Consider the following 107,587-nt stretch of genomic DNA (forward strand, 5'->3'; position numbering starts at 1 on the left):
GCTGACTGGGAAATACATTTTGAACAGCTCTGAGTCCCATTTATATTTTAAAGTAGATTGCTTTATTAATTAAAAAAAAAGTATTATACACCACTCTTTTCATGGGTTTTATTACATTCATGTTTACATCTGTATATATGTGTTTGTACTTCTCTTATACATTTACTACGTTCCTGTTTACACCTATATATATATTACCCTCATTATGCATATAATTACATTCCTGTTTACACTCAGTTTGTTCATAGCAATTTCTGTCTAATTTATATTACTTTATTTTATGATGCTATATTTTATTTCTTATCTTAAGCTGCACTACTTTGTTTTTAGATTCTCATTTGGTTATGTGTGTGATCCTCCTTTCTTTCTTATAGCATACATACAATATTTTATCGTTGGAGGGAGCCTAAGATTTTCGTTGCCGACGACTGCTTCCCTGTAATTGTTGTGCAAATGATGAATAAAGACCTTGACCTTTGAACCTTGGGTGGTAATTCCATATATTTTCTCAACTGACCTAGAGAACATGCTGTGATCTTTTCTCCACAACTGGACTAAAATTATCCAGATGCTTTGGGGAAAGCGTTGTTGTTTTGTGGTTATTTCTCAGTACTTTTTTTTTTTTAGATACAATTCTGTTTGATCTGGCATTTGTCATTTCATTTTATTTCTTGTTAATTTTGTACAGATCTTTTGAGATGGCTCTCAATGGGTTTATCTTTAAATTTTCAAATTAAATTAAAAAAAGAATAACGCCGGTACTTTACAATATAAACTCAATAAATACACTTATGTCAATACCTACATATTCATATCAGGTACTTTCATGACTAAAATCTCAAACAATTTATTTTATTTGTGGCATTTAACTTTTCTGTTTGCGGAACCAAATACACAACAACTCTGTTTCCGGTCGGACCACAGACTACGGGGACTTCCGTTGTTGCCTTTTCTTGCTGGATAACGATGGCTTTCCCAGAGTTTACATCGGAATAATTAAAGTGGTATGTAAATAAATAACCAATCCAAAACACCGAGCACGTCCGAAGTATGTACACAGTTACAATGCATATTAAAATGATTGATAAATCGCTCGTGAGTCACATACTTTTGCGAACCAAACACCGTACAGCTAGCATAGCTAACGTTAGCTGTGTTGGTCGATGTTGGCCAGAAATGCATTTGCCCTGCGTTACCTCCAAGTCAGACGGACAGGAGACAACTTCTTAAATATAATATATTAATATAGTTTAATATAAGAGAGCCATAATACCCTGCTTGATTAGAATAAGTGTAGCTTGACTTAAATATGACGATAAGTTGTTGTAGCACAACCTAACTGAATTAAACCGCTTTAAAAACTCAAAAAGTAAAATTAAATAAACAATATTGATATTGGATTTAGCATTGAGAAGGCCAGCAGTGTGCATTCAAATATTGTATTTAATATATTCAATAAGCATGCACCTGCAACTGAAAAAATGAAAGTACCTGATATGAATATGTATGTATTGATATAAGTGTATTTATTGAGTGTATATTGAAAAGTACCCGTGGTATTTAAAAAAAAAAGTAATTTCAAAATTAAAAGATAAACCCATTGAGAGCCATCTCAAAACATCTGTACAAAACTAACAAGAAATAAAATGACAAAGATTATCACTTTATTCATATCTCATTATTTTATACGTTTTTATTGTGTAATTTTAAAATATCTTATTTAGTGAAATTAGGTCAGTTTTGAGTTTGGCCTGCATTACTAGGCCTGCTTAAAGATTTATTTCTCTACGGTGTAGCAGGCTCTTTCGTACAGGCATTAACAATGAATGCACATGATAATTGAGGTTTTTGGGTTCCTAGACTTAATTGCAGATCATTATCTTCATTAATACCTCTACTTTTTGAACTTTTTGAAGGAATTAAAGGAAAGCTGTATTTGCACTGACTCGTGAAAGAACAATAGACCTTAATAGACCTTTATCACAGCAGACATTTTCACTTGTCATAGCAGGAAAAGCTCATGAACCATTGAAGTGTCACAGTAGGCCATGTAAGTCTGACACCATGCAGAGATACCAGACCCCTTGAGCCTGGTGGCCGCAGCCCACATGTATTTTAAAGACGTTTTTTAAACTACAGTTTAGGGCTGAACGATTTTGGAAAATAATCTAATTGCGATTTCTTTGACCAATATTGCGATTGCGATTTAATATGCGATTATTTTTTAAGCTCTTTGTCTTCTGTATTATTCAACAAAGACAAACAATGAATCATTGTATAGTATGAGGTGATGCATGAATTTATATGAATGACATCTTTTATTTAACTACTTCAATCACAGTAGTATATTCATTATTATTATAATTTATTAAGCGACTTTGAGTCTGTAAAAAGCGCTATATAAATTCAAATTATTATTATTATTATTATTATTATTATTATTATTATTATTATATTGAGCACTGACCAAGCTTGGTGTAAACATTCATATGAAAGTCAGAAACAAATCACACAAACTAAAGTGCAGATTGCAGAAATATAAAAACAAATATGTGGCTGATTGACTGTCTTTGAACTTTACTAGACAGTTAAATAAGTAAAAATATAGTGTATATATACACACACACACACACACACACACACACACACACACACACAAAACGGTGTACTTTTTTACAGCGCACACAGAGGAGCTGCCTCCAGCCCGAATAAAACCCTCCATTTTATTAAAATGGGTGTAAAAGTTTTAAATTACAATTCAGAGTTGTTTGAATGTCAGAAATGTGCTCAAGGCACGGGTAGCGTTAGTGTGCTCAAGTTGATGTTTTCTCTGCAGAGTGCAGACTGATTTGCTCTCGCGAGTCACGTGACCAAATTGCAGCCTTTGCGATTAGGAAATCGTGTTTTAACATTGCGATATTATTGCAAATGCGTTTAATCGTTCAGCCCTACTACAGTTACAGCGGGGCGACTTGGTTGAAAACGTCGACGTAGTCATATTTTCAAAGCTCCGGTCAGTTTTTAGCACTGACTTATGGTGCGTTCTTTTTGTCTTGTAATCGCGACTAGTAGCTCGAGTGTGACGTCACATCCATGTCGAAAAACGAATAACCCCGTGTTGTTGCGTTCTTTTTGTCACACAATACTACGAGTTGGAGAAAAGATGGATTTTTGTAACATTTTTAGTAACATTTAGGATTCTATTCACTATTTGGACAGATTCTATTATATTATTGACATATTGCATAAATATATTTCACAGTTTGATACATGAAAATTACGTTTTGATTAACGTTAACGTTAGGCTACTGCTCTGCTTTCTGCTCAAGACTCGGCTTAAAGCCATTGTTGTCATATAGCAACCGAGCGTCTCTAGCCAATTTCAGCTGCACGGGCTAAACAACCTTTCTGGGGGAAACCCTGGAGTGCATTCATCATTAATGTTATTAATTCATGGTTTGCTATTTGTTACATTTATGTTATTAAAAAAGGTCTATTCTTGCTGTTTAGATAACGTATACACTTCACACTGTCTGTCTCTTGATTGGAAAAAAAAATATTAGTGCACGTTGGCGCAGCGGTCCACTACGTGACAAACCCTATGGAGTGTACCACATGTGTGCATATTTCAACAGAGTGACAGTGTAAGTGAAGAAATAGATAGAGACAACTAAACGGAACAAATCAGAGAAGCGAAAGAAAAGTTGTGTCCTGTTGTCTTTTTATATATTTTATACTGTCCAACCAGTACATGTCCTGTTCTCTTTATTTATATATGTTATACTGTACCACCAGTAGAACATGTCCTGTTCTCTTTATTTATATATGTTATACTGTCCAACCAGTAAAACATGTCCTGTTCTCTTTATTTATATATTTTATACTGTCCAACCAGTAAAAGATGTCCTGTTCTGTAGACATGGTCCTTACTTAATTATTCATGTTGGACCAGTCCAATATGACCATCAGTTGAAATAAACCTTGTGTTGTATTTGTTATGAATCTATTTTGATGCGTTTTCCCGGAACTTTTGTAATTTTACATATGTTTAAAAATATTGAAATTAATATTGATATCGCAATATTCATAATCGATATCGCAATATCACATTTTGTCAATATCGTTCAACCCTACCCCACTAATGGACATGATGGTCAAGAAAACAGTAAAATACTACCTGTTTCATTGCTTTTGTACTGCCAACACTGTCAGTAGGGTCTAGTTGGTGACCGACGCTCTACTTCTTTCTCTTCCATTCTGTACACCAACTTTATAAATAATGCACCTGTGTAGACACACTGGGTAATTTATGGACTCTACATTAACGGACTGTTTTTATGTAGCGCTTTTCTAGTCTTAACGACTACTCAAAGCGCTTTTAAATGTACAGGAACCATTCCCCACTCACACACATTTACACACTCTGATGGTGCTGCATCGGGGGTAATTCACGGTTCACTGTCTTGCCCAAGGACACTTCGACAAGAAATTGCAGGGCCAGGCATGGAACCACCAACACACACAAACACACTAGTGTCACTTTAATTTTACATACGTATATACATTTTTATATTGTTTGTTTTACCTATTCTTTTGTAGCAATTTGTGATTTTATCTGTGAAAAGCGCTTTATAAATACATTTTACTTACTTACGCACACACACTCTCTCTCTCTCTCTCTCTCAGAGCTTCTGGTAGTAGTTGTCGTGTTAAATCTTTATTCTGCCTGTAACCTGCTTTTTATTTTTCGGTCCAGGTTGATGGCCAGCCTCGCTCCTCCCGTCCCATCTGCTCTCGCCTCGTCTCTTTCCACGTTGCTTCCCTGCGGCTTCGCTGTGGGGCCTTCGCGGCTTTGCGGAGGCAGGATGGGGCTGTGGTGGGTGGGCCGCTCGCTGCAGGCTGGATCCCTGCTGGGGAGGGACGGGGACACAGAGTGGACCTCGAAGTATCACAGTGACCCGATGGCTCAGAGCCGAGGCGGTGAACTTACGATGAACTCCGAGTCCAAATCGAATGAGACCAACAGCTCAGAGGCAGAAAAGGTAAATAAAAAAATTAATTAATTACATTAATACAGACACATAGCATGGCTCAGATAGGGGCTCTTTAATGGTTTTGTCCATGTAGATTTCTTTTTTTTTATATATTTTTTGGCATTTTTAGGCTTTTACTTTTGACAGGACAGCTAAAGGCTCTGACACACCAACCCGACAGCCGACCCTCGGTAGAAAAGGCAGTCGGACTGATCATTTGGCTCCCGTCTCCCCCAGTCGGTCCAAAAAGTTACTCGGAACGCACCAAAGAGACGCCGACTTGAGTGTACGTTTTGCGCGTGCGCGAGACGCAGTACGTCTCCATAACAGCAGACGGCGCTGAAATGAAAACTGGAAATGACGGAACATCTCTCTAGACCTCGTAAACACAGCGCACGCTGTCGTCAGTCATTGTTTCCATCAGAGAGCGTTGATAGTAGTCAAGAAGGATCGTTGTTGTCATTACTCGCCGAACGGAAGAAAATACGATGGCGAGTAATAAGAAGATCCTGGCGCTGTCAGCTCTCGGGCTTCTTCTTGTGGAAGAAACACTGATTTGCTAGCCAAGGGCTAGCACTCCACCAATCAGATTGGTCATTGAGTCCGACTGCCCACTGGCCGATTCAACAAGTCAAATCGCTCAAAATGAAGGCTGACTGCTCCTCAGCGCGGAACACACCGGACAGACTCGAGTCACCGACCTCGCCAGACGGCCGATAATCGGGTTGGTGTGTCAGCGCCTTTAGACTTGAATAGGGAAAAGAGAGGGCGAATGACATGCAGCAAAGGGCTGCAGGTCGGAACCGGACCCACGGCCGCTGCGTCGAGGACTGAACCTCTGTATGTGGGCGCTCTACCAGGTGAGCTACCCAGGCGATTTTATTTGGAAATGAAATTAATAACTTGTTTTAATTCTACTCAATATAGAATATTGACCTTCAAAAGAGTTTTGCAGTCGTAGTTCTGTGTACTTTTGTCTATTGAAGTTTGCGGTCTATAAAATTTGTTTTGAAAGCTTGTTTATTGTGAAACAGTGTGAAACAGATAAAAAAATATATAAACCATAAACACAATAAAAAACACAATATGGTAAATAAACACAGTGATGGAACTATATAAAAAAGTTTGTGTGATAAGACAACAGAAAAACTGCTACAATAAGAACAGGATGAGAGAAAGTGCTATGCTGTGCAGGGAAGCAAGAAGGAATATAATATAATACATATATATATATATTATATAATATCATGGAATATATATATATTAGAATTAAGAACACTTATGTTTAATGTTTGCTATGTTCACGATCTTAGTTCAGCGTGTTGGCATGCTAACATTAGGTACCTAGCTCAAAACATAAACCAAAGTATTTGGCAAATTGAAATTTTGACCTGATGGCGGTGCTAGATGAAATGTTCAGACATCACCAAAGTTATTACAATTCTTCCTGAGGAGGACATGAATGTGTGAACCAAATTTCATGACAATCCATCACAATAAGGGCCTCTTTATAGTTGCTGTTCCCGACCCGTCGCGCGACAATGTGATGTCAAAATGGCGTAGATCTCGCTGGCGCGCCAGGATTTATGGACGAGTTCGAGGGCAACCGGATGCCAGGACTCTCAGAGTGACTGCAGGTCAATCCGACAAAGTAGGTCATGGAATCGTTGTGCAGACATTCAAAAGTATTCAAAGTACTTCTCTTTGCCATTGTTTACCTTTTTCTTCTTCTTCTAGTCCATAGAAAGAGCAAAGTCGGTAGCCTTTCCTCAGTCGCGAGCACCACGCGCGAGTTTAAACAGTTACGGCGGTCCCATGATGTCACAATGTTGCGCGACAGGACGGGAACCGTCAAAACATTTGACTCAAAACCACAAATGTCAACCTCATGATGGCGCCAGAGGAAAAGTCAGAGGATCAGCAAAGACAGTAGGAAGAAATCTCTGGAGAACATGACTGTCTACAAAAAAGGCTGGCAATCCAACCAGTTGATGTTGAGTTATTTCAGTCTCCCGATCCACCCGACTTTGCCATCCATAGAACCATTTAGCGAGCTTGGCTAAAAACACCATCTACTTCCTGTCAACATTCAGCCATTTAACCTCCCCAGAAAACATAGTCTTGAAAAAGGAAGAAGATACATACAGTATATAGTGGAAAACATTGGAAAACAAAACCGAAAACTGAAATGTGCAGGAGGAGCCAAACAGATCCCACAGTGGCTTGTCAGGTGGCCCTCCTAATGTAAGACATTCATTTAAAATACAAACAGAGTAGTGCAAAAATATGTGACACAGCTAAAGAAAAGGCATAATTAATCAGTTATTAAAACAAAATAAATGTGTGCCTGTAAACTTCAACACTGCTTTGTTTCGCCATCATGCAGCTAACACTCTGAGGCCCATTAAGTGCACATAAGTGCAACATAAATGTACAACATCATTTTGTTTCAATTCTTCAAATCTTGGGTGCTGTCATCAAGGTACCGGTAGTCATATTTAGCCTGTACAGAAACCTACAATTATCATTGGTTTGGCCCTGATTCCGGTCAAGTTATCCAAAATCAGTACTGCACTACAAAAACACACAGTAATGATCACTCTGCAACAAATATTGGGTCTTAATAAAAACAGAAATGCAACTGTGAAATCAGTTTTATGAACGTTTATCTGGTTTGTGCGGTTTGTCTCATTTAGATTCAAAACGTCTCATGATTTTACATTCGACAGCAGCAACTTGTTTACTTTGAAACCATTTTATCTCCGTTGCAGACAGAAGGAGGACAGTAATTTAGTGCCGAGTCGTGGGAAGATAATGAACCAGTCCTTAAAACATACTCATAAAACATGAGCAGGAAGTGTCAGAGCAGCCTCACAGATAAAAAAGCTGTAGCAACGATAATTTACAAGGGCACTGCAATAAATACATATTCAGAGCACAACCTGCCTATCAGTTCATTTTTTTTTTTTTTTTATACTAAGTGGGACTGAGTCCGACATGGACAGTAATCATCACTTTTATGGACGTTAATATAAAAGTACCTGTCAATCAATCTGTAGACATAGAAAGTAGGTTCATGATTCATTCATGAAACATGATATTAACCATAGCAATGGGGTCTTAGCCTTGGAGTTCTCTCAGTTCCTTAGTTAAAGTTGCTCTCAGCAGCGTGGTGAATAGGCTGTCAGTGGAAACTCTGGACAAGGAACTTTTAGTGCCATTTATAAAGGACTCCTTTGTGTTGTGTTGTGTAGGCACTGATGGAGATAGCAGCAAATAAAGAAGCCTTACTGCAAAGAGCCGTCTGGATCAAGTAAGTCGACACATTCACACAAAAGTAACTTTGGGCTTTTTGTCTTAATCAGATTTTTGTAGAGATATTTTACACTGAAGTACATTTCCCGGATAAAGCCTGACAGCGCCGGGTGTCTGGAAATGGCAAGTTTTGAAGGAAATTTGGATGCCTGCTTTGTTCGTTCGAGGAATAATTGTAAATATTGACAAAGAATATGTTTACCGCATTAATTAAGCCTGGTTGACACCAGACCCTTCTCAGTTGTAACTGAGAGTGGGTCTGGGCAAGCTTCATTCGCAGCCCATTTCCAAAGGGGCGTCACCAACGGACGCCGCTCAAATGCCTCTGGGCGCAATTGGAGCGCTGGCCGTCGTGTTGAATGGAAACAAAAAGCTGCTTGCCTTCGCTGCGCTATCATCATCGTGTAAAACCGCCTCAACGGTTGTGATTGGTGCCTCGATTTGGAAAAATTGGAAATGGGCTAGAATGGGCTCTTGGTCAGACGGACTTGCAGAGCAAACCTCAAATTTGCCGGAAGTTCGTCAGGGTTTTCCCAAGCTAGGAAGTAAGTGTTTACGGCATTTCCTCTCTAACTGGGACGTTTTGGGACCGATTGGTGGACTTGCTGTGGACGAAGTACACACAGCGAATCACTAGTAAAAGTAAGTTACGTTTAACCATGTATCCAGCTAATTTAAATAGCTCATGTTACTGTATTGTGTGAACAGTTAAATTCATTTTATATTGTATGAGGCGTTTTCTTTTGCAGGTTGCATATGTTCCACCAAAACAAGTTCCTTCTTCCCTGCTAGATTTAGCAGAATGCATCTGTGGTCTAGCCAGACCTAGTCTATATCCTTGACACATAAGTGCAACATAGTTTTGTTTCAGTGCTTCAAATCTTGGGCGCTGTCGTCAATGTACCAGTAGTCATATTTAGCCTGTACAGAAACTTACAATTATCATTGGTTTGGGCCTGAATCAGGTCAAGTTATCCAAAATCAGTACTGCAGTACAAAAACACACAGTAATTAACACTCTGCAACACATATGCGGTCTTTATAAAAACAGAAATGCAACTGTGAAATCAGTTTTATGAACATTTATCAAGTTTTGTGCAGTTTGTTGTCTAACGTATTGTGTGAACAGTTAACTTTATTTTATATTGTATGTGCCGTTTTCTTTTGCAGGTTGCATATGTTCAACCAAAACAAGTTCTTCTTCCCTGCTAGATTTAGCAGAGCCACCGTCGCTGTGTCCCGAGCTTAGCGCCGCACAAGACAATTGGTTTTATTTCTCCTGTTGCAGAATGCAGACAGACCTAGTCTATATCCTGGACGTTCCACTTCCGGCATTGTTACGGTGCTGCAGGAAATTCTGCCGGATGCATGTCTTTTTGGCAATTTCCGTTTCCTTCTGCCTTCTTTTTTGTCGGATTTATAGGTGCAATGCAAGACTAATAATATGCAAAATACAACATCTCTGACTTTGTTAAGTCCTGGACTTGTTTTCATCATTGTCCCTGGTGTTTATAGTCAAGTTAAACTTTGATCTGAAAAAGGCACTAGATCACCAAACTGATTAGGATGTATCCTCTGGTGAACATGAATCTCTGTACCGAACTTCATATAGGTACCGAAATATTTCAATCTGGACTGAAGTGGTGTAACAATTGATGGACAACACCATCCAAGGAGCCATGCTGCTAGCTGGAAAACTGAATCATAAAAGCGGATAATCAATAATTTTTAAAATGAAATGGACAAGTTAGATGGTATACTAGACACCAAAAAAAAATAGCATCCTAAAAGACAAAAGTTGCATTGCATTATTCAAGGTGCAAACAACAATGCTTAAAATAGTGAGACATAAAACAGTGTATTCAGATATCCACATCCTTTTTGTGAGAATTTTATCCTCAGTATATTGCAGTATTTAACTTCAGGAGGGTTTGACAGTTTATTCCAGTTGCGGAAATCACAATACAGAAAACAATTTTAGTCATGAAAATATCAGGATTGAAGGATGCTCAAATTAATTAAGAAGTTATTTAGAATCTTATATTAGAAATGCTTGTCTCACTAGGGCTGCTCGACTATGGAAACCAAAATCATAATCACGATTTCTTTTTTTTGGTCAATATTGAAATCATGATCATTTAAAACGATTACTAATTGAGTTTTGGAAATATATTGCAATTTAATTTAAAAAAATAAACAGTGAAAGAGTTAAACATATCAACAGGGAAACTAATTTCCCTTCATACCTTTCCCTTTGAACTTTTTTCCCCTTCAGAACACCAGAGAAAATAAGAGTTTACTTGTATATAATGTAATAATATCTTTTTTTTTGATTACTTTTGTTATTGTTAGGAGCCAAAATCTAAGTCACGATTTAAAATTTGATTATTTGCACAGCCCTACATCTCACCAGTTGATATTGTCTTCACACCTCACTGAAGAGCATCCCTTCCCCCAACCAGTTCTTCTCTCTCTGCTCCATATTTCAGGTTGTTACCATATCGTGTTTAGGGGTGGGGGTGGGGGGTTAGTTTTAGCTCTAGATGGGGTAGGATAGGGGAACAATAATGTCAGTAGATTTTTATGACTTTATGTATCTGTATTGTATACTGTAAATACTGTGTCTGTATTTTATTGCGCCATCTACCTGTCCAGGGACTATGGGCAGAAACTATCAATTTGCTACAACCTGGCACAAGACATCTAATAATGTTTTTTTGTGCACTGCCCCTGTTCAAATAAATAAATTACAATTAAAATGTTTGTCAGTGCTGTTGTTTGTGTGTTGGCTGCACTTTCTTTTTCTACTGCTGGCGGAGTATGTAGTGCCAACACTTACTCCTGCTGCAGCCAGTGCACCGTGTTGTATCCTGATTTAAAAACGGCCCTATTTTTCTCTCCCAGAGAGTGAAAGTGGGGCAAAAATTGCTCTTTCATTTGCTGCCACCAAGTCTCCTGTGATGAGCCACAGGGGGCGGCTTAATTATAATTATCATAAAGCCCATACTTCCACATCATATTTGACTTTCTATGCATTATGGGAATGTTGAAGGTCTTGTATGTTCTAAATCTCTGACTGTGTTTCATTGGTACATTTGCTTAGACACCCACAGGAATAAAACAGTTTTCCCTTCATGTCAGACCTAATTCAATGCATTGCAAATACTCTTAACTGTCATTATATACAGTACGTGCACCATATTTAAATTCAATTTAACATAGGGCTGGACGATTAATTGAAAATGTATTGACATCGAGATTCTGAAGCTGTTATCGACGTATTTTTCCCATGACGATAATTCCAATAATTTATTTCTGTTGATCTCCTGAAAAACATTATACCGCGTGTGTAGTCACGTGTAGGGTTGGGTAACGAAACTCGGTGCCAATAGGGAACCGGTGCCGACGTAAACGGTAGTAACGAGACCGAATAAGAATGAAAGTTTCTGTGCCTAATTTCGGTGCCTGACTTTACACTACACCTGACAGCATGTAATGTTAGCCTACCTTTAGCTAGCAGCTGGATTAAACACGGTTAAAATGCTGACAGCTAACGTTAAACAGTGTAAAGTGGGACTGTATTTCACTGTGGAGGACTTCAACAGCGGGATGTAAATGTCTGCTCTGCAGCGCAGCAGCTGCCGTTGTCGGAATTAAACAACACAGAATTCACTGTAATTGTAAAATACCCTTTTCCCATCTGGGGTTCAACAACAACTTACTGGTGAAATAAGTTATTGTTATAGTTACTACATTATTATTAAATCTTTAATTTTGACCATGGCCTTAGCAATAAACAAGTCACTGACTGTTGTTTACTACCCTTCTGTGTTTTCCTTCTTTTTTTTTTTTACTTTATTGAAAAGTACCGCTTCAGGCACCGTTTAGGCACCGGCACCGTTTTAAAAGTATCGATTTAGCACCGGTATCGGGAAAAAAACCAAACGATACCCAACCCTAGTCACGTGACTTCGCCCGGACCAGTCAGCCGCATGGAAAGCATAATGGAGCATTTGGATAACTCAAACACTGAGTCCGTGTCAACTGAGCAACTTGTGCCCAAAAAAACAACGCAGTGTCCGTCGTCTGGAAGCATTTTGGCTTCAGAAGAGATCATTTAGTACAGCGTGATTAATTATCATTAATTTATCCTTGTCGAGATAAAATGCGCACTTAATAATGATTTTAATTTTAAGTCATATCGTGCAGCCCTAGTTTAACATCTTTCTGTTTGCATTCATTTGTGTTAATTTCCCCTCAGATTTGCCTGCCAGGCGCAAAGCAGAGCCCAGCAGAACGTGTCCGTGCACTGTGCCTGTGGCGAGGTGTGTGCGGGCGGGTGTGCGGATGTGTGTCTGCGCGTGTGTCGGGACATCCAGCCTGGAACGGAGCTGCTGTTGTACGGAGACACCGCGGGGAAAAGTCAGACAACAGACAAACCTGACACACAGGACAACTCCACTGGACACACAGGTACAGACCATGGATGTATTATGAGAACTGAATACAGCGTTTGAGGCAGCGCTCTGTTCTTTCCTACGGGAGTTGCTCAGTGGCGCATGAAGTCTTCATGGAGCCTAACATTTACTGGGATGATCGGCACTACTTCCTCTATGGCATCATGTGACATCAAGCTCTATGACATTTTTCAAGGTGCATACATTAACTTCATTAAGTCCAAAACGACATTGTGTAAAGCTGCTTCAGTCCACTTTAAATTCATTCACACTCTCCACCTGGAGGAGCTAGAGGGACGTTAAACTAAAAGTTGAGGAGACTTAATAACAACAACATTGACCCCAGAACACCAGTGTTATAATTACAGTCACAGTTACAGTTGAATGAAAAGGCCTGTATGTGAACACAAAGGTCTTTGTAGATATATGAGCATAAAAGCAGAATTTCCACGCCGTCATTAAATTAACATCCCAAACATCCGTTAGTTTCGTTTGAGAGCTTTGTGAAGACAAACCCTCTCTGATCTCAACCGGAGGATAAAAGCTGGAGGTTAATAATTAAGGGATGAATCATTTTCGTGGAAAGTAAAATACAAACACCAAGCAAGAAAACTAAATCATTAAAGCACAATTGATAAATAGGAATGATATGCTCCCCGGCCCTGCTAATCCATTAGCAGCATTTATGTGCTGTGATTGATGGGACATTAATGAGGACCTTTACCCAGCAGCAACAGACCGTGGCTCCACTGTGGATATCTTATTACACTTTTGCTCCTGTGCAGTGCTTATTTAAACAGATTGAGCCTATAAATCATGCATGCATCTCCACAACAATTATGAATACGTAATGCAAGTTAAAAAGATAAGAAACAATGGGTTCCTGCAGTACTACATTGTTATGGTAGCAAATATTAGTCAGATTCCGAGGGAGAAAGGAAAGGTGTAATATAGGCAAGAAGTATAATAATGAGAAAAGAAGCTTCAAAATGAATACAACATAATGAAAGATTAAAAAAGCAATCAAATAAAATCCAAACAAGTATAAATCCTCACAGAAGAAAAAACACAACCAGAAGTAAATACTGTACATACATATAAATATACATAGGTACATGGTGTACGTTAGGGCTGTCCCAAACGATTATTTTTTTAAACGATTAATCTAGCGATTATTTTTTCGATTAGTCGACTAATCTAACGATACTTTTTTCGATTAATCTAACGATTAATTTTTCAATTAGCGATTATTTACCCATTGCTCAATTGTTAACAATTTACACAAAACAAATTTCAATAAGGTTCAAATCTCTATTTATTAAAATAGTTTAACACCGCACTTTTCAAGTAAAATTAATTTGCAGTGCAACCTGAAGCCAGATGTAGCTATCAATCCAACCACAAAATACAGTCCAACCGGAGTTTAGAATTCCAGCACAAAGAAAGCGGAAGGTGACGGACATCTGGCCAAAAAGAGTGAAATCCGGCGAAATGTCAGTCGGCAACGGAGCAGTCCCGGAAGTGGAACGTCGTGGATATAGACTAGTACAGTAGAGTTCTGATCGGGGCCGCATTCTTCTGTCCGAGCCCGGCCCGCGTCCGACAGAGCAGTAACTGAACCCGACCTGAGCCCGACAGGCATTAAGATATTTCTGTCTGAGCCCGACCCGAGGCCGACACAATTAAAATCTCGTTTTTTTTTCTCATACTAATAACTCATGTACTTTTCTTTGTGTGGAAAGCCCGCTTTTAATAAGCAACTGTTGAAAGGCATTTAGAAATGTCAACAGATGAGCGCACACGGGGCAACAAGCGCACGTTAATAAGCTGTTTTAAATTTAAAATGTTCACTGTGTTAACCTTTCCTGCTTGCTCCGTTTCCACCGTGGTCAGAAAACCAGGGGAGACTGGTTACCTCCAGGGCCCACGTTACAGTATAAAATGAATAACGCCGGGGTTAATATTCGGTTTCTGGTGAGACAATGAATGAAATGGGCTTTCAGTCTGGGGTTCATTTAAAATTCCTAAATTAGGAAAAAAGCTACCAAAATGTTAAAATAAAAAGTGACATGCCGTAACAAAATCACATCAATTAACTCTACATGTCTGGCCCTTGGAACGATTCTCTTTTTCCAGTGTGGCCCTTAGTGAAAATGAGTTTGACGCCCCTGATCTACAGTATGTGACGGTTTTTGACTTTATTTTATTCCAGTCAATACTTAGAAATAACAATGAAGGATTTCCACGTAATACATTTATATCAAGATAGTGTGGTATAATATGGAGCAGGTCTGTGACAAATATAATATAATATAACCCTGACAGAGGCTGTTCTGCATAATGAGAACTTTTACCTTTGATACTTTAGGAACATTTTACTAATACTTCTTATGCAAAGAAGCACATTACGCAAAGTGTCAAACTATTACTTTCCTTCAAGTATAATCTTGAATGCAGGACTTACTTTTCATGTATTATTTATTTACATTTTTGTAGGACTTTTATCTGAACAATGCATCTGAATGCTTCGAATATAACAACAGCCGAAATGATATGGAGCCCAACAGTGTGTGAAACCTCATGTATACCTGAAGTGTTATATAACTGTAATGCTAACTTACCAAATTACATTTGCAATTATTATCTTTTTGGACTTTTTTTTTTTCTGTAGGACTGCAACAAAATGACCAAAAAATAGTAAAAAAATTCCCATTACATATTCCAAGCCTAAGGTTATCCTGACATAGCTTGTTTTTCTCCGATTAAATAAAAATATGAAGTTTATAAAGATATAAAACATTTGAGAAGCTGGAAGCAGAGCATGTTTGGTATTTACTGAATGACAAACCACTTCAATGATTATTCAATTATCCAAATTCTTGCACATATTTATCTTCCAATCAACTCACCATTTTACACTGCTTTACTGTCATTTTGTTGTTGGACAGATAACCAGCTGACGCACAACAAGGACCCAGACCCCGACATAGGGATCATTCAAGAGAAGGGAGGGGAGGCGGAGGACAAACAGGAGGAAGAGGAGGACGAAGAACGGCGCAGAAACCCGCGCAGATGCATCAAGAGAAGTCGCCCAGCCACACACCTGAGGAAGAGGAGAGCGGAGAAAATCCTGGACAGTGACCCTGACGCTCACACACACAACAGTAACATCACAGCAGCAGGTGGACACACCGGCAGCGCAGGTAGTGCCCCAGCTGCTGGGGACAGACAGGCAGACTGTGAACCTGCAGACAGACAGACAGACTGTGAACCTGCAGACAGACAGTCACACTGTAAACCTGCAGACAGACAGTCACACTGTAAACCCGCAGACAGACAGACAGACTGTAAACCCGCAGACAGACAGACAGACTGTAAACCTGCAGACAAACAGACAGACTGTAAACCCGCAGACAGACAGACAGACTGTGAACCTGCAGACAGACAGACAGAGTGTAAACCTGAAGACAGACAGACTGAGTCCGAGTCCGACAGTGGCCTCGCTGCACCTCCTCCCGTCCGCTGCAGCTCCCGCCTGGCTGCTAAACCGCGACGCGTTCACTGTCTGACCAGCCGGGGGAGGCAACCCCCCCCCGCCTGCCCCGACCCCGCCGCGCAGACAGAGGGACGGAGCCGGAGCTCCGCCGAGCACGCCGCGTATGTCCCAGAGAAGGCGGTGTCCGTGGAGATCTCGCACCCTGACGCCGAGGCGAATTCGGAGGCGATCGCAGCAGCGTGCGTTGCCGGGGCGGCCCTTGCGTGGCCTCTGGAGGTCAGAGAGCGGCGCTACAGGTGTTCCAGCTGCGGGAAAAAGTTCTACCAGATCGGCCACTTAAAGAAACACCAGTTCAGCCACACGGAAGAGAAACCCTTCAGCTGCCAAGACTGTGGGAAGAACTACACCTCGGCAGAAAGCTTCAGAGCCCATCAGGTAAATGTTTAGCCTCCGTAAACCCTGTAGAACTTCCGGCAAATTTGAGATTCGCTCCGCAAGTCAGTCTGGCCAAGAGCCCGTTCAAACCCATTTCCAATGTCGCCAAAATCGAGGCACCAATCACAACCGCTGAGGCGGGCTTTACACCAATCACAACCGTTGAGGCGGGCTTTACACCAATCACAACCGTTGAGGCGGGCTTTACGCAACGCCGATTTTTGTTTACTTTCAGCATGACGGCTGCCGAAGCCGTGCTTCACGTGCTCGGCCATGACCGGCGCCCGGCAGGTCAGTCTGACATATGGCGATTTCGTGCCGGTCAACGCTACAACTGACAACAGAAGTTATATGAGTTACAGTTCTCAAGGACGCGACAGCACGGTCTCTTTCTCCTTTCCCTCAACTTCTCCGCCGTGTGTGGCGCGTACCCGCTTGCGGTGTGAAGCATGCGTCTGCGCTATTCTCGCACATGTAGGGAACCTCGTGAATTAACCTGCAACATGTCGGCTGTTTGGGGATTCTTCGGCGTGTGTGCAGAAGATAACAAGTTTGCAACATGCAACACCTGCAAGGAAAAAGTAGGGCATGGAGGGACCACACCAAAAACCCCAAATCACATTTATTTTGTGAACCATCACCTTATCGTGGTGGAGAGGTTTGTGTGTCTCTGTGAACCTGAGGGCTGTGTTGTCTGGAGCTTTGTGCTCCTGGTAGGGTCTCCCAAGGCAAAGTGGTCTCAGGTGAGGGGCCAGACAAAGAATGGTTCAAAAACCCCAATGAAAAAGCTAAGCAGAGATGGAGTGACCCTGCCCGGAGGAAGCCCGGGGCCCCCGTCTGGAGCCAGGCCCAGATGGTGGGCTCGTCGGCGAGCGCCTGGTGGCCGGGTTTGCCATGGAGCCCGGCCGGGCACAGCCCGAACAAGCTACGTGGCAAATCCCTCTCCATCCCATGGGCCCACCACCTGTGGGAGGAACCGTTGGGGTCGGGTGCGATGCCACATGGGTGGCAGTGAAGGTCAGGGGCCTCGACGGACCAGACCCGGGCAGCAGACGCTGGCTCTGGGGACGTGGAACGTCACCTCTCTGTGGGGGAAGGAGCCGGAACTGGTGCGGGAGGTGGAGCGCTACGGTTAGATCTGGTGGGGCTTACCTCACGCACAGTCTTGGTTCTGGAACCATACTCCTGGATAGGGGTTGGACTCTTTTCTTCTCCGGAGTTGCCCAGGGTGTGAGGCGCCCGGGCGGGTGTGGGGATACTCACAAGCCCCGGCTGGCGCCGCTGTGTTGGAGTTTACCCCGTGGACGAGAGGGTCGCCTCCCCACGCCTGCGGGTTGGGGGGGAAAACTCTGACTGTTGTTTGTGCATATGCACCAAACAGGAGTTCGGAGTATTCGGCCTTCTTGAGACCTTGACTGGAGTCCTGCATGGGGCTCCAGTGGGGGACTCCATTGTTCTGCTGGGGACTTCAACGCACACGTGGGCAATGATGGAGACACCTGAGAGGCGTGATTGGGAGGAACGGCCTCCCTGATCTAAACCAGAGTGGTTGTTTGTTGTTGGACTTCTGTGCTAGTCATGGATTGTCTATAACGAACACCATGTTCGAACATAGGGATGCTCATAAGTGTACCTGGTACCAGAGCACCCTAGGCCAAGGTCAATGATCGATTTCATAATCGTTTCATCTGATCTGAGGCCGTATGTTTTGGACACTCGGGTGAAGAGAGGGGCAGAGCTGTCAACCGATCACCATCTGGTGGTGAGTTGGGTCAGAGGGTGGGGAAGACTCTGGACAGACCTGGTAAGCCCAAACGTGAAGTGGGTAAATTGGGAACGTCTGAGGAGGCCCCTGTCCAACAGACTTTCAACTCACACCTCCGGGCGGAGCTTTTCGTGCATCCCTGTGGAGGCTGGGGGCATTGAACCCGAGTGGACAATGTTCAAAGTTTCCATTGCTGAAGCTGCAGCGAGGAGCTGTGGTCTTAGGGTCTTAGGTGCCTCAAGGGGCGGTAACCCACTTAACACCGTGGTGGACAACGGTGGTCAGGGAAGCCGTCCGACTGAAGAAGGAGTCTTTCCGGGATATGTTATCCCGGAGGACTCGGAGGCAGTTGCAGGGTACCGAAGGGCCCGAAGGGCTGCAGCCTCTGCCGTGAAAGAGGCAAAGCAGCGGGTGTGGGAGAAGTTTGAGAAGACATGGAGAAGGACTTTCGGTCGGCACCAAAGTGCTTCTGGAAAACTGTTCGCCACCTCAGGAGGGGGCGGGGAACCATCCAAGCTGTGTACAGTAAGGATGGGACACTGTTGACCTCAACTGAGGAGGTAATAGGGCGGTGGAAGGAGCACTTTGAGGAACTCCTGAATCCGACTAATACGCCCTCTATGTTAGAGGCAGAGCTGGAGGATAATGGGGGATTGTCGCCGATTTCCCAGGCGGAAGTCACTGATGTAGTCAAACAACTACACAGTGGCAAAGCCCCGGGATTGATGAGATCCGTCCAGAAATGCTCAAGGCTCTGGGTGTGGAGGGGCTGTCCTGGTTGACACGCCTTTTCAACATTGCGTGGAAGTCTGGGACGGTGCCAAAGGAGTGGCAGACTGGGGTGGTGGTTCCCCTTTTTAAAAGGGGGACCAGAGGGTGTGTGCCAATTATAGGGGTATCACACTTCTCAGCCTCCCTGGTAAAGTCTACTCCAAGGTGCTGGAAAGGAGGGTTCGCCAATAGTCGAACCTCGGGTTGAGGAGGAACAATGCGGATTCCGCCCTGGTCGTGGAACAACGGACCAGCTCTTTCACTCGCAAGGATCCTGGAGGGAGCCTGGGAGTATGCCCAACCGGGTCTACATGTGTTTTGTGGATTTGGAGAAGGCGTATGACCGGGTCCCCGGGAGATACTGTGGGAGGTGCTGGGGAGTATGGGGTGAGGGGGTCTCTTCTCAGGGCCATCCAATCTCTGTACAACCAAAGCGAGAGCTGTGTCGGGTTCTCGGTAGTAAGTCGGACTTGTTTCAGGTGAGGGTTGGCCTCCGCCAGGGCTGCGCTTTGTCACCAATCCTGTTTGTAGTATTTATGGACAGGATATCGAGGCGTAGTCGGGGTGGGGAGGGGTTGCAGTTTGGTGGGCTGGGGATCTCATCGCTGCTCTTTGCAGATGATGTGGTCCTGATGGCATCATCGGCCTGCGACCTTCAGCACTCACTGGATTGGTTCGCAACCGAGTGTGAAGCGGTTGGGATGAGGATCAGCACCTCTAAATCTGAGGCCATGGTTCTCAGCAGGAAACCAATGGAATGCCTTCTCCAGGTAGGGAATGAGTCCTTACCCCAAGTGAAGGAGTTCAAGTACCTTGGGGTTGTGTTCGCGAGTGAGGGGACAATGGAGCGGGAGATTGGTCGGAGAATCGGGCGAGCGGGTGCGGTATTGCATTCAATCTATCGCACCGTTAGGACGAAAAGAGAGCTTAGCCAGAAGGCAAAGCTCTCGATCTACCGGTCAGTTTTCGTTCCTACCCTCACCTATGGTCATGAAGGCTGGGTCATGACCGAAAGAACGAGATCCAGGGTACAAGCGGCTGAAATGGGTTTCCTCAGGAGGGTGGCTGGCGTCTCCCTGAGAGATAGGGTGAGAAGCTCACTCATCCGTGAGGAGCTCGGAGAGAGCCGCTGCTCTTTGCGTCGAAAGGAGCCAGTTGAGGTGGTTCGGGCATCTGGTAAGGATGCCCCCTGGGCGCCTCCCTAGGGAGGTGTTCCAGGCACGTCCAGCTGGGAGGAGGCCTCGGGGAAGACCCAGGACTAGGTGGAGGGATTATATCTCCAACCTGGCCTGGGAACTCGAGGATCCCCAGTCGGAGCTGGTTAATGTTGCTCGGGAAAGGGAAGTTTGGGGTCCCCTGCTGGAGCTGCTCCCCCCGCGACCCGACACCGGATAAGCGGACGAAGATGGATGGATGGATATTGGATGTGAAAAGCGTCACCCGGATCGTTGGTCTGATTGGTTGAAGGACTATCCAATTGCGCCCAGAGGCATTTGAGGGGCGTCCGTTGGTGACGCCCCCTTTGGAAATGAACTGTCAATGAACCTTTCCCAGACCCCCCCACTCTCAGTTACAGCTGAGAAGGGTCTGGTGTCAGCCACGATAGTAAATGAGGATTGAGCAGATAAAAACAAGGTTTTCAGCGTGTTAATACCGTTACTCTTTAAGCAGTCAAAAGATGCTCTCCAAAGTAATGAGTACCAGTTTACACAATTTTTATCTAATATGAACTTTTTTTTATTTTTATTGTGAAATGAACTTGCGTTTGGTTTTAGTCTTGGTCTGTTCCTCTATAATGTCAGGCATCACCATAATGGTGCAGTTATAATTAGAGACAGATTTATTGTGGATTTTTTTAGACTGTTTAAACAATGTGACAACAATATATCGGCCAATCTTTCTCTCTATTTCTTTTTTTTTTTTTTTTTTACATTAACACAAACAAATGTTATTTATAGGCACCCTGTTTAATTTGGTACCAAGATCTATAACAGAACATTTAAAAAAAATAATAATAATAAACTTGTCAATGCTCTCTGGTGGATAAACTGTGATGTAAACTACAAACATCTCTTTGCCATCTGTGTACTGACATGTCTATATTAATCGGCCAACGTTGACACTGATATTGCCAGAGATAATATTTCTTTCTTTCTTCCTTCTCCTGAAGAAGTAAATTTGAAGTGTCCGCAGCTCAAGGCCAGATAAGCGGCGCGAACTCCACCGCTCGCCGCGACCACTCTATGATCCTCGTTACTTGCTTTAGGTGCAAGTTTTAAGAGTTATAAAAGAGTTACGCAGCAGTCAAGGAAATCAGATTAGAAAAAGAGCTTTAATGTGCACGAAAGAAAATCAACACACAAGAAAGCCCGAGCAAGTACCGGTAAGCTTGCTAAAGATTCCTTTGTCTTACTCCCCTTTTTATCGTAAAAAGAGAGATCCTCCCCCTGCCAAATGCTCCAATGACCACCTTCAGAATATGCGTGTAAAGCTTCAATTGGCTACTTTCGAAGCTTAAGACCACCTCTTCTGGGGATTTTCCACTGTATGAAGTCATTTTGCTTTGTTTTGAGTGAACTTTTCACCGGGTAGACTATCCGCAACTAGCGCGACTGCTTCAATGGTATATCATCGTGGCTAGTAGCGACTGTATCGCAGCCGCAGCAGGTGTTCTGTGGTACTAAGGGTGGTATATGGAGGGAGAAGATCTTTCCTTATTTTCAAGGCAGAATACATGTCATCTCTTATTGAGTATCATACTAATTGTACATTATATATTTTATACCAGATTTTATCACATTTTGCCACAACACTCCCAGCGGCTCTCTGTATCTTCTTTACCAACGGATGTCTCCCTGTATTATTTCATCCTCATAACTCAGTTCTCCACGGGAATAATATTAAAACAACCTAAAAAAACAAACACTTGACAGCCTAATGGGTTCAGAAAAACAAAATACGTCACCGGTGGCTATTTTTAAACGGCGAGTGTGTGGATATTGGGAGTTTTTTTTACTCACTGCTCCCTTGACGGCTATGAGGTTAGTCATCATGCAGGGTAGCAATTTACTCACCCCAGTGATTAGGTACAATAGCAGTAGTAATAACCGGTTTTCTTTCTAATCCTCATGATTCTGTTTGTAGATGAGTCACCGTGGGGAGCGTCCCTTCCCCTGCCCTCACTGTGAGAAGACGTACGGCCTGAAGCGGGACCTGAAGGAGCACATGGTGCTGCACACCGGAGAGAAACCGTACGTCTGCGAGCACTGCGGCAAGGCGTTTGCTCGCCGCCCCTCCCTACGCATCCACCGCCTCCTTCACTGCAGCCGAGTGGTGTACACACAGCCTCCGAAGGTAGGGAGCTGTGAGTTTTCTAGTAAACTGCACCGCGCGGAAGAAAAAAAAGTTCTCTCCGGTCCAATTCAGTGTCTGTTTCCGATGAGTTTTATTCACCGCGCAGTGGAGACAGAAGTTCTCGAGAAGCGGTAGGATTCTCTCTGACCAGAGTGAGTTTTCTGGCCGGGGATTTATACGAGGTTACAGGAAGCAGCAGAATAGCAAAAAAAGCTGAGAAGACGTCACTCACAAAACTATCTGAGTAGATTTGCATAGACCCAGAAGTGAGGTGTGAACACCGCTGGAGCCAACCTGGACTCTGAACAAAAGGTCACACTCACAGCGAGCAAAGTCAAATGCTTTGTTTAAACACTAAGCTAGACAGAGGGCAGACCGACACACAGGAGATACTGAATGTTTCTTGTTCAGGGAAAATAATAGGGACTTAAAGTGACTATATGTAACTTTTTAATGTTTCTGAAGGCTACTGATCACAGAAAAGGTGGCGAATATTTCCCTTCAACCCTTAGAGGCGATCCGGTGGACGGCCGCTAGAGGTCATTGTTTCATGATCCTTTTTGAATCTATCTAAAATAAAAACCATAACAGCTGAAGCGTTCATTCTTTTTGCAGCTAAGGCTTCTGTCTTTCGCCCCGTCCCGTTGTCCGCTCGCGATGATGTCATCACATTAGGTAACGTCCAGTGTGAAACACCTGGCGGACCATCTCTATTACAGATGGAGCTTCAAAACACCTTTACACTGTGCTCATGAAAATGAGCATATTTAAAGATAATTTTTTGGGGGCTTTTCTCTTTATTTGATAGTGACAGTGAATAGACATGAAGGGGGGAGAGAGATGGGGGTGACACGCAGCAAAGGGCCGCAGGTCGGATTCGAAGCCGCGCCGCTGCAGGACTCAGCCAACATGGGAACGCTCTTACTGGGTGAGCTAAAGGAAAAATGAGCATGTTTAAAAAAACTAAAAACTTCCCATAGTTCAAACCACTTCTGGGGTATACATTTTGTTCATGTTTCTACTATTTCTTCTTCTATTTAGAAATCTTTTGGATCAATATGTTTTGTGTTTTTATTTAGGAGAATAGGATGAAAACACGTCAGATATTTTTTTTTGATGACACGATTTTAATACTTTTAGAATAGAAGAATAGCCTTTATTGTCATTGCACTGTGAAGGTACAACGGAATTTAGGGTGCTCTCACAGAGCCACCCTTGCACTAACCCGTCTTGAAGGCCGAGTTAGGAGCTCTGATCAGGGTCTGGACTTCACCTGTCATCCAGGGCTTCCTGTTAGGGAAGATCCGGATGCGTTTCTCCTCTGTGACGTTTGCAATACAGCACTTGATGTAGAAGAGGACAGACTCAGTGTATGTGTCCAGGTCCTGATCTTCAAAAATACTCCACTCCGTAGAGGCGAAGCAGTCTTGCAGCTGGGTGAGAGCATTTCCAGGCCCGGCTGTGATGGTCTGTGTGCCAGGTTTTGTTTGCCTCCTGAGTGGGGTGTAGGCCGCTGGGAGCCTCGAGCCGCTGCGTCCGTGCGCGCCGCCATCTTGGACTTTCTTGGAAGAATTTTATTAATTCTTATGGTTTATTGACTTACATAACCTTTTAGTTTAGATTGTGCTGCTTTTAGGGATATGAAGCATTTGAAGATACTCCAAGAAATGACCAAAAATACCAATGTACCAATTCTATTAGGGCTGTTTGATTATGGAAAAAATAATAATCACGATTATCTACGATCTGTGTATAGATATCTACGATCTGTGTATAGATATGATGAAATAATGATACTTTATCTGCATTACTAGAGATGGAACATAAATATAATACAGAATATGATGCAAAAATCAGTGTAAGATATTAACATAATGTAGTACATTATGTTATAGTATGGATATGAGATATAATATAATGTGAGAGGTAGTAATAAAGTGTAATAATATATTGTAGGGTACAGAAATATTATGTAGAATATCAAATGCAGTACAGTACATGGTGTAATATAAAGTGAAGTAGATAATAATTATAGTATATTAAATGTATAACACAATAAATCAACATATGCAATACACAGCACACTATTTAAAATGGGCTGTATAAATGTTTCATGAGGAAGGAAATGCATTCAACACACACTCGTTAGAGCTCTACACGCTGAGTTCTGTTGAGTAACACTGAATAAAAAATGACTTTTGAGTGTTTACAAGAAAAAGTCCACAGATTCCCTTAAGTGCTTGTTCACTCGTGTGTGGTGACATTTCCAGATGATTGCTGTTTTAATAGGGAGGACAGCGGGCAGCCTAATGAATTTATTTCTCACTCCTGAAACCGTCTTTCTCCTGAAATCCGCCATTAACAACGAGGAGCATTTTGAAATCTCTGCTGCTGCTTCCTCTCCGCTATTTACGACTTCTAAAACACCGTTTCTAAAAAATAATTCTCTCTCTGCACCGCTCAGCCCAGTTTTAAAATCTTTCACGTAACATCTTTAAATTTTGCATGCAGGTCTTGTTTTTTTCCTCCCCTAACAGCAGTGTGATTTTTAAAGTATTTAAAAAGAGTGAAGGAAAAAAAACATTTTTTTTTTTCTCCCTCAGGTGCGGTGCACAGTCTGCCCAAAGCTGCTCGCTAACTCCGGCTCTTTGAGGAACCACATGAAGCTCCACACAGGGGAAAAACCTCACATCTGTCAGCACTGCGGGAAGTGCTTCAGTCAGAAAGGTAACGTCAGAGGCCCAAGACTGATCGTGGAGCTGCAACAAGCCGCCTAACTGTCTCCGTTTTGAAAATGCTGCTGTGGTTGGATGTTGTTTGTCTGCCAGCAGAGCTTTGTTAAGCAGCGTGTTGCACAGACCTGGCGCTGTGCTCTGATCGGTTAATGCAAAAATGAACGTACAATGTGATCAATCAGTAATTTGAGCTGAACTGAGCTGGAGAGATCCTGCATCTCGTCTTGTGATCAATTTAGTGACTAGATAAGTCTATACTGACTACAGTACGTTTAATTTCCGGGATTGTTCAGGTGCCGCCGGAAATTCCGCCTGATGTCCCTCATTTCGGTCGGATGTCCGCCACCTTCCTCTGTCTTTGTGTTGGCGTTCTAACCTCCGGTGGATTTGTGAGGACTAATGTTAACTGCTCCTCAGATCTCTGCAGGGTAACTCCAGACAGCTAGCTAGACTATCTGTCCAATCTGAGTTTTCTGTTGCCCGACTAAAACTACTTTTGAACGTACACATGTTCCACCAAAACAAGTTCCTTCCCGAGGTTATTTTGCAGCGGCACCGTGATTGGGTCCGGTGCTTAGCGGTTTAAAGAAATTCCAATAAACCAGAGCACGTTTTTCTCCCATCCTGGAATGCTGTGTGGACTAGCCAGACCCTCCTCCGCAGCGCTGTGGAGGAAGGTCTGGCAATGCGAGACTAGTGACGAGATGACGGTCTAAATAGACGGCTCTCAAATACTTTGCCTTTGCTTTGGGAATTAGTATATTTGCTCGTGAGATATTTCATAAAGTATATTATCTTCAGTCGTTCAGATGTTCATGGAGGCACTCTTCATTGCCTCCACTATAGTCTGACTCTGGGTATAAGCCTGCCATTGGTCGTGTATTGCACGCAGCATTCTCCTCCCCTTCTGCTATCTGCGTGTTACCGTTTTCCAAATCCCCTTTGCTACAGGGAAACCTCATGAAAAATGTATTTATCAATGACAGGACTTAAAGAGCCTTATTTATGCTAAACGTAGCTATGTATCAAATCGGATATTGCTAGGACCAAAAAGACTTGTGCAGGAAATAGATAACGGATAGAGACAAGATGATATCCAATGATAAAGGAAGTTTATGTCATCCAGTGACTGATTTTCGATATTTTCCATTGAAAATAGTTGGCAACAACACAGCACCAAAAGAGAGAAAAACACAAGTGTTTACACAATGGGGCACCCCGGTAGTTTACCGGGTAGGGTGTGTACCATTAAGGCTCAGTCCTAAACCCAGCAACCAGGGCCAGAGTCTGGCCCGGGGCCCTTTGCTGCATGTCTTCTCTGTTCTCTCTGTTTTTCCTCTCTGTTTCTGTATAAACAAAAGCATAATATGCCTACAAATTCTAAATAAAAAGGGGCATTTTAGGCCTGTATTACACAGGACAGCTGATGTGAAAGGGGACATAGAGGGAGAATGACATGCGGCAAAGGGCAGAAGGTCAGAATTGAACCCGCGGCCAATGTGGCAACGACTGAGCTTTTATACATTGGGGCCACGCTCAACCCGGTGAGCTATCCAAGTGCCCCGTCAGCTACAATTTCTGAGGGGCCAGACACCAGGCCGAGCTGTTGGTCATAAATGCTCATTGAAGCAAACACAAAGACGTAAATATGACAGCGTTCGAGTAGCGAAGCTAATCACATCCCAGATTGAACACTTTACTGAACACACAATTAGATATTAATCTTCTCATTTGACCTTTAGAAGGAAAGTAAACGCATTTCCCCAAATGACAAAATACGCCTTTTAATTGTGAAAGACGAATTGTGTTGTGATCACATGGATGAGGTAACTTTAAGTAGATTATTTTTAACAAGAGACTATTGTAACACTCAGGATCCAATCTCCTGCCGTGATCAATTTCCACAATTTATGTTGTCATTTGTCAAAGTGACAGCAGTAATTCAGTGAGAGAACCTAGTCTTTACACTTTGTTGGACAAATGCATATTCACTCTGCCCCGCTGCAACCAGAGCCTCCCCCATTGACAAGTATGATGTCTTTCTGTCTGTCTCTCTGACTGTCCTTGGGCAAGACACTGAACCCCCAGTTGCCCCCGATGCTGCGCATTGGAGTGTAAATGTATGTGAATGTTTACCTGATGAGCAGGTGGCACCTTGTACGGCATGTGTGTGAATGGTTCCTGTACTATCGTTAAGACTAGAAAAGCGCTATATAACATACAGTTCATTTAAAATCAAATACAGTCCATCTCTGTCTGACCGTCTGTCTGTCTGTCTCTCTGACTGACTCTATCTGTCTGACCATCTGTCTGTCTCTCTGACTGGCTCTAACTGTGTGGATGTCTGTCTCTCTGACTGTCTATATCTGTCTGACTGTCTGTCTCTATCTCTTTCTGTCTCTATCTCTGACTGTCTGTCTCTGTCTATGTCTGACCATTTGTCTGTCTCTATCTGTCTGACCATCTGTCTGTCTCTCTGACTGGCTCTAACTGTGTGGATGTCTGTCTCTCTGGCTGTCTATATCTGTCTGACTGTCTCTCTGTCTGTCTATCTCTGTCTGACTGTCTGTCTCTCTAACTGTCTCGATTTGTCTGACTGTCTGTCTCTCTCTGACTGTCTCTATATGTCTGACTGTCTGTCTGTCTGTCTCTCTTTCTGTTTATATCTCTGACTGTCTGTCTCTCTGACTGTCTCTATCTCTTTCTGTCTCTATCTCTGACTGTCTGTCTCTCTTCTCTGTCTGACCGTCTGTCTCTCAGGGAACCTCGAGGCTCATTTGAGAATTCACAACGGAGAGAAGCCGTTCCCGTGCTCCGAGTGTGACCAGAGCTTCTCCCAGAAACCCGACCTCCGTCGGCACATGTTCTCCCACACCGGAGGAGGTTTCCTCTGCAGCTTCTGTGGGAAATCCCTGAGGGACCCACACAGCCTGAAGTCCCACGAGAGACTGCACACTGGAGAAAGGCCCCATCGCTGCCCTGTCTGTGGAAAAGGTTAAAAAAAACTTTTAAAGTCAAATAAACACTTTTTTTTTTTCATCCCTTTATGGGGATAAAGGGATGAAAAAAAAAAACCATTTGGACAACTCCTCTAATCTCTCCTCATTTGCGATTCCCCCAATTTTCCTCATTACTGGGATTGTTGCTGGGATTGTAAGTCTTAAAATACTACACATAGTGGCTGATTTTGTGGCCTCTTGGAGGCAACACAACAAGCTGTAAACACAACAAGCTGTGGCTTTTCACTACATCCAGCTGACACATGCATAACAACATGATCAAGGTTTCAAATTCTTAAAATCAGTGCAGCAGAGCCAGAGATATCGTCTTCCACTTCAATGTGAGATTTTAACACTTTGAACACTCACGAAATGGCCTCATTGGTTGAAATGTAGTGCTCTAATTTTGTTATTTTATCGAACAATAAAAAGATTTTCAGTAAAAAAGGACCCAACCAACAATGTTTGTCTCACTGCAGATGTTCTGTCCTGCATGCAACAGGTTGTCCACGTGTACCTTTTATGAAGCCTTACAAAATGTGTGTGCTGAGTGAGAGTGGCTACATTATTGATGAATGACCTTTCACAGTTACAGGTGGCAGATTATGCTTCATGACTGGCTAACAAACCTAATTTCCACGAGGCGCGTCTGCACTGCGTTCCGGGCGCGTGGCGAGCCCCGCGAGCAATCACGGCCATTCAAGTCCATGTTTGATAATGCACCCCCCCCCCCTCCCCCTCCTCCCTCCCACTATCATTTATGTCTCCTTTAACACCATAGACGACAAGAGATATTCATCTTGGAGGTGGAAAAACATAAGACATCACAGCTTCTTTTTATCAGGGCAATGTCAGAAAATAGAAGGCATGTAGTTTAATAACAGGGGTGCTTGGAGTGGAAGGTAGATACTAGCTTAATAAACACGTGATTGTTCTGAAAAGTACTTGTAGAGACAATACAATCTGCGAGTCTGGCAGCAAGACGGTCCCGGTGCGGTATGGCGCGCCACGCGGACGGAGGACGGAACAAAACCGCGGCACTGCCGGAACGCAGCACAGATGCGCCTGGTGGAAAATCAGAGTAATGGGCACAGATGGCATTTTAGTTTTTATCATTTTACTTAAATGTGATTGCAAAAGTGAATATTGATATTTTTTGCTAAACTGTTGCACTGCGGGACCATTAACACACTTTAACAACCAATTTACAGAGAGATGGTTTAAAGAGCCTTACAACCAACAGCTCTAAGGACATGAATGTTTGTGCTGTGATAATGAAAATCCAATTCCAAACATTAAGGACACTGTTAATGAAGTTTTTTATTATCTTGGTTTCCTCATTTCCTCAAACAAAATATAAAAATATAGAATCATTGATTTACCAGTATTTATATCAGGGCTGAACAATTCGGGAGGAAAAAATCTATTTGGGATTTTTCTGCCAGATAATACAATTAGGATTCGATTTGCGATTTATTTATTTTTAAAAGCTAAAGTTCAATATTCACTGTGTAACAGATAAAACATGTTACAGTATGGAGCATTGTAACATGAGACGCCATCAAACTGCTCTATATTCTCATAAAAGGAGGAGAACATAGACATGAATTGACATATTGTCTTTTAATAGGCATGGGACATGTACACAGAGCATGTATCTCAGAAAGTTAAAATAATAAAAAAACAATTCCAATAAAAGATATGAGTACTGTCCTGTAAACTGACATTTCTGATGTGCCTCAGCATCTATGTAATGCACCTTCTACCATCGTGTTAAATAAAGTTCTACAAAATAAAAGAAGAATCCACTGAAAAATACGACATTTCTGTCAACAATCCGTGATATGGAACATTATTCCAGCATTTATCTTATGAAAAACAAATAATAATGAAAAGAGGAGTCAAAAATGTTCAATCAAATGTTACACCAAACTCAAATTCAATTAATCGCATTCTTTCAAATTGCAATTTTGATTTGAAAATGATTAATTGCTCTGCCCTAATTTATATACATTTATTGTTTTCCCCTCAGGCTACACCTTGGCCACCAAGCTGCGGAGACACATAAAGTCATCCCACCTGATGGAGAAGCCGTACCGCTGCCACTGCGGCGCCTCCTACACCGTGAGACAAAGCCTGCTGCGGCACCAAGCTCAGCACAGGACCGAGGGAGGAACTCAGGAGGAGGAGGAGGCGGCGGCGGCGGCGGTGGGGGGGGAGTGGGAGTGGGAGGGAGGACATCGAGACAAGACGACGAATGGCAGCAAGAACGAGGTCGCGCGAGACTTGGCGACTTCGGGCTCCAGTCACCCGAAGCCGATCAGAGGCAGACCCAAGAAGAACTCGCTCCCTCGGGGAGAAGGAGAGAAGCAGGAGGGTCACGTGAGGCGGAAAAGAGGACGAGAAAAAGTGGAGGAAAAGGGGGCGAGAGAAGAGACTGAGACCTCTAGAGAAGAGGGGGCAGGAGATGACGAGGCCTCGGCTAACATCCAACACGTCGTCTACGTCCACACAGACGGCCTGTTGGCGGAGAGCTCCGCCCCTCTGCTCCTCACCTCGGAGGGCTCGCTGCCTGCGGGGACGGGCCAGGAGCTGGTGGAGGTGGTGATATCGGAGGGCGCCGAGCAGTGCATCGTGATCCTTCAGGAGGAGGGGGGCGGACTCTGCTCTGTGGCGCAGACTATTGAGATTAACACAGCGTAGAGTAGTCCATATCGACAAAGTTCCACTTCCAGGATTGTTCAGGTGCCCCCGGAAATTCCGCCGGATATCCATATCTCACCTGGTAGAGCGTGCGCCCCATGAACAGAGTGAGCTCTGAAATGAGCTCAGTCCTCGCCGCAGCGGCTGCAGGTTCAGTTCCAACCTGCAGCCCTTTGCATGTCGTTCTCCCCTCCCTCCCACTGTCTTCAGCTGTCCTATCTAATAAAGGCCTGAAATGCCCCCCAAAAAATATTTTATTAATAGTAGTCTATATCCACATATGACGTTCCCATTCCGGGTTTGCTCCGGTGCCAACGGAAATTCCGCCACTTGTCACGTATCTGTCACCTTCCTCTTCCTTTGTGTTGGCGTTCTAACCTCCGGTGGATTTGTGAGGACTATGGTTAACTGCTCCTCAGATCTCTGCAGGGTAAATCCAGACAGCCAGCTAGACTATCTGTCCAATCCGAGTTTTCTATTGTACGACTAAAAGATTTTTTAAACGTACACATGTTCCACCAAAACAAGTTCCTCCTGGAGGCTATTTAGCAGAGGCACCGTGGCACCGCCCAAGACGAGTGTGATTGGTTTAAAGAAATGCCAATAAACCAGAGCACGTTTTTCTTCCATCCCCGGAATGCTGTGTGGACTAGCCAGACCCTCCTCCACAGCACTGTGGAGGAAGCCTAAAATCTCTGGTGGCTTGGACAGGACAGATCGGGTCACGCTGTTACAGCAGATTTCATCAGTTGATCACGTTTGATGCTTCTCGGTTAACTTTGTGACCTACCTCGGCTACATTTCTACAGTTTATTCATCTTTGCGTACCCCAGATTGCCTTTGAACAACCCTCTCACAGAGCAGATGTGAACTCAGACGTTATTAGCCGCTGGTTAAACACGTACGGTAGCAGGGGAGAGAACTACCAACAGCAAATGTGACGTTTCCCAGTCGAGAACTTTAGAAGTAAAAGTGCCGCCCCTCACTTAGATGCAAACATGTTTTGCTGCTTGTGTAGAAACTGGTCCCTGAGGCTACATCTACACTAGTACGGTTTGGTTTAAAAAGGAATATCTTTTGCTACATTAACGCCTCCCATCCACACTGCTTTGGCATTTTCGAGCCCCTAAAACGGAGACATTTGGAAACACTGACGCCCCGCCGTTTTGGTTTGAAAACTCCGGGGGTCGCTTTGTAGTCTGGACGGACACAAACGGAGACTTTTGGAAAACCACGACGCACGTCCGTCAGTATCATCGTTTATGTAGAGTTTTCAGTAACCGTTCCACCTCGTCGTCGGTCCAAGCTAATAAATCCCTGGACTTCGCCGTTGTTCTTTCTCCAAAGTGTTTTCAACTTCTACATCCAACGTTTTCAACCTCAGCGTAACGTCAGACAATCTGCTTCCTGTTTACACTGGCACACGCGTGCCACACGCATGTGATATGCGTTGTCAGACGTGTTAATATAGACCGAGATTAATTTAGCTACTGAAGCTAAAACTCTTTTGTGGGCAGAGATCGTTGTTGATGTAGCCTGATCCTCTTCAGTGATTCTTGTTGTTGTGGTTGTTAAACATCGCCGCTCTCTTTGATTCCGAGTGGCTGACACCCAAAGCTGACGTCTACTGTTGATGCTGAAGATAAAGAAAAACACTTAAGCTGTCAGAGTCTATTTGAAGTTGTATTGGAAATATCTCAACATGACGTCTTCTGCATTTTGCCATCCTCTGGAGTCGAAACAATAAAAGTGCAAAATTCACCCAGAAATGAAGTAAAATTCTTGTAGACAGTTTTTTTCTTCTTCTTGCACAGCAATCAAAAGGAAACAACAAGCCGTATTGATAAGAAGTGTATTGATACACTCCTAACGATGCCCTAATTCTATTTCTGTTTTGTGATATTGGCTTATTGAAAGGTTAGGCAGATTTCAAGGGGGCGCTGACTGTGTAATTGCAGCTTCTTGGGCCAGAGGACCTTTGTTGCACATCACCCTCATTTCCTGTGTTCTCTCCGTAGTCCAAAAAAAAGGCATACAAAATCCCCCCCGTTTTGACCCCTTGGAAAATGGCCATGCCAATTTTTTCCCTGACAAAAATGTAGCCTAACATTAGAGGGTTATTTAACCCCCTTCCCAAAAAGCTAACATGACACAATTGGTACCAATGGATTCCTTAGGTTGATTTTTGGAAATCGATTTTAATCGGAACATCTAATTTAAACCCGGCGCTGCATCTATGGTGGAAAGTCACTGAAACATGTACTGCTATTGGACCACTGGAGCGGCTGAAATACATCGAGTATGTAGACAGGGCCTTTCCACATAAGGTTGGGTTGTTTGGGCTCCACCGATGCTGCAACTTAATTGTGCCAAATACAAAGGTTCTTTAGACAACAGTTTGCTTCCATCTGTTTGTGTTTTCTTTATTTCTGATGCACAAAATGGCTCCACAAAGAAATGGTATTCCTGTTTGGTGTGGAGGAACTTGGCTGGTCTGCATAGAGCCCTCACCCCCATCACTTCAGCCGGCATCAAACAGCTGGATGAATGCCTAAAAACCAGAAGAATGGAGGCTGTTAGAGCGGCGTCAGCATGCCTCAAAACAACGTCTGAAACAATGGAAGGAGGGATTAATCAGGTGAGTATGCAGGGTTTAAACTGTTCTCAAGCTCTCCTTTTTCATCTTTCACTCAACTACTTTCATCACTTTTTTGTATTTATAAAGAGTGCAAGATCATTGATGTCTTTGAGTAAAGTGCGCAGACGTTTCCCCATTTGAACGATTACACCGTCTCACCTCCAGTGGTGGAATGTAACTAAGTACATTTACTCAAGTACTGTACTTAAAGTGATGGTTCGGAGTAATTTCACCCTAGGGTCCTTTGCACCATGACCTCGAGCCAAACACCCCCGCAGAAGCTTTTTTCACCTGGGTTGAACATTGGGAGAGTTAGCGTAGAGTAGCGTTATCAGCTGAATAGCTTAACGCAGGGGCTAATGGATCCAGTGATGTATCTCATAAATGACCCCACTAATAATGCCCAAAATGATACCAAACTTCTACACTAGTACAAATAGTTTATTGACTCATAAAACGATGGATTGGAAAGTTTGTAAGTACACCAGAAGTTTATGTAAATAACACTTGCCTGCTGGCTTCTGCTCTCTGCTGCTGCTGCTGCTACCTACCGGGCAGTAAGAGTGCTTAGGGCCGTCTACAAATTACAACACCAAAAAGAGAGGCAACAAAAATATAAATTTTTATGAATTAATGAAGACACTAAGCACAACCCTTGCAAACCATGCGCCCGGCACACGGACCCTTTTTTCCGCTGTCAAACTATCAAAAGTGGATTTGGACACGCCCTAAACGCGCCTGCGCCATGTGCTTCACGCTGTGCGCTTAGATCGTTAAAATAGGGCCAACATTTTTTCTCCTATCCCAGTATGTACGTGTGGTGTAGCCAGACCTTACTCCACAGCGCTGTGGAGATAGAGCTGGCAATGCAAACTACTTAAGACCTGCCAAAGTTTGTGAATCCTACAGAAATATGACTTGTGCTTCCCCCTCTCTGTAGTTTATATTCCATCACTGAGCTTTTGTATTAGTTGATATTCAAAGTGAGTTCCTCAAGTGTTTTTTATCTTCGTTCCCTCGGCCAAGAATTTTTCCCAGTCTGGCTTTTGGCCATCAGAAGTCGAGATATGACTCACCCAGAGGGTACACAGACGTCCCCCCTGGCTTCACTCTTCAGGCTATTAGATGGGGAAAAAATTGAGAATGCAGGGTTTTTTCTTCTTCTTTCTTTCAGTTGGTTTCTGAGCTCCATTTCTTTTTAAATAGTTTCCGCAGAGCTGTCAAACAGGTTTCAGGCTGTTTTTTCCAGCAGCAGCTCAGTGAAATAGAAGTGTGATTTAGTGCCGCTGTGGCTACGGGCTTCCCACTGTCATGCATCACCACTGTTTCTTCTTCAAACATTTTGACTTCAGCTGAACACCTGAAGAGATAAAAAGAATGAACGTTGAACCTAAACCACCAACCTTGTGTCAACGGTTTGGACAGGAAGCCCTTCTCCTGTGACCAGAGGACAATGCCAACATGTATTTCGGTGCTCAATCAGAATAGAAGCCAGGTTAATTTGGGACAATTTTTTAACACTGCAAATATTTTTAAGCTGTGTCTGTTATTTAGATACTTCTTCCAAATGCCAGGCTTTGTCTGCTGTTGTACCTCTCTGCTTTTGGTGCCACGGAGAAATGCAGTCCTACACTAAGCAAACAAGCTGCGTTAATGAACCACAAATTAATTAGTTTTTGGTTATTTGATTGTGCCTAAGGGAGGCTGAAACAGAACGTGTTGCAGCAGAGACAGCAGTGAACTTTGGTCTGGGTTGCCATTGATATCTATCTTTGAATATCAACTAACACAGACTGGCAGCTGATTGGACGAACACGTCACGTGGGTCTGGCTACTCCCGAATTTCAAAATGACAGTATGGCGGCTCGTTCGGAATACGATCTAGTGTTTTACGAAAATAGTTCACCGAAACGTGTTTCTCTCCTCCTCAATAGCTACAGACACAGAAATGGCACATCCTAAGGAAAGCTCATTGTGGGACTGGCTCTAGTGGCTGTAATTCTGCACCAAGGCTGAAGAGTTTTTTTGTGATTGTTGCGGGCAAAAATTCTTGATTAAGCGGCACGTTTTCTTAAAAAATGCGATGGAATATGCGGGATATTTATGCAATTTTATGCAATGAAATTGCCGGAACTTGCAAAAACTGTGGTTTGATGAAAAAGAGATTCCCCCAACACCCTGATTTTGATGATGTTCATGTTGCGTAATTACGTCACTTCATAACGTTCTCATGGCAACAGGGGAAAATGGCTGCTCTTGTGTGAAGTAAACGCAACATTTTTCAACTTTCTGCTAAGATATATGTGACTTTTTTTCCAACGAAAATGCGGGTAATATGAAATAATTCAAGCCCCGCATATCTTGCACGGAAATCAGCAATTGTTTATTGAAAGTGCGGCGTATTTGAAATAAATGCGCCCCCCCCCCGCATAAATATGCAGACTTTGGCTGATTATGCATTGAATTATGCAATCTCATAATCGCGTTTTTCTGGAGGGACTGAGTATTAAGGGACCACTAAGGCCTATATAAAAGAGACTTCAGATACAGTATTAGGGGACCACTAAGGTCTATATAAAAGAGACTTCAGATACAGTATTAGGGGACCACTAAGGTCTATATAAAAGAGACTTCAGATACAGTATTAGGGGACCACTAAGGTCTATATAAAAGAAACTTCAGATACAGTATTAGGGGACCACTAAGGTCTATATGAAAGCATCCAAAGAGCACCATGTCATGGGACCTTTAAATGTAAGGTGTAAGTCAGTCTTTTTCCCCGTCTTGTTTGATATTATTGTAAGTTTTAAATCTTGGTACTAAAATCTTCTAGTCTTTGACTCAAAACTCATTTTGACAGATTGTCTTTAGATGTGAGATGGTGTCCGATTTGAGTCTTTTCAAAGTCTCTTCAGAGTCTTCTAGTGTATGGGTGGCATTAGTTCGTTTATTATTATTATCCTCAGTTTTATTTTTAATGTAGCCTACACAAGAATTGTTTGAGGTGGGTGGGTGGGGGAGGGGTGTATTGTGTGAGGGGGATGGAGGGAGGGAGGGAGGGGGAAGTAATTTGCATAACATTTGTTTAATAGAATTGTATTGGGAATGGGGGGGGGGAAGAAATCATAGAATTCGTGACAGTGACAGACTAGAGCATCCAGACAGACTGTAAAATTAGACTGAAGGCTGTACACGTTATTTTAATTTGATTTATATTCATTATTTTAATGATTATAAATCACATATAAATCACTTCACTGAGAGCTTTAGAGCAGACTGTTCTCAGATCAGTCCTCTGGGTTGGAGAGTCCAGAGAGCCAAAGGACGCTCAGTCTTTTCTCTCCTCCAGTATCTGCCTTTGAGCAAGGCCCTTTCTCCTTTATCCGCTCCACCGACACCTCTCAGTACTCCACTGCTTCTCCTTCAACTGTAGTTTGCCCTAAAACTGACTTTAATGTGTCATTATTACCAAATCCTCTTTGAACTTCGTCTGCAGCATTACTGCAGCTTACTGAGACAAGCTGCTCAGTTCATGGTGGAACCAGCAACCCTAAAAATCTGCAGGTTTGGATAACCACGCCGACTAAACACATCCAACCACAGGAGCAGTTTGTTTGAGCTACCTGGGGAGCTGCCGGGTCCACCACGGCCTCCGGCACCGCCCACACACAAGCTAATGTTAGCTGAAGTCGGTTCAACGAAATCTTAAATCCCCAAAAATAAATAATAAATAGGGAATGTTCTCACCCAGTATCAGCCTGATCTGCATCTCTACGCAGCTATTTAGTAGACCTGCAAAGACTATTCGATTAGTTGTCAACTATTATATTAATCGTGGGGCGCCTGGGTAGCTCACCTGGTAGAGCGTGCGCCCCATGTACAGAGGCTCAGTCCTTGCCGAAGCGTGTCGTCCCCACCCCCCCCTGCTCCCACTTTCCTGTCTTCAGCGTTCCTATCTAATAAAGGCCTGAAATGCCCCCTAAAAATATTTTATGAATGTAAGTCTATATCCACGACGTTCCCCTTCCGGGTTTGCTCTGTTGCTGACAAAAATTCCTCCACGTTACTTTTTCTGGCCGAATGTCCGTTACCTTCCGCAGAATGCTGTGTGGACTCGCCAGACCCTCCTCCACAGCGCTGTGGAGGAAGGTCTGGTAAAGCGAGACTATATTACTAGTCACCTATTTTGATAATCGCTTAATCAGACAAAAAAGTAAAACTTCTCTGATGTCAGCTTTTTAAACGTGAATATTGTTCTAGTGTCTTCTCTAAACTGGACTAAACAAGACATTTGAGGACGTCATCTTGGGCTTTGGGAAACATTGATCCACCTTTATCACAATTTTCTGACGTTACAGTTTTTTTCCAATTGCTAACACACTAAAATTATTTAAACTGACACACAGAGAGCAAAACCTCTTCTCAAGTCTCCAAAAGTCTAAACACATTTTCTGCTTTACACACATTTTGCAACGCAAAATGGCACTTTTTAAATGCACTGAACACGGTTCTCTGCATAAGACCCAACAATCTGACATAAAGTCACAGGTTTGCCATTCTAAATGACACTACATGAGCTAATTGGCCAATATAAGTGGCACCTAGCCAAACACCTCAATGGTTCATTGTTACCACTTCAGTCAGGAAGGAAGCACTCTGAAAAGACCACAGGTGAGCACCTCTTTTTTTTCTATATATTTCTTTCTGCAATTTTCTTTCTTTTTGTGAGCATATTTTTGTTCACTCCAATATACTGTACAGCTGCTGTGCACATGTTGCACTGACTTGTTTGGTGAAAATTTTTTTTTTTAATAATAAATGTTTCAACAGCATGTATGTGTAACTGCAAAGATTTCTGTGCATGTGAACAAAAATTTGAAGAATGTTCTATAATTTGAAGTATTTTAGTATTATGGCAAAAGCATACTAAAGATGAGAGTGGTTTTCATTACGCCCAACAGCGTGTAGTTGGTTAGACTAAAATCTAAAACTCTAATATGAATGAAGTGTGTGCCATATGGTGCAAACGTTTTATTTTAATAATGTTATATGTAGTGTTGGTTGCAGTGTTTCACTTTGCAGGACATATGAGGTATTTTGCAGTTTGGGTGTGTGGTTTTGTGAATTGTGTTGTTTTGTGAATTGTGTTAAGTATTTAGATAAAAACCAGTTTAGTTTGCAAAATTGTGTTTTAGCAATTGGAAAAAACTGTAAAAAGACCAAACACACGATCAAAATTGAAAGAAGATAAAGAAGGAGTTATTTCTTCAGCTGAAGGAGACCGAAACCTTGAAATGAATATTAGATTATGATTGATGTGGTAGCCAAAGACATTCCTCTAAATGAATGTTACCATGGCAAGCTGTAGACTATTGTTTGCTAGCACGTTCACCACAATAAGGTGATAATAGATTAGCGTCTGTCAGCAGCTGTGAAGACGACATTGTGTGTGTGTGTGTGTGTGTGTGTGTGTGTGTGTGTGTGTGTGTGTGTGTGTGTGTGTGTGTGTGTGTGTGTGTGTGTGTGTGTGTGTGTGTGTGTGTGTGTGTGTGTGTGTGTGTGTGTATATAAACGTACATCAATGATCCATAAACACTCACTAGAGCACCAAATGTGGATTAATCTGCCTCTGAAAACAGTCCCCAAAAAAAGCACTTTTCCATTTCCTCCACTACAGTGACCAGCTGTTTTAGGAAATTATTCTTCCTTTATTTTTTGATGAATCTATATATTTGTGAGGTGTTCTAAAAGATTTACATCTCCAGTGGGAAACAATGGGCTTAGGACATTCATTATGCACAATGGTCATTTTCACATATATTTATATTAGTCTATATTAGCCAACTGGATTATAATTATTGATGCTTTAATGTGTTCATCACTTTAATGTTGTAGCTGGTAAAGGTGCAGCTCATTTTAATGACTTTGTATACTGCTGGGTAGATTTATCTTTAATAGTACATCATTTATTATTTGATTAATTACACTGCAGGCAAAAACACTGTTATTTCATGCACTGGTCAATTTTTAAATTTGGGGCTATTTTGCTTCCATAACATGTCTTTTTTTTAAGACTAGTGGAAGGGAAACATGCAAGGTGTTTATTTTACTATACTTTGTCTTTTTGTTTTCCATACGCTGTTTAGCATAAATATATAGTATATTTCTGACATTTGTTTGCATTATACACATTCTTATTTCTTCCTAGCGACAGATGATGCAGACTGAGACGATCGATGATGCCCTTTGTTTGTGTATGATTATTTAAATTGGTTTTTCATCCTGTTAGTGTTGTTAGCTCCTCCTCATTATCCCCTCACAGTCCCCTTAATTCAGTCGGTGTCCATATGTGATTTTTCATTCTTCCCAGCAACCTTAAGCCCTGAACGCTCTTTAGGCTGAGTAAACCGCTCTTAAAAACGCCCGGTGTGAACGCTCCCCGAGGAGGCTTGTTGATGTTTATCCAGCTCGGCGGCGGCGAGTGTAACTACAGTGGGAAGATGGTACTGTATCCCCAATCTGTTAAGTATGCCTGCAGGCGGTGGCAACATGGGATTATACCTCCCGGCCTGGATTCTTGTCACGTAGGGTTTTGTGATGGGTGATTTAAGAAGGCTTCCATTTCTTGCTTTTTTTTCATTTGCAACACAGAATACAAAATATTAACAGAGCAACAAAACGTGACAAAACAAACAAGAAACATTAACAAAAACAGTGCCTGTGCACTGGATTTAATATTTGGCTTTTCAATTTCAATTTAACATTGGATTTTCATTTGGATTTAATATTTGGCTTTTGAATTTCCATTTAACATTGGCTTTTCGTAAAATCCAATCCAAATCCAAAATCCAAATGGAAAAGCCAAATGGAAAATTAAAAAAAATAATAATATTTTTAATTTGATCTCGCTTTGTTTTCTCTTTGGACTTTCAATTTGAATTATGAATAAATATTTCCTCCATAATGGTAAGGGGCTAGGGAATGCATTATGTTATTGACGGGTCCCCAAAAAGATAGTGCCACAAACAAGTGTGTGTGTGTGTGTGTGTGTGTGTGTGTGTGTGTGTGTGTGTGTGTGTGTGTGTGTGTGTGTGTGTGTGTGTGTGTGTGTGTGTGTGGTGTGTGTGTAAGGGGGATCATAGGAGAAGAATAGGGAGGGAAAGAAAGAAAAGAAAACAGGGCTTCCACTTCTGAAGCTGATATAAAAGCCATGTGAGTGTCACTGTGCATGGTTGTGTTCAGACGCAGGACAAATGTAACCATGGCGATGTGCGTACATGTCATCAGGCGGCTGAGTTAGGAGCATCAGTGGCTAATTAAATCAAAGGTCTCACTCTCTCCAATCAGCTCAGGATTAATGGCAATTGATTAACGATCATTTAAAAGTTAATTCAGCCTCTTGGATCATATATCAGCTTTCTTTCATTTCTTCTCAATCTTATCCTCTTTTTTTCTTTCCATCCCTTTCCACTTTTGTAGCTCCTCTTTCATTGTTTCCTCGCCTTTCATTTCGTTTTCTTTTCCTCTCTTCCCCTATCCTCTTCTCTCCTCTTCTTATGTCCTCTCTTGTCCTGTCTTCTCTTTTTCTCATTTCCTTTCCTCTATTTCCTCTCCTCCACTATCCTCTTTGTTCCTTGTCCTGTCTTGTTTTTCTTCTCCTCTTTTTTCTCCCCCTTTCCTGTTCTCTCTTTTCAACCCTGTCTTATTGTGTCCTCAACTCTCCTTCCCCCCACCCCTATATATACCTGTTTCCTCTACTTGTCTTTCTTCTCCACTCTTTTTCTATTTTCTCTCATCCTCCTCTCCCCTGCCTTCTCCTCTATCTGAGTTCCTCTCCTCTTCTCCATCCTTGTATGCCATCCTCTCTTTGCCTCAGCCCTCCACTTCTCCTGTCACATTTTCCCTTTTGTTTTTTTCAACCTCTCCTCTTGTGTAATCTCTTTCCCTTTCTTCTTCTCTATTTCTTTTCTATCCTCTCCTTCCTTCTTTCTCTCTGTCCTCTCCTCTTATCGTTTACTCTCCTCTCACCTCTTTCTTCCTCCCACTCTCTCTTTCGTAGTGCCCGCCTCTCCTCTCCATTTCTCATTTCATTTCTCCTCTATAACTTATCCTCTCATCTCCCGGTCTTTTTCCTCCCCATTGTTGTTCTCCTGTCCTCCTCTCCTCCTCTCACCCCTCCTCTTTCCTCCCATCTTATGTCTTCTTCTCCTCGCCTCTCATCCTCTTTCCCTTCCTCTCATCACCCCTGTATCTTAGCTCTTTCCCTTTCTCCCACTCTTTCTTGTGTCCTCCTCTCCTGCCTCATCTTCCTCTCCATCATCCACCACTCCTCCCTTCTCTCTCTCTCTCTATCCTTTCTCAAAATCCTATGCTTTACTCTCTCAAATCACCTTCTTTTCCTTCAACCAAACCTTCCTCTCTCCCTCTCTCCTCTCCACGCATCTCCTACTCTTTCCTTTCATCTCTCCACTCTATTAGTCTCTCTCTCTCTCTCTCTCTCTCTCTCTCTCTCTCTCTCTCTCTCTCTCTCTCTCTCCCTCCCTCCTCCTCTCTTCTCTTTTCCAGCAGTGGAGATTCAGTGAATAGCGGCGGCGGCAGCAGCAGTGTCACTCAGCACGGCAACAACTCGCAAAAAAACTAAGGACCTCTGTGTTTATTTTTCTCACCTCTCTCTGTTTTGTTTTTTGTTTTTTTTGCATCGCTACCTCCTCCTCCTCCTCCTCTTCCTCTCCTTCTCGCTCTCCTTCCCGTTCAGTCATTTCTTCTCTACTTTTCAGTCCTTTCTTTCTGCCACATTGCGCTCTTTCGGAGTGCAGCAGTATGAGGGTACCATGCATCACAAATAGGCTTTCTGTCCTTGCTCCAACTAGAGCATGTAGCCATATGCTTTCTTCATTTTCCTGCATCTCATTGGAAATAAGTAGGCCATAAATTCTTTTGTCAACCTCTGGGCTCACATGTGCTTATGAAGGGATATTTAAAAAAAGGTATGAATTTTTCTTTTTAATCCTAACTTAAATCATGCAAATCCCTCTTTCAGTGACAGACGTGTTGCAGCAGGAGATGAAGCTGTTTGTTTTTAGGTACATTACGGTGATATTGACCACAGCGGTGGTGCTGGGGGAGGATTTTGAGACATGCATGGTATTTTGAGAGAGATTAGAAATCTGATATTTTGAAGCTGGTGAGGTTATTATTGGTTGCTCTCCTACTGTAACCAAAGAGGCAGCTTTTGGTACACATTTTTTTTTTTTTTTGGCAGATTCTTTCACTCGCTTCACTCTCCCTTTTTCCTCTCACTCCTTTTCTCAGTTTTGTACTTTGTTATTTTCTCACTGGCTGGCATCTGAAAAAGACAATCTGTCGGCAGTGAAGGCACCGGAGTTAAAACAAAAATGGGGATCGTAATGTCCGACATTTAAACCAGGATGGACTTATCGGACGTATTGACGCCTGTAATGGCCACGGTGCCGGCCACTTTGCCACCGAACTCTTCTTTGGAGGATATCAACCAGACCTTGCCTCCTTCCTCGTCGAGATCCACTCCTCTGCCTCCTCACTCGCAGGTGGCGTCGATGTTCATCGTGCTGGTGGTCACGGTCATCATACTGGGGACTGTGGTGGGGAACGTGCTGGTCGTTGTGGCGGTTTTCACCAGCCGAGCCCTGAGGCCGCCTCAAAACCTCTTCCTGGTGTCTCTGGCTTCGGCCGACATACTGGTGGCGACACTGGTCATCCCCTTCTCTTTGGCGAACGAGGTGAGGAAAGGGACTCTACGTTTGCAGCTGGTATTCCAACACATTCTCACTCCCGTGGCGTAAAATACGGGCGCTTGGTCAGGTGCCTTTGGCGTTGTCATCGACGCTAAAAGTCTCCTTTAGCGTCATATCTAAACAAGCTTCATCCAAACACGCTGGGTCGGGACTATTGTCGTCACTTTTGACCCAGTTAGGTTAAAGCAACACTAGAGAACTTTTCCCGCTTCGGTCCCCCTACAGGTTGGAAGCGGAATTGTCCATTTCATCACATTATGCAAGTTTGCCAGATCGGGCAGCGGATCTGTAGTTCGAATGAACTGGACAATGTAATGTAATGGACAATTGCTTTCGAATGCTTCAAACCTGTAGGGGGAACCGAAGCGGGAAAAGTTCTCTGGTGTTGCTTTAAGGAAAAGATCGTGGGCGGACTTATAAAAGGTACGTTTACGTGACATGCGGGACATGAACGGGACAGTTGGGTCTAGGAAAAGATGAACGGGACAGTTGGCTTTAGGAAAAGAAGAATGGGACAGTTGGATTTAGGAAAAGAAGAATGGGACAGTTGGATTTAGGAAAAGAAGAATGGGACAGTTGGGTTTAGGAAAAGAAGAATGGGACAGTTGGGTTTAGGAAAAGAAGAATGGGACAGTTGGGTTTAGGAAAAGAAGAATAGGACAGTTGGATTTAGGAAAAGAAGAATGGGACAGTTGGGTTTAGGAAAAGAAGAATGGGACAGTTGGGTTTAGGAAAAGAAGAATAGGACAGTTGGATTTAGGAAAAGAAGAATGGGACAGTTGGGTTTAGGTAAAGATCGTGGGTGGGGTTGTAAAATGAACGTTTCAATGGCATGTGGGACATGAACCCTGGTCTCCAGGGTGAAAGTCCTGTGTTGTTTGACCCGTCCACCACCCCAACCAACCTCCCTATGCGAAATTTTGGGCTTTCATACTACTCGCTACCGTCTTAATACTATGTCATATTAAAGCGCCGTGGAGCTGCTGCTCTGCCCCGTTGCGTCCCATACATACTATGAAGGGTGCTTTTTGCATCGTATCTGATGCTGAAAGCCAATGACCAAGCGTCCGTATTTTACGAGTTGGGAGTGAGGACGTGTTGGGTATTCACATGCAATCTGTACCTGGACATATTTTCTGTTTCCGTTAATAGAGGTGTAAACGCAGATAGAACACATTGGTTCATCTGGAGGATCAAATGTCATCTAGATCTGCGAGAGGCAGTTATAAACATTGTTAAGAAAAACAAACGTAACCCTTATGTTGAAAAAAAAAGTGCCAAAAGTGTTGAAAAAGAGAAAAAAACGTCAGAAAAAGTGTTGATTTTCAGACGCAGGAGGACAATGCATGGTCGAATGGAAGACAACACAAGGGTTAAGATAAAAGTATTTGACTCGATAATGACCCTGCAGTAGATAGAAAGTTAAAGAATTGCCAAAAGCTCACATAGACCATGAATGTCTGCACTTTTGATGGAATTTCTTTCATCGAGACATGTCAATCAAATCTGCTGTTGGCGCAACAAGTAAAGTCAGAGAATCAGCAAAATCATCTTTATACTCACATAAGACACCGTGGTGCTGGCCTCCGTAGATGGAGATGGCACGGAGACGTTAATGCTTAACGCATTGTTCGTTGCAGTATTCTCCGAAAGGCTAGGAGGCGTACAAACAGAATAATCTGTGAATAATGCTGCATTCCAGACACAATTTTTAGCCCATAAATTATGACTTCAAGTCACAACTCATGACTTGGTAGCATTCCAGGCAAAGTCACGACAAGCTAACGCTAGCTAGCGGCTACCTAATGTTGACTTTAGCTAGTGCTAGCTGATACTAGCAATTTAAATCTGCGACATATTTTGGGCTTCATTTAATAAACATAACCTGTAGTAGTACACAATCGAATGTGTATGTATTACAATGTGCGGAATTACTTTACGTTGCCTATTTGTCTATTTATTTCTATTTATCACCGTTAATCACCGGCATCTGTACAGTATCAACAGGGGGTGCCATTGTGTGTGTGATTTCAAAAACTGTAACTGGGAGTACAACAATCTGGTACGAGTTGCACACACGTACATACCAGCAGTGTTAAACATAGGTATAATGGTAGATTTGCTTGACTCACCAGCCCCCAAAAAAGTACAATTTTAACATTCATTAGCCATTTGGATGGTGGAGAAAAAGTTAATTTTGAACCCTGCATACCAGCCCCTAATACTGCCACATAGCTGAGTGGTAAGTAAGACAGTATGATAATGTACTCACTGATTCAAAAAGGCTGCCTGGTTCCTGATGGTAAGATGGCAAGATGGCTAAAGGTTGAGGGTGGAGCATGGTTGTCATCAAGATGTCTTGTAAAGTAAAAAAAAGTGCCCTAGTCTGTAAATTAAACTATAGCTAACATTATCTTTATAACAACTTCTCGTCTCTGGTAGACAAAGGGTGCTACAATAGTCGTTTGACATACTTAAATATCGTGTTTTTTAGCTAGCTTCCGGCACTTTGTGATGTTATTTTTGCCGCCGGTGGGGGCAGGACTTAAATGCACTCTGTCTCTATGATAGGATGGAAGTGGGCCATAGTGGGATGTGATTGGCCAGTGTTCAGATGAGAGACAAACTAGTTTGCTAATCATGTAATCTCTCTCCTCTCTGTGGGCTGGTCAATCAAAGACCAAGGATGTGAATGGCCAGTGTTCACACAAGTGGGTCACTGATGTAATCACTCTTCTCTTTATGGTCCGATCAAAAAAGAAGAATAAAAGTTTTCAACAGGAGTGCAGCCGCAGCCCATTCAGCCAAGACAAACTCCCAATGGCCAATCCATGCCTGTGTATAGCCGGTGTTCCCGCTCTGATTTTCTGCACCCAGTAATAACATTGAGTTGTTCCTGCTTTTCTTCAGCCATTTATACTTGGAATCTACCTGCAGCTTCTTCTGTGTTGCATTAGACATCAGATACTTCTCACGTCTGTGACTGTTTTCTGTCTGCTGTAGATGAACTCTGGCACTTAGAGTTCATCGAGGTTGCTCTTCCATAACTTTTTATTTCTACCTGTGAACAATTTTTGTTCACAACAAACCCAAAAGTCTGGTGACTTTGGGTCATCTGAGGGGAGTTATATAAATTGCTCTGACAAACCGAAGAAAAAAAACAGACATTTCCACTGCAGTAACATTTAGACTCAGTGCAGCTACATCCATCTACTGAGGACCAAATTCAAATTCAGCCAATAATGTTCGGGCTGCAGCAAATAATTTCTTTCATAAATTATTATTCTACAGATTTGTTAGTCATGCTGGAGCAGGCTGTTCTCATTCGATGTGCAGGGTTGGCTCTAAAGGCTCGATTATACTCCACCACGGAAACATACTAGTTCTAATCTAGACACAACACTAATGAGCAACTATAGGCCAATATCAAACCTTCTATTTTTAAGTAAAATCATAGAAAAAACCTTTTCTTATCGCTAAACAACAGTTTTGATGCCTTCCAGTCAGGTTTTCGACCACACCACAGCACTGAGACAGCTATTGTTAAAGTCTTTAATGACATCCACTTGAACACAGATAGTGGCAAAATTTCAGTCTTAGTATTACTTGATCTCAGTGCTGCATTTGATACGGTAGACCATGACATATTGCTTGACCGATTGGAAAACTGGGTTGGTCTTTCTGGCTCAGTACGAAAGTGGTTTGAATCCTATTTAAAGAATAGGGACTACTTTGTGTCTATAGGTAATTGTGCATCTGAGCATACAAATATGACGTGCGGAGTTCCCCAAGGCTCAGTTCTGGGGCCTCTTCTGTTCAACATCTACATGCTTCCACTGGCTCAGATTATGGAAAACAACAAAATAAGTTACCATAGTTATGCGGATGACACACAAATTTACATAACCTTATCGCCAGGGAACTATAGCCCAATACAATAATTAAATATGTGCATTGAACAGATTAATGATTGGATGTGCCAGAACTTTCTTAAATTAAATGAAGAAAAAACGGAGGTGGTTGTTTTTGGAGCAAAAGAGGAACGATTGGAAGTCAGCGCTCAGCTTCAAACGACAATGTTAAAAACAACAGACAAAGCCAGAAATCTTGGTGTAGTCATGGACTCAGACCTAAATTTTAAAAGCCACATTAACATAATTAAAAAATCAGCCTATTATCACCTTAAAAATATATCAAGGGTTAAAGGACTTATGTCTCAGCAGGATCTGGAAAAACTTGTCCATGCTTTTATCTTCGGTAGACTTGACTACTGTAACGGTGTCTTTACAGGTCTCCCTAAAAAATCAATCAGACAACTGCAGCTGATTCAGAACGCTGCTGCTCGAGTCCTCACTAAAACCAAGAAAGTGGATCACATCACTCCAGTACTGAAGTCTCTACACTGGCTTCCTGTGCCTCAAAGGATTGATTTCAAAATACTTTTACTGGTTTATAAATCACTAAACGGTTTAGGGCCAAAATACATTTCTGATCTGCTACTACATTATGACCCAACCAGACCTCTCAGGTGGTCTGGGACAGGTCTACTTGTTGTCCCCAGAGTCAGAACTAAACAGGGGGAAGCAGCGTTCAGTTTTTATGCTCCACATCTTTGGAACAAACTCCCAGAAACCTGTAGGTCCGCTGCAACTCTCAGTTCTTTTAAATCTAAGCTAAAGACCTATCTTTTTGATGTTGCTTTTCTTTAAATAATCTATTTTATTAACTTGAATTTCTTATACTGCACTGTAACTTTCATTCTTATACTGCACTATCAATTTTATTCTTGTCTTTTAATGTTTTTAATTTGTTTATTATTGTTTTTTAATTGTTTTCTAACTGCTCTTTAATGTTTTATGTAAAGCACTTTGAATTGCCCTGTTGCTGAAATGTGCTATACAAATAAAGCTGCCTTGCCTTTCCTTGCCTAGTTCTGTTTATACTATCTGTAGCCTATACACCTTCGACACATGCACAGTAGATCGCTACATTACCACTTGTACCAGAGTAGTTGTAGAGGACGTGGACGTCTGCACAGAGCACAGAAGCCTCATGCACTCGCGGAGGCCACGTACGTAAATTAACATACCTATTTTTAACCCAAACCACAATCTTTTCCCAAACCTAACCAAGTAGTTTTGTTACCTAAACAGGTGCTGCTTGTATTAGTAGGATAACTCACGAAAAATTGTGCATAACTTTTCATAAGCTATTTAACAAACTGTTAAATGAGGATACGTTGGCTGGTGGCACGGCTGGAGTAAGGGCAACGTCCGTCTGTCGGTCTTCTACTTTGGTCCAGACTGAAATATCTCAACAACTCTTGGATGGATTGCCATTAAATGTTGTACATACATGAAAGGTCACTGGATCTTCATACAATGTCAATTGTCCTCTATCACGTGTGGCCGCGTGGTGCAGATACGTTACGTATTACAGGACGTGTTACGTAGGTAGGTTACAGGTTGCGCAGTGAGGGGAATAACATTCAGCTCATCAGACGTTTTCTTAGAAATGAAGATTATTCACGAGTCCCGCATCTCAAGTTCGACTCGAGTCGGAAGTCTTTTTAGTCTTTTTTACTTGAGTCTCAAGTAAAGTGTGAAGTCACTCTGTGTGCAACTTAAGTGTGACTCGAGTCCGATTCTCAAACTCAAATCCCCATTTCTGATAGTTTGTCCCCCAGAGTTCAAGACATATTGTTAAGGGCTCCTTATAAAAAAAAAAAAAACATATTGTTTGTTATGTGTTTATGTAGTGTTATTTTTTTCTGTCAAATATGGATATCAGTAACACATCAATCAGGTTATAATTACAATGATATTTAAAAAGAAAATGTTATCAGAGAATGCTTTGTCTCATACATGATAAAGATTCATTGACGATCAGAATTGGGGTTGATTAACATTTTGTTAATTCATTAATTCATTAGTTTTGTCTCAGTGGTGATGAATACTCCTGTGGCGTTCTTACGACAGCCAAAGACAACAGTTCCACATCAGCCTTCCTCTTAACCTCATTTCGCACAACCAGAATGAGAATTAAATTCCCCAGAAAGGCAAACGCAGCATCCAAAGAAAGTCCAATATTTACTTTTGTATCACCTACCAGAGAGAAAAAGTAAAGAGGTAAATCTGTGACTTTTCACTTTAAACAGACTTAACTTTGACTGCAGAGGATACGCTGTGGAGGAACATGATGGATATTTTACTGAGTCTTGCAGCTGTGAAAAGACTGTCGGCTTAAATTATTTCCGAGAGCGCTGATATGAAACTCACCGAGAGGTTTTCCTACAAACTAAATACAGTTGCAGCCAACCGGGCAGTAATGAGATATTGACTGAATTGTTCATTTAAAGGCGAAATGACCTTTAAGGCGCCTTGCTAAAGGCCACTTTCTTTTCCTCTGCTGGTCATTATCGGTGCTTAAAGCTTTAGTGCATAACTTTTTGAACGTCCGTTACATTCAAGCCATTAGCAAATGAATTGCTGCAAAGCTAATTAAGACTATCAGCTCCACACAACTCTCTCTGTATTTCTCAGTATGGCTGTGTTCAGAAACTGGTGTGGTCCAGCAACTTCGGAAGAGTCCATCATGTTTTTTTAATCCTCCATGTCCTCCTTGGCTACTAGCATGCCAGGTTGTGAAATAGTCACGTTATTTAGATTTATTGATTTGTGTACAGGTCACGATTTTGACGTTTATTTCGTGTACACGCAACTATTTTTTTACGTGTACAGGTCACGATTTTCGAACCTGCTGTGGGGGATGCAACAAGGAGGAAATGAGGGGGGTGAAGCGCGATTACGGAAAACTTGCATCATGTGGACGGGTCAACAGTGTTGTTGTCAGTACTTAGAATTCCTCACGGGGGAGACAGAAACTACGCACTATAGCTTTAAATGATCATTAACATATTTAAATTTGGTTTCTCCTCTTTCCAGGTCATGGGCTACTGGTACTTTGGATCCACCTGGTGCTCCTTCTACCTGGCTCTGGACGTCCTCTTCTGCACTTCCTCCATCGTTCACCTCTGCGCCATCAGCCTCGACCGCTACTGGTCGGTCACTAAAGCCGTCAGCTACAACCGCAAACGGACGCCCAAACGGATTAAAGCGATGATCAGCATCGTGTGGCTCATATCCATCGTCATCTCCTCGCCGCCGCTCCTCATGACGCAGAAGGAGGACGTTTTGGGGACGGAGGAGGAGGAGGACAGCGACACACAGAGGCAGGAGTGCAATCTCAACAACCAGACGTGGTACATCCTCTCCTCCTGCATCGTGTCCTTCTTCGCCCCGGGCGTCATCATGATCCTCGTGTACTGCAAGATCTACCGCGTTGCCAAGCAGCGAGCCTCCACCGTGTTTGTGGCGAAGAACGCGGTGGAGCGGCAGCCGTCGCAGTCCGAGACCTGTTTTGAAGGCACTGCCAGGACTTGCCAAAGAAAGGCTACCGGTTGCGGTAAATCCCAGTATGAGCTGGAGAGCCCACGGCCCGCCAACCGACACAGCTCTTCCAACGTAGACAGCAAAAGCAGCAGCCACAGGGGGGGGGAGCTGGACGATATCGACTTGGAGGAGAGGAGCTGCGACGCCGACATGAAAGCATCCTCCTCGTTTTCCCTGGCTCTTCGCTTCCCAAGGAGATCCGGCGCAAGTGTGAAAACAGAGGAGCGGATGGACGCAGAGGGGCCGTCAAACCGATTGAAGCCTCCCCCTCTTCATCCTCCATCGTGCGCCTCCATATCATGGGCATCATCCGAGAACTGCTCCCACCACTACCTCATCCCGTCCCCGGTGCCTCTCCGCAGCAGGCAGATGTCTCTGTCCAAAAACAAAGTGGCACAGATGAGGGAGAAGCGCTTCACGTTTGTGCTGGCGGTGGTGATGGGGGTCTTTGTCCTGTGCTGGTTCCCTTTCTTCTTCACTTACAGTCTCCACGCCGTGTGCAGAGAGAACTGTACGATCCCCGACACACTCTTCGACCTGTTTTTCTGGATCGGATACTGCAACAGCTGCCTGAACCCCATCATATACACCATCTTTAACCGAGACTTCAGGAGGGCCTTCAAGAAGATTTTATTTCACACTCATAAACGAAAATAAAGTGTGTGTGTGTGTGTGTGTGTGTGTGTGTGTGTGTGTGTGTGTGTGTGTGTGTGTGTGTGTGTGTGTGTGGCCTCACACCGAAACTATGGATCGCCGATTCCTTCAATATTAAATAAACTAATAAATGCATAAACATGCCTATGAAATACATCCTGAATTAAATAAATGAGGGAATACATATATGAATAAATGTACGATATAGAAAACGTTTTTATTAGGGACCTTTTTAAATACATTCATGAATGTAAAACTTGTTTTTTATTTATTGAACTATCTCGACTAATTTATGTATTTATATTTACATTTCTTTATATATATGTTTCTATATTGCCTCATTTATGTCAGGATGTATTTCATGGGCATATTTATTTATGTATTTATTTATTAATTTATTTAATATTGAATAAAAATGGCATTCCATATGAAACAGACACACAATTAAACACAAATGTGGATGCACACAGTTTTAATCCTGTTTTCCACTGTGCTGTCATACTGACATTAAAGGGCTTGCATTACAGCCTGTGTGTTGATTTGTTATTCAACTATTTATTAATTTATAAAAAAAAAACACTCAAGATGATTATGACACATGGATACTGTGAGTGAAAGTGTTTCCAACGCTGCTTCCCTGATGCAACAACAATTCAACGTTGCCTGAATTTCAAAGTTTATAGCGGAAAATGGCCGCAGGGCTATAAACTACATCCCAGTGGAGATGTCTGCACTGTAGCAAGCACTCTGACTGCCAGCCTCATGTTTACACAAAGGCAAATGTATAGGGAACTGAGAAAAACGCTTTAGCAAAACACACACAATGAGTTCTGTGCCTCAGAGTAATTAAACACCAGCAGCACCCAAAGTTTAAACTTTAACTTCAAGTGGACATAAAGACCAGAAATGCCGAATGAAAGTTAGCAGTTTTTCACGAAGCAGCAATGTTCTGTTGACACCACACAGCTCGGGGGCAAAGACATTAAAAATGAATGTGCAGCTAGCAGATGGGCTGAGCCGCTGTGCACAAAAAGAGAGCGGACAAAAGAGAAAGAACAGAAAAGAGAGAGCATACTATACCCGAGCCTCTGAATACATATAATAAACCCCAGGCTCGTACAACAAAAGCTATAATTATGCTCTGAAGCTCAGGCCGAGATAACTGCACCGGCCGCTGTGGGCTCTTTCTGGGCCGAGTGCTGAACCCTAACCTGGAAAACACTAGACGCAACACTTCAAGACAACTAAGCATAGACACTTTTTTATTTAATCATTTCATGTAGATTGTGGAAATTGTGTATTCTGTTGCTTTTCATTCGGAAATATAATCAGGCGAGATTTAATATTTTCAAACACAAAGTACAGATACGAGTGTCTTTGGGCAGAAGGAGCGACAAGCCCAAGGCCACGAACGTTGTTAGATCCTTCTGGTTGCCATGCAACTCAGATTTGAACAAAAACTCAAGCTGCATATAGTTAACTATCTCACCTGAAGCTTGTCTCGATTGGCCAGACCTTACTTCACGGCGCTGTGGAGTAAGGTCTGGCTACACCACAGATACATTGTGGGATAGGTTAAAAACGCTCTGTGTTGTTTGCATTTCTTTGAACCAATCGTCTTGAGCGGCACTAAGCTCCAGCATAGTGACGGTTGCTCTGCAAAATGGTCATGGGAAGGAACTTGTTTTGGTGGAACATTTGTACCCCGCAAAAGAAAACGCCACGTACAATATAAAATAAAGTCAACTGTTCACACAATACAGTAACGTGAGCTATTTAAATTAGATGAATACATGGTTAAACATCAATTGCTCTTACCAGTGTATCACAATCATTCCCCCAAAAGAACCTAAGCAAGCCATCTTGTTGCACAATCCAAATTTCTTGTCAAAACATGCCTTTTTCATCGTGTAGCTTGCTTGCTAGCTCAAAGTTTTTTTTTCGTCTTTTTTTGGGAGCAAACAGAGTTTAAGAACGGCAACACACAGAGAGCGGAAGGTGAGGGACATGTGGTGCATGAGCCACGTGCAGGATGTCAGGTAATTATCCTGGAGATGTACTTCCTTTGAGCCAACCAGAGCCAAACATAATACCAGCGTCTCCACTAAGTAGACTCCCATCATGTGGTGCACGCTTTATTCCAACAACATTTTTTTCTGGAACTGATTGGCATCAGCTGTTTGCAATAAGTTTCACAATGATTGGCTCATTTACAGCTAAGTGGCTAGTAACAGCCAATCATATCCGTGGTTGTCAATCAGTCGTCGGTGCAGGTGCTGCAGGACAGCCGCCCAGTTTTCCTGTCTGTTGTCGGAGCGAGACCACTCTGTCAAAGGACTATTCCCAGGATTTCAGCTCACTATTATGTCACTGTTATGTTGTCTAGACTAAGTACTCAGCTCTTTTACATAATTAAAAAGAAGTCATACCACGTGCAGAATACTCCGTTTCAAGTAAACGTCCCTCATTAAAAACATTACTTAAGAATTAGCATCAAAATATACTTAAAGGAACTAGGGACGGGCATAGGAAACTAGCAATAGCTATAGATGCTGTGATGCTGCACATTGAAGATTTGTTGCCCAAATGTCTATGTCGTAGAATCTGTCCCTATTCAAATAAACATTAAATGAAAAATGAAGTACCAAATGTTAAAGTACTCATTATGGAGAATTGCATTTCAGAATAATATTTATTATATAATTGGATCTTTATTGGTATCATTGTATCACTTTAATGTTGAAGCTGGTAAATGTGGAGGTAACTGTACATGCCTTATATGCTTTTACATATGTTATTTCATATAAGTAACTAAAGCTGTCAGACAAATGGAGTGGTGTTCAAAGTAAACATTTTCCCTCACAGATCTAATGGAAAAGAAGTATAAGGTTGCTCAAAAGTACCTCAAAATTATTCTCATTCCCCCTCTTGGTTTGAAGTTGTTTTTTTTTTTATTCACTCCTGTAAAAGGTAAAGGTACTTTATTGTCACATACACATACAGTACATGTAGCAAAATTCATTCTCTGCATTTAACCCATCCCTCAAGGGAGCAGTGGGCAGCCAATCACAGCGCCTGGGGGACCAGCTCCAGATCTGAGCCAGTGCCTTGATCAAGGACACTGACTGGAGAACCTAGTGCATGTTTTTTGTTGGAGGGGGAAACTGGAGCACCGGAGGAAACCCACGCAAACATGAGGAGAACATACAAACTCCACACATACAGAACAACCTGGATTTGAACCTAGAACCTTCTTGCTGTCAGGCCATAGTGCTAACCATTGGGCCACCGTGCTGACCGTGCTGTATGCTATTTAGCGCTTCAAGAGGATACTCATTGGTTGAGGTGTCCATTGTCAGATATTTATGGACGACGGCGAGGCGTGAACTGTCCAACGCGCTTACCGTTACAGATAAAAACAACAGGCACACCTATCATCAGAATAAGTAAAAAGTTAAGTATACCTTAACTTGCAATCATTTAAGTCTAGCTGTCTGGAACTCATTTAATTATCATTTTTAAAACTGAGCTTTATCACCATGTACAAGAGTTCACATCTTTGAGCCCAAATAAATACTGAGCGCCCGGAGATGCTCTGTCATGCAAATGATTTAAAAAGCATCAATGTGATGTTTCCCAACCCTGAAACTGTCATTGGGGTGCTCTCGTTTGAATGCACGTACGTGCTGGTTATTCTAAAATCTGGCAGTTGCTCGGCTTGTTGTTTTGGAGGCTCACAGGCCACAGTGCCTACACATACACATACATACACATGCACATATTATTCCGGTTCTTGCCCTTATTCCGAAAAAGACAATACTCCGACTAAGCTGTTTACATGGCTAATGAAATGAATGTGGCAATAATATTCCTGTTTACATGCCGTGCAAAAAAGGACTTCTTCAAAGTTGGACCGTGCGAACACAGCCTCCCTCTTCCATCGGAACAACCACCTTTTTGAAAAAGTCGCCGTTGTAATGTTTGCGCTAGTCTTGATCAACGGAAGTACATTTTCAGTAGATCCGAAGAATTTTCAATTTTTTTTTTTTTTTTTGGGGGGGGGGGGGAGTTTTTCAAAAACCTACTACGGCCTTCTTCACAATAAAAACAATAAAAACATGTGTCACCTTTTTCAGCCCTTCTGAGTTTGCAGGTATGAGGATAATTGCCACGCTCTCTGTGTGTTGCCATTCTCAAACTCCATTTTGGGGAACAACAAACTTAGGAAATTTGGATTGTGAACAATGCAGGCCTGCTTGGTTCTTTCGGGGAATGATTGTAAAGATTAACAAAGAATATGTTTACGGCATTTCCTCTCTAACTGGGACGTTTTGGGACCGATTGGTGGGATTGCTGTGGTTGACGATATGCTGGTGAGAGCAAATGAGGTTTAACCATGTATCCAGCTAATTTAAAATGCTAATGTTACTGTATTGTGTGAACAGTTAACTTAATTTAATATTGTATGAAACAGAAGGGTTTGACCTCCCGCAATTTAACTCCTTGAGGCGGCAGATATGGACTTGGCCCCCCTCAAAGAATCAGGCTCCAGAGGAAGTATGTCTGCTTAACAGAGCTTTATTTTAAGTTAAATTTAAGCTGCAGTATAATGGTGCCAGTGATAAAGGAGCTGTACAAATAACTATGAATGTTAGGATTAGGAATCAACAGTGGTTAATATAGTTACTAACTGAACTAAAAGCAGCAGCTATATACTTACTGTGCACAATATTAGCTGTAGCTGTTACCAATGTTACAAGTAGGCTACAGACATGGAGCGTTGAATAAATTACGAGGTGATTGAAAGCACGCCTACAGAGCACAGAAACTGAGATTTACTTCACAATAACCTCCTACATTATATTCTAAAAGTTAACTTGAACATATAAACACTCAAGAGCACACACAGAGTGTGGTATAAACCGGCGTTTTAACATATTAACGGCAATGATTAGCTAAGTAGACTCTCAATGAGCGTGCCGTGGAGAAAGGAAAATAAGGCATTCATGACAACTCCTGCCATAGCTTCGATCTAAATAGTTTAACTATACAGTTAAACTAACGCATATATTTGTCCTGCATGGTGTCACACAACAAACTCCACGTGTACAATTCTCATGTTTTCCTCACGAACGCACAATGAATGAAGAAAAGGAATAAATAAAAAGTCTGCTGTCTCTCTAAACAGACATCAAAGCACAGCGCTGCTGACTAAACCCATCAGACTGTAGTGTCGCCTCGCCGTCCACCTGTGGGGGGGCGTGGACAGGCTTTCCAACATTGTGTGTGGCGTTTTCTTTTGCGGGGTGCAAATGTTCCACCAAAACAAGTCCCTTCCCGAGACTATTTTGCAGAGCCACCGTCGCTGCGTCAGGAGCTTAGCACCACCCAAGACGATTGTGATTGGTTAAAAGAAATGCAAACACCCCAAAGTCTTTATTTCTCCTATCCTGGAATGCATCTATGGTTTAGCCAGACTTTACTCCGCATCGCTGTGGAGATACAGTAGGTCTGGCGATGCGAAATGAGTTTGAGTTAAAGTAGGTGCGTTTCTCCTGCCGACCAGAGAGGTGGGCTTTTCTTTTTGGCCATGCTTTTCTTCGAAGCCATGCAAACTGTTGCCTGGTTGGTTTGTGTACAACAACCGTAGCAACACACAGAGCTGACCGTAAGCCGTGAACAGGCAAGAGGCCGTAAACGGTCACAAACTGTGGTAAAAACCCTGATTGAGACGCATATTCTGAATGCGCTGTATACATAGGCGTGGAGATCGGTTATGTCGGTGGCATTGATTCCTAATTTCCCACGAAGCTGATCGCAGTTACGTGTCAGTTAAACTTCTCATCTCCAGTCCTATCTGTATTTGTGAGAAGTGCTGCTGTCCTGAGTTGAAAGATAGCCTACTTTACGGCTTTATTATCCAGTTAATAGGCACGTGTGTTCGTGTTGGCCGCTGTCCGTTTCCTAAGGTTCTGAAATGCTAAACATTTTTGACTATTTTTTTTTTTAAAGGGGTGCGCCCGTGAGCACCCACGGAGGAAAACATAAATCGGCGCCTATGGCTGTATACATGTCCAAAGATTGCAGAATAATAGACCTTTTTCACGGCAGAGATGATGACATGTCATAGTAGGAAAAGCACAGGTGTATTCAAGACCATTAATAAGAGACCCTGGTATTGTGCATGCTGACTCACTGAAATAGCTTACTGGGACACTTGATGAAATTGAGCCATTGTTAAGGTGATCAATTTAGCTGTGCTTTTCCTACTATGACAAGTCAAAATGTCTGCTGTGAAAAAGGTCCATACCGGCATATAACACGTCTCAATCGGTAATGCAATCGGAATAATAGTGGGACATTAGTGTGCATGTAAACGTACTCACTGAGGAACACAATGCTTCTGTCAGGAGCAACGATGACACAAGGTCCTGGACTCCACATGCACAACACTAGCGGCTGTCTCTGACTGGGTGTCGATTTGCAGCTGCAAGCCAAAATGTTAATTTACTGTTCGTACAAAATAAATTCAGTAGTAAGCCTCAAATAAAATGCCGCATTTTCACATGCATATTCATGTGCTGTGGGCCAAGGAAGAACCCAGTACATTTGGGAGCAGATCCAAATCACAGAGCGGATCTACAAATTACTTTGAACTTAGTTAACATTGCGAGATAGGGCATGGCCTTTGCTGACAGCGCTCTCCCAGTGCCCTTTTAGTTTGTTTTTTGTTTTTTGTTTGCTCTAAAATTCATGCATTTCCAAGAGAAGACCCCCCAGCCAGGACACTGTCAGGAAGGTGTTTTTTACACCCAGACAAAGCTCAGCAAGACGATTTTGTATTCCAAAAGAAATCCAAAGTATTTGTAATATGTTACTTAATTTGAGTAATCTAATGGAATATGTTACAAAATACATTTTAGGGCATGTATTCAGTAATCTGTAGTGGAATACGTTTTAAAAGTAACCCTCCCAACACTGCCTGCATCTTTTTAGAAAGCACGTCAAATACAATTTATGGGAAACATTTTTGAAACGTGACACGTTGCATCGATCAACTGTTGTTTGACCTTTTTGGTATCAAGTGCAGGCTGTATGTTTGAGGCAGGAACCTCAGTCTCATTTCATTTTTCACACGTTAGTGTGATTAGTGTGATGTCTCATCCCACCTGAAGCAATCTGCATAAAGAGTTGAGTGTCCGCTGTGGGATACGAGGAATAACATGTCACTGTTAGTCGGTTCTTGGCTCAGTCAGGAAAGACTTACATGTTGGAATCATCTTTGAATACAGTATGTTTAGATGAACCTCGCATTTTCAGGATAATTGCCTGACATCTGGTGCGTTTGCCCCTAACCTTCCGCGCTCTGTGTGTTGTCGTTCTCAAAATCCCTTCGCTTCGGCAAACAACCAACTTCGAGCTAGCAAGCCAGATGGTTAAAAAATTAGCAAGCTTTGAAGAGAATTTGGATGGTGCAACAAGGCAGGCTTGCTTGGCTCTTATGGGAAATGGTTGTTAAGAATTACAAAGAATATTTTTATGGCATTTCCTCTCTAACTGGGACGCTTTGGGACCGATTGATGGGATTGCTGTGGATACACTGGTAAGAAAATGCAAGGCCAGATTAGAAAAGCAATCCCTCAGGAAGTTTCTGCTTCTCTTTCCAGTTAGACATGCCTGAAATACCTTAGTAAGGTGTCCAGGAGGCATCCTCGCCTGATCCCCAAATCACGTTAGCTTGCTCCTTTAGACCGAACTTGACATGCAAGATAACCTTTCAACATGAAGACAGTTATATTCTGAGCTCGTCACGCTCTGAAACCCTCCAAAAGATTTAGGCTGTCGGGGTGGGTGTGGAAAATTGAAAGCCCTGCTTCTGTAGGCAATAAATGACTGCATATTTTTAAAGTTACATTTTTTATTAAGAGTAGAAAAATTTGACAATGTTTAAAGTATAGTACATGATGTTAATCCAATACACTTTTTGTCAAATTCAGTGAATGGCTCCTCACCGTCACCTAGCTCTCTGTTTTCAAATTAAATCAACTTCAACTTCATTATCCAGAATGGAATTTGATTTGCAGCAGGCATCAAATTACATCAATGACCATGACAAACTAAAAAAATTATTGACAGCACAACAATAGCAACAAACGGAACAATTCCACACCACAAATGGAAACGAGGTACACCTGCCAAACTGAACCAGAAACTACAAAAACAAGCTAAAAATATTAGAAACAGCATAGTAAATAAATACATGTTAAGTGATGTACAGAGGCAAGTAAAAATTGAATGGAATAAATAAATAAATGATCAATCCAATCTCATCCAGCTAGCTAACACAGATGCGCGTAAAAAAAACAACAGTTAATGAAGTAAATTAAGCCTTTCAATGACACGCCTTGTTCTTGTTCTGGGCATTCAGAAAGAGTGACCAAGGGCAAGAGACCAAGCTCCTTAAAAAGTGGGTGGTTAGGGCGGGGTCAGCCCTATGTTCCCACAGCCCAATGGTCCCACAGCCCTATGTTCCCACGTTTGTAAGATTTTTCTTAAAATTAGGCCCTATGTTCCCACAGCCCTATGTTCCCACATTTCTAGGTCATTTTCAAAATTAGGTCTTGTGTTCCTACATTTCCCTTCAATTTAAGCCCTATCCTCCCACATTTTTTAGGGTTAGGGTTAGGGTTAGGGTTAGGAGGATAAAACCTGATACAAATGTATGAAAAAGTAAATGTGGGAACATAGGGCTATGGGAACACAAGCACTCTCCCGTTAGGGCAGTTGAGAATTTGTTGAGCCTTGCAGGGGACATGCTACCAATTAATATCCTGCAGCTGGGCTTGCTGCACCCCGATCACCTCAGCTGCCACTTTGACCAGGCTTGCTAGCCTGTTTTTTACCAGACTGCCATACCAAGTCACCATGCAAAGCCTGAGGACAGACGCAATATAACACTGATAAAATAGAGTCATTAAAACATTGCACACATTGAATGACTTAATTTTTCTCATAAAGAAAAGCCTGATGGTAGAGGGTGGGGGAGGCAGCATGTGAATGTGCTGGCAGGCCAGTAGTTATCCATCTGTGAATCTGGGGAGGGTGGAGCTTCTGAGGGGGGGCAGTTAAAATATCAACAATCTGTGCGCAGCATCACTTGATGCACCTTTAGGAGGTTTCTGGTATGAACCTACAGAGAACCATCAGCTGAATCTGAGCTTTATAGTCAGTTTCAGTTTATCTGTCCGGTCCACATTTTTACTGTTCTGGTTCACTCTCAGCACTCTCAAAACATGTATTTTTTTGTATGTGTTTAAAAAAAAACTGCATACTACTTGCTAAGCAGCAAACTGCAGGCAGACACAGTTAAAGACTCAATGGAAGCAGAGGGGAGCATTTAGCAGCTAAAGAGACAGATATTTCCCCGAGGAGTTGGTGGGGACTGAAAACAGCTAAAAGATAGAGAGAATATTGGACTTCCAGGTTGACACAAACACAAAAACAACTCCTGATGGAAGATAATGTTGCTCTGTAACTGCAGGGTGAAATAAGCAGCTGTTTGCCACAGCTGACATAAAATCAGTTTTTGAAGTTAGATGGAAAAAATCCATAATAATCTTTCAGCATGTTGTAATTCAAGTGTTCTGAGATTAAACTAGCCTTCTGCACCTCCTCTTGGTTGTCAGGCTTTAGAAAATGTAGCTCGTGACAGGAGACTTTGGCCAATCACAGGTCATTTCAGAGAGAGGGCATTCCTATTGGCCTGTCTACAGATGCAGATGCGTGTGCACGTCCCTTCAGATTGTGAAAACCTGATTCAGTGGAGGAAAATCCTGACTAAAGTTGTTATTCCAGCATTGACAACAACTGCCGACACTGCAAACAAGCTAAGAAAAAGGAAGACAGCCTTCTCAAAAAGAGTTTAGTGTGGCAATAAACACAATGAAACGCGTGTCTATATCGCAGAAGCCTTTCAGAGATGGAGAGAAAATGTTGCTCATAGTTTTGTCTCCTGCTAACCGTAACCAAAAACTCGGCTGTGGCTGATTCAAGTTCATGTTTTGGTCGCTGGAGCCTCGAATCCCAGTTTGTCACCTCGAAGGCCTTTACACAGGAAACAGGAAACAACCCCATATCGTCGATTTTAAAATCAACGAGACCATTATTCAAAAAATGAACATCATTCTGTGTTGCAGAAGACTTAAAACTAGCAATTGAGACCATATACTCATTTTTAAAATGTTTACTGAGGTAATAAATCAATGGGTCACTTTCTCATAGACTTCTACAGAAACCAACCTCCTTTTGCAATTGGACTTGTCGCCCCCTGCTGGAATTGAGATAGAATGCAGGTTTAAGGCACTTCCGCATTTGCAGCACTTCGCCAAACTGGATGCTTTGCCCATTAGTATTATATAGTCTATGGTTGGAACGTAGATCTATAAGCACAGGTGCTCTTTGGGACTGAACAGTTTCCTACAGATTTCAGTCTTCTGTATCTGAGGAAAGTACTTTTTAAAAAACTTTGGTTCGTAAAATATATTTCTTCATCTTTCAGGGAAAGTCGTCATGTCTCTCTGGCCGTCCGGTGACAAGCCATTAATTTGAACATGATTTTTTCTTTCTTTTGTGACTTTATCAATCACATATTTGGAAATCTCATCCCAGTGAGCGACGAGTGGTTCCAGTTTGATGATTTGACAGACATTCTGTCTCCCCTTCGTCTTGTTGTGAATGTTTGTGTGCGTGCGTGCATTCGTGTGTGTGCGTTGTGTGGCAAGTATTTGCCCTGTGAAAATAGATTTTGTTTTCCATAAAGATGAGATTTGTTGTGCAATACGGGACTTTTTGTCCATGCTCTCTACTGCGGACAGTAAGTGGTTATTATACAGTGTTGTACCTTTTGATCCAGTTTGATGGTGCTTCAGAGTTCAGCTTAATATCAGTCAACTAAATGCATTTATGTAACTTTATTACATAACTTTTTGTGCTAACATATTTCAACAGAAATTGACTGGTATTGCACGTTATCATTAAAACCCACCACTGCTGACCCTTTTCTAAAGCAGACCCATGATTGTGATAGATTTTCTGCCTTACAGAAAGAAACCCTCCAGGAACGCAGAAAATCATTGGTAATTGATCAGTCGGTGTGCTTCAGATGTAGCAGGGAATATTCTGACACCTCTTGTTGCTGTTACTCCGGCATCTGAGCCTGTAGAGTGACAAATCTCAGATGTTGAAGCTTTCTTGGATGTACACACCCAATAGCGCTGGCAGGATTGTATTTTCATTGCCAAATACACCGCACAAACATATAGCGACACGGAAAACACATGCACACATTCTTACACACATGGTCAAAACAATGTAGTTCTATCTGGAGTGACAAATGAACGTGTTCGCACCTCAACTTGTTTCAAACGTGTTTCTTGGGCTTAAAATAAACCAATGTCCAGTGCGCTGACGATCCATTTATTCACAGTTTTTTATGCACAAGCTCACTGAGTGAACAGTAAGGCTCCTGCACACTGGCTGCGTGGCGTGAGCGCGGCGTTTCTGTTGCGTTTCTGTTGCGTGGCGGCTGCATGGATTTTTCTATGTAATCTTTGTACACCAGAAACGTGTCTGACTGATTTGATAACAGCAAAGGCAACGTCGGCTGTATTGATGTCAAAATAGGCTACAGAATATTTCGTTCTGTATTGGCAGGTACAATACTCGATCATTATTTATTATAATTTTTTTAAATTACATTTATATCTGCATTTATGTCAAAACCTAGAGACTTTCAAACATCAAAATGTCATTTATTAAATGTATTTGTGTCAAAATGACATATAAACATCTTTTCGTATTGTATTTTGCCTGGAAACACTTCGCGAAAAAATAGGCGTTGGTTCTATTTTTAGCATGTACGTGTTTTTGTGTGACGTGACGTGCGCGGCAGTGTGCAAGCTCTGACCTGTTAACATGGGAGCCGAACCCAGGATTTGACAGAAAACCTGAAACACTTTCGAATTCCAAGCCTTTGTACTTCTGTTTCTCTCTGATGTCCGGAACAGGAAACCCATCAGATCCCAAGTGGTTTCCGGCTCCTTCGACAGCCTTAAGTTGACAAAGGTTAGAGAGGCAGTGGTTGGTGTGTGTGTCAGATGTGTGGAGTGTCTTGTGTGTAACTATCAAGATAAAAGGAGAGAAGGCACGCAGACACACAAGGAGAGAGGACATCTAATACCAAACAGACATGACAGACTTTGTGATAGTAGCTGATGTTTCTGTCTCTTTTTATCTCTTATTTCTTCTTTTACTTTCTTTCCATCTTTGATCCTCTGAACCTCATATGCACACTGTCATCTTCCTGCCTTCCTTTTGTTGTTTCTGCATAAATATTAATTCAACTAATCTAATTTCCTTCCTTCCTTACTCATTCTTTTTTTCTTCTTTTTTTTTGCATACAGAATACATATAGTACCGCAGCAATGAATAGGTACATCAATAGGAAATACACATTTGAGAAAGGCAACTGAAATTCTAATGATACATCCATGTAACACAAAGCTATATAGCCCTTTAGTTAAGCTAGAAAGAACGGAGCACACAAAAAAAAAGAGAAATACAGCGCATTACGTTTTTTTAAAGAAGGGAGAAACCAGCTATCGAGGAAGTAAAAGTGAAGAGAAATAACACATTCTTTTGTCTATAATCACTCATTATTCGTTTGGAGAATGAAGAGCATGGAGGTTGTTTATTTCTCCCACAATGCAAATTCACCATCATACAGTCAATTTGACTTTGTCCCAAGGATACGGAGAATTTTCTCATATTGTTAGATGGTGAAAGATGGCTGGTTGCTGCCTAAATTGAGGTGACAAGTAGGACTACTGTATCCGCTTAGAAATTCATATAACCCAGATTATCAAAGAAAACATCGTCCCAGTTTTCCAGGCAGAGCCTTGTGATGTGAACTGAAAGAGGAAATGTGCAGAGCTGAAAGAGGAAATGTTCCTAAATGCAGTTTGTGGAGAAGGTGGAAGACTTCAAGCATTTCACCTCATCGTCACCTTGGGGTTTTGAATACATTCCAGCAACCTTCTGATGTTGCTAAGTGGCAACACAAAAGCCTCATTTGCAAGGATGTAGCAAATAATGGGTAAAGTAGGACTTTCCTCGGTCTGAGTTAACGCAGATTCCCCCACAGCTGCAAGCTTTCATCCAGTCGGAGCTGCTTCATACAGTAACTCAACTTAGAGGAACAAAATCTCAAAATACAGCAAATTATCCTTTTTCTACACGGATTTGTACTTGGATGAAACCGAAATGTGTCTTTGTAAAGTGGAAATACTGATTCTGCCACACATCCCTCCAACACGGCTGTATATGTCCTCAAAATGGGTTATTCTAACAACAGGAAATGTTTATAATGATAAAAAAATGAGAATGTCATACTGTACAGTAATGTCAAGTGAGACTGTGATGTATGTAGTGCAAATGTGTGACATTAGTTGAAGTGGTAGCTCCACCTCTGTGGAACGCCCTTCCTATTAACGTATACGTTCTGCATTCTCGGTTGACGCTTTTAGAAAGCAGCTGAAGACACACTTGTTTCAACTCGCTTTTGTCTCATGTTTGTAATTTTGCGTTTTTAGTCTTTTAATCTTTTACCTTCATTGGTATTGTATTTGTTTTTGCTTGTTTATCTTCTGTTTTGGATCCTATTGTATTTTAACAAATGTTTATTGTGTGAAGCACTTTGTTACTCTGTCTGTAAAAGGTGCTATATCAAATAAATGATTATTAATTATTATTATTAGCGACAGCTAAAGTTGTCAGACTCAGAATCAGGTTTATTACCAAGAAGGTTTCCAAATGCAACACGTCCTCATATCTAAACCGCACGCTAGGGCGATTGCCAATGACTCCCAAAACAACACATATGACCGTTCTATTTAACGTAATGGTCGCAGTTTTAAACACAACGTTAACGTTGTGAAACAGAACTAGGTTTAGGCAACAAAAATGATTGGTTAGGGTTAGGAAAAGAGACTTGAAATGAGTCATGGATTTAGGTCCGTATCAAAGTTGGTCCATTTAAAAAGGTTACTGTTGACTTTTGGTTTCATATGGGGCATGAACCCCAGTCTCCTGAGTCTAAGTGTTTGTTGGACCCATCTTCCAACCTTCCTCTTTATGGTGAGGTGCTCTTATCCTTTGTTACCTCACTTCCTTGTTTGCTCCCGTGATAATTTCTACAACCAAGAGTTTTCCGCCCAGCAACAAACGTTAATAGGGGTCATTACAAGCTGCTTGCATAATCGACCTATACGGACATTTTTTTGGGGTTTGGACGGCCTGTCACATACAAGGAATTTGCATTGGTGTTTGGGTGCATAACAATAAACAGAAAATGAAAAGATAAAAGCAAGTACTGCAAAAAGCCCGTCCACAGCAGTCTCTTTTGATTATATTGTTACCTAGTCTTGCATTGCCAGACCTACTGTATCCCCACAGCGATGTGGAGTAAGGTCTGGCTAAACCATAGATACATTCTAGGATAGGAGAAAAAAAACACTTTGGGGTGTTTGCTTTTCTTTAAACTAGAGCGTAATGTTTGGTGCGGATGCCAAGCAATAATCCTGGAAATGTAGGCTACGTTCGTTGAACCAGACACAGACTTTGGTGTCACAATGCAGTCTGCATGGAGTGCCTCTCGGGTGTGTAGAGAGCGTTACACTGATTTTCCACCAGGCGCACCTGAGCTGTGTTCTGGCTGTGCCGCGGTTTTGTTCCATCCGCCGCCACTCGCCATACCACATCGGGAGCGTCTCAGAAGCGGAACGTCTTGCCCGCCCAACTCGCACCTCCAAGATGAATCTCTCGTTGTCCGTGGTGTTGTGTTGTAGAGGAGAGGTTTACGAAATAGAATTTTTTTTTTTTTGGTTAACTGACTGGATTGCTGTTTCACTTCCACTGTCCAAACGGCCCGCTACTCGCTTGAAAATAGACCTGGCGAATATCTTTAGCGGATCTGAAAGCTGCTTCACGCACTGACTTGAATGGCCGCGATTGCTCACGGGGGTTGGGACGCGTCCGGGACGCGGCGCAGACACGCCTGGTGGAAATTAGGGGTTACCCTCCGGTGATCTTCAGCTTGGGGAACCAAGTGTCCAAGGGTTTAAGGAAACTGTGGCACTCAGGAGGAGCCTTTAATATATTTCTTGGCTACATCATTAAAACATGGCAATGTGTTTTGGCCGTTGGGGCCTTCATCAGGGCAAGTACTTGCCAATTTCCATAAACCCTTACAGACTTTGGTGTGTTTAGTGATGGTAAATATCAATGTAAATGTAGGCACTGTGCAGCTGAGGCATTAGATTGGAAAGATGATCTGAGTATGTGCTGTGATTGGTGCATTGTTATTAATAATTATATCTTTTAAAATGAGATAAATAAGTTTGCATTGATCTTTATCATAGTCATAATGAGATGTTAAATTAGGGCTTTTTTTTAAAATTAGAAATATTTTTTCATTTCTTTCTCATTTAAATAATTTGTCTAAATGTGGTAATATTTCTGTGGGCATTATGCATTTGTGTCCTTATAATAACAATCATTTAAATTGAAATAGTCTGTCTCTCTCAGCAGCAGTAATAATCAGCCTGTAATGAGCCTCGTCTGCTGTATGTCGGGGGGGAAACACTTAAAAACTCATCTGGTCTTAGATTTTGTCTTTCAAACTTAAACTTAAAATGTGAGCACATTGTTGAAGAAAGAAAAAGAGAGCAAGTGTCCCTCTCCTTGTGTTTGGGTTGAATTTGTTCTACTGAAGACAAAAAACAGAAAATACACAAACATTTCATAGATGATACATTTTATTCCATTGGAGACCTTTTGCAGCTGCATCAAACACTCTCGAAAGAAGGGAAACGGATATTTTAATGAGATGATGATGAGATGCATTAAAGCCACCTCATCTCTTTCTGATCACTTTTATCTCTTTGTTGTCCTCTCTCACATTATTTAACCTTCCCATTCATAACGCCCATTCCCTGCCAGCTCAACTCTACGTTGCCTCATTCTTTGTTTCCGTCCTTGACTCACTTAGGCAGATTAATCAGTTTCTGAAATCCACTTTGTGTGTTTGTGTTAATCAGGTTGGATTTGTGCATCCAAGTTTTGTTTACCTGGCAGCTTTAACAATGTATACGAGCCTTCGATGGGGGTGTTTTTTTTCTGTTGGCTGGATGAAATCCTTTGTGTCGCTTTCTGTATGTGATTTGAGACTGAGGCAGCCTCAGGAAATTTAATCTGAATTGGATTTGAAAAACAGAAATGAATGTGATGTAAATGTGATTCACAGAAATCTATTCCCATGTGTTTTTCCGCTGCAGATACTTCATAAAAACAACCTGACTGCAGGATGTAAACACTCTTAAATCATACATGTAACATGCATAATGGTTCAATGAATGAACGATGGCTGATATAAATTATATAAATAGAAGTTCTTTTTGGACAGTCTGTAGCTTCGTTCTGACAAGTTCTGAACGTTAGACAGGTGAAGTTTATACTGTATGTTTTCTGAAAGAAGCAAACTCGTGCTGAAAAGATTAGTCGATTAGTTGTCAACTATTAGATTAATCGCCAACTATTTTGATAATCGATTCATTGGTTTAAAGGACAATTGCGGCGCAAAATGAACCTAGGGGTTAATAACATATGTGTACCGAGTCGACCATTCTCTGGGATATGTTTTCATGCTAATCGAATGTGTCTCTAGCTTGAAACAAGCTAGCGCAAACGGGTGGTTAGCGCTAACGCTAGCTTTCGGGGGAGATGGTAAGTTGTTATTTCTATACCACTAACAAGGCTGGAAATAGCACTGCAACTGCAACTGCAACGCAACTGTAGCATAACGAGGGTCCCTACATGTAAACCAAAGCATTGAGAACTTTGTAAGTGTACAGACAGTTTATTAAAAAGATAGATTATAAAGACAGTAGCGTTCATGCATACAGGCGGGCGCCATCTTGGGAAAACAGTCATGACCAGTCGAACCACCGTGGTTCGACTGGTCATGACTGTTTTCCCAAGATGGCGCCTGCCTGTATGGTATCGCAGCTATGTTTCTCACACGTTCTACCTTTTCCACACACAATCTGTTGTCACAAACAACAAACAACAAAGGGCAAACAGCAACCCACTGAAAAGACATTGTGTGTATTTATCCATACTTTGGTAAAAACAGGACAGTTTGGAACATACAGTGGATTACACAGCAGACTGAGAAGTTTTCATCATTGTGATACTGTGAAAGTGAAACTGTGTCAGTCTTTGACTCCACGCACCTGTTTGACAAGGATTTGATACTCAAAACATAATAGTATTCCTTTAAAATGAAAACTGGGACGAATAAGAACTGACAGACAGTCTCTCTCTTCACGCTCACTAAAACAAGAAAGTGGCCCAGCTGGAACAGAAAGAGATATCTACACACGGCAGAGTACATGATGGAAGAACCTGCAAACATTACTTTCCAACTTGCTATATAAAGGGCACACTATTTCCTGCGATGGACATCTATCATGAGGTGCAGTATCATCTGATCTGGACGATCAGGCTGGTCTCATGAACCATTCGTACATATAGCTACGAAGAGTAATGCACTGTAATTTGTGTGTATTCCACGTAGTTATTGCTGCATGCAGTACAATGACTGCTGCTGTACAACAGTGTGGAGATCCATTTAGGGAGGAGGTCTGGGTGGATGGATGGGTCTTAAAACACAGGGCTTTTAAGCCAGGGACACCCGATTGTGGTTGGAGATCCACTCACACTCTACCGTTTATTTATTATTGGCCATTTTGGCCAAATAATAATAATAAATAATGACAATAATGTTTTTATGAATTTATGTATGTGTTTTGTTTTGATTTTCTGCCTGTTGTATGTACGTTGTCGTATTGACAATTGTCACTACTCCGTTGTTATGTAGGCTACTGATTGTGTAGTCTCGCTTTGCCAGACCTTCCTCCACAGCGCTGTGGAGGAGGGTCTGGCTAGTCCACATAGCATTCTGGGATGGGAGGAAAATTTGCTCTGGTTTATTGGCATTTCTTTAAACCAATCACAATCGTCTTGGACGCTATGGTGCCTCTGCAAAATAGCCTCGGGAAGGAACTTGTTTTGGTGGAACGTGTGTACGTTCAAAAGTTGTTTTAGTCGTGCAACAGAAAACTCAGATTGGACAGATAGTCTAGCGAGCTGTCTGGATTTACCCTGCAGAGATCTGAGGAGCAGTTAACAATAGTCCTAAGAAATCCACCGGAGGTTAGAGTTTGGGAGACTTGTGGTGGAGATTTAGATTGACATTGATTCTGGAAGTAGGAAGACGGAGGTGAGCACGCTGCAGGCTGACGATGTGGAAACCACTATTGGAGAGAAATTTAGGATTGAAAAGACGTTTTTCTTGTTTTCCCACAACTTCTGTACACCTTTTAAAACCTGAACTGAACAACAAAGAGAGCAGGGCTGGCCCGGCAACGCGACATGAGGAGGATGAGGAGCAGCGAACGCGGAGCAGCGAACGCGGAGCAGCGAACGCGGAGCAGCGAACGCGGAGCAGCGAACGCGGAGCAGCGAACGCGGAGCAGCGAACGCGGAGCAGCAAACTCCCAACGGCAAGAGAGATCAAGGACAGCAGCCATCTTTTGACTGTAACCTGAAGCAGCGACTGGGTGAGTCAGTTAACACAGCACAAACCCCTCTAGAAGTAGGAAAGACATACGGTCATCCAGGCCAGCTTAGGTCTCACTCTCATGTCAAATGCACACATGCAGGGAGATAATGTTACGAGCAAAATTAGCCTTTAGTAGCTGTGTTTTGTTGTTCAACGAGCCATGGTTAGCTAAGCCGTGTAACAGTTGCTTGTCCTCTGAGAATCTCTTTTATATCCCAGCAAAATCGGTATTGGAACTAAAATTTCATGAATGTAATCGAATAGGGACCTTGCGAATTGGAATTGAATCCATTCGGGAAATCATTGGCGATACCTAGCCCTACACATCAACTCCTGAGCCGCTAAAGTTTTCACTGCTAAAAATACTAAGCTGCACAGTATTGTGCTGACACATTGAGGAAGAATTGCTACTGATTTGATGTCAAGTAATATAGTATTCACTGACGTCCTTGTCAAGGCAGATAAGTGATTGATGAATAGACTCATCAACAGGCGGACAGCAGCAAAGGGGAAAAAAGTGCCTTTCAATTTCCAAGCCTCTTTCTCCACAACAAAGCACGGTGGATCGCAGGCTTTTTAATCGCTGCCGTCTCTTATCTGTCATGCAGTTTGTGTGCTGAAGCATCAGAGTTTTTTGAAATCCATTTCCTCACATATCAACATTAAATCAGATGCCGCTTTTAAAATATAGATGGCACAAGCTGTACTCTTCAATGTGCTCCCTCTTACTGCATGTCTATTTGAGACCATTTTAGGGGAATGAGTGACAGCAAACGCCCACTTTTATTTTTATTTTTTTTTTTTATCAAGCAACTGTACCTGCTACAGCACTTTCTCCTCTGAGATGTTACATTAACACAGACATCTGAGTAATGTAAAGGAAAATGCAGTTTGTAATCCAAGCCTACCTGTTACCAGACTCACCGTAGTCTCGCTTCTCAGATTTATCTCGACAGCGCAGTGGGGTAAGGTCTGGTCCATCTACACATACTCCTGGATAGGAGAAGAAAAAAAAAATCACTGGGTTGTTTGCATTTCTTTAAACCAATCACAATCGTCTTGGGCGGCGCTAATTTCCAGACGCAGCGACGATCTATCTGCAAATTGGTCTCGGTTGTTTTGGTGGAACATTCAAGGAAAAAGCCGCGTACAATATTAAATGAAGTAAACTGACACAATACAGTTACATGAGCTTTTTAAATTAGCTGATGCATGGTTAAACATCATTAGCTCTTACCAGTGTATCTTCGTGTGTACTTCATCCCACCAATCGCTCCCAAAACGTCCCAGTTAGAGAGGAAATGACGTAAATATATTCTTTGTAAATCTTTACAATCATTCCCAGAAAGAACCGAGCAGGCCTGCCTTGTTGCACCATCCAAATTTTCTTAAAAACTTCCCATTTTCAGGATTTAGTTTTTTTTTGTCTTTTTTAAACTCATCCTATTATATAATTTTACTTACCAAGTATCTTACAAAATATAATTATTTCTCACATGTTTATATTAAATTTATAATATAATTTCTTGCATGTTCATTGAATTTACTCAAATGCAAAGAAAAGAGTTGTCAAAAAGAGAAAGTAGGTCAGACAGACCAGTGAACACAGTGTGCTATTTAATAAAGTGTAGGCAACATAAAATACCCCCCGCAGGGTTCTCAACTAAATCCTGCCAGATAAAAAGTGGAAAAAATAACAAAAATAAATAAATAAACAGAAAATGAAAAGAATAAATCACGGCAGCCAAAGTGATCTGCGCCATATTTGATATACAGTTTAAACAGAGACCATTATGTTTGTGGTAAATATATTGTTTGACATTTGAAGTTATGATAAACGAGCGCGATGTCCATGGAGACACACAGCAAGAAACATTTCATTTATTGCTCAGCAATAAATGAAATGCAACAGCATTCAAAATGCTTTAAAATATTATTTCTGGCAACCTTTTTTCCCAGTCCAGGAAGTGTTTAAATTTTGCTCAGACATCACAGGGAGGTTATTTGGACATAATGTGCAGGACTTTGATACCGGAGACTGATGTCCTGCACCCCTGCATCCCTTGTATTGTTCGTTTCAGATTGCTTAACCCTTGGGCATCATAGGGACATTTTGGCTTTTTAAGTTTTCCATCATTTTGGCATTCATTTTGGCAAGGCATGAGGTTTTCGAACTTTGGAAGTTAAACATCAGCTCCTATGATAACTACAATAAATGCATAGCCAAATTTCAGACACTCAGACCCAGGGCTGTTGTCAAGTCCACGTTTGTCGAGTCCAAGACAAGTCCAAGACCAGGACTAGTCAAGTCCAAGTCAAAACCGAGTCCAAAGAGGTTCAGAACTCCAATAAAGTGACAAAAATGTCGGGAAAAGCAACAAAAGTGTAGAAAAAGACTATTAGAAATTATGACCCATAAAAAATAAAAAATTGCATGGTCAATGGGAAGACAACACAAGTAATAAAACGGTAAAATAACAAACAAACATAAAATAATAATACAAGCATTTTGTTCATTTATTTCTGTATGTTTATATATATTTTTTTAAATATTTGTACTTTTTTTGCATATGAATTTTCTTTTTTCTTTTCTTTTTTAATTTTATTATTTTTTATTCTTTGTTATTCTTTTCTACATCATCTCTCCCAATGTAATAATATTTCCAAATTTTTTAATTGACCAATTCCTTCATTTATTGTCTATATTTCCACATTTATTTCTTTATTTTACAGATTTATTGTTTTTTTTATGGCACCCCTATGGCTCCATCGTTTTATTTTATGTAAAGCACTGTGTAATTGTTATTTTGAAAGATGAAATGACATAGATTAAGATTATATATTTTTATAAAGGGTATGTAGGTTTCGTGATAAAGGACATCACTGTTTTAACATTGTCTGTATTGTTGCGAGTCAGAAATATTTTCAGTTGTTTAGATTTCTAGCTGTGCGTCAGCTCGGCACCGCTGATGGATCCAGGAGAAAACTCTGGCATCCTCAACCTCCACCTCCTCATCTGTCAGAGGTGCTGTTGGCTGCTGGTGGGGGCTCTCGAATTTAACTCTCTCCCGGCTCGGGGCTGTAAAATGATGGAGGATGGTGCAAAAACGAGACAGATAAAATCCCCCAAAATAAAAAGCAGATGATGGAAAGCAGCTCAATGGGATTAAAGAGCAGAGAGTGAGGAGGGAGTAGAGACACAGTGGCTTGGCTCCCGTGTATGTAAACATTTTCGAAAAGCCGAATCAACTCGATGCTAATACAGACCCTCGATTTCACCACTTGACTCTGTTACCATAGAAACACATCCTCAAAAACATCTCCACGCATGTTGCATTAACAGTTTGCATTGATGCTGAGTAGCTACTGGTGGAGAGTGGATTTTAATAATCAGACAGTATTATAATTATGTATAATGTGTCACTTTGTAACACACGTTATAATGCTCGCCTAGCTGCTAGCGTGGCACGCCCTCAAACCAAGCTAGTTAGAGCGGAGGCCCGAAAAGTTCAGATAGTTGTATCGTCATGTCCAGGAGTTGCGAATGAAAGACTCATTTTAATAACTTGCCTCTCTGAAACATCTTGCTCCAGTCTAGGTTGTACGGCTGAGCCGTAGCCATGGTTACTGGCTGAAGCAGGCTTGTTTTGGATCACACTAGCTTGCTTGTCAGGGCCCGCCCTACTCTGCTTCTGACTGGCTAGTAGTGCTTACCTAGGTACTGCGCATGTGCGACTCCCAACTTGTGAGATGCCTCACTCTGTAGCTAAAACAGAGAGCTCAACACACAGGGTGAACAGAGGAGCTGCAGCAATGTGCAGTACAACAAAAATATGGTGTTTTTTAAAAATGAAACCATGTAAACCTATTCTGATATAACCTCTAAATACAATTATGAACCTGAAAATGAGCATAATATGAGCACTTTAAATTAAATGTCTATCTATCTATCTATCTATCTATCTATCTATCTATCTATCTATCTATCTATCTATCTATCTATCTATCTATCTATCTATCTATCTATCTGTCTGGCTGTCTTTCTGACTGTCTATCTATCTATCTATCTATCTATCTATCTATCTATCTATCTATCTATCTATCTATCTATGTCTGGCTGTCTTTCTGACTGTCTGTCTGACTGTCTGTCTGTCTATCTATCTATCTATCTATCTATCTATGTCTGTCTTTCTGACTGTCTGTCTGTCTTTCTGTCTGTCTGTCTGTCTATCTATCTGCAAGTCACATCATTGCCGAAATTCCCTATTATTGAATTATTACATTTAACAAAGACAAACTATCTATCTTATCTATCTAGAGCAGGAGGTTTTTCTACAGCCCATTTGAGTAAAACACTTTAGGAAAGTGACAATTTACATTCACAGATTAATTCTGTCCCTTAGCTATTTTTAATTAAGACACAACGTTACACTTTTCAAAAAAGCTTAGCTAAATCCACTACTAATATAATGACAGAAATCCTGACAGTGCTGAGTCATTAGTTCGGAGGGCAGAAACAGGAGGGTACAGCACCTAATACATATCGTTCCGGAGTGGAAGTGTGCAGATTTTCACAGTTAACTTTTTCCTCCTTGCTGTGTGATTGGAGGATGAAAAGATTATCCTGAAACATCTTTTTATAATCCTTGTATTGTAGCAGTGGACACAGTTGTAGTTTAGGAGGAATGCACTTTCAAGTGTTGGTGACTTCCAGCTCTTGTTGTTATGGAGTTTGAATGCTCTTTTTATAAGTTGCTTTCGGAAAGAAATTCTGAATTATCAAACAGGGTGAGGCGGGGAACTTTCCCGGGTATTTCACCACGACTGTCAGGTCATGAAACGGTCTCTGAATCCCAGCAACAGCACTTTGACGGTGTAGTTCACCTTCAAAATGTCGGTAAACGTAATTAACGTAGTTGTGTTTTCATGGTGCACACTTGTTTGTTGACAGCTGTCACTGCAGGACCGAACATCTGGAGCCAGAGGGATAGACACTCTGTAGACTCACGACTAAACCCTGGTGTACGCACAAAGACAGAAATGTACATACATGCAGCGCCTGTTTATGTCCTAAAAGGTAGCGAACTTGGAAAGATACATAATCCAAAAACATGTAATTTACAGCAAATCTCCTGCATTTTTACACCATTTAACCTCTTAGTTTGAATTTAAAAATAACTGCCTGCACTAGTCTAGATTAGATCCCAAGTAATAAAATCCAAAGGGCTCTATAAAGCAAGTCAAGGTTCTATATAAATACTGTGAAAGTATCAAAACGCTCAATCCACAGAGGAATGCACACTGCCCATATTCAGAACCACTTTATACGAGCCGTCAGGACTTATGTACGGTTGTGATGTCACAACTATACTATATGTAGGTAAAAAGTGCTGCAACAGTGCCGTTACTATCATTACATGGCTGCAACGACGATGCAGAGACTCAAAGAAGACCCGAAAACGCTGACCAATCACAGCAGACTGGGCTTTTCTCGGGAGGGGGTCTTAAAGAGACAGGCGCTGAAACTGAGCGTTGCAGACAGAGGGTAAATACAGGTTTATTCAGGCAGACAGTATTAGAAAAGTAAAGTGTTTTTTGAACATTAAAGCATGTAAATTAAATTCTAGTCGAAAGCGAGACACTATAAATAAATTTCTAGTAGAAACCCACAATACAAGTATGAACCTTAACATAAGCATGAATATGGGACCTTTAAATTTCAGCTCCAGCCCTTCCAACAAGCCTTCACTTGCTGACCAGTAATCTCTTACAAATGGCTTATTTAATTTAATTCATTTACCTCTGAAATCAAGACAAGTGAGCCCCAATAAGCCTTAACGGGAAAGCTCTAATATCCCTGCTGTCAAAAACATCCATCACTCCCTTCTTCTTACTGAGGGTGAATAAGGATTATGTTACTGGGAAATCAACAAACAGGCAGGTCTAACTACACATGTTGATCTGTTTCCAGAATAATCTGACAGAATGATTTTGTTACAGTTTTTCTCAGTCGCTTTGGTATATTACTTGAATTATTCTTAACATTTGCAAACCAGTAAGTCCATTCCTCAAAACAATTATTACAAACAGCACCACCCAATGGATGACCTGCAAAAGCCTGTAACTGGCTCCAAATCTCTAGTCCATTCCTCAAAAATCCTTGAGTCATTGTTCACAAAGAAGATGCTGAGTTTGATCAAAAAGCTTAGTCATGTTGTCAATATAAATGTGTACCCTTTAGGTATTTTCTGATGTACACTATGGCAAAACAAATGTATGGCAATGATTGAAAATGCACAAGGCTGCACTTTTTTTCGGTATGGAATCCATACATTTCAACAGTATAACGTCACACATTCCTTTATAGGAGATTAGGATTCACATTTATGCTTTAATTTTTGGTTTTTCAATAAATTACAGTGTCATTGCATTCACTTCTTTCTGTGCAATCATAATGGCATGGGGTCCTGACTTTCTAGTCTGTCGGGCCAATTGAAATGAACTGTATGGGAAACTTGCGATTATGACAATGAGTTCAACCATTTTGCATTTAAAGACTTATTCAATGAACTTATGTCTAGATGGGTTTTTTTTTTTTGGGGGGGGTAAGACAATTCAACAGACCTCCAGTATATTATATCATGAGCTACATGACAAAAGCAATTGATCATGTAAAAAAACAGCAGACAATTGTACATCATCAATTGCATGAATGTACAAAAGCAATTGGAATTTGTCCAAAACAATGATAAGTTGCTTTTGCACAAGTCACTAAATCCTGTGAAGGTTGAACAAGCAATTTTGAGAGTGTCTATTGTGATTTGACAAATGTACCAACGAACGACTGAGAAAAACTGTAACCTAGATAAATTATTCATGTTCACTCTGGCGGGGAGAGATGTCAGAGGTTGGGAAAGTTGCATCAGGGGAAGTAAGCTCGCTTAAAATGAAAATGTTGGAGATGTGATTATCTCCATCAGTGTCAGACAGCTCATCAATGAGGTGCGTTGAGCGTGACTTATACTCACAGTTCATTTACACCGATTGGAAAAAAACATCCCAGGAAGATAAATCAGGAAGTGACCGTGTTGCCTTGAAAGCCAAAACATGGAAATTAATAATCAGATAGATAGATAGATAGATAGATAGATAGAGTAGATAGAGTAGATAGATAGATACAGTAGATAGACAGATAGATAGATGGATACAGTAGATAGATACAGTAGATAGATAGATAGATAGATAGATAGAGTAGATAATCGATAGATACATAGATAGATACAGTAGATAGATAGATAGATACATAGATAGATACAGTAGATAGATAGATAGATACATAGATAGATACAGTAGATAGATAGATAGATAGATAGAGTAGATAGATACAGTAGATAGACTGATAGATAGATGGATACAGTAGATAGATACAGTAGATAGATAGATAGATACATAGATAGATACAGTAGATAGATAGATAGATAGATAGATAGATAGATAGATAGATAGATAGATAGATAGATACAGTAGATAGATAGATAGATAGATAGATAGATAGATAGATAGATACAGTAGATAGATAGAAAAGGACAACACTTCCTCAGAAAATGTGAATCTTTGAATTCTAGTAAGCAGCACAAATCAACTTGTTTTCTCCGGAAAGTTTACACACTCAGCACAGTTAAAAGTGGACCCGATCACCAGCTGCCATCTTTTATTGCCAACTTCACAAACATATTAATCCACATGAAGTAATGACCAGAATAATTAGCGCTGACTCCTGCTCTAATTTAGTGCAGCAGCACTTTAGATCATTAAGTTGTTTTCTTTTAGAACCCACTTCCCTGGAACATTGCTTGGCTGAGGTGGCCTGTGGTGAAGGGGTGAGGAGAGACAATGCTAATGAGCTCTTCATATGTGAGGCTCCATTCGACCCAGACATCACACTTCAGGTAATCCACCCACCAACACACTCTTTACTCTATCACGAACAAAACAAAGAACCGTGTGATGTTTGAAATAAAGTTGCAAGGTCATTATGTACAGACAATAAAACACGTATTACTTATAAACAGCACTTTTCTACGTGTTTCCATGCTCTCAGGGAGCTTTCACACCTATAGTTCGGTGGGTGCGACTGTTGCATTTTTCATGTGTGCTGCTTTGCGTTCACACTGCACTCTGTCTAACGCACCAAACACTGTAAACACACACGTGAGGTTGATGTAACTACAGTGTTCTAGTTTTGTTAAAGTTGTTCTTTTAGTTGATTTAACTTTGTATTACTTGGTTTAACTTCATACTTTAAGTTAAAACAAATAATTTATTTTCTTTAATAATGCAAGAAACCTTCCTTGCCTAGTATAACAGACATACCTTTCTGCTTTATTTCAACTCCCAGTTTCAAGTTAAAACAACATAAACACATTTATAGCGGAGATAGCGTGAGTCCTTGGGTGGGACCCAGTAGTTGTGTTGACGAACTGACCGAAGAGCCGGTTAATTAACCCGACTCGTGTCACTGAGCCGGGAGAATTGAGTGCCATACGTCAATGAACCGACTCACTCCTGTTTTTTTCTTTTACTTCATTCGTACCGTTGGCATTATATATACTGTATATGTCAATGGTTGGCCGTTGTGTAGCTGGTATTCTTCTGCTACTGTGTGTGTTGTAATCGAGCTCTGGACTGGAGTGGTGGTGCTAGAATCAATCAGGAAATGAGCTACTAATGCCTAGACCCGAATGAGACCGAATGTAACCGTGCAACCTGCCGGCGGCTCGACTCTAATGTAATCAAGCGGTGTCTTGGTTCTCGGCAAGTTTGAGTTATTAACTGAGCCTTGTTTCTGGTGCATCTTAAAGGATTGTGTTCACGGCAATTCACACATTATCGATGGGGAAGTACAGTACATCACATACAAATACATGTCATGTTATCTTGTTAGTTATGTTAAGTTAAATGTTAGAGAAGTGAATGTTGCTACGTGGTAGCTAGGCTAGGCTGTCACAAGGAGACCGCACACCAGGCTACTGAACGAGACCGTAAGGACCGTAACCGAGGCTACTGCATGAGTCTACATTCAAACGGGTGTCTAGGTTCTCGGCAAGTTTGAGTTATCAACCGATAGCAGAAGCCTTTATGTCTCGTGCATTTTAGAATTGTGTTCATGGAAATTCATATGCTACATTACCAAGGGGAAAGTATTAGGCCTATATCACATATATACAGATATACACGTAATGTTATCTTGATAGATACGTAAAGTTAAACACGATCACCCCCACCCCCCGCCGCAGAGGGCACGCAAACCGGTGACCGAACCTATTAACTCGGTAGGCCAACCAACAACTGTCCGGTTGAACCTACTCTCGTGAAAGAGTCAGTTGTCCCATCACTACCCAGAAGTGAAGTGACATGCCACAGATTAACTGCTGAAGGAAGCCTATTACTGCTCAACGTTGAACACTGAACTACTCCAGCTCTTCTTATCAAACTTAACAGTCACTTAACTCATGGTTACAAATTTAAACAATGACAATTACCAGGCAACAAAACACTACATTCTAAGCAGACATGTTTAATAAACGGAATTCATAAAGTTACATTTGTATTTCGAACAAACTGCAAACTTTTCAGCAAACTCTATTTACCGCCTTGCATCATGGGAATTGGCCAGCCAATGAACCAATTGCAGTCCTGACTGCAGTACGCAGATCGGGGTTGGGCGGAGCTAAACGTTTGACTTTTGAAAAGAACTTTCCATTTCAATTTGAGAAGAGTGAAATTCACAAGTTGTTGACAGGTACTCCCTCCACCGGGCACCAGTGCTTTCTTGTTTGCCACAACACGTGTTATATTTTAGTAGAAATTTGAATAGGCTACATCACTTATCTCACGGTGTATAATTAATTTATTGTGTCCATGCTTTAACTTTGCCGTGGAAGAAGACCGGTTAATTTAAACTCGAAAGGCAACTCTTTTTTGTTGCAACACACACACACACACACTTTTTTTTCAACTGATAACTTACACATCCAAGTTCAATCAACACATACAAATTTTTATGCAAGTTTAACTTTCAAAAACTCATAAAGTTGTCTAACTGCGTGTCAATCACTGCTAATGCACACACATTCATTCTCCCTTGTGGAGGGAGGGGCTTACGAGACCGTTTTGGGCTATAGCGGAAAGGGGGGAGGGACTGAGAAGTTGTCGATGTAAAATATTTTTGGCTAAGTCCTGGATCTTCGCAATCCTACCTACGGCACCTTTAACTGCTGGGGTGATTGGAGTGGAAGGTAGATACTAGCTTAAATAAATACGTGATTGTTCTGTAAAGTACTTGTAGAGACAATAAAGTCAGCAAGTCAGGCAGCTAGACGCTTCTGAGACACTCCCGTTATGGTATGGAGGGTGGCGGAGGACGGAACGAAACCGGAACGCAGCAGAGACGCGCACGGTGGAAAATTGGAGTAAACTTCACCAAACAATGTTTATCTGATATTTTAATGGGTCTTCACCTCATACTGTCTTCCAAGTAAAAGTCATGTGAATTATTTCTGCCTCTTGCCCTTTAGTGACATTCTGCTGACTTTTTATCTTGAAAATGCCAAGAAAATATGAAGTCCAGTAAAATGCTTCTTCATTCTGTGGCAGCTGTGCACAGTTGGGTGAATCCAGACACCTCTAGTGCAATGCTGTGTTCAAATGTTATACATGCAGTCAGTGTTGTAATTTAACAAAGTACAAGTACATTGTAACTGTACTTAAAGCTACATTGTGTAAGAATTTCTCCCATCTAGCGTTGAAATTGTACATGACAACCAACTGCTACGGTGGCCGAACCTGAAATTAGCTCTTAGTATCTCCATCGTTTACACGCAGCTGTTCTAGCCACTCCAATATTAACTTTGGACTTGTTGCTTTGCCTGTCGCGTTGTCGTTTTAATTCTCTTTTTCGCTTCCCTGGCGAGTAATCTCCCCCTGGCATTCATCACGGTGCCACTGAGTGTAAGAGAGTGAAAGGCGGAGGTATGTCCCTCTTTGGCTGATGTATTTTAAAGATGGAGGCGCTACATGGCTGACTCACCCGTATGTATTCTGAATGATTCTGAATGGCAGATTCTACGTTTACGAGAATACTTTGATTAGTTAGTGGAAGTAATTACACATGGATGAGCACATATTTGTGAAAGAACTAAGGGTTTTTTGCTAAGAATCAACTCAAAAAATTACACAATGGAAACTTTTAATTTTACTCCGATACATTTCCCCTGAGCATCTTTGTTTCTCGTTACTAGCAAGAAATGTTTTCGTACGTTGGAGTGAAAGATTCTTCCTCACGAAAAAATGAAACTATGTTTCTGATTTTCTCTTTGTTGATGTCAGACTTTGAATTTGATGTTAGAGAAGACGTGGAAGCCCTGCATGTTATGCTTTACTATAAGGAAGCCACAATAAAGTTTACTTCCAATAATTTAGAACATTTTGTATCAGAACATTACTTTTGATACTTAAATACAGTTAATATCAGATACTGTAAGACTTTTACACAAGTACTATTCTAATACTAAAAGGTGACTTTAACTTCTACCAAAGTCTTTTTCTGGTAAGATACTTGTACTTTTACTCAAGTATTGCTTTCAAGTACATTATACAAGACTGAATGCAGTACTGAATGCAGCAACCCGAAATAACACCAAAGGCTGCAACTCAAAACATCTAATACAAGCACACAGTATGCTGCTGCTGCTCAGCACATTAAAGGCAGAATAAACCAAAAATAAAGCCACAAAATCCATTTCAATCCATTTCAACCCTGAAAAAAGAAGCAGAAGATAGATGGACAGATATTTAATTTGATTATGAATCATCAGTAATGTTGTTTTCTGTCTGCGAAGAAAAACACACACACACACACACACACACGCAGACACACAAGTTCCCGCTCAAAAATGCACACCTTAATATTACTTACACACAAACCAAAACAGTGAAAGGACACTAATATTAAATACAGCAACCTTATTTTATTTTAATGTATTTCATTAAGGAGATCGTCACCATAATGCCGCAGAGTCACAGCTTCACACTCCACCATACATCAAGCCAGCTGGCACGGATTTAATGGAATTTTCAAATTACGGCTATTTTTCAGGGCAGTAATGGAGGCCGTCTGAGAAATCCCAACCTCACTAGTAAGACACATTGTGCAGCTGAGAGCGGCGGCTGACAGTGATGAGGTGAGCTGAAGAGCCGTACAGGCTGCTGAGCTCTCGAGATTATGCTGAAGCTCGTCACGCATTGCCACAGCGCTGTGGAGTAAGGTCTGGCTACACCGCACATACATTCTGGGATAGGAGCTCTGGGTTGTTTGCATTTCTTTAAGTCATGTCAAGTCAGCTTTATTGTCAGATGTGCTATACATGCATGACAGACGGCACAAATGAAATTTCAGTCCTCTCAGACCCCCAGTGCAAAATGCAATAAAAATAAAAATTTTTAAAAAATAAATAAGTTTCTATAAATAGAAAAGACATAGAATAAACAATCAACAATTTTAACATGACGTAAAATAAACAATCAACTATCAACAAGACGTACAATAAACAATCAACCAATTAAACCAATCACAAGCAAAAAAATAGTCTCAGGAAGGAACTTTTTTTGGTTTTTTTGGTGGAACATTTGCACACCGCAAAAGACAACGCCATGTACAATATTAAATGAAGTCAACTGTTCACACAATACAGGAAGGTGATATTTTTAAATTAGCCGATACATGGTTAAACCTCATTAGCTCTTACCAGTGTATCTCTGTGTGTACTTCGTCCACAGCAATCCCACCAATCGGTCCCAAAATTTCCCAGTTAGAGAGGAAATGACGTAAACATATTCTCTGTAAATCTTTATAACAATTCCCCGTAAGAACCAAGCAGGTCTGTCTTTTGCACCATCCAAATTTCCTTCAAAACTGGACATTTTCAGCGTGTAGCTTGCTAGCTAAGGTTGTTGTTGTTTCCCGAAGAGATGGGATTTTGAGAACGGCAACGCACAGAGAGCGGAAGGTGACGGGCAAAGATCGGACGTCAGGCTTTATCCTGTACATGTACCTCTGTTGATCCAGACCTGGAACATGTCAGCATGAGCCTCCGCTGTTACTCTAATGGACTCAGACCTGAATTTTAAAAGCCACATTAAGACAACTACAAAGTCAGCCTATTATCACTTTAAAAATATATCAAGGGTTAAAGGACTTTTGTCTCAGCAGGATTTGGAATTTTTTTTCCATGCATTTTTCTTCAGTAGACTTGACTACTGTAACGGTGTCTTTACAGGTCTCCCTAAAAAATCAATCAGACAGCTGCAGCTGATTCAGAACGCTGCTGCTCGAGTCCTCACTAAAACCAAGAAAGTGGATCACATCACTCCAGTACTGAAGTCTCTACACTGGCTTCCAGTGCCTCAAAGGATTGATTTCAAAATACTTTTACTGGTTTATAAATCACTAAACGGTTTAGGGCCAAAATACATTTCTGATCTGCTACTACATTATGACCCACCCAGACCTCTCAGGTGGTCTGGGACAGGTCTACTTGTTGTTCCCAGAGTCAGAACTAAACAGGGGGAAGCAGCGTTCAGTTTCTATGCTCCACATATCTGGAACAAACTCCCAGAAACCTGTAGGTCCGCTGCAACTCTCAGTTCTCTTAAATCAAGGCTGAAGACATTTCTTTTTTATGTTGCCTTTCTTTAAAAAAACTATTTTATCTGCTTTTATATGTTTAACTGTTTTAACTGCTCTTTCTTTAAATTCTTATCATTTTTATACTGAAGTTGACACTGTATGACATTCTATAACTGCTCTTTAATGTTTAATTTGTTATACTGCACTGTAACTTTTATTCACATATTTTATCTCTCAGTTCTTTTGGGTTCTAGTTAGATCAATTATTAGAATTGAATTTATGATTATTCCAGTGAGATTTCGCAGAAACTGACATATTTCTGATTATTTCTCTGATTCTCTGATGCTGGCAGGACAATAGATTGACAGAAAAGACAGATGTTGGGCTGGTCAAAAGTTAGTCGAAGTAACTAACTAATCTAGGCAGAAGGTCTAAAAAGAAATAGAAATACTCTATGACACTTTAGAGAAGCTCTGGACTATTTGTGAAATACTCTATGACACTCTAAAAGAAGCTCTGGACTACTTCTAAAAAATAGTCTGTGACACTTTGAAGGAGCTCTTGACTATTTAGAGACAGACTGCAGAAGAAATAAAATAGTAAATAGTCTGTGACACCCTAAGCGAGTTCTTGACTATTAAGAGATTTTTGTCTGCAGGGCTGTACCGGGTTTTTTACAAAGGTTTGCCGAAGAAATAACCTCGCATTGTGGTGACGATCACAATGAAAAAGAAAATAGTATACTAAAGTTTCTGTCAATCATGGGTCCATGTGAAGCATCAGGACCCATGGTTGGTGAGATGAACCAGAAATATTGACCGAACTGCTTGAGATGTCTGACATCCTTTCTTTAATTCAATTTTATCTGCTTTTATATGTTTAACTGTTTTAACTGCTCTTTATTCGCATATTAATCTCTCAGTTCTTTAAATTCTTATACTGCACTGTAAAATGTATTCTTGTCTTTTAAATTGTTTTTAATTGTTTTCTAACTGCTCTTTCATGTTTTATGTAAAGCACTTTGAATTGCCCTGTTGCTGAAATGTGCTATATAAATAAAGCTGCCTTGCCTTGCTTAATGCTGTATTTACACTCATTTGTGTTGTTGTCTTGCATATTTTATTGAACTCCACATACTCAAGTTGAATTTTTTCATCAGTGAAATGCATCCATTCCACTGCAGAGTAAACTGAGATGTTGTGAGCAGCAGCCTGCATAAAAAAAACAACTATCTGTACGCATTTTGAGCTATCCACGTGTATGTCTACGCTGTATCAGTCTGGTGTGTGTGTGTGTGTGTGTGTGTGTGTGTGTGTGTGTGTGTGTGTGTGTGTGTGTGTCTTCTGGAAAACAATATTCAGCCAGCGTGGTTTCTCGCAGTAGAAGTACATGTGCTCAAGTACTGTATACATATAAGGTACTTTACTTGATTATTTCCATTACTATACATACAGTAGTACTTTTGACTTTACTACATGTATTTAATACTTCGCAGATTCAGATTATTATCACAAAATCTAATCAACAAATAGATAATTATGATTTTTTATCGGCTAACTTAAAACTCTATTGATCCCTGGGGGATTAGCTCCACCTTCACCTTCACCAGCTGATGTGATGAAACACATTAATGCATCAATAATCATAAGCCATTGATATATATTAATGTAAAAAGAGAATTCTGCACAATTAGTACTTTTACTTTTGGTACTTTAAGTATGTTTTGATGCTGACACTTTTGTACTTTCACTTAAGTAAAATTAGGGCTGCTCGATTATGGAAAGAAATTGTAATCACGATTATTTTTGGTCAATATTAAAATCACAATTATTTAACATGATTACTCGTTGACTTTTGGAAAGATGTTGCATTTATTGAACTTAGTTAAACAAATCAACAGGGAAAACACCTTAAACTGTGAAATGTCCCTTCTGTTGTGGGATTCAGAGAATTTCGGAACCCAAATGCAGAGACAGCAGAAGTGAGCTTGAGGATTTAATACCATAAAATCCATCCAAACAAAAGGAGTCCTGAATACAGCAGGCAGAGTAGTCCAAAACGTGGTGGAATTCAAAAACAGGAATCACGGGAAACAGGAACACCGAGACAAAAAGGGTAGACCACACACACACACACACACACACACACACACACACACACACACACACACACACACACACACAATCCAACACAGAAACAATGATCTGACACAACACAGAGACTAAATACAAGAAAAACAAGACATGACAAGGGAGAAAACAGACTTTCAAAATAAAACAGGAAACTGAAACATACACACCTTCATACTTTTACCATTTAAATTTTTCTTTTCATTCAGAGCACAAGACCAAATAAGAGTTCTGTAATGGCAAAATTACATTTAAGCATGATTCTTTATATTTTTGTCTTATTTCTGTTTTAGGGCCGTTACAGAGTCAACGCATCGGTACGCACACGCGTCCACAAGGCTACGCATCGCTACGCTTCGGCCGCCATTATGCGTTGATGCGTAGCCAAATGTGTCGTCCTAGTTTTTGATACGCGACGCGCGCGGTGCAAGACAATACTATCGTTGTCGGTCGGGGGGGGCGACACTGCATATATTGTAGTAGTGCCCTATATTTAAATATAGGATACTATATTCTACATTATCAAAAAATATTGAATCAACTTAGCAGAGCAAATTCATCAAACATAGGACTACCGAGTCACATTTTTCGGTATGTATCAACGTTCTGTGTGTGTGTCTATGCTGTGTGCCCTCCTCAAGAGGCTGAAATAGCGTACAGCAGGAGAGAGAGAGAGAGACCCAAATGTATTTATATATTTTTAAAACCTGCTAAACCTGCTAAATGTATTGGTCAGTGCTACCCAATCGTAGTACACTGTACTGGTGGGGAAACACGCCAGCATCTGATAAAAAGAAGTCAGCCAGCCAGCTGCTCCCTGACGAGAGCCACTCTCCGGGAGGGTCTGGCTCTGCCGACCGAACACCGTGGAGCACTCTGCTGCCCCCTGTTGCGTGGGCGGTGTATTGCATTTCACGCATCGTCCGTGACGCTTGCGTCTACTTGCGTCCGCTGTTTAGACTATGAAAGGGAGCGCGTCGCTCGCGTTGCTTGTTCGCGTTGCTCGCATTGCTCGCGTTGACTCTGTAACGGCCCTTAGTTTCTCTCACAATGCTGAAAGTGAGTTTATCTCATTCTCACATTTTTGAAAACTGATTCTCACTAAACTATGTGGGAGCCACGAAGTCTGGAACATAATGTGAGCACTGTTTGTCTGAACAGATAGGGGCTACAAGGTCACCCTAAAACTGTCTCTCGGTACATTCATTGTGTCCCCTTACAATTGAGATAAACGGCTCCAGGATGTCAACTGTCTTATTTGTTTCACTGTTTAAACTTTCTAAATCCACTCCTGCTACAAAAAGAAACTTCCACAACAGTTTACAAAAAGGTCACATGCACAATGTTTGTTTTCAACATTTTCAATGCAGGACTTATAAGAGAATATTTCTTCTCTGTGGTATTATTGCTTTACTGCTTAATTTTAAGGTCTGAGTACTTCTTCCACCACTAAAGGTAACACAACCGTACTATAACTGGACTATTTACCTGTCCATTGCACAAAATATATCTCCCAAACTTTTGCACATTCCTCAACGTATTTACAGATCTTGCACCAAACTAAACATCTTTCTTTTCTTATTTTAAAGCATTTATACTGTACATACTTGATTTCTTATGTTATGGTTTCTTATACATTCATTGTGTTTTTCCTTTTAATATGTTTATGTATCCACCATCCACCAAGGCAAATTACCTGTAAGTGTTCTTGTACTCATTGGCAATTAATCCCTTTCTGATTCTGATTCTTAAATGTACGTGATCCTCTGTCTACCACCACATTTCCATTGGACGTTGGACGCTGGCTGGATGTTTGACAGTGTTGGACGAACAGACCGAGACACCATCATTATCCTTTAATCATCACCTGCAATCTGGTACACTGGTTACTCTTTACATCTGAAAAGTTTTACTTTTTCCTTTACTACACACACACATACACAAACACAAACACACACACATATACACATACACACACATACGCATACACATACACACACAAACACATACACACACACACACACACACACACACACACACACACACACACACACACACACACACACACACACACACACACACACACACACACACACACACACACACACACACACACACACACACACACATACACACACACACACACACACACACACACACACACACACACACACACACACACACACACACACACACACACACATACACATACACACCAGTCCATTTCTGAAGAGCTGACTGGTTTGGACTGGAAAAAGGTTTTGATCTGAACAAGGTTTCCAGCTCACTTGGTCACCATGGAAACAAGATGTGGATTTCAGAGTGTCTCTCCGTCTGCAGCTGTGTGTGTGTGTGTGTGTGTGTGTGTGTGTGTGTGTGTGTGTGTCTGTCTGTCTGTCTGTCTGTCTGTCTTCTGGCTGCCAATCAATTTTCATTAAGTCATCCCTTTATATTTTGATGAATGAGTCTAGCTGACCCTCTGTCTGTCCGTCTCTCGGCGTTCTACTCACCTGTCTGCGTCTCTTCATTTATTAAAGCTGTAGAGTTTTCACACTGTTTTCAACAACTCCTCTAGAGATGAGACCTCACACTTGAGAGGAGAAGCAAGAAAATGGAAAACCTGAAACTGCTCCTATAGCTCCCCAGGGATGCATTGGTAGGAAACAGCGAGAGTATCCAGCCAATTTTCCAAAATACACCCCCCCAATATCATCTCTTTTATATAGACCTTAGTGGTCCCCTTATACTGTATCTGAAGTCTCTTTTATATAGACCTTAGTGGTCCCCTAATACTGTATCTGAAGTCTTTTTTATATAGACCTTAGTGGTCCTCTAATACTGTATCTGAAGTCTCTTTTATATAGACCTTAGTGGTCCCCTAATACTGTATCTGAAGTCTCTTTTATATAGACCTTAGTGGTCCCCTAATACTGTATCTGAAGTCTCTTTTATATAGGCCTTAGTGGTCCCCTAATACTGTATCTGAAGTCTCTTTTATATAGGCCTTAGTGGTCCCCTAATACTGTATCTGAAGTCTCTTTTATATAGGCCTTAGTGGTCCCCTAATACTGTATCTGATCATATTACAGTTTTTTTCGATTGCTAAACGACAGTGGGCACAACTGGAGTCACATGTGCAAAACTCTAACTACAGTCACCTGAGCTAAACAGTTCACATCACCTGCAAAACTCATTCAAAGCAACACAGCTCTTAACACACGTCTCAAACAGTATGCACAGGCCTCACTGAGATAACACACACCGTCACTCAGAACACACTGAGGGTAAAAACACTAGCATCAAACACCAATACAGAAATTACAAACTTTCTCATCTTTACAGTTTGAACAATTTGAGTGACTTGACACTACTCAACAGTTTATTTAAGGAAAAAATATAGATTGTATAGCATACCAATTTTTACATAAGGTAAACAAGAAGGAATGAAAATCAGCAGTTTTCTTCAAAGTATTTTGTCTAGTAATTTATGGAATTACTGGGAAAAAAAAAACTAAAAGGTACATAACAGTACCAACGAATAGTGTGACTAATCCTGCCTCTCTCCAGCATCATGTGACAAGTTTTCTTCATCTGCATCATCTCTAAATACTAATGAATGTGGTGTTTCTATTGCTTTCACCTCCATTACTTTCTGAAAAACAGTAAGAACGCAGTTTTACTATTGTAAAGATATAGTGTTTTTCCCTTTTTTTTATAGCTTTGTACATAACCTCAGCCATCTTACCTGGACATGTTGGTATCTTTGCTCTTTTACCTGTTTCTCTCAAACAGTAGTGTAGAATTGTGTTCAGAATTTTGTACTTTCAAAATAAAAGCTTGGGTCTGGTCCGCTATGTCTTCGCAATTTGGTGTTCTGGGTGTTTAACTTTGTAATAATATGTTTTAAATATGCAAGCATTTCCATTTTATTCTAAGATATTTTATTTGAAGGTTTTATGAATTGCTCCAGTGTGTGTATTATTTCATTATGAAAGCCTATAAGTGCGCCTCATGCTTGCTGGTGCCATAATCTCAAGTGAGCCTGATTTTTTGCATGATTATAAAGCAAATTGGGCCAGTATGGTTGAGAATTGCCAGGGACGATTTTTTGTCCCAGTCCGCCCCTGCTTGCAATGTGTCCATCTGATATTTAGTTTTATGCCAGATGAAACATATGGAAATCATTTGATATTTAAATAACAATCATCCGTTGCAAAGTAATTCTGTAACCAGTTGTGTACATGTGGCCCAAGACTCAGGGGGGACACCAATTATCTCTAATTTTTCACACTCTGTCAGCTGTCATATCATAGCAGGAAATTGCCACTTAACTTATGATATCCACATTCTTAGCCGTGGTTCCGAGCCGTCATAATAAGTTTATGTTAGCGAAGAAAAGATATCTTTATCTTGAAGATGAATCTGAGAACAAAGGCTAATGCATGATGCAGGCGAAGACTTGTGAACTGCGGATGAAAGAGGAAACTGTCTTTGTTGATTAATCTCCTCCATGATGACATCAAGGGGGGAGGACTATGGCTGGGCCTCAGTCTGTCTGTCTGTCATGTCTGTCTGTCTGTCATGTCTGTCTGTCTGTCAGTCATGTCCCATAATCCCAACACCACTGATTAGATTTTTAATGGAATTTCTGGAAATCAATACATTTTTAATTCAGGGTCCATGGAGCAGGAATCCATCCCAGCATGCACTGGATGAGAAACATGGTACACACCATCACAGAGCTATAACACATAATACTTAAACAGACAGACACACTCACACACACACACATTCTAGTAAAAGTCAATTTTATTTATATAACACTATATCACAAATGACAAGTTTGCCTCAGGGGACTGAGCAGCATTCGACACCCTCTGTCCTTGTTTTTTGGGCCTCGCAGATTACGTAAGAAAATTTCCCCCAAAAAAACCTTTAATGGGAAAAAAATGGAAAAGCAACAGAGGACGGACCCCTTTCCCTTTTTTGCGTGATACAAAACAACTCTTCCAATGTTACAGAGTAAATCAGGAATCCCTTTTGGAAGGGGATCTAAATTGTGCTCTAATCGCTTTTGGTGAAGTGTGACTTTTTCAAGTCTTCTTGATTTAAAACAGTTAAACGCAGCATGTGCCTGTAGGCTGAATTTCATTCCATGTAACAAGTAAGTATATTAACTTTTAAACAGTGAATGAACTCTGAACAGAAGTCCCTTTTTAAGATTATTTTTTGGGGCATTTTTTCCCTTTATTAGATAGTGACAGTGGATAGACAGGAAAGGTGGGAGAGAGATGGGGAATGACATGCAGCAAAGGGCCACAGGTCGGACTCAAACCCAGGCCTCTGCAAAGGACTCAGCCCACGTGGGGCACACGCTCTTTCTGGGTGAGCTAGAGGTCGCCCCGAATTTTTGCAGATTTTTTAGGAGTCCTCTTGCATGCATGCGAGGTGTTTGTGGAACATTCAAGGAGAAGAACATGTGCCCATGAAAGAAAACTTTAACGTGAATGAAACAGATTGCATCTTCAAATCTGAGCTCCAAAGTTAGACAAAAAAAATCTCATTTCACTTGGAGATTTGAAAGATGGGGGCCTTCTTGTGCCTTATTTCAATATTTAATGTTGTTTGTTGTGGCTTTTTCTTTATAGCTGAGGGACGGGCCGAGAGAGAGGAGAAAATGACTCGTTGGATAGAAAATGGGAGAAGAGCGAACGAAAGGGCACTTTAAGATAATGACCCATCCACCTCCTTCACAAACCAATGCATTTTAAATGACTCTGGACACAGTTGGTCGGCTAAAATAGAGGGCCAAATGTGTCTTAAAGTGTTCATATTATGCTTTTTGGCTTTTTCCCTTTCCTTTATTGTGTTATATATCTTTTTTGTGCACGTTATAGGTTTACAAAGTGAAAAAGCCCAAAGTCCCCCCCCCAAAGGGACTTACCATCTCCAACAGAAAACACTGTTCACCAACTGCTCCAAACAGCTCTATTGTAGTCCAGCCTTTACTTCAGAGACCAACGTGGTCACTTTGTAACACACGTTATAATGCTCGCCTAGCTGCTAGCATGGCACACCCTCATACTCTGCTTCTGACTGGCTAGTATTCCTTACCTAGGTACTGTCAGGGCACGCCCTCATACTCTGCTTCTGACTGGCTAGTAGTCCTTACCTAGGTACTGTCAGGGCACGCCCTCATACTCTGCTTCTGACTGGCTAGTAGTCCTTACCTAGGTACTGTCAGGGCACGCCCTCATACTCTGCTTCTGACTGGCTAGTAGTCCTTACCTAAGTACTGTCAGGGCACGCCCTCATACTCTGCTTCTGACTGGCTAGTAGTCCTTACCTAGGTACTGTCAGGGCACGCCCTCATACTCTGCTTCTGACTGGCTAGTAGTCCTTACCTAGGTACTGTCAGGACACGCCCTCATACTCTGCTTCTGACTGGCTAGTAGTCCTTACCTAGGTACTGTCAGGGCACGCCCTCATACTCTGCTTCTGACTGGCTAGTAGTCCTTACCTAGGTACTGAGCATGTGCGACTCCCAACAAAGATGGAACAGAAGTTCGATGTCTCACTCTGTAGCTAAAACAGAGAGCTCAACACACAGGGTGAAAAGAGGAGCTGCAGCAATGTGCAGTACAACATAAATATGGTGCTTTTTGAAAATTACACCATGTAAACCTATTCTGATATAACCTCTAAATACAATTATGAACCTGAAAATGAGCATAATATGAGCACTTTAAGTGTGGTTCAAAATACAAAAATGCATGTCACTTGTTCTCCTCGTGATGTGAGTGTAACAGCTGTATTTCTGTGCATTGGAACACCAGGTACTCAGCAAGAGATAACTAAAGCAAGTGCCGAGATGAAGATTTCTGACCTCTTATAAAATGGATTTTTAATTAGATGCTGTTTGGCGGGCTAATTATGCCCCAGCCTCGGCTCCGTGTCTTTTAATAGAACTCAGCGTATAAGGTGGCAGTTTATATGTATGACTCGTTTCACTAATGGTGGTTTTTTTTGTTGCTAAAGAGCTCATCAAGGACTTGTGGAGAGGCTTTTAGGCACTTAGATTTTCCTAAACAATTCTGTAAGAAACAAAGCAGGGAAACTGCGAATTACGGCGTCATTATCATCAGCACATTGGAGGAAAACACCGGGGCTGATTAAAGGTTTCAGTGTTTGAGTGATTAACTATCTTAAAAGACAAGCGATAGGCCTATGTCAAGACAAAGGATGTGGTGAAATATCGTGCATAAAGTTGTGTGAGCGCTCGATGTATGACTCATCAGCCTTGACAAGATAACAGAATGTAACCACAAAGCATTTAGGGCAATGTTAAGCCTGAGTGCACGAGTGACAAAGCTTACTTTGAACTCTTTAATTTGTGGTGCAGTTGGTCTTTTTATAGGCAAGGCGATTTATTTATAGAGCACAATTCAGACACAAAGGCAATTCAAAGTGCTTTACATAAGCATACAAAGCAAATAAAACCAAAAAAACATCGAAGTGTGACTCTCAGGGGAAGCAATGGCAAACAGAACAGTTTTTAAGCCTTTATTAAATGAACAAAGTGTTCTGGGGCAGATCTTGTGTGTTGTGGAAGTTTATTCCAGATCTGCGGTGTATAAAAAGATGCTTCTGTGTGTTCGGTTCTGACCATGCTCCTGAGCAAGCCCCTCCCAGATGATCTTATAGAGCTCTGGATGGCTTGTAACAGAGCAGCATATCAGCCATTTGATTTGATTTGATTTGATTAGGATCCCCATCAGCTGATGCAGAACATCAGCTACTCTTCCTGGGCTCCACACAAAACATAAAACATATGAACACATAAGACGTTTTCAGACAAAACAACCCCATGATATAAAAAGAGGAATAGCATGTGTATGTAATGTTATGTATGTACTGGTGCGCTTTTGCGTGCATTTACTCATTATCATCTGGTTACAGGTGGTAACTGTGTATACCATCGTCTGTACCACTACCCTTGCATGAATCATGGGCCCCCACCTATAAGCTTTCCTAGATTCCTTGGGGGACCCATTCACTCTACCCAATTGATCTTGTACCCCAACTGTATTATTGTAATGTAATAATTGAAACAAACAATAACTAACAATATTCTTTCTCGCAGTTACGTATACATATTCCTCTTCATATACTCTTATTTATATATTACACTAAATTAATAAGCACGGAATATTAAAAAGTGAAATCTCACAACATATTTGTAAATATTCCTATACATAAAAAGTACAAAATGTAGTTACAAAATATGGTTACAGGCGTAGGGCCATTAGATGTTGCTTTACTTTTTTTTTTAAAGCTTGTTTTATTGTGCGCTTTAGCAATCTGAGCTGGAAATGAGTTCCATGCAACCATACCTCGATACAATACTGTACATTGCATTGATTGTGTTCTGGATCTAGGAACTGTGAAAAGACCTCTGGTGGCAGGTCTGGTGGGTTTGTATGTGTGTTAGAGCTAGAGCCCGACCGATATATCGGCGGGCCGATATTATCGCCTGATATTAGGTATTTTCCAAACTATCGGTATAGGCATTTATAATGGCCTATAAATGAATATTTAAAAAATAAAATAAAAACGGAGGAAACACTCTTCAGCCTTGTTATGAGTGTTTTCGTTCCATAGTCTGTCCACCAGACGGCGCTCTACAGCGTCCCTGTTGGCAACACTCTTTGTTTTTTTAAAAGGACTTTAAGTTTCATATCTTTGTATTTTTATACATTTTATTTATCAGAACTTTAATATATTTTGATGTTCCTCTGTTAAGATCAAACTGCATTATCATATTATTTTAATGAGGACTCATAAATAACTAATGTTAGGGAAATCTGTTTATGTTTTGTTACGCGTTTCTGGATGTTTTTTTTTAAATATATATCGGAATATCTGATTTTTAAATAACCAATTATTTGTATCGATATCGGCCTTAAAAATCCTTTATCGGTCGGGCTCTAGTTAGAGTTAAATGTGTAAATGAGTTGACTATACAAACAATTAGGAATTTCCAATTCATTAATGTTTCTAACAAAAGCCAGGAGTAATGCTGATAGCCTCGCCTCAACTTTCAGGAGAGACTGACATGCATTTTGTCTACACTGGACCTAATGGTGCGTTCTTTTTGTCCACCGAAGTCGATCTACGAGTTGTTTTCCGGAGTTACGAACCGGAAGTTGCAAAAAGAACGCCACCGAGGTCGTATATATACGACTCGTCAAGTCGTCTAAACTCAGAGGACCCCGAGATCACTTTCAAAGATGGCTACGTCGTGCATCACACGTATTAAAAATTGTGGTTTTCTACAATTTTAAGCACTTTTGTCTTTGTTGTAACCAAATGAAGAAGTCGTACACATAGCGCTGTATACTGCTACCTAGGCATGTCGCTACAGTCTTATTAGGAGTTAAATACCGACTAATTAGTTATTTTGTAGCTTGTGCAGCTGAAATTGGCTAGAGAACCTCGGTTGCTATATGACAACAATGGCTTTAAGCCGAGTCTTGAGCAGAAAGCAGAGCAGTAGCCTAACGTTAACGTTAATCAAAACTTAACTTTCATGTATCAAACTGTGAAATATATTTGTGTATTATGTCAATAACTGGGTGAATAGAATCCTAAATGTTACTAAAAATGTTACAAAAATCCATCTTTTCTCCGACTCGTAGTATTGTGTGACAAAAAGAACGCAACAACCCCGCGGTTACTCGTTTTCCGACACGGATGTGACGTCACACTCGAGCTACTAGTTGCGATTACAAGACAAAAAGAACGCACCATAAGTGTGCATTGAAGGGCAAGACGAGCTGCTCTGTTCTGAGCCAGCTGCAGTTTTCCTAGATCCTTCTTTGCAGCGCCTGACCACATCATTCATGAAGTATTCACGTGACGCTTCAGAGCAAAGAACGTCTCATCCCTCTAAAAACACATTTCCTCGTTTCCTCTCTCCTCGCGTGATTTCCTCGCGTGTCTCCCATGCTTCCTCGGTGGGACGGACTAAGACGCGAGGAAGGGAAGCAGGGGAAGGAAACAGGGATGCAATTTAAGGGGGATGGGATTAAAAAAAAAAAGGATAAAATCTAATTTCAGTTCATAAATGATCTTCTACCCTCATGTTTGTGCTTGAGGCCCGATCGATTGCTCCACATGTTGGACCATTTGTTATCGTTATCGCTCGAGATGCTTCAGCACCTGCTTCCAAAGCAAAGCACGACACCCCAGATGGGTGACTTCTGTAATGCTGATTCCATCGTGTGCATTCAACAAAGCTCTGCAGGAGTAAAAATGCTGATAAAGAACTCCATTCATAAATTATTCATGATGAGCTGTAACGCTGGAAAGCAAACAGATTGATGCAATTATTGCAGTATGTTTGCGTTGTTAAAGAGAGACGAGCAAAGAAAGAGAAAGGCAGCAACACAAGAAATATGGTATATACAATACAGATGTTTTAAATCATTATTTTCTAAATCATAATTTTCAGAAAACACCATATTTTTGTTGTACGGCACATTGCTGCAGCTCCTCTTTTCAGTAGTTCTTGTGCCTAAACATAACCATACTGCAACCGTGGCAAGTTTTTTTTTCTAATTTATTTTTAACATTTAACATTAATATGAGTTCCCCCAGTCTGCCTATGGTCCCCCAGTGGCTAGAAATGGTGATAGGTATAAACCGAGTCCTGGGTATCCTGCTCTGCCTTTGAGAAAATGAAATCTCAGATGGACCAATCAGGAATCTTCTCCTTATGAGGTCATAAGGAGCAAGGTTACCTCCCCTTTCTCTGCTTTGCCCGCCCAGAGAATTTGGCCCACCCATGAGAGAGAGAGAGAGAGACATCATGGCTTTCAAACAAGCAAAGTGGCAGTTGGTCAAGAGACTTCAGATACAGTATTAGGGGACCACTAAGGTCTATATAAAAGAGACTTCAGATACAGTATTAGGGGACCACTAAGGTCTATATAAAAGAGACTTCAGATACAGTATTAGGGGACCACTAAGGTCTATATAAAAGAGACTTCAGATACAGTATTAGGGGACCACTAAGGTCTATATAAAAGAGACTTCAGATACAGTATTAGGGGACCACTAAGGCCTATATAAAAGAGACTTCAGATACAGTATTAGGGGACCACTAAGGCCTATATAAAAGAGACTTCAGATACAGTATTAGGGGACCACTAAGGTCTATATAAAAGAGACTTCAGATACAGTATTAGGGGACCACTAAGGCCTATATAAAAGAGACTTCAGATACAGTATTAGGGGACCACTAAGGTTTATATAAAAGAGACTTCAGATACAGTATTAGGGGACCACTAAGGTCTATATAAAAGAGACTTCAGATACAGTATTAGGGGACCACTAAAGTTTATATAAAAGAGACTTCAGATACAGTATTAGGGGACCACTAAGGTTTATATAAAAGAGACTTCAGATACAGTATTATGGGACCACTAAGGTCTATATAAAAGAGACTTCAGATACAGTATTAGGGGACCACTAAGGTCTATATAAAAGAGACTTCAGATACAGTATTAGGGGACCACTAAGGTTTATATAAAAGAGACTACAGATACAGTTTTAGTGGACCACTAAGGTCTATATAAAAGAGACCTCAGATACAGTATTAGGGGACCACTAAGGTCTATATAAAAGAGACTTCAGATACAGTATTAGGGGACCACTAAGGTCTATATAAAAGAGACTTCAGATACAGTATTATGGGACCACTAAGGCCTATATAAAAGCCAAAAAGCAGCATGTCATAGGACCTTTAAATGCTCCTATGGGTCGTATTAGCGGGTAGGAATAATCGGCCGATATTGTCTTATGGTTTGGAGGACTTGGTGGTTGTTAAATGGGAAATTCTGTGTTTTCTGCCTGAGTCAAACTAGCCTGGCTCCGCCCTCCTGCGTACTTCCGATCAATTTTCATTTTCCTTCCGTACTACGTCTGGGTTTGCGGTATATTTTGGGGTTTTCTCCGACCAAATATTTGGCGGTCCAATCAGCGAACATATGGAGTGGCTGAGAACGATGACGTTGAGGTTGTGACGTGCGCTAGTTTGAGTTCCGTTATGGCGGCGGAGAAAGATGCGAGCGAAGCCATTCAGTCCGTTGTGGCAACGCTGCTGAATATCCAGAAGTTAAAGCCCGAGCAAGAACAATCTTTGCTGAGTTTTGTTGGTGGCCATGATGTTGCCCTCCTCCCCACAGGGTTCGGTAACAGTTTGATTATCATTATTATTATTAGTGGTGAAGCAGTTGGCTAAAGCTAACGCTAGCGATGCTAAGTCGATAGTTGTTGTCGTCTTCCCTCTTGTTAGCCTGGTCCTACCAGACAGTACGTAGGAGGGCGGAGCCAGGCTACCAGAGTGGCTCTGGGCAGATCCAATAGTTTTAAACTTCAACAGAGTACCCGCCTTCAAGGAAGTTAACACTTGTCAATGGAAAGTGGTCGGACTCTCGGGACTAATGAAATGTACCAGAGTCTGGTAGGACCAGGCTAGAGTCAAACTGTCTATAAATGTATTTTTGAGGACACAGTTGGTAAAAACATCCACGGTTCAGGAGATATGATAACCAGTAAGTAATTACTAGTATTTTACAACAATTAGTATTGTTCAACTCCCCCTTACTGTCACATCCCTGTTTGTTAGTTTCAACATGTGACCGATGTTCCTCTTTGTTTGTTCTCGTGATTGTTCTCGACCTCTCCTGTCAGCACATAAAGGACTCTGCAGGTTTTTTTTCCTGCCTGCCGCTCTTGTAGTTTGGGTTCACGTGATTCACTGTTTCCAGCTCTGACATCTCATGCTTTAAAAACACACACATCGAAATGCCGAATGTCCAAACTGTTTTGTTGCTGAAATGCCAGTCGACCTCATGCTGTATGACTCAGCTCTGTATTGATGAATTGGTTTATTTCAAAATTGTTCCTTTTCCTGTAGCTGTGTACATAACGAAGACATCAACGGACAACACATTTAAACCAATTTTATTTCATGTCCTGCTGTTATTACAGACTCTGAGTTACCACTGTTGGAGTTGATTCATATGAATTCATTGTAAAAAACAAGATGATTTGTATTAAGTTCATTTTCTATTATTTAATTTTGAGATTATGAAATTTTGGACTTTTGAAAATGTTAACCTCCCCTCCTCTTAATGAGATGATTCTCAGGTGTATCAACGAGCTGGGTGACAGTTTGGAGGGGTTTTTGTTTGCGTTTGAGTGAAAGAAGAGGACTGAAACGGATTAGTGAACACATTGTGAACAGTTTTTAACAGAACCCCTAGGTTTAAGTTTAGGATATGTTCGGTTGAAAGCAGTGTTGCAGTACTGGAGACCGGTCTCGGTCTCGTCCCAGAATCCACCACATTTTTACTCGGTCTCGGCTGAAGAGGACTCAGGATTTTATTTCAAGACCGGTCAAGACCACAACAGCAGGGATATCACTAAACTGCCTGTGTACCGTCTGACTTATGTTGACATCATTACTGTGATTGGATGTAAAACTCCCTGCTTCAAATGCAACCAATAACTTGACTCATTTCTAGTTTAAAATGTGTTACCGTTAACCCCCGTTCCCCACATACTCCCAAAGTGAATGTACGTGACAGGAGAAGAAGCTCTGTCTGTCTCTCGAGATGTCAGCTAATTCCTGGGTAAATATATTTTATTCATCACATTTTATTTATTATATTCTTTCAAGAGTTTATTTGCAAAACCACATCTAAAAGAAAACCCACAGCAGTGTGTAAATTCTGCAATGTAAAACTTTTATCGGCACTTAAAAAGGAAGCATAAAGAAAGTAAGTGCTAGTGACGCTAGCAAAGCTAAAGTTATCAGTCTGCCTCTGTACCAAATCTCTCCATAAATCTCTTCACCCCTCGCCCAAAGGGATTTAGTGAACATTAGCTATACATATTAGCTAGTTGTGTATATGGAGCTCAGCGCAAATGCTTTCAGGAAGACTTCTAAAACATAATCACTTTCTCTCTCCTCTAAACGAATCAGCCGTAGAGGTGTTCACTTTTCTTTTAACCAATCAGAAGCGGCCACGAAAATCACGAGCCAATCACTGCATGACATCCCTGTTTTAAACCCGTCTCTCTCTGCTGCTCAGTTGTCATTTCAGGATAAGAGCACAGCCCTCCTCCTCCCCTGCTCCTCCGGTCTTCGTCCCTACGGCTCCTGGGTCCTCTCCGGCAGGCCTCTACCGGCGGCTTACGGTGTTGGTCTTCAGGCTCCTCACGCCACCATCAGTGTCTGGACTCCATCGGGGGGGGTCATCTTTCGGCTTCTACCCCTTTTAAAAGTTGTTTTGATTTTTAAAATGACGGTGGAGTCTAATCTCCAAAGACTGTACTTTACAATTCACTCATATGTACAATAAATCATTGCATATCTGCAGCGAAGTCTCTCCTGATTGAAATACTGTATGTTTCAGTTGTCAGGTCTGGTCTTGGTCTTGTCTCAGTCTCGACCCCTCAATGTCTTGGTCTTGTCTCAGTCTTGACCCCTCAAAGTCTCGGTCTTGTCTCGGTCTCGACCCCTCTAAGTATCGGTCTTGTTTTGGTCTCGATCCTTCGAAGTGGCAGTCTTGTCTCTGTCTCAACCCCTCAAAGTCTCTGTCTTGTCTCGGTCTCAACCCCTCAAAGTCTTGACTACAACACTGGTTGAAAGTCAACTACAGAGAAAATCTGTTGACGTAATAATTCTTGGATATTACTGAACTGAACGTGAGGATCTCCATGAGGGCTTTTTCTTACAAAAGAGTCACAAACATCCTCCAAAAGGCGACAAAGCAATTTGAAAATAAGCAAATGAGTCGCCATAACAACAAAGTTTAATCCGCCATTGTCTGAGGCTTATGGAAAAAAATGGTTCATTGAAGGCTGCTAAAAACTGAATAAACAACCATATTGTTTTTTTTTTTTTTTTATTGGCCGCCCTTATCTAAACATATGGAGTGAACAAAACAACACAACATGTTAAGTACCCCCCCCACCACCACCACCACCACATTAATCTAATAGACTGAGGGATGGGATGTCGTTTTTGAATCTATAATGTTTACGCTTAGAGAGTCTAATGAGCGCTTTGTGAAGAAGTGGCAATCCTTTGTCTCCCATTTTAATGGCTTATTTGTTCTTCCTCCTGACTGATTGCTTCGGTTCTACACGATGTCATCGATAGTAGGCCCCTGATCAATATACTCCTTAACCCCATGGACAAATATTACATTACATCACATGTCATTTAGCTGACGCTTTTATCCAAAGCGACTTACAATTAAGGTGCAAACTCCAGACAACAAGTAGTAAGTGCATGTACATTAGCTTTAAATAGGTAATACTACAAAAAGCCATATGCCAAGTGCAGCATCAAGAAATATATATATATATATATATAAATAAACAAGTTGAAGAAGGTTTTTTTCTATTTTTGTTTTTATTTAATTCAATTTATTTTTCCTTTCTATTTTCTTCTTCCTGGCCATCTACTTACTCACCCCATTGTTAGTATTATAGTATTGGTATTCACACGTTTTCACACGTCTTCCCCTTTTTATTTTTTTATTATCATAACTTTTTTTTGTAACGCATTTTGTTGTTGTTGTGAAAGGGTTGGGTGGGGTGGAAGGGTGGATGGGATAAAGAAAATATATATATATATATATTTTTAAATGGTGACCTGTAAACCCAGCATTGTTTTTATTTTTTGCTTCAGTTTTTCAGATATTTTAGTCAGACTTTGCCATCCCTAGAGAGCCATGCTGAGAGTGTTTGTTAAGAGGCTCCTGGCCAAGACATGCATCAGTACAGTCACACATACACACACACAAACACAAAGTGCAAAGAAAAAATATTAAAGCTGTAAATATTTCCTAAAGTCAACCACAATCATAAATACAATCAGGAAAACATCTACAGCCAGATGTGTCTGCCTCTAAGCAGCAATAGTTGGTTTACTTTTCAGTCAGTATACTGAGACATTTTGCAGGGTTGCTGTGAATGTAAATTATCATGGATGTAAATTATAAACGTCATCTCAAGATGCAGCTGAATGTAATCATTAAAAGCATAGCTGGAGGCATTCTGAAAACATTTTAGAGGCAGCAGTTTCTGGAGGTGAATTAGCCAAAACACTTGATGTCACTTCACGGTAGCGCAGATGTGGCTCTAATCCAACTCTGTTTAGTGTTCAGGCTCTTGCTCCTAAACATGACTCAGCCATTTCTAAGCACAGGATTAATTTGAGGAAATGGAGCTCAGCACACCCCATGTGATACCTACTGTAGTGTAAATCCTGACTGAGTCAGAAGTTACATTTCCATGTTTTTAATGTGCCTGAGTCATACTCAGTAATAAGGGTAATGGATCTACTCTAGCTCTGTGCATGTTGAATACATGTATTTGGAAATAAAAGCTCTCTAATGTGTTATTGCTATAGCTGCAACTACTACTTAGTTCTCGGACATATGAAATGTCAGAAAATGGTAAAAAATGTGGATCAGTGTTTCCCAAAGCCCAAGATGACATCCTCAACTCAAAGATATTAAGTTTATTGTCACAGAGGAGAGAAGAAACTACAAAATATTCAGATTTAACAAACTGGTATCAGAGACTTTTTACTTTTTCATAAAAATTTCAAATTTTTTATAGAAAAAATATGGGTTTCTTTTAGGGGTGACCCCGAATAGTCGAAGATTCGATGCATCGATATGCGGAGCCTGATTCGACCACCAATCTCACAGTCAGATCTTCGCAGGTGTTATTATGAAACGAGGATCATACCATTTTGGCAATATGGGGGTGCTCAATGTCTAATTTCACACAGAACTACTGGTTTTGTACGGTTATATTAAGTTATATACAGCCTTTAATTATGATAATGCTGTAAAAAAAAAACGTGAAAAGAAAAACGAAAAGTTCAATAAATATTTTTTACGTGTGTGTGTGTGTGTAAATCCAACCACCCCTGTGAAAGATTTAAGTTTCACTTTCCCTGATCCGCGACAGACGAGGAGCATCAGACGAGGAGATTAACGTTACTTAACAATGTCTGGAAAAAGAAAATCTAAAGTGTGGATGCACTTTCAAATGGTAAAAGATGATCCAAAAAAAGTAAAATGCAAGTTGTGCCAACAGCTCATGTCCTACCACTCGTCAACAACAAACATGGCTTTCCACTTAAAACGGGTAAGTTTATTACCAATAAAGACGTTTCACTTTTTCCTATATAATGGCGCTTTTAATTTACGAATAGCAATATCATATGTTGGGACTTAAAATATGTTAGTCTTTTTTCTAGATCCACCCACAGTATCAGACTGACGACAGCAGTTCATCTAGTAGTAGTAGTAGTAGTAGTAGTAGTAGTAGTAGTACTACCGGAGCTGCGCCAAAACTAACTCAAAGAAAGCTAGATTTGAGACCGCCATTGCCCGAGAAAAGGAAAAGAGAAATCCCGGACAAAATTGCTGAGTTTATTTCGCTTCACAATAAGGCCAGTGAATGTTGTGGACGGTGAAGGCTATAAAGAATTAATGCGCACACTTGAGCCAGGATACACAGTTCCCAAAAGAGAAACGGTTATGCATGCGGCGGATGCGAAATACGCGTCCATACGCGCCTGCGGTTTACATGTTACCCTCCTGCTGACTAGTGTCGTGCCCCTCCCAACCCATTCACACACACACACACACTCACACACACAGATGATTCGACTATCATTCGACTATAGAAAGATTCGTCAATTCTGATTCGAATGTGTAAATCCTTAGTCGGGGACACCCCTAGTTTCTTTCAACCAAATTGCCCAAAAATAACATGGATGCATGGATGTACATTGTAAGGAAGCCATGTAACATTCTTCACAGGTAAAATTAAGGCTTACTTTCATTGCATTTCGGGTGTTTTATTCAATTTCATAGCATTTAAAAAAAATTCTAAGTGGTTTCAAAAAAGTATCCTGACTCAACTTTGACAAAAAACAGTCAGTGATTATCTATCATCCTCTGATCTTAACTAATAGTCAAAATACTACAACGTGAGTTGCCAGTAAGTTACCGCAATTGCATTTACAATACCTTAATACAGTAATTATGTTTTACAGTAAAACAGCTGTACTGTGAATGTGCTTTACAGTAAAACTGCTCTACTATAGTTGTGTTTTACAGTATGACACTGTAATTGTTAGTATAACTAACTGTAAAGATGTTTTCTGGTGGGTTTACTGGGCATTCTGTGGTATTTTATTGTAAAAATTACAGCAAGGGCTGTAGTGTATCTGTCCAAGGGCTGTAGTGTATCTAGTGTATCTGTCCACATTCTGTACCTTGGTCCGTATGGGGACTTGAAGTGACCCTGCATTTCCCAACCCAACACCCTACAGACCTATTGCCCCCCCTCCCAAAATAACAAAGATATAGCCATCCGCGTCTGCAAGCTGTAAGCCACCTAATTAGTTTTAGGAGCGTGTAATAAAAGGAAGACAGCTAGGAAGAAATCTGCAATATGGACCCTTTGGGATAGTAAAACTCAAATAAGATTATAAATAAATCAATGTTTGTTGCCAGGATTTAACTGGAAATGTTAAAATCCCCCCGAACCTGAAATTAGTTTTTCAGTTCTGTTTAGTATTACATTTGGGTTTATTGCATTTCCATTTATTTTTTCGTTTAATAAAATCTACAGTTGCAGTATTTCCTTCAAGCAGTCGTGCTGTCAGACTTTAGACATGCTGTTAAACATTCCCATCATCTATGTTCATTCAGTCAGTGTATGTTAGAATGTTAGTTCATTGTGATGTGTTAATAGCTCAGAGTTTTCTTGATGAGTTTTCATGAGAGAAAGGTTTGAATATGATTTGTAGACTGAGGGGGAATCCTGGCTGGTGGTCTCTGGTATTTGGGATGAGGCCGCCACTAGCTGTTCAGTCCTCGTCATTACAAGGCAGATTATATTTACTGGTGTGCCTCCAACAGTAGAGGTGGAACTGCTTACACACAAGAACTTTACATGTCACACGGTTTTTGAAACCTCTCACTCAAAGAGCCAAACTACACACTAAATCTCCAAAACCATGAGCTATTTCTCAGCCTTTCACTCAGTTTTCAACTGCATAAGACACTATTTTCAAAACCCTACACACACGTCTCTACCTAAGACACAAACATCTTATAGGAAGTGACTTACTTTCCTTTTCCAAACACAACCAATCAAAATGCCACACTTATTCACCTGAGGTCACACACCCACTCCTCACATGTGCAAACACTCATTTTCTAACTGATCACTAACCAATCACTGCTTAAAGCTATAGTGTGTAGTCTCTGTCGCCCCCCTGAGGAATTCTAAGTAATGACAACAAAACTGTCGGCGCAGCCACACAATACAAGCCTTCTGTGATCACCCACTCACCCGTCGCGTTTTTCATGAGTTTTTGAGAAAGGAGAGGCTCCGTAGAATGAAGATTTAACAAAAAGATTACGTTTTTCTTGATTGCTTTGACGCAGCAGTCAACTCAAACTCCACATTTTTCAAAACAGTTAACACACAGGCCGAAACAGTGGCACTGATGGTCAAAATGACACATTTTGTTTGCAAAAGGCTCTAACCGTGCCAAAACATTTAAAATATGCAACAAAAGCAAATTTTGCCATCAAACAACACAACTTGCAAACAAGTGTATGAGCTCTTCCAATCAACTATTACACAGTGGACAGCAAAATACAAAATACAGCACTCAGTGTGAATCAGTGCACCCGTGCTTGTCATGTTTTGCTAGCTTGCATGTATGGTCAATACACCATGCTGTCCTTTTGTCTGTATGGACAGTTTTCAACTTTACGTAACTAAAACTTCTAGTCTTTTACTACTGTCTATGTATAGTTAAGTAATGAATATTCTATTTTTGATATATTGTGTTGCCTGTTGTACTTGAATAGATATAGAATTTGCACTGACTCTATCTTGCACTATGGTACCATTGCACCTTTCTGTATTTTTTTCCCACACCGCTCCTTTAAACATGTTACAACCAAACTTTATTGAAAGAGCACACTATTGATATCTTTGTTTGTATTTATGTATGTGTGCTTGGATGTCATATGTCATATGTCTGTGTGCCTATGTGGATGTATGTTGTGTATAAGCTATTGGACACTTTCATTTCCTTCTGGATAAATAAAGTACAGTGGGGGAAATAAGTATTTGACCCCTTGCTGATTTTGCAGGTTTGCCCACTTACAAAGAATGCAAAAATCTACAATTTTAATCATATGTACATTCTAACAGTGAAAGACAGAATCCCAAAGAAAATTCCAGAAAATCATATCATATGAATTTATTAAAATTGATAACCATCTGATGAGGAAAAACAAGTATTTGACCCCCTGGACAAACAGCATGTTAATATTTTGTAGAAAAGCCATTATTGGCCAGCACAGATGTCAAACTGTTTTTATAGTTGGTGACAAGGTTTGTGCACATTTCGGCAGGGATGTTGCCCCCTCCTCCTGCAGACAGCCTCCAAATCATTCAGGTTCGAGGTTGTCGCCTGGCAACTCAATTTTAAGCTCCCTCCAAAGATTTTCAATCGGATTCAGGTCTGGAGACTGGCTAGGCCACTCCAGAACCTTGATGTGCTTCTTCTTCAGCCACTCTGTTGTTGCTTTGGCGGTGTGCTTAGGGTCGTTGTCGTGCTGAAACACCCATCCTCGACCCATCTTCAGCTCTCTCACTGAGGGAAGGAGATGTCGGTCCAAAATTCCACGATACATGGCCCCGTCCATCCTCCCCTCAATACGATGGAGTTGTCCCGTCCCCTTGGCTGAAAAGCACCCCCAAAGCATGATGTTGCCACCACCATGCTTGACGGTGGGGATGGTGTTCTTTGGGTTGTACTCGGTGTTCTTTGCCCTCCAAACACGACGAGTTGAGTTGAGGCCAAAAAGTTCTATTTTAGTCTCATCTGACCACATCACCTTCTTCCAGGCCTCTTCTGAGTCGTCCAGGTGGTGAATGGCGAACTTCATGCGGGCCTGTACATGTTTCTTCTTGAGCAGGGGGACCTTGCGTGCGCTGCAGGATTTCAATCCATGACGGCGTAGTGTGTTACCAACCGTTTCTTTTGTAACTGTGGTCCCAGCTGCCTTCAGTTGATTCATCAGTTCCCCCCTTGTGGTTTTGGGATGATTCCTCACCGTTCGCATGATCAGGGACACCCCACGAGGCAAGATCTTGGCCCAGACCGAGGAAGGTTGGCGGTGGTGTGGTGCTTCTTCCATTTCCTGATAACTGCACCGACAGTTGATCTTTTCTCTCCAAGTTGCTTTCCGATTCTCTTGTAGCCCATCCCAGCCTTGTGCAGATCAACAATCTTGTCCCTGATGTCCATAGAAAGCTCT

At 41.3% G+C, this 107,587-nt stretch overlaps 2 protein-coding genes across 2 annotated transcripts; both read left to right on the forward strand.

Moving 5' to 3' along the window:
* The first annotated feature begins 905 nt into the window (after window positions 1-905).
* znf408 (zinc finger protein 408) lies at window positions 906-31,063 on the forward strand. Its single transcript, XM_028577952.1, has 11 exons — window positions 906-1,004; window positions 4,757-5,042; window positions 8,288-8,346; window positions 12,610-12,821; window positions 15,754-16,090; window positions 16,142-16,152; window positions 16,192-16,736; window positions 22,417-22,626; window positions 25,230-25,353; window positions 28,122-28,355; window positions 30,393-31,063. Exons 2-11 carry the CDS (start codon window positions 4,761-4,763, stop codon window positions 31,061-31,063), a joined length of 2,685 nt encoding a protein of 894 aa, XP_028433753.1. The 5' UTR covers window positions 906-1,004; window positions 4,757-4,760.
* A 12,096-nt stretch (window positions 31,064-43,159) lies between these two features.
* On the forward strand, window positions 43,160-51,582 carry LOC114555554 (alpha-2Db adrenergic receptor). The gene is made up of 2 exons (XM_028578079.1): window positions 43,160-43,459; window positions 50,419-51,582. Exons 1-2 carry the CDS (start codon window positions 43,160-43,162, stop codon window positions 51,580-51,582), a joined length of 1,464 nt encoding a protein of 487 aa, XP_028433880.1.
* Window positions 51,583-107,587: the final 56,005 nt, after the last annotated feature.

Source organism: Perca flavescens, chromosome 1 (assembly GCF_004354835.1).
Source record: "Perca flavescens isolate YP-PL-M2 chromosome 1, PFLA_1.0, whole genome shotgun sequence".
NCBI classification, from domain to species: Eukaryota; Metazoa; Chordata; class Actinopteri; order Perciformes; family Percidae; genus Perca; species Perca flavescens.

Bases quoted from the DNA above. Each gene is read 5' to 3' on its own strand.
- znf408 (XM_028577952.1), top strand. From the start codon at position 4,761: ATGGCCAGCCTCGCTCCTCCCGTCCCATCTGCTCTCGCCTCGTCTCTT. The intron at 16,737-22,416 runs GTAAATGTTTAG...TTCTGTTTGTAG, and splicing joins AAAGCTTCAGAGCCCATCAG to ATGAGTCACCGTGGGGAGCG. The intron at 28,356-30,392 runs GTTAAAAAAAAC...TTTTCCCCTCAG, and splicing joins CTGCCCTGTCTGTGGAAAAG to GCTACACCTTGGCCACCAAG.
- LOC114555554 (XM_028578079.1), top strand. From the start codon at position 43,160: ATGGCCACGGTGCCGGCCACTTTGCCACCGAACTCTTCTTTGGAGGAT. The intron at 43,460-50,418 runs GTGAGGAAAGGG...TCCTCTTTCCAG, and splicing joins CCTTCTCTTTGGCGAACGAG to GTCATGGGCTACTGGTACTT.